Below are 134,489 nucleotides of genomic sequence, written 5' to 3'. Positions count from 1 at the left end.
TTTTTTCGGTTTTCTGAATCTCTGCAAGAAGCCGTTTTTTTATTGTTAAACCCAACTAAAAAAAAAATATATATTTGAAAATAATCTTACAAAGAAAAAACGATGAAGTAATACACTAATGATTATTTTAAAAATGATGGTAAGGTAAACATCTTTCAAAAAAGAACAAAAAATCCTGAAATCTTATGAGGAAAAAAAAAAAATTTTTTTTAAATGGCGGGAAAATTATCGAATTTTGTTCCGGTTTTTTGATTTCCGGATAACGGGTTCTGTACTGTATTTATGAAGTGATTAAATAAAAAATTTATTTTAACTCGTCTTACTATTTTTTTCTGGAGAGTGCTCCCTCAAATCTCCCATACACCATGGGGTTTTTTTTTTGTGTCACTTCTTCCTCTAAATAGAATGAAACTATTGGAAATAAGGCTATACTAATCGATTCTTATATAACTGACTGCAATCCTATATTTGATAAAAGAGTTCCCACTCTTTTATCAAAACAAAAATCTAAGACTTATTTTTCAAAAAAATTAAGGATCTTAAAAATAGTATAATTGTTTATCATAAAATTAACTGCCTAAAACAATAAGTGGTATTCTTTTATTATAAAGTAATCCTATATCTTTTTAGAAAACAGTATGTAACTTAAACATTTTGAAATAATTATTTATCACCATATTTACTTCATAATAAGTTTTATATAAATTATTTCCAGCCAAAACTGTTCTAAGGAATTAACTTTGCATAATATTATTAAAGTATCTGGCGAAAAACGCATTTAAAAGTTGATTAGAAATTTGAAAAACTAAGCAGTATATTCAACTGCATTGTTAACAGAACAAAAATTTTAATAATAAAATCAGTAAATTTCGTTCCTTTATGCAACAATCTGTTAGTACTAAAGAAATACAAATAATAGCATAAGATATTAATGAAAGTAGGGTTTCTCAAAACGCTTTACTCAAAATGTATGGGCATTCTAGGTAATAAAAGTAGTTCTTCTTGCAAGACAGAAAAATTGTTACGATCAACTAAAGTGATACTAAAAATTAAGGACTTTTAAAAAACCTTGAACCAAAATTTTATTCTCCCCCTCCCCTTAAAAAATATTAAGTTTTTAAGGATTATTGAAATCCTGTATAATGCATGTTTCATTAACCTATTTAAAACCAGGCATAGAAATTTTATAAAATGTGATATTGCATTCATTAACAAACAAAAAAAAGTTTTAGAGTAGAAAAAATATTCTCAATGTCAAATTTCTTTTTAAGTCAATGGACAAATCATTTAGTTAGCATACCATAAGTTTTTTTTTATGAAATTTGTATTTTAATTTTATTTATAGAACTTCTTGCAACCTTAACCCTAATTGGAATGATTATACATTATCAAAAAGATGAATTTACCAACAAATCTTGCAAGTTAAAAAATTCTCTACAGAAAACTCCAATTGAATTACTAATATTTTATCTATATCTTAAAAAAAAAAGGGTAAGGGGTTAAGGGTTTTACCCTTAAAAAAAAATTAGTGAAAAATAAGTCATGTTAATAAAAAAAAATTATAACTGAGTTCATGCACTTTCAATAAAAATATTCAAAAATACTAAATATTTAAATCGCATCTTATAGTTAAATACGAGCATCTCTACCAAATAAATTTTCACAAAAATATGATTTCTGAGACCATTTGATCTTAATTGGCAGAGAACTTTGTACAAAATGACTTTGAGTGTTAGCACCAGAGGGTTTGAACAAAAAATTAAAAGGCCACTTTATTTGTTGTTTGCTTGTCTTTTGATGTCAACTAGTCTTAGGGTATTAACAGGGGAGTCCAAGTCAAAATTCCGGAAAATTTATTGAGTTAAAAAAAAGTTTAAACTAAGTTTTTTTCCCTTTTCTCAATATTTCTTAAAATATATTTAAAATTCTACACATACCTATGATGACCTGGAGAAGTAATTAAAATTTATAAATATGTCTTTCTTTCTAGAGTTTATGATTATAGCAACTACTTACTGATAAAAAATTTATATTAATCATTAATATAAACTTATAAAGTACAGTGGAACCTGTCTAAATTGACCACCCTCGGGACCAAGTCAAATGGTCACTATATAGAGGTGGTCACTTTATGAAGTCTTTAAAAAGGACTAAATAAAACTTGCAGAAAATGGTCACCTTACTCAGATTTTCACTTTACTCAGGTGGTCACTTTTATAGGTTCCACTGTATCTTTTTAGCTCTCCCTTACAAATAAATAAAATGTGTTTTTAAGTTCAACCTTTGAAAATTTGATTTCCGGAACCTTCTGTGATCGATTTTTCAAAATGTCTGGACTTTCGATCACCGGAAACTTTCTGATCACTGTTAGCAAAAATTCCGAAAATCCGGATTTTTTCCGGAGCACAATCAGCCCTGTATTAATATACATCATTGAAATGGTAAAAATAACATTAATTAAAGTCAGTCGATTACAAGTTCTAATTCAATTTTCTGTTTTAAGTATTAGAATACCCAATCTAATAGAATTTAGAAAAATGTATTAATTTAATAAAAATATTTAAATTTGAGATAGTACAAGTTAACACACTTTAGTTGGATCTTCTTAGTGAATTAAAACAGTTTACAGCTTGTAAACAACTAGGGGTCAATTTCTTAAAATTTTCTTTATAATCAAGCTCTTTTATCTGCTAGACATATTTAAAAAAACATACAAAAATCTTTACAGGCCTGACTGCTGGCATTTAGTTCAAAATACTCAATTCTTATCGAGCTAGATATAGAAATTTTTTCAAAATTTTAAGGTATGTGCTGGAACAGTAGTGAGTGAACTTTTAAGGGGGAAAAAAAAAAGAGGAATAATTATTTGCTAATGGAATATGATCATAATGAGGATTAACTGCTAGCCTGGTTAGTCTTAGTCGAGAAAAAAAACCTGCAAGGATAAAAATATGGCTGGCATAACTAAGCTAATTTTTAATAAATTATACTTTATAAATATAACTTACGTTATTTCAAGGATTACTCGTAATTTTATTTATAATGTGATCAAAACACCTGTATGAACTAAACATTGTTTGCTGGGATGAAAAAAAATCCCCATTAATACCTATTATGCTTTCTCATCGTGCAATTTTAAATTCTAGATATTTTTCATTAATATGTACCAATTTACTTTTTAAGTAGACAAACGTTATACTAACTTAATTTTTCACAACCCATTGTAAAATGATCACTTTCATCTATATCTGGGTGAAAATAGCCAGTTTGTTTCTAATGACAGAATTTGATTGTGTCTGATGATTAGGAGTTGTATTCATTAGATCTTGTTAAAATTTTTCTTCAAAATTTGTATGCCCTATTACTTAAAAATATTAATTAAAATAAATATTTACATATTTCTTGCATAAAATTCTCTTTGAACAAATGAATTTTATAAATTTGTGCAACAATTCTTTAATGTACTTAAAAAATTTGAAATATGATAAAATACGCCAAAAACTAAAATTATGGGGTCCAAACTTAGGACGACTTTCCGGAACAAACTATTGGAACCATATTTCAAAGATTGAGAGGTTCAGAGAAAAGTTTGTCAATTTTTCAAAATTTATAATATTTTGCCTGCAAGTGGGATGAACTGTATTGCCACATGAATCCTTTAAGTGAAGAGAAAAACCAGAAAGAGAATTGCTAGAAGTGGAGAAAATTTTTTGCTCACAAGAAGAACCTCTAAAAGCATGAAAAATTTTTTTAATTTAAAGAAACATTAATAACAAGGAAAATCTCCCCATGTTTTGCTTGTTTGGATGAATTTTAAATTTCCCACAGGAGATTACAGCAAGTGAAAAAACTGAAATTCAAAAGCCTCAACCCTGCATTGCACAGCATGTACTGTTTTTAGAGTGGGTGAATGAAGTTAAAGACAAATTTTAAAACAGACAAATAATGAAACAAAAAAGCATCGTAACTTTTTATTCATATACTTTTTAACTGCTGAAAATTTCACATTATTTGGCTTGGTATGCAATATACAGAAAAGTATAAATGAAGCTTTCAGCAACATTTCTAGCAGATCAATGTTTTTGTAAGACTGAAATTTAATTGAAGTAGACAATTTGTTCTACACAGCATTTTATATTAAAAAAGATGCAAGCACAAGATATATGGGATGTGACATTTCTTAAAAAGATTTGAACTAATTTTGATATTACCCGCTAAGGCCAATAATAGTTTTTATTACTGATCAATCAATGTTTAGAACTATGAAAAACCATAAATTAAAAACTAATACTGACCATATGGATTTACAAAATGCCATGACATGCTTAATTATGAAATTAAAATCCCAAAGTTTAATTTTGGGCCAAACCAGAAACTAGATTTAAAAAATAGAATATTTTGGTCACGTCACAATTAAATGTTCAAAATAACTTAGCTACCACCACATTATACAGGATTACGGACATTAGTTAAAAAGTCAACTGAAATTACGTATTTGGCCATAAATTAAACCTAGAACAAAGACTATTGTGTAGCAAATACATGAAACTTTCTGCTGCTTGGGAATTCCCACTTTTGAGTTTCCTTCAGACTGAACAAGTTCTGCTCAGATGAAGTTAGTTTGAAACATTGAGCACAAACTTGTAAATGTCCGATTTGAAAACAATGAAAGAAAAGAAACCACCAGCTTTTGTGGTTCAGTTCTGGCAAGCCCATAATTCTGCAAAAATGAGGAGTGCCTTGAGAAAACACCACAAGGCTCTCTCAATTTCAAACTTTCGATTGAAGGCATCACATAAGTTTGTAAAATGTAAACTAATGATCTTCAAACAGTTTTTGGGCTCTGCTCAGATGGTGGTGCAATCAATAACAATTAAAGGCTTTTTTGTTTGAGGCTGGGGACGTGTTTTCAAAATAGGTAGTGCTCACGACTATCAATTGTCACCAGCTTCGGGCTGTTCTTCAGCGTCACCTTGTGTGTCTGATGTCCATAGCTGAGGGAAGGAAAATTATAAATTTAGAATTCTTGTGACAATTCTATTAATTCATACTAAAATATTAAATCTGTTAAAAATAAAAGAATTCAGAATGTGCATACCGTTAAATTGTCCCTTAGAAGTTGCATGATAAGTGTACTGTCTTTATAAGAATCTTCATTTAGTGTGTCTAATTCTGCTATTGCATCATCAAATGCCTGAAATTCAAATAAAAAAAATTTATTTAATTGCAATCACAAAATTACTAATCAAAGAAACTGGGGAATTTCTTTGGCCATTATCTAGAAAAAAGATGTTAATAGCACACAAAAGATATTTAACCAAATTAAAAGTGCAGTTACATATACATTTTCTTTTTACTATTTCTTTCAGTTTTTCCCTAAGTTTTTTAAACTCCTCAAAATATTTAAAAATTTACTCCTATTCTGCATTATCTGGGCTCATAACTTGCAAAACTGAGATTAAGGCTGTTACTTTCATAATTTAATCTAGGTGAAAAAATGCAGCCAGATTGGCAATAGTTAAAAAAAGTTTAATATCTATTAAATTATAAGTTATTTGTCTGTTCAAAAGCCCAGATAACTTTTTACAGCTCTTAAACTGTGGCTTTTCTATTTTCCTTAGCGACAAAGCTTTGAAAAACCTTGTTATTAGATGCAGCTAACTTTTAGAGAGGCCACGATTAACAATATAGGTATAATGTTTAAAACCCAATATACTGTTGTGGCAAACAAACTTTGAAACTCAATTTTGAATATTTAAAAATTGTATCCAAGTAATGAAGAGAGAGACATATGCTTTGACTTTAATCAACAGTTGAGCCTTGAGTTTTATTGCACAGGAACTGTAATATGTGTCCACTATAAAGGCTTCAACAGCCCTTGATCAATATAATCAATACTTATCAAACATAAATAAGCACTGTTAGAATAGAGTTTGTTGGATCACATCAAACAGTAATTAGATGAGACATACATACAATGTTAAAAGGAATTAGTGATCATACATAACAGGGGGAAAGGCATATGCACACAAGGAAGCAAGGTAACTTGCAGATCTGCAAAATGAAGTTGTGCAGTACTGAGCACTAGTTTACACCAATAAATTTCTTCGTTTCATACAAGCTATTTTATGTCATTTGTGTTGACTTATAAAAATGATTACAAGTAAAAAAAATTGCTGCTGTATTTACAATTGGAAGAAGTAAGAATTAAATTACAAAACCTAACTTAGCACATTATCTTCCGATAGATAAAAGCTGGCACAGTTCATAAAATTATTACATAAACAGTCCATAAGATTTCATATTTAATTTCATCTAGTCAAAATTAGATTTAGAATGACAATCTTAATAGCTGCCCTTTGCTGAATGAAAACTTTCCACATAAAATTTTTTTGACTGGATTAGATTGTAAGCATGTAAAGAATAATTTTTCTTCACAATGAGCTATATAAAAAAAAACAAGCACAGACCCGCCAACTTTCATTTTTTAACACTGACTGCTGCATGAGTTTACGATGAAATCTCAAGACCACGAGTACCAACGAACGAAGAGTACTTTGTTAAGTACTCCCACCGATACTTTAATAATTAGAGTATCTGGTGGTTACAATTTGTTGACATGGTATGATGCTTATTTGTGCCCGTTTGTTTCTCATCTCGCTACTTTAGAAGATCAGTTTGAATTGTTGGTGAGTAAAGGAGTATAACTTAAAATCTGTACCCCAATTCGTTGAAATTTCAAAAAGAAAAATGGAAACTTATTTCTTAGTGAGTCAAATAACAGCAAAAGAAAGCTTTTACGAGGCTCACAACAATTTAAATTAAATTATTTTTATATTACTTTTACATCAATTTATTAGTTTGATACATCCTGTGAAATCTTTTCAAATACATACGAAAAGCCTTCAGAATTGGTCAAATAGAAGTGGCAGTCAACGTGTAAAAGCATTTTCCTAGTGATAGTGAAATGACAGTAAACATATTGTAAGCAGTCATTTAATCCACAATAGGCCAACAAATAAAAAATTTAAATATTTAGCAGGGCAGATATAAGACAAGAATGTAGAAATTTTGTTCAATTATAGTGCTGTTTCCACCACTAGCAAGAATTTATTAAAAATTCATGTAAACCATTTGAAAAAGACCGACTCTTAAGTTAAACCTTATTATCTAGGTTACATTTTCTTAACTTTAACATTATAGTTGGATAATTACAGTAATAATTTCTTAATATGTTATACTAATTATAATTTGCATATACCCTCTATAGGCTAACATAAAAAATAAATCATCTTTAACTTTTCTTTAAGCAACTTTGACAAGCTTACAATTTTATCTTAAAAATACACTATACAGTGGATGTCAATAAATATATTTCAAACAAAATAAAAATTATGGTTAAAATACATTTTCTATCTTACATGCAAGTAGCATTTTGCAGTTACATTTGAAATTATTTTATTACGTAATTATCCTCTGAAAAAGTATACTAAAATCTATTTTAATTTTAGACACTTTAGTACACTTTTTAGTAGTAAATTATGTGTAATTTTAAAATCCAGTTCAGGGTACTAAAATCACCAACTCTTAACTCCATAAACTTAAATTTAGTCCCACTCATAAACTTAAGGAATTCTAACTCAAATAAAGTCATTTGTGTTCTCTTTAATGTAACAGAAAATAGTCTTTTCAGCAAATAAGTTAGTTTAGACAAAGCAAAAATGTCATTAAAGTTGCCTGATTTTCTCAAAACCTTGTTCGTGTAATCAGGCATTACATACCAGCCTTCATTTAATTAGAATAAGCAGGACTAAGCAAAGATAATCGACAAGCTTGAAAATTGTTTTTAACATTTCTAAACAATAAACTCATACAGGTTAAACAGAATTCTGCTTTTCCTGTAATCAAAAATAGCATGCAATCATAATATTCAACCACAATAGATTAGTATTTAAAAAAAAAAAAAAACTAAAATAAGTAAAATTTGTTATGTATTAGTGTTGCAGATACCATCAGTAATCTTGCTGAAGCAAATCATGCAGTTGCAAACTTATTTTATCTGTTACTTTCCAGGCATTACTTAAGAAAAATATATACACTTTTACCTGCTTTGCCAAATGACAAGCACGATCTGGCGCATTCAGTATTTCAAAATAAAATACTGAAAAATTCAATGCCAACCCTAAACGAATCGGATGAGTTGGCTGCATTTTGTTTTTACTTATATCAAATGCTTCTTGATAAGATTTCTGAGATTCCTCAACAACACCTAAAAAAAGAGAAAGCTATTAAACATACCTGTTTTGCTAATTGACAAGCCTTGTCTGGAGAATTCAATATTTCAAAATAAAATACTGAAAAATTCAAGGCAAGCCCCAGTCTTATAGGATGTGTTGGTTGCATTTTACTTTTACTGATATCGAATGCCTCTTGGTAGGCTTTCTGTGATTCTTCTACAACACCTGAGAAATTCAAGAGACATCAGTTATAATGATTAAACTAGGTTCTTAATATTTTATTCAGCAGTCTCCCACACTTTATATTAATACTATATAAATGCTTCCAGTAACCCTGAGACTGTACAGCATGTAAACTCTTTTCAAAATATTGAATCAAGATAACAATTCACTTCATTTTTCATGTCAACAAGAATTTAATGCTAGATTGTTAATAATGTTGAACATTAATCCTAATTAAATAAAGTGTATGGTGCAAATTAGAAAATTTAATCATTAAAATAATTATGAAATAGTTATAGTAATTTGTAAATAATTACATTTAATGCTCATATTAAATATAAGATAGTTTTAAAATGTTAGCAACATTTTAAAGTAAATTAGTATGAAATATAAAAATTCAAGTAAAAATTCTAATATACATTTTTTTTACTATAATACTTTTGTATTGATTTGTACTTGTAAAAATGTACTAACTCAGTATTCTAATACACTTTTTTCATCAAAATTTTTTAGTGTTTTTGATATTGCATAGCTTAAGTCAAGCTTAAAAGCTTCAATATCAGTTAAGTCAATTCAATATTAGTTGAAATTGAAGTGGACAAATGAAAAATTACAAAATATTCTTTACAATGTCAGCAATATTGCTTTTTTAAACATTACATACAAATTAAAAATTATTGAAAGATAATTAACTTATTTATCATATTTAGATATTCTAAAGCTACAAATCCCTAGAGCAACAATACGCAATCAGTAATTTTCAGTTTATTAGCTTTTGCTATATTTAACCAGTTTCTTCTTGCAAACTTCCTTATATAGAAATGTTTACAGAGAATATTACATAACTTTATTTTATCTTTTTTAAAAAATAAAGATCCATATGAAAAATGCTCCATATTTTATTACTCTGTTCACTTAACAGAACAAATGTTTTTCTTTTCTTTATACAACCAAATGTAAAACATTCATTAAAAGCCAAGAGTTAAATTTTTTTTAACTAAATTAAATTTTAAAACTAAAATTAAAAAAAAAAACTGCTGCTAAAACAATGAGAATGACAACAAAAGCTGATAAGTCTAAATATAAACTATTTAAAAATTAAACAAAATTTATTTAGTTGAAAACTAGAAACAGCCTTTTTGAAGATTAATTTTCAATCTTTTCAGCACACTCTGCCAATTTCATCTTACTAAAGTGCCACACCCCTTTGTTTTTTATTGCTTCTTAATTGCTATCTTAATTTTTAAAATAAATTTAAACCTGACTGCTATTATGAATACACTTGCGTCTTAATTTTAAATATTTATAATTTTATGATAACTGAATTTGATAATAAACCCTTAAAATAAATAAAAATTAATAAATTATGAGCCGAGTTTTATAACTAAACTTCAAAAATTGGTATTTATGATTCTTTCTTTGCAAATAGTACTTTATTCTTGATATTTAACAGTAATCAGTTAAATCTAAAAAAATTTAACCAACTTAGAAATAGATTTTTGTAACTAAAGATTGTTCAAGTATTAAGTATATTCAAATCAGAAAGTACTAAAAATTCCTAAAAATAATGCAATGTAACTATTTTTTTATTACAGAAACCATAAGCCAATCATACCTTAGAAATTATTTGGTTGCTACAAGTGACATAACTGAGAAATGCTGTTAGAAAACATAATTATATAATATATATAAACAAATTATATATATATATATATAAAAAATTCTTTATTTCTAGCCTTTAATTCCAGTTTAAAATATTGCTATTTATATTTGAATTAGAAATAATCATTAAGGTGAACACAAAATTAAATCCTATTTTTTAGACTATTTAAAAATTTATTTAATAACTATCATCTCCTTTTTTTAGTTTAAATATAGAAATGAACAAAATTTAAGTAACAAATATTACTTACTATTCTTTTGATCTCCTGTTGCAACTTCTGCTAAGTACCTGTAATAATCTCCTTTCATTTTCAGGTAAAAAACTTTACTTTCAGCATTGCTGGCTTTAGGAATAAGAAAATTATCTAGCAGGCCCTAAAAGTTACAAATCAAAATGTTGATAACCATATAGGATTTTATATATATATAAAAAGCTAATTTTCTTTCAAGTTAAAAAAAAAATATCAATACATGGATAAAGAGATAAAAATTAACACCTGCCCAATAACTGGTTAAACAAATTTAAAGTTAAAATATATATCTATATGAAAACATTTTGTCTTATGTGGAATTTAGTAATTTTTCAAAATTTAAAATATTTCAGATTATCTAAATAACTTAGATTACTTCAGTAATTTATAATAACTGCATAAAATTTTGTAAACCTTGCATAAATATTTATGGAGATGTGGACAATTTTGTAAAAAATTTGTTCGTATTACGTTTATTGGAATGGAATAATTTACTAACTCTCATTAGATCCATCACCACTCAAAAATGTGAGGCCCATTGAAATATTTATACATAACTTTGATTGTTAATGGGTTACAATTCAAATTTGAAACTTGTTCAGTAAGTACTGATAGCAGAAATAAATCAGGTTGTATGTTTAATACTGCCCTTTGTCTCTTAGGTAGGCCAAACATGGAAGAGGCAATTGGTAAGGACATATGTGAGGCAGAATTCTAAATTTTTACACTAGCATGTGCATATCTTAATGCAGAATAAATATTAATCCACAGAATGTTATCAATGTTATAATAAGAATCTCAACGAGATATTTTATTTACTTCAATAGTATAATTATAATTCTCAATACCAATTTTTAAATCATGCGAATACAAATCCACAATAAATTTTAAAATCGCTTGAGTAAGAAACATTTATATTTTATATCAAATCGTACTAATACGAAATATCATTTTGAAAATATAAACTGAGATGTAAGATTTTAAATCACATTTGCATTGGTAGGAAAAAAAGTTTTAAAAACTTGCAGTAAGATTATAAAATTTTAAGCAAAATTCGGATACATTATACGAGTCTGGCCATCTGTATACCTCTCCTTACCACTTGCCTCTTTTATCTTACCTTACAGGGTAAGCAACTTTGAGTAAATAGTAGTAGGGAACTAGATATAACCTTTGTGATGATCAACCCATAAGTTATGCCATAGAATAATTGTTTATTTACTTCCACTATTATTAACATTGAACATCTTAACAATCAACTCCTTTTATCATCCAAATCAATAATCATGCTCTGTAAAAACAGGGACGTTTTCATAATGTGATCTTTTACAACTACTATTGCCAAGGCACCAAATTGATCTTAAGAGGGAAATTTTTGAAAGTTTAAAAAATTACAAAAAAATAATAAATAATAAAAAAAAAACGGTTTGCTGGTGATGGTCATGAGTTATTCCTTTGAGTTGGATCGTTTCCATGTTTTTTCTAGTTTCCATAAGACCAGTGAAGGAAATTGCGAATACCGGGCGATTATTCTACCACAATAATACTATTCTACCACACATCACAATACGGAAATGATTCCCCCTAAAATTAATGAGTGTCTTTCTCTATGGCTGTTCACTAAAGCAATACTTCAAAGGGCATTTCTACCTTGGTATCTGGCACCTTTTATGTCCGATTACGTCAGAACCATCAAAAGGATTTACAACTTGCAAAATTTTTTCCTAAATATTATGAAGCTCTTTTGGGAGGTGGCCACGAGTTTATATCATTTAAGTTGTTCTTCTGAGATGATTAAGAGTTTCACAAGGGTCACTGCCCAGAAGTCACCAAAACTTGACCAGACCAGATTAATATGGAAATTCTCCAATTATGACAGAAAATTCATAAATGAACCAGCTATAGGGTAGCTATCTATACATATACAACTTAACTACTTTTGTAAATATAACTATGTACAGGTAAACTAACGGCAGGTTCTTAAAAAATGAATTTTTTATACGCTATTTATAAAAAATTAAGGTAAATGTGTGACAGGAATTTATCTGCAATACATTTTTATTTAAATTAATCCGCTGCATGAATGGAATGTACTTTTGCAATTATTCCAAGTCATTTCACAATCTAGTAAAGAAAATGGATATGTTAAAAACTTAATTTATTACTCAAATTAATTATCTGAAAAGTCAAAATAGTCTCCAAAATCCTTATTGCAACATTGTATGCAATTATAGCTAACACACAATAACTACATTACGCTAATGTGACATTCCAATCTTCAAATATGAAATTAAATTATAAATAATTGCTAGTAAGGGAATAAAACTACCAAGGTAAAAAGGGGGGTGTTTTTGCAATAGTATTTGTGTTCATCAAATGCAAATATACTAAGTTACCTCTTAGCTGTTTAATTATCTAACACAACCCTCAAAGAGTTTCCAAAATATATTCCTTTGGACAATAAATTAAAATTTTGCAATTACAACCTTAAAATACAACAGTAATCAAAATTTAAAGTTCTCTCAATGAAACATTAGTTTAAAAAACTATGCAACGAAGTAAAATATTTTAAAAAGGAATGATTAGTAATAACAGCAATTATTTAAGTGGAACTTTAGAATGAGTCGAAATACAGCCCTATCAATCAGTTAAATGAAGGGGGGGGGAATACAGTGCATTTTGCATTTAATTCATTTAAACGAATTACAAAAAGGTATTTAAGTTTAAATTTTTCTCTGAACCTAATGCTCTATAGTAAATGCACTAATATATTATTAGAAAGGAGAATAAGTTTGACTAATAGTAAATAAATAATTAAGAAAGAGTTGACAGGCAACCCAAATATTAAATCACATTAAGATTTATCATGGAAATTTTCCACAGATTTGTTTATTTAAGAGTCAATAGAGATACAAGTCTTTGCTCATAAGATTTTATGATTATATTATCACAACTCATTAATAGTTACAAATAACTACAACTATTACAAAACATGCAATTAGAAACACAAGCACTTAACATAACAAAACAATGCTTCATTATACTATCAAGTTATTAATTTTAGATTAAAATAAAGAGCATTACTGAATTGAATATAAATTTACTTACTAAAACATCGTAGCAGATTTCTCTCAGTTCTTTTTCGACTTTTTCACGGTACTCCTTTGCCATTTGTTGTTTCTTTTCGCTTCCTTCTGTTTTCTGTTCTATACTGGAAATAACTCTCCATGAACTCCGTCGGGCACCAACAACATTTTTGTAAGCTACAGACAAAAGATTTCGCTCTTCATTGCTGAGCTCAACACCAGTTTCGGTCACTTGTTTCATAGCCGAGGCCATATCGTCGTACCGTTCGGCCTGTTCAGCCAACTTAGCCCGTTGCACCAATTCATCTTTATCCATTGTAATTGTGATTTTAAATTAAGCACTGAAAAAAGACACAAAATATAAGATACAACAGCAGGAACGAAGACTGCAACAAGATACGACCGGTATACGGCCAAGCACCCGATACAAAGATGGCGGAAATGGAACACCAGAAAGGTTGAAACGCGACCTTTGCGCAGATTTTATATATATAGCGCGGAGCAGCCAAAATATCAATTCAAATATATAAAAAATATTAAATTGAGGTAAATTTAATTAGACATTAAAACACTTAGTACTTTGTTTAAAATTGTATTTACCAGCTAATGAAGAATCCCAACGATGTTAAGTTTATGCCGGTCGATGCTTTCTCTTTATACGGGGAAACACATGTAAGTGAAAGGACCGTGACGTCAGCCGTTGCTCGGCAACAAAAGCACGCTCGAAATTTCCGAGGGCTAATGGAACGGGAGAAATACAAAATTCCATCTAAACGCTAACTTTTTGATAAAATATTTTGCTTGGCTAGTAACACGCCCAATTTTCTAGGATTGTTTTATAATAATAGATAATCATTCCTTAAAATTCACATGCTTGTGAAGCAATTTTCAATTTCCTAAACTTATATAAATCATAAAGAGCAACTTATTAATTTGAGTGCTATTTGTTTTAAAAGGAAATTTATAAACTTAAATTTTTATATCATTAAATATGAATCTATAATTTTTGAGATTTTTCCAAAATATCGCAATTTCTCATACACATCCTCACATTACTTATTATACGGGTACAATATAATTTCTTTAAAAATAAAGTTCAGTTAAATATAGAGATTAAAATAAATTAAAAAATGACTTACAAAATTAAACTCTATATAATGAGTGACGGTCCTCTAGAGGAAAAAGAGAGGGATTTTTTTTTTTCGGTTATGAATAAACTAAAATAAGAGAACTCATATTTATTTTAAAATTTGAAAAAACAATATAAATGTTGTTTATAAGGATTTTTTCACCTTTTTTTCTATTACGAATTGCAATAACTACATGGAGAAAAATTGAAACTTTCAAGGACTTAAAAATTTTTCAATATCATACAATATGCAGCCTAGAGATCTCATGTTCACAATCGTAAATTTTTGAGAAAAATTGTTCATGTAAAGTATATATTGGTTTACGGATAAAAAAATCATAAAAAGAGTTATAACCATGGTATCAAAGGAATTTAAAAGGGAAAGGACAAAAATTAAGCCAGTTAAATAATTTTTCTTCCAGAATGTAATTAAAATTTTAACTTATTCCCTGAAAACAAAATAGAATATATAACAAAAATTTCTGCATTGATTTATATCTATTAATCATATGAAAAAATTATCTATTAGTGTTATAAAAAAATTAAATTGTAAATTTGAGGGAAGCAATGTAAAAAAATTTTTTGTAATGTTTTTATTTTGTAAATACATTTATTATTAAATTTTGTACTTCCTATCTGCAAGTTTGAAATTTTTTTATTATTTTCCCATAGTGTTCTACTTCAATTTGCAGAGAAAAGAATAGCTTACAAATGTTCCGCATATTGCAACTTCAGTTAACGACAATAGGATATTAATATATCATGAAATTTATTTTTTATCTTTACTCTGATTTTCCCTTTATTGCATATTTAAAATATATCCTTATTTTATAGAATATACCTTTACACATTTTTAATTTCGTTTTTATCAAACCTTATTGCGATAGTTCAGTGATTTGCGCTTTCTGTTATATTATCTCAGTATTTTTTATTCAGTTATCTATTTTTATTTTTCATGTTTTCCTTCTTTCTTTTTTTCATTTTTTTTTCAGTTAAAATGTTGTCAGTACCTTACAATAAAAACTCACATGACAAAAAGAAATATGCACGTGTTTTCGATAATTATTTTTCTTTCATAATCATTAAAATACGCGTTTTTTTACTAACTTCATTAATATGCCACAAAAGAGTAAATTAAAAGGAAGCATTATTTTGCTATTAAAAATTTTAAAATTAACGAAAGTGTTTTTAATCAAATTACGATTTCAATTAATCAATTAAATCGAGTATCAAAATCTAAAGGTAATTTCCTTTATAATGCAGTTTCCGAAAAAAAAAAGGAAAATTTAAATCGTTATTAACGAAATTTCTCTCTTTTTATAAATAAATAACTCAAAGGAAACTTTCTGGTCTGAAAATTAAAAACAAAATTATACATTATATAATTTGAAAGTCAAGTTAATCTTTAAATTCTGAAAAAGAAAATTTCATGCTTACTATGTTCATCACGTGAATATTTCTTTCGTCACGTGAATATTTAAATAACGCGAATATTTCTTTATGCTGTTACTGCAAATCCACATCGGTTTCATGTTAATTATACTCACATTGATAACTTTGCTAAAAGCTGATTTAACGTTTACTTGCTGGCTGATACAGAAGAGGTAACAATTTGTTAAGTTTCAATCATGTAGGGTATCATTTTATTCATTTAAATTTCTTAATTTTTTAGGCATTCAAATTATTTCCCCCGTCACTTTTCATTATTTAAAAGTATAAGAAAGTGTAAATCATAGGAATTTTACTGATAATTCTAAGCATAAGGTCCCGACTAGATTTCTGAATGAACGAAAGAAAGAAAATAAAGAAAGAAGGCTATTCATCACATGCAAAATAAAGTAGCAAATGGTCAGTACCAACGATTTATTCCTGCTCTTTGATAAAAAAAACGTAGAAGTTATAAGACTTTGGTGGTTTTTATCATGTGACTCAATTTTAGTTTTCATTAAAGCTTGATTTTATTAAAGTTCAAAATTTTAAAAAATTTTACCAATATTTTCCATAATATTTTAGGATTAGTAGAATTCTTCTAAAGTTATAGGACTTCATGCACAACGATTTAATTTTTAATTTTCATATTTTAAACTTATAAACTTATAAAACGAAATTTAGGATGTCATAGGATACTTGTAAAAATTAATAACTCGAGCTATTCTGAAAATTAAAAATTTTTTAAAAAAAATAAAGTAACTTTTTATTTTTTTAAAAACAAAATAAGTATTATTGAAAACATCTTTTTTACATAATCATAGACATTTGAAAATAATGTTCCTGACACTAAAAACGTAAGTTGAAATTCATATAATTAGGAAGATATAGAGCTGTCTGTATAGAGATGAAGTAAGCAATCAGAGACCACCAATGGTGCTTAAATTAAAAATCCAATTCAATTAAAAAAATAAAATAAATAAATAAAATAAAATAATAGTAAAAAAACATTAGAAAAAATTACATTTTTGCAGGCGCAGTGTGGATAGCTCTCCAATTTTCATCTGATTTACCAAAATTACTTATAAGTCCAACAGCATGCAATTTTCGTAACACCTTCAATTTTTACTGCTGCTTTCATAGTTTTTGATTAATTTATGATAAATGAACTCGGCTTCTTTTAAAAAACGAGGGATTAACATTTAAAAAATAAAAAAAAATTATGAATCACATGAGGAAGGGGAAAAAACATTTTGAGAAAACGTCACATACTTGGTAGTCAAGTAATTAAAGCAGAAAAAAAGGGTGTTTCTTCGGAAGAATACCCAAGAAATTTTTCACAGAAAGCTTTGTTACGTCATGGCAAACAATGACTGAACTGTCTGAACGTTGTTCAGATATTGCTATTTCAGTCATTGTTTGTTTACGATGTAGTTTTTCACTTCGAATTGAATGAAACCAATGAAGATGATCCGACTAATAGTTAAGAAGTTATAAGCATTTTAGATGCAAAAAGTACAAGTTTGTTTACACTTATTAAAGCATCTTAATTTGCTATATAGGCATGTGAGGTATTGTTATGAATTTTTGTTCCCTTTCCATATTTTACTTGTTTATTCGAATAATACCAAACGAGAATCAAAAGAGAGAATATTTTAAAAGTTGAAATTATTGTTATTATTTTTTTTTTCGTATAAAATGTGCTATTTTTAAATTTTACTTATTATGAAGAAAACCCTAATAACTTCAAAACTATTAATCTTATGAACTGGAATTCCATCTTATTCATTTCAGCATAAAAACTTTCCATCAAAAACGGCACACCTCACATGTTCTGATCATCCCTAGTTAACAAAGTAAAAAGCGTACATGAGTCATGTCAAATATAATACTTTTAATACACGAAAATTCTAGAAACTTTTGAACTATTTGATCCATTAACTAGTGCATAGTTACATTTGATTCAGAATTAAAAAAATACATATGAACCTCAATTTCTTACACCAGATGTATCATATGACTAAATAGATACTAGTACAAATTTGTTTTATTTCGTTTATTTCGTTTTATTATGTACATAAAACCCTCATAACTTTTAAGCTATTGGTCCAACCGTTTCGTGATTAATCACATTCTATTCAGCGTGAAAAAATACACCAGTATCAATGACTCACTCTCCTGTCTAGAAGAAATTCGATTCGTCCCCTCGAATCACCTTGTCTATTGGATTGGTTCAAAAATACGAGGCTACGGAGTAGAACATTAGTAGTCATAAACCGGAAAATTGGGTCGGCTGTTCAACGACGGTTATAAAATAAAATTTAAAAAAAAAGGAGACAGTCGGGGTGGTTCCGGAGATAAAGTGTGTGCCTTCCAATGTGGTGAACCGGGTTGGAATCCCAGCGATGACTGGTCGATATGAATTCCGTACCCGATTCGCACCTACTACAGTGCTGACTTCAAAATATCCTCAGTGGTAGACGGATCCCGGGTTCGAGTCCCTTTGTCATCCGGCTAACCGTAGGAGGTTTTCGAGTTTTTCCTCTCCATATTACTCAAATGCGGGTTAGTTCCATCAAAAAGTTCTTCACGAGCGCAAATTTCTCCCAATGCTTGATCCAGGAGCTCCCTTGTCTTCTGGATTAGGTTTAAAATTACAAGGCTACGGAGTGGAACACTAATAGTCTTCTGTTTAATGACGGTTATAAAATAAAAAATAAGAAAAAAAGGGGAGAAGGTTACTGTGAATAAGTTTTCCTTGTGGCTCGTTTTTGTACACTCAAAAGGATAACAGGACTTATATCATATATATATATAAAAATTTCAGGTTCTGAGTTATTATTTTATATAATATTTACAACTATATGCACATTAAAAAAAGAGAAAAAAAACTAAGTCTAGCTTTCTACTTCTGGAGCCACATTGCTCCCTATATTCAATCCGCATCCGTCCATAATATAAAATGATTTCTCTCTCTCGAGTCCATCTCTTTTTAACTCCTTTTCTCCCCCACGATAGGAGACCAACATTTCCCGCGTCCTTCATCCACTGACCCTCAAGTCATTCAGATGCTTGGGAGGGGAATGCAGAGGAGAGCAGGGGAGTTTTCAGTTATCATTTGTGAAGACGTAACAAATTTTTCAATGAAAAATCTTGGGTATTAATTTTTCCAAAGACAAAGTCTATGTTAACTCAAAATAATTGTCAAACTAAGATAACGGAGAAAGATTTTTTTTTTTTTGAAAATTTTTATCAATTTTGAAATTGTTTCTGAAATTTATTGTTGAATAACTTTGACTATGAGATTTAGAAAAATAAAATAATAAAAAAGAATAAGAAGGAAATAAAATACACTTGGTATTGTTTTTTTTTAAAGCTTATTTAGTAATTTATCATTTTTTCAACAACTGATAAAGACAGAAGCACTGAGTTTTTATCGTTATCAAATTTTATTTTACTTTTACTACGTTTCTGGACTTCTCTATTGTAACAAAGGCTTCTGTAAAAAACAGCCTTATCATAGTAAACTATGCTTTCATTTCAAATGTCCAATCTGTGTTTCGTTTTTATTACTACTACCGCTTTCGGCGGACGTATCATTTTCCATGTGTAAAATTTTAAATTATTGTGTGATAAAATTAAATTGAGTAAAAAGGAAACTAAATCTTCAATTGAGCTACGAAAATGTTATAAAAATAATTCATTTTTAAGCTTTTTTTCAAAACTAATAAATTATGTGATTTTATAATCGAATAGAAGTTTCTAAAGCAGTCGCTACGATTAAAATTAATTCCCTCCCCCTCCAAAATTGGAAGATTTCAGATGAAGGAGAGATATTACCCCAAGTCCAAACCCCATTTCGCGCTTTAGAGCTTTGTAACAACTTACAAAATTTATTGTTTTTATACAATTTCTTTCCATATTAATGAAATTTTATAATCAAAAAATTCTCCAAGTATTTGCATTATAAAGGACGTTTTTAAAGCAATCGGGACGGTTTAAAGAAAACTAGCCCCCTCCTCCAGTTGAATGTGGAAGAGTTCGAAAAGAATAGCAACTGCCAGTTCATTGATATTGCCTAATTCGGATGTGGAAAATAAAATCAGTTTTACTCCTAAAGTCACAGGTTTTTTCTAAAATAACTTATTAAGTCTATTTTTTTGTCGAAATATACAAGTTTCAAAACGTTATATTTAATAGAGGATCGGGTTAAACTTGCGACAATCTTCTAAGGAATTGAAACTCATCATCAAGGTTAAAATTACATAGGAACCCATACCCGGAAATGTCGACGCAGCTAGGAGCGCGTAGGACCAGTTCAGAAGCACAAGAAACAGTTCATAGGAGGGAAGGGCCCCTTGAGGCATATGACGACATTTCTAGGTATGGGTTATCCTATGCAATTTCAATTCTGGTGATGTGACCTAACTCTTCTAGAAGTTTGTCGCAACATTTGCGTTGCCTCCTCTTATGACTTACGCTTTTAAATTTCTACATTTCGAGAAAAATAGACTAAAAATGCTATTAAAAAAACTGTTGCTTGGATTAGAGAAATTGATTACAGATCTAAAATCAGCGATGATAAAGTTTCTGAGATCATTTAAAAAATTCCATATAACAGAGAAAAAACTTTTCCCCAGTGTAGTTTATTAGGTTATTAGGACTATCTAGGAATCGCGAAAAACTTGAAGAATTTATTATTTTTAAATACTTATTTAAAATTAATAGATTTTCATTATTTCACAATTGAAACATCATTTGCATTTTTAGACTTTTTAAAAGTATTAAGGAAGATGAAAGAAACTTAACGAGTGACAATTGACGGCAAGAAAATATAGACTTGTTTGACTTAATTAAAAATTATTTAATTAAAAATTACATGTTTAACAGATGTGTTGTAGTCACTACCTATAATATATTCCTACATCAAAAGATAAAGTAAATTTTTGAATTCAGTATTTATAATATAATCGGGAAAAGTCTTTCGAAATATTTTGTTGAATAAAAGATGCAAAATTTGACTAAACGCTTACAAAAATCATTTTATGTATACTAAAATAACTGTTATACAGTGAATGTTCTAATAAAAGCAAAGTGCGTGACATTAGCACTGTTTTCGAGAAGTCAACTTAAAACATATATCATCGTAAATAAACTTTTGATAGATATATATTGCAATAAAATAATTTTTATTGCTATCTACCAAACGCTAACTTGCATGGTCTCTCGTCCCGTTGCTCCTTGCGCCTTAGAATATGTTTTTAAGAAGCAATTTTTTTTCTTTTTAGTCTACCTGAATTACGTGATTCTTAAAAAAAAAAATTTATTATTACATTCTCTTTAGTTTTAAGTTTAAGAGTAGTCTGAATTTCGATTGACGATATGCTTGCATCATCAGGTACAGAGCTGTAGTTAAAAAATGAAAGCTCTAGCTCAGGGATGGGCAAACTTTTTTGGTCGAGGGCAAAAAATCGAGAAAAAAAAGTTTGGAGGGCCGAGTAAAAACTACTGAAATGTGCTCCACTCCACTACAGAAAAGTGCTCCACTTCACGCTCAGATCCTTGGGCTACCAAAGCGGGGAAGTCACCCTATTCGCAGAGGATTAAAATTGTGATGGCATGCCTTCAGATCATCATCAGGGAAGTGTCCCAGACAGTCACCAATAGCCCATTGTGCAGCCCTAGTGCATCGTAAATAAACAACTACAACTATAATTGCCGGATTTTCTTTCGCGTTAATATGCTATAAATTCTGTTTATAACTATTATGCAGCGTTTAAAACTTATATTCTTAACAGGAACAGTGCTCCAGGGGAGATTTGAGCACTCTAGTTGATCAAACAGTGGTTGAAATTTCGATTGACATTTGACTACTCATGATGATAAATTCTAGTTTTAGCGATAATGCAACGTTTCAAACTTATACTGACATTAAGCATGGAGCTCCTGTAGAGATTTGAACAGATAATTGTTGACATCTCGATTGCACGAACCCGGGCTCACTGACACGGAAGCTACTTTATAAAAATGTATGCAAAATTGAGCTATTTTTCTCTTTCGAATAAAAATAATTATTTGTAAATTACGATTCGTGATTAGACTTTTTCTAAAAATAATAAAAAAAAAAAGAATAAATAAATAAAAGGATATTTCGTCGGAATTTCAAAAAAGCTTTCACGCAATCGTTTCAAAATAGTTCGTCAAATTCACTGCTTTATTTTATTTACTTAGAATAACAAGATAAAACAATAATAAATCAAAGTTATTGTATTTTCTTTTTTTTTTGCATTAAATCAGGGGATAAATATCGAATATTTACACACCCAATAAATTCCGAAATATTTGGAAGCGTAGCTAGTATTAACAAATCCTATTGTCCTAATGGGTGTTTTATGTACGTACTCATTGCGTGTAAAAAATATTTACAGAATTAATATTTTAATAGTCTTATTATTTTTATTGCGTGCGCAAAATATCTATATATACTTACAATTATTTTACAAGATATCTTAATGGTGTATCAATTATTGAATTAAATGACATTAGGGCTATTTTGTATTAAATAATCGACTTTCATATTAAACATTGAAAAGGAAAATTTATTTTTTGACAGTAGAATTAAAAGAATGTCTTAAGGCAGTTCGTGCACTGTTAAATACTCGTCTAAACGAAATGGAGAAAAAAATTATTTCGATATTCGGATTATGATCCGGGGCACTCAAACGAGTTCTCTACTTTTTTTAAAAATTCTTTTCCGTTTTCGTCAAGATAGTGTAAGTCAATCAATCAAGATAAGTCCCCGTCAAGATAAGTCAAACACCATTTAATTTTCTTACTTTGAGTATGCAGTGACGTTTGATTTTGTCTGAATCAATATAGCCGTTTTCGGATCTTGTACTAAGAAATTCTACTTTCAGTCAATTAGTTTAACTAAACAAACAATGCCGCTTATTAATTTCAATTCTTCTGCTTCTGTAGCTCTGCAGCCTGTTACAAGCCAAGGCTGTCTTCCATCGGAACTCATCCGCTTATACAATACGTCATATTACGTTTTCTCAACTGTATCAAGCCATCTGGTGTTTGGTCTACCTCTTTTTTTTTTTTTTTTTTTTTTCAAATGTCATTTTTTTCGTCATGTTTTATTTATTGAATCTGTAGATATGTCCAAACCATGTTAATTGACATACATTTATAGTTTTCACAATATTTGTTTTTTTGAAATTAATGTAAAGTTCGTTATTCTAGCGGATTCTTCAGACATTGTTTTTATATATATACTATATATATAATACACCAATTTTTTTCCGGTTTACTACAAATATATAAAGTAAAAAACTTCCATAAGAATATAATATTTTATTCAAACTCTAAGTCATATTTCATTATTTTAACATACAAAACAGAAATTTACAGCTCTAATGCAACAAATCATCCAAGAATTAAAAGTAAAACTTTTTAGAAGCGATCACAGATTCGGGGCATTTTGTAGGTAAGTTTGTTCAAAATCTTGGATTCAATGTTATTTCAATTGTATTGAATTACCTTCCCCGAATGAGTTCGGTTTGTAATTATTATTTTAAGCCCAAACAATTCGCTTAACATCATGCGTTTCGTTTTTTTTTTATTTATTTATTTCATTTTTTTTTTTTTTTTTTTTTTTTTTGCAGTGAGCAAGATTTTGCTCTTTAGATTTTGGGCAACTTACTAAAATGTATCCGATTTTCTTTTATAACCAATGTCTGATATTATGGAAACATAGAAATGAATAGAACTTCGACAAGCAACAGTTTTGTGAATATTGTATTGAAATTACGTATTTTGCTTGCTTTTGATAAAAATCATAAAAAAAGGGATGCATTGAAATTAATGAGCGATAGATTCTTTTTCTTCCTTTCGGCCTTCCTTCCTTCTTTTTTTTTCATCGGAGTTATCAGATGCGTTGTTTCCAATTAGTCACTTAGAGTGTTTTCAAATTTCCTCTAGATCATCAAGACGTTTGAGTTAATATGAATGAACCTCACAAAAGCCTCAAAATTTATATAAACAGTGCGCAAAAAAATAAATGGATCACCTTGAATAACTTTTGATCTAATGATCGGATCATCACGTTTTAGAACTCAATCTTAATGGTTCAAGGGGTGTGACTTCAGATATGCCAAATAATTAGTGCAGACGATATTTTAAGCTACGAATTCAAACACAAAAACTTACTTTTTCTGAACAAACATATCGTTTTTTTTACCCCTGAAATATAAGGGGTAGGCCATAATCTGAGGAATATGGTCCCAATAGTTTGGTCAGGAGAGCGTTTCAACTTTTAGAACTTGATTATTTTGATTATATGCTTTGCTTGTTTCGCCATATCTTGAGAATTTTTTAAATGAATTCAAAAATTTCTGTAAACAATTATAAAATTTGTTTATCCTAAGATAATTTCATGCAAAAAATTACTTTCAAATATTTATTATATTTTATTATTTTATTTAATAATAAACGAAAAATTTTCTGAATTGTAAGACATGCAATTTTTTACATCATTTTAAGCGAAAAATTTGACAAAATTTAATTAAGACAAAATTTGAGCGAAATTGTTACTGAGAAATTTTATACCCCCTATATCTTAGGACCATATTTCCCTGATCGCGGTTACCCCCATATTCTAGTGGTCAGAAATCCGAATACTTCAAAAAAAAAAAAAAGGTATGTTAATTCAGAAAAAGTATGTTTTGGGGTTTGATTTCGTTACTTTAAATATCACCTACACTAACTAATTAGCATATTTGAAGTCAACCCCTCGAACCATTAAGATTGAGTGCTAGAACGTGAATATCTGATCATTAGATCGAAAGTTATTCATGGTGGTCCCTCTTTTTTCTTTTCTTTCTTTTTTCTTTTGCGCACTGAACGTACAGCTTCTAAACGTATTGCTACGAACTAAATTTATTTTTAACTTTTATGACGCATTGTTATCAAAACCTAAAGTGTTACACCATATTGCTTAATATCAATAATCATGATAATGCATCAGATTAATATTCAAAGTCGTACATAAACTGATTAATTGTTGAATATATTTGGAAACACGTATTTGGCTTTTTTGATATGATTAAAAAAAACTACTGTTCCCGATCGAAAAATTGCTTTGAATAATTTTTTTAGACACTATTTAAGTAAATGACGACTAAGTAAATTAATGATTCGAAAACACGTTCTATTGTCATGAAATTTTATCTAGAATAATTTTATCTATCTTTATTAAAACCATGTATATTTGAAACCAACACAGAAGATAAGGGAACTAACGCGTCAATTAAAACGTGCCTTCTTATGGAGGAAAATTTAAAGTGAATTAAATGGTATACGCCTTTTATGCATAATGGCACGTGCGTAGTTAAATAATAATCGAAAAACTGATCAAGTTCTTGCATTTTTTTTAAAGGGAGACTCTTTTAGGCTGATTTTGTGTATGCACAACGGCCTTTGCATTGAAAAAAAATTTATGCGTACAGAGAATTTTTATACATACATAGAATTTTCATACATGCATAGAATTTTCATGCATACATAGAATTTTCATGCCATGTGAAAGGACTGACAGAGAAAAGATTGTAATATGTGTATGTGTATTGTATAAATATCTTAAATTTTAAAGTAATTAGTAGTGTAAATTTCGATTATTTAGATGTTTTGAATTTTTAGTTATAGTAACTCATAAATAACTAAGCAAATCAAATTATTTTGCACTTAATTTTAAAAAAAAAAATTTTTTTTTCAAAGACAATTTTAGACAAAAAGTTCAAAAGTTTTTGATAATTTGATTTGATTTATTATTTTATAATTTGGTATGAATAAATCCCCTGAAGACAACATTTTGTGAGCCACTGTTGATTTGTCATTTTATTAATTTTTATAATTTTTCAGTATGCCTGGTTTTATATGGTATTAATTTGCATATTTTTAATGCAGAATTTAATATTTGAAGACTCGGGGGGAATATACATATATATATATATATATATATATTCGATACGAAAAAGACATTTTTACTGTTATTATTTTTTTGATACTTTTTGATTTTCTGAAATTATATTTGAAATTTAAGATGTGTATGTTACGTATTGAAATTCGATTGCATACTTTAATTGCCTATTTAAATGTGGTTTTGAAATTCTATTTACATCTTCCCGAAAACAAATTATTTAAATATTCCTCAAATAATTTATTTCAACCAAAAAAAAAAAATAATATTTCTCCAATCTTTAAAAGCATTAAATATATTAGATTCAGCTAACCCGACGAAACGAAATAAAAAAATCTAAATTCAATTTTTCATTTCAATCAATCGTTAAGAATTTCGTTTTTTATTTTCCTCCTTACCCTTAAAAAAAAAAAAGAAAAGGGAAATTGAAATTGGATTTGTGAATGCTGTTAAATTTATTTACATTTTTCTTTCTTATTTTATGTTGGAAATTTCTCTTCGCTCGAGGCGTGAGTTCTGTCTGTTGTGGCGAATCTAAAATTGCAGCTAAAATGAAAAAGCCGGAGAAAAGGATTTCCTGCCAATCTCACGAGATAAACAGGATAGGCGGATGAATTTCGCAATTCGATTATTTACTTTGAAATGGGTTGTATGGTTTGCCTTATTTTGTGGCTAAGCAGTCAAGGTTCCGAGATGAATATTGACTTTCGTTTACACAATTGGGTTAGATTGGATTTATAAGTTTTATTTATAACTTTAAACAGACATGAAACGTTCCTCAAAGCTTCAGAAACGTTTTTTTTTTAAATCATTCCACGTTGGAAAAGCTATAGTAACGTACCTATTTCTATACCGATTTTACAATTAAAAACCTAACTTGCAAGTGAATGGCTGGTCTGAAATATTTAATTAAGTATATTCCGTTTTTCTATCTTGTGGCAGACAAAAACAACGTGGCCCAGCAACGTGGTTATTTTTCCAGAAATTTACAACATCATCACCAATGCTGTTTTGCAAGTTCCGAATTGAATATTGACTTTGTTTACACAATTGGATGAGATGGAATTTGTTAGATTTTTCATATAAATTTAAACGGACATGAAAAGTTTTTCAAAGCTTTAGAAAGCATCTTGGGTTTTTCAATCATTCTACATTGGAAAAAAACAATAGTTTTGTTAAATTTACTGTTAAATGTATGTACTGCTAAATTTTCCTGTTAATTCTTCATTACTGTTAAATTTACGCTTAGAAACGTAACTCGTAAGTGAATGGCTGGTCTAAGCTCATTAATTAAACACATTCTGTCTGTAAATCTCGTGTCAGACAAAAACAATGTGGTCAGTGGATTAATTATTTTCCTAGAGACTGGAAACATTTCGTGGTCACGTCCCCATTTAGGACGTTTTACGTAATACCAGCCACTAATTAATGTTTAAAATTTAATTTCTTTCTCTTGAGGCATGAGTTCTCTCATTTGTGGCGAATTTAAAATTCCAGCGAAAATAAAAAAGTCAGAGAAAATATTTCCTACCAATCTTATGAGATAAACAAGGATAAGAGGAAGAATTCCTCAGATCGATAATTTACTTCGAAATGGGTCGTATGGTTGCATTATTTTGCGGCTTAAGTCACGGTTCTGGAATGAATATTAACTTTCGTTTACACAATAGAATGAGATGGAATTTATAAGTTTTATGTATAATTATTAAACTTATAATTAAACTTAATACTTCAGAGACTGACTTGTACTGTTTAATCATTCATCGTTGGAAACTGCCCTTGTACCATATTTATTTCAGTACTGATTTTACAATTAAAAACCTAACTTGTTAGTGAATGGTTGGTCTGAACTCATTAATAAAGCATATTCTGCCAATCTTCTGGCAGATAAAAAGAGTGTTGGTTACGTGATTACTTTATGAGCAGGCAACATCATCATCTATACTGTTTTTCGCGGTACCAATGGGAAAATATTCAATAACGACTTGGAATTGAACAACCAACCTTCTGCTAATGGAACGAAACATAATATTAGAATCCAAAGTGAAGAAATAATATGTATCCTTAGGTGCCAACAGCGGTCGTCTGGAAACATATTACAGAGTGCAATAGTAAATAATAAAAGTGTGAAAAATTTTCCAAGCTTTAATCTACTTCGCCAAAACTAAAGCATATCTGTTAATCCAATGGATCTTATATAATACATGAAGTTTGTATTATTGATTTGATTGGGCAATTTTTTTATACTTTAAAAACCAAGATTAACTTAACCAAGATAGATTTTACAGCGCAAATTACCGCTAAACGTACCTTTTGAACGTAACACTAAAAACGCTTTCATCAACTAACGACAAGTTGGCAGATAAGGTTTGGAGAAAATCAACTAACGTAGGTATGCTTCCAGCCGCCGGGTGTGCAAGGTAAGAAAAATAAAATTTGACAGATAACGTTTACAAGACCCTAAGACCGTAATGACCAAACAATCACATCATATAAAGAAGTAAAGGATATAGTGATCAATATAACTTGAACCATCATACTTATAATATTATTGTATAAAGTGAACACTCTGAATAACTATTACAAGTTATGAAATGAAACACATAAATGTACTTTTTATAAATCCACATACCAATACCAGCTACCAATACCCAATACCAGAAACCAAGCGAATTTAAGTCAGAGGGTCCGTTTCTTGTCTTTCAGTGGCGCCATCTATGGCCAAGAATACAACTTACACAGATCGTAATTTTGACTTGAACCAAAGAACGATTAATCTCCAATCCAGTATCTCCAGAGGAATGATTAGTGTTATGGAAACATAGAATACTCGGTGACCCGACAGATTTAATGTGCACCAATTACCATTTACTACACGAGAAGTCTTCAGTCGGCGGAGATCGGACTCACTCCCTCTTCGACATGGGCCCAACCAACACCTCCTAGAAGAAGGAAGGCCTCAGCACGGATCAATTTAGTAGTCCGATGTGACGAAGCTAACGGCGCAGTAGATGAAAAATAATAAAAATGTCATTACGTTCAGGGTACTAAGCTGCGCAATGGTTGAAATTCTTCTTATGCGTAATCATATTTTATGACACTTTTTTATTATAGGTTTATGAATTTGACGCAATTTTTTTTCAGTGAAAAAATTTAATTCATAATCTAATCGATTATTTTAGAACACATTCTGTTTAAATACGTCGAAAAAACCTTATACTACAATTAAAACTAATTAGTACTAATGAGAAAAGATATTTCATTTCAAATGAAATTTATTGCAACAAGTAGCTATTACTTTTAAAAGAATATTAGTCATAGTTGTTCTATCAATTTTTCCTATGCTTAAAATAAGTTTTGAATAAACTCAAAACATGAGTAATTTGAATCCCATAGTCAAAAATAAATAATTTTTATCTTTAGGTAAGAGGTAAAAGTCCCACCAGACATTATTACACTATGTGTTTGAAATAATCACAATAACTAAAAACGAATTTTGCAATGAAATTATTGCTATTTTCAATCTAATTACTCGATGTAATATGAGAGAAATCTGGAAGGTGAGGACAGTTTTGTATTTAATTGGAAGATTTAAGAGAATCACATCCATATTAATGTATATTTGTAATTTAATCGTGCAATTCTTAGGTAAAGGATGTGCCAAGAATAACTATAAAATAAAATTCATATTATGTGTAATTCTATTTTTTGACACTTTTTAGTACTTTTATTTGTTTAGCGCAACTCAGTCTTTATAAAGTTCGTAGTCATATCTTATCACAGGGATGAGAGTAGTCCGAAAGTAAAAAAGAGGAAATCCAAAAAAACAAAAAAGAAAGAATATATATATATATATATATATATATGTATATATATATATATATATATATATATATATATATATATATATTCAGTGTTTTCACTACAGCGCGAGAACGCGAGAATCTCGCATATTTTTTTCTTTTCTCGCATTAAAAAATGATTGCCGCGAGAAATTCGCGCATTCTATAAATCAATTTCAAAATTCGCGAATTTCTCGCATTTTGGAAAAAGCTTCGAATTATGTCATTTAGAATAAAATCCGTTTCACTTTTCTTCCTGGATCTTCATTATTTTCAACACTTGCCCCGTTATCCAGCTTCCCTATTTACCAGTAGGCATTGTTCAGAACTTTTTCGAACAACAGAACACAACCCCTCCGAACCACGGAACCCCTTTCAGAACACATTTCTCTGCAACCACGTGTTTACTGTAGGTATGGTTTTTCATGTAAGACGTTCAAATTTTTTTATGCGCTAATGTAAGATGGACAAATACCTAGTAAAGGCAAAATCTTCAATGATGATGCAGCAAAAATATTCAATACTTTAAAAAATAGAAGACGTTAAAATGTATTATAACAAAAAAAATTTTTTTTTTCCAAGTCTATTTGTATTTTTTCAGTTTTTAGAAATCTCACTTAACTTTCTGAAATCTCACCCTGTTTTTGAGAAAGGGTGAGAAATTCTCACCCATTTTTTTTCTATGATGAAAACACTGTATATATATATATATATATATATATATATATATATATATATATATATATATATATATATATATATATATATATATATATATATATATATATATATATATATATATATATATATATATATATATATATATATATATATATATATATATATATATATATATATATATATATATATATATATATATATATATATATATATATATATACAAAAATTTGACAAAAAAGTGCGATTTTTAAACATGTAAACCATGTGAATATAAATCCCGATATGAGACTTTTAAATCACGTAAATATGAAACTCTACATCGAATTTAAAAAATGCGAAAATACAAATCATGATTTTTTAATTTTTTGATCACGATGCATAACTTTTAAATCGCGCGATATTACAACCACAAAAACGAATCACGATATTGGATTTTACGCTCACGTGAATACGAATTGCTACATAGGGCTTTAAAAGCTCGTAAATACAAATCGCGATATTGATTTTTTAAATCTCGTAAGTAAGAATCGCACTGTACAATATTTAAATCGCCTGAATAAGAATCGCAATGTGCAACTTTTAAATCAGGTAAATACGAAAATCGATGATTGATATTAAAATCGCGTGAATAAAAATCGAGATCTGAATTACGAAAATACGAGCTATCCAGCCGACGGATAAAAAATACGGAAAATCTTATTTTCTGTGCGTGAAATCGGAGAAAATAGCTAAAATAAGTAAAAATGCGGAAGGGTTAGCAGCTAGGGAGTAGATTGAATTTTCTGTTTATCTTTGAAAATCGTAAATAAATATAATTATTTTACTTCAATGACTGAATTTTAAAAAAAAGCGGGATATTTATTTAAAAAAACGAAACTTTTAGAGAATCGGAGTTTTTGATAAAAAGGCTGAAATTCGAGAGATAAAAAAAATCTCATCCCTGTATAAAGGTCAACCAGTTTTATCCCAAAGAAATTATTTTTAGAGAAACTTCAGAGGGAGGAAAAGGGACTTCAACAATTTCCCTCCGCGGAAAATTAAATTCCTCATAAGACATTTTAACTTGTGCAAAAAATAAATTTCAGCGGAAATTAGCGGGAAAAATGGAAAAATCTGAAAAAAAGCGGAAATCCGCGAATCCGCGGAAGAATCTCATCCCTGTTATCAGGATATTAGACACAGTTATTCTATCAATTTTTCCTTAGACATTTATGATTAAAATTAATATAAAAAAAAAACTCAAAACGTGTAGTAAGTTCCATGTGTAATTAAAAAGCAAAGAATAAAAGATAAATAAAACTTTACTAAAAACTTTCGGCAGTAAAATAAAATGCCAACAAGAAAAATATTATACCATGATTAAAAGAATCATTATAATTTTAAAAAAATTATATTAAAATTATTGCATTCGAAATGCAAAAATTTTTTTTTAAATATTTTTTCAACCTATCACTAACTTAAAAGTGAGTGAAAATATTTTATGAAATTGCATGTAAACCACAGAAATATTTTTATAATTTAAAAAAAAAATTTTTTTTCAAGGACCAAGTAACATTGAAAAAAAATTCAAAATTTTTCAATTTTCGTAAAACAATGTATGTGCCCCTATACACCCTATTATCTCGCAGTAAGAAGTCATTATACACGCTTGCATTAACTCTATCTTAAATGTACCAAACATTTTACTCAATTATATCAAGATATTTCTAGGATGAGTAAAGCTATTTCTGTTGTTTCAGTTAAGTAGACTACTCTTTTCTGATAACAGTTTTGGGGAGTAAAAGCAAGAAAGATGTATTCAGATAAGATTTTTATATCATTCCTATGTTGTGTCATAATGTTATCTAAAATACTCTTCAGTTATCTAAAAAGAATAAACAAAAAGATTTAGATAATGATTACAGATGCTTAAATTCGCAGGCAGATTTTATACAAAGTAAATATTTATCCGTACCGCGTATTATAAAAGGATTTCTATTCTCAGATTTTTATACCCCTTAATGAAAAAAATCTTATTTTTCTAGCAAAAAATTATCAATTACAGTCAGACTCGCTTATAACGAGCACGAAAGGGAAGGGACCGCAATATTTGCTCGTTACAACGGAGTGCTCGTAAAATAGGGGTAAAAAATTCAGAAAAGTTCAAACACACTTACTAAATTGGAAATTTTTTTACTAATTTAATTTACTTTTTTTTCTGTACAGTGCAAAAGAAGCTTTTGTTAGAAACTGCCTTATTGTGTCTTTGTTGTGTTATTGTGTCTTTGTTGCGTTATTGTTCTTCGGAAAACACCCGAAAAACAACGTCAAATATAAAATAGAATTCGCCAAACCGAAAAACATCAAAAAGGAATTTTGCTAAAAAAGAATCAGCTTAGCTCGAGAAGTGTAATTAAGTAGAACTCTAATGAAGCACAAAAATATTACTCGCTAAAACCGGTTTTTTTTCGTTAAGAGCGTACCAATAGATTTATCATATAAAAACAAAAACGTACCAATAGACTTAGAATTGTACCAACTAAGTATTTCCAATATCTTCGTTAAATCTGGGTTCTCGTTAAATCAGAGCTCGTTATAAGCAAGTCCGACTGTACTTATTAATTAATTCTATGTTACGCAAAGCATCTTATAATTAAAGTTAAGCGATAGTTTGTTATAGGGAGGATGTCCTGGATATTACATATCAAGGATAGCCAAATTGCGGAGCACTTTCCACGGCGGTGTGTTAACAGTCGTACACGAAATGTTGTCTTATGTCTTCAGGGGCTTTATTAAAATTTATAAAAACACTTTTCTTATACGCTATTGTGAACTTTACTATGGCGCCGTAGAGTGGCACTACTTGAAATTATAGTACAACGGTGTAACGTAATCCTATGCATATTACAAAAGTACACGTTTTGACTCTCAGATTTTGTTATAGGTTTGAATCAACGCATGTTTGTGATTCATTTGCGGCGCTCTTGATACAATGTGGCACGCACGAAAACTTATTAAAATAAAAAATGAAGATATAATAGTGCCGATTTCAGGAATTTTGTTAAAAACCATAAAGGCACTTCTCTTATACTACTGAGTACGATAGTGTCGTAAGGTGGTACTACTTGATATAATGCAACTTAATCGTATGAACATTGCAAAGAAGCTCGTTTTGTTTATTAATTATTGTTATGTGTTTGAATCAACAAATGTTTGTAAGCAAATGAATTATGAGGTATATTAGTGCAATAATTTTAAAATATAAATTGAAACTCACTAATAAGCCCCTATATAAGATCTAATTTTGTCAGTATTTTCAAGAATTTATCTTAATATAGGTAACTTGAAAAAAAAACTTAAAAACTATATTACACAGATGAGTCAGATAAGAAAAGCACTTAATGTTTAATAATTTTAGATTTAAGTTTTTATGTTATTCATTTTTATTTTTTGCATATCTATCAAAACCTTAAAAAATGTTTATGAACAATAAAATCTGAGTTTGTACTCCGCTACTCAAAATAACAAGAAAAAATTTGCTCATAAATCTCATAATTAATCTAAACATTTCTTCACCTTTTCATGTGCATATTTTTATTTATATATTAATTTTTTGTACGTCAGAAAAGTTGCGGAAATGACAGGCCCATTGTTTTTTCCCATATAGTGACACTCTTACCAAAAAGATAATCACTCCTGATCGATTACACTATATCGATGTAATTTGCTCTTTTTAATCAGAGTTTAATTTTTTTTAAATTCCAGATCCTTTTTTAATTGTGGTATATAGATGTATTGCAATAGATTATAAACATAAATGAAGAAAATATGTTAAATATTGATATTATTACACTCGAAAAATATTGGTTTATCCTTTCAATTTTTCTTGAATTTCAACGAATTTTTTACTTTTTACTCAATTTAATAAAATTATGGCTTTAGAAATTATTTTATTATGTATTAAATTGATGGATACATGACCTAAAATTTATAAAAAATCGAGATAATGACCACTTTTTTTTTACCTAAATGTAAATATGATATTAACGAATTGAACAAGATTGTACTTAAGTGAAATGTGTATATACGCTCTCGTATTGATATCTACCGACACCCAATGTCAACTCACTTTAAACTGTCAACGATAAACTCATATTCTCATAATATTTTTTTATATTTGAGTATATCAAACTAATTTTGACATAGTTTATGCAGGTTAGTTTTTTAGACTACCCTCGTATTCCCAGAAAATGTATGAATGCATTTTTTTCATGATAACGCGTCTTAATTCTGTACCCCTATCTGTTCTAAGTTACGTTAAGCTATCTAAATATAAAAATCTTTTAAGGCAATGCGAGATCAATAAATGGGTTTCCAATTCTGTATAGAAATCTGCGAACACTTTCTAAAACGGCTCAAAATCGATTCTCGTTATATCAGATTAGCGAATAAGCCTTTAAATTTAAGTTCGCTTTAATAGGCGTGAAAGCAAGCATAATCAATAGATGAAATCTATCTAATGCAGTTAAATTATAGATTAGTCAATATTTCAAGTGTGTCACGAATTTATTGAAGTGGTATCTCTGCTATTAAAAGACAAGAAAAAAAAGGGAAAGAACATCTCGCTTAATCGCTAAGAACATCTTTACATCTCGCTTAACTGTGATTTTGATCATTTTATTTACTATCTTTATCATATTTCATTTTTGCCGAGTTTCCGAAATGAAAAGAGGAAAAATGTTTTCTCGCAACAATTTTTGCTACAGTGTTTCTTACTCTCCTTTCTTTCTTTTCTTTTGCTACAGTGCTTTTTACTCTCCTTTCCCTCATTTTCTTCTTTCTTTTTTTTTTTTAAGAAGAGACATCCTTTTCAGAATTTATGGATCGTACAGTAAATAAAATCACGCGTACTTATTTTCACATTATTTTATATTTGAAATAAATTTTAATTAGGCATTGAAATAAATTGTATTACTATCCATAACTTATATAACTTATGTAACTATCTATAACTTATATAATAATTGATTATAACAATAATAAAACTTATGCTTGGAAACTTCTAAAAATGGTAGATTCGATAACTCCTTCCTTTTTTTTCTAAAAAATATAACAACATTTTCATGAACATCATCAGTTCGTATTACCGTGACCATGCAGTTGCCATTGCATTTATAATTTTTTCTTCAACAAAACAGTTTTAAGCAGAATGGCGATATATTGTAGGAAAAAATTCATCCGAAAATTCAAGGAATAACATTTAATCAATCAAAAACTATAAACGCAGTAAGAAAATATTGTCCTTGATACAAAAACATTTAATGTTGTAGACGTGTATATTATACATATTGTTATATTTTCTTCATAAATCCGCATGAAAATTAGGTCCTTGAAACTCAAGAAGAAGAATACGTTTTTAGGTCTAATCATGTTTTTTTTTTTAATTAAAAAAAAAACTGATTTAAGTGTAAATCTGTAAGCGACGTCATGCGCATGCGTGGATCCTGGTTGGCTTCTGAATCGGCAAATGCCACGAATTATCCATCACGAGGACATTGCTAGCAGGTATCCAAATGAAGGAGCTATTGAGTCCGAGTGAAATAATACCCCGGTTTTGAAAAAATTTAATTAAGTGAGCTAATGCATATTCCATCCGAACGAGCAATAATGTAATCGTAAGAGTTAGGTATTGGCATAGGGGACAATCAGGAGAGCCGGAATGGGAGGTCGCTGTGATCCCCCAAAGATTGGCAAATTTTGTCTGGCCATTCAGCATACTTAAGAAATTCCATTCTCTCTCTTTTAAAAAACACAAACGAAATTAGGCAACACTACACCTTTACTTAACTTTCTTTAAAAAGTTATGAAAAAAATATGCACATGTCTCATTTTAGGAATCCATTTCGCAATTCTTATATCTTCCTCAACAAATCTAATTCTCTATTTGCTATTGAATAGCCCATTTTTCAATCACTCATCATGGAGCTCCTATTTTCGAATAGAAACGAGCTAATTTCATTTTCATCAGAAATTGGAACCAAATACGCTAATTAGCTTACCTTGTTCTTAGCAAAAATTATTCATAAGACCCCGATATTGTTTATCATATTTTTAAAAAAAATTTTATTAAAAATTATATTTTTTAAGAGACCAACGATATTATTTAAACCAACATACTAAACTTTACTAAAATTAATTAATTTGAGAATTACTAGAGGCCATTTCTTTTTATTTAAAGAATTTTAGAATAATTGGATCATAGATTTTTTCATTTAAATGTGTTCATTCTTACAATAATTTATCCAACTATGCATCGAAAGACTTCAATGCTAATCGTATGTTAAATATTCTTTAAAAAAAAACATTTCTATATCTTGAATTAAAGCAGACAAAAACAGGAAATTTAAATGGAGCTAAATTGTTTTGTCACATTGAAATATAAAACGGGATTAGAAAGCAAGACTAGGAAATATTTATCTGTAAGGAAACTATTAATATTAGGGTGATATCTATTTTCTTGATAATTATCAAAAAGTTATTGAAATCTTTTTTAGTAAAATATGTTTGGCACTATATTTTTGTGTATAGAGTTCTTAAATAGAGTTAGTAGTTCTGATTTTAAGCACTTCAGTTAAACTATCATTGTAACATTGTAACAAACGCATAGATGGAATGGAATACTGTTCTATGAGTCAATCTTACCCAAACAATAAACAGCCTCTAAGATAGAGAAACTTTTCATCTGATTACTTTGGAGATTTTGAAATCACAAGAGTAATGAAATAGTCATTCGTAATTGGTGTTTAACAATGAGTAATGGTACTGCGTTATAGGAACATTGTCTGTGTATTATATCGAGAATATTATCTGAGTATTATTCGTATTTATTTGTTGATTAAGTACTCATTATTTTATTTACTAGATACTTCGCGAGTGTAGATCCTAACTTCCAAGATTACCAGGAGGCATTGGCAGTTTCTTCTAAAACTCGACGACATTTTTTCTTTTATTGAAGAACTATTTATACTTACTATAACTGTTCCACTATTACCCTTTATAGCAAGGCGTTTTTCATAGTTTTTTCTCTTTTTTTAAAGAAAATCTTTAATAGGAATTATTGATTAAGTTATGTTGAGGATTTATATTTATACTACTACTATATTTAGTGTCTTAGTCACATTATAATTATTCCGGATTAGTTCGTTTTTTAAATTTATTTTTTTTATATTATAGACTAATATGAATAGAGAAAAGATGAATTTGCATTAATAATTTACACAAAAGCATTTATATAGTTATTATAGGAAATTACACTTACTCGCATTTATTGTCATGCCAAGCATATAGTAATATTCAAAATGAAAATAAATTCAGGGATAAGAAAAACAGACTGAAGTTATAATATTTAAATCAAATATTATAACTTCTCTTTGGTTATTTTACCTAAAGTTATAAGAAAATTCAAATAACATTTAGAACAGTAAAACAACATCCAAGCATTTTAAGTAAAACCAATAACCAAACGATTGCTGTGAAATTTATAAAGTGAATTAAAAATAATAAAAGAAAACGATAACTACTTAATGAAGTTGAAACTGAAGAGAGGCGCTACAAACGTTTGGCCATTTCCCGCGCTTTGAAAGACAAACGTGTCTGCTTTTTCACATGCTGATACATTAGAGTGGAAATTCTTTCATATTTTTCAGTAATTTTTACTGCTACGGCGATTAGAAAAATATAAATAAATAAAAAAGTATATAAAAAATAAATAAATAAAGGGAAATGCAATATTTTCTAAATTATTGTAATTAAAAACTGCAGAATTTTACAATTCGGACTTTTGATTAATTTTTAAAAGTCGAAGAATTTTTAGAAGAATTAGATTTTTTAATTAAAATAATCTAAAGTTAAGGTTTATATATTATAAAATACTACTATTACTCTCGTAATATAATTGATTGAATGGAATATAGAACTGCAAACAGTTTACGAATATTTTGATGGCCTTTTGTTTATTATCTGATCTCACTAATTCCTTTTTAAACTTATATTTCGCGAATTTTGAATAGTCACTTTTCCACCATGGAAAATGATGAATGCTAGTTCGTTATGCATGCAGAGTTGGCATAATTCAAATTACATGATTTGAATCTTGATTAAAATTACGATTTAAATCAGCTGATTTTTTTTAAAAAGTCATTGATTTATATTAAATCTATAATTTTTTTGATCAACGATTTAATTTAAATCCTGACCAAAAATTAAATATTAAATATTTTTTTGTACGATGTAGTTAAATAAATTCCTTAGAGTGTGATACTTTTTAAAAGTCCGGTTTCAGTTATAACGGAGGTATTGATTAAGAAATAGATATCAAACTGACAAATAGCCTTTTTAATCTTTGGCATTCATTAGCAAATTGAGACTGAAAAGAAAAGTAGGATTTAATTTATTTTATGATTAGTTTAATATTTAAATGATAATTTTAACCATTTCAAATAAGAAATATTAACTATTTTAGTTATAATATAGTTTTTAAATAATAATAATAATAATAATAAGCATTGTTAATACAGATTATTAGATGTTTTGGTTGGTTAATGAAAAAAAAAATTCAAAACAATCTCGTTTAAATCAAAAAAATTTGATTAAATGAAATAAATCCAATTTTTAAAAAAAAATTTCTGAAAAAATAGTTTTTCCCAACCCTAAAGGCATGTAAATAATAAGACCTTGTGAATATTCATGGGCTTTACATAAGTGACCATGGCTTTAAGTTATAATGAATAAATGTTACAAATTAAGTGAAAGGTCCATAAAAATTAAAAATAAATTACTTTAAAAAAAAATTTCTTTAGTTTTTTCAAAATTGCATACTTTGTTCATTTTTAAAATTTTTTTTAATTTCCTACTGAATTACGTGTATGAGAATATCCCTTTCGCCTTCAAATCGCATGAGATTATTATTTTGAAATCATTATTTTGTAAGTATTTACAATAAATGTAAAACTAAATACAATTTCCTTTGACAAATTAACTTTTATCTATTTTCATTGATCATTAAAATTAACTGTTCCATTGATTCAAAATCTAAATTGTTTTTCAGAATAATACTGTAAAAAGTTGCATTGTGAAAAAAAGAAAAAAAATTGAAAATACAGAAGGCTGAAGCAAAAATCAAATGAATAAGGCACTAACTACGAACAGAAGTAGACATACTATAGTTTCAGTTTTATAAAGACGAAACTTCACAGTCTAAACCAAATAAATTATTTTGACTTTTAGACAATGAGGAAGGTTTTTGTTTATAAAATCGAAACTATAGTACATCCACTTCGGTACTTCATTTCTGCTTTATTCACATTGTTTTTTGCTCCAGTTTAGGTAGAGCAAACTATACCTCATCCTACTATTGAACTTATAGAAGTGTTACAATTGTGGAATTTTTTATTTAATTAAGTATATCAATATTGCTTAAAGTCTTATAACACATTAGAAATAAGCAAAGCATAAAAATAAGCTCTTATTCCATAGTTATTCTCCTTTCAATTTAGAAAAATAAATTAATTAATTAAAATTGATTTACTGAAGCGTAGAGAAAAAAAATTTCTAATAATTTTTTTTAAAAATGCCTTTTAAATAATTAAAACTGGCAGTAAAAAAATTGCTTACATCTAGATCTCCGCCTTTTACTTTAATAGAGTCATACGGAAAGTTGAAAACGTGATCTCAACCTTACTTTTTCTGTCTCCATGGGGCCGTTATTGGGGTGTTCAGTGTTCTACCTGAAAAGGGCCTCAGATCACATAACTCCCCTGAATATGAATACATAAGACATGTGACGTGTGATGCAGTAACATTACGCCATTTATGAACATGATTCATGACTTAAATTTCTCATATCGTTTTATCGAGATGGATAAACACATTAGCGTAAACATATCACACCTTAACCATCATCATATCGCATAAAGGTTAAATTGCACGACCACTTTATTAAAATCAGCGAATTCTTTTGTATCACGTAAAGAAAGTTCATTACGTGAAAGTTCATTACGTAAGGAGTCTTTTATTTTAATTGAATATTTAATCGAATGTCCTGACAATTTAGAAGTCGATAATGTTAAACTGAGGAATTTTTTATTATTATTATTATTTCTGAAATTAGGTAGAGTCTGGTTTTGTAAGTTGTCTGAGCTTTATAGGCTTAGAAAAATGTAGAACATAACATCAATAATGCTGATTTAAAAAAAATTAAGGCCTGCTGAAAATAAAATTAATACCTATTATTTTAAAATTCTGTGAAAGAGTAATTAGCAATTTTTTCAAGTTATGGTAAAAGGAATTTTTTGTTAACATGATATGTTTTGTAGGAAAAAATAGACTGTTTTCTTCCATCGGTTTAATTTTACTGTTAAGTTGGACATATTTAATTAAATTGCTTTTTCACAAATTTAAAATGAAAATAGTTAACTGTTAATAATTATTGAACAGTAGGCTTTATTTTATGTTTTTGTTCCGTCTCACTCTTTCTTTCCACAAATGGAAAGCAGATTGAATCTTGTAAAGTTTTTATTTATTTATTTATTTTATCGAATTCTACGATCTTTTAATAATATTTTAAAGCAAAATCTATTTTCTTTAAAATGAACAATTGCATTTTAATTGGGAATAAATATTTCTGTTGGCTGTAGGTGGCTTTTAGCATGATGGCAGACAATTTTTTTTCGCATAATTTAATTTGTACAATCAAGAAGCCGAACGAGGAAATGACTTTTTATTGTTTTTTTATTCCTCATTGTTCTTTGTTTTTTCTTGTTACATTTTCTCAAGTTTTCTGCCATTGAAAAAATAAATAAATAAAAAATAAAAGCTGTAACAAAAAGCTATGTCGTTCTACAGTTATTTGATAAAACTTTAGTTGCACGCTCTTCTAACTCCCATAACACAAAACTATTCCACGAAAAATATGAAATTTTGCACGCGTTTAGATAAATATTTAAGGAACACTCTGGTATGAAAATGTTAGTGATGCAGATATTAATTTTGAGTTATTTACTGCAAAAGTTGGAGCGCAATTTAGCGGCGTAATTCGGCTAAACGGACGGTGTTAGCAAAAGAATTATGATTTTTTAAGGCCAAGTACAGCTATATCTCAAGATGTACATTATGTATTGTTTAACTTAACTGTACTTTTGATGTTATTAAAATTTTTAAGTTTCGTTTTTGCATTTTTTTAATGAAAATCATTTCTTATTCTGTAATTTCGCTTAAATAAAATTAACTGTGAAACTTTGCGGAATCCTAAAGGAGTTCTTGAATTTATATCCATTTTGTCAGATATATTGGATCTGAAATTATAAGCTATTTTTATGATATAGCTCGCTTTTCGCACGTTTTTCAATTGGGGTAAAAAAATAAGCAGTCAATAAATCGGTATTAATCGGTACTACGAAAATATGCACAAAACTCAAAAATGTATACTGACGCAATAAACAAAAGCTAATCTTTTTTTTATTTATTGATTTCAGTTCAAATAACATATTTTTTAAATTTATTATTTGTTGCATTTCTATGCCATTTTATATTATTAAATTAGCACAATTAAAACAGACACAGTTTTAGTAGTTCAACTCTACAAAAAAGATTTTAACTGTGCTTAGAATTTCCCGACTCCGAAAATAATGCATTGATCAAGGTCAACTCAAGATAGAAAAAACTATCACAATTAAGCAATTTTCTCCATTAATCTTGCTTTTTTGTGAATAACTTCATTTTTTAATTTCAATTAGTGTTAGTTTTAAACTATTTATTTTTATAGAAACATGTTTCAATAACGTAGCAATAAACAAAATAAACATATAGTTTGAGATAACTCTAGAAATACTAATAATAAATACCCTCACATGCCATCCACGTGAATCCTATCTGACATAACGTGAAAACAATGAATTATTAAAGAATTATAACAATAACAATAAATTCCGCTTTGAACAAATAGAGCTGAAAGCTAGCAACAGTGCTTATGTTGTTGTTTAAATCTTTGAAATCGTCAGCAAATTAATTTATAACAATGTCTAATTTTAAAACCAATGACAAAAATTACTTTTTGAAACGTCCCACTCGAACAGATTAATTGAAATTTTTTAAGGATTTTTGGGATCGTGGGACTAAATTTTCCATTGCACTCGCTGTCCTGTCTGAATTTCGAGATTCAAGTCCAAATTTTGGAGTTATAAGACAAACACACGAACTCTTTCTTATTGCATGCAATAGATATAAAAATGGTTAAGTTATAAAATCAAATCACATGATTAGGTATTTACATTGGAGGGAAATTTTCATTGTTCTAATTCATTTTAAATTCTGAACGATATCCGATTTAATAATTCTAAATTTAGAAGCAGGGAGCTATTATCAATCTACTCAAATAGTTTGAATTTTTGTATCAGTAATCAGCTTCATCAGTAATTCATACCACTGGGGATAGAACAGAGAGAGATTATGAGCCGGTTAGGCGGCCTGAGAGCAAATTCCTTGGGTTGGCGAATACATAGAGAGCTCCCACGACTATGTAAAAAAATTCATGCGAAGCTAAATGTGCATGTGATCAATGATGTAATCAATTATACTTGCTAATTTTCCTTGCCTTTCTCTTATCCACACCATTTTTTTCCTTTCTCTTTTCTCTATCATCTTTCTTTCTTTCCTTTTTTTATCACCCCCTTTCTTCCATTTTTAATATATTCTTCTCTTCTTTCATTTATTCCTTTCTTCTTTTTTCAATATTCCTAATTTTCTTCCTTCCATTTTTATTTATCTTTCATTTCTTCATTCTTCATTTCTTTCATTCCTTAAGCTTTTCCTTCATTTATTCTAAATTACCTTTCGTTTTTCATCCTTTCTTTCTCTCTTATTTCCTTTCTGTCACCTTATTTTCTTCTATTATTTTCTTTTTTTTTCCTCCCTTCCTTCACCTATGCACTTATTACGAGTTTTAGTGATAACTTTTAAGCAGAAGTCGTTTCTTTCAAAAAGAACGTCAGTTTTGTTCTATCCCATAGTGCATTGATATCATTCGGCAGCCACATACTTCCAATTTAACGACTGTTACAAAACCGAAACTGAACAAAAAATTTTATTATATAATAAATTAAATTTAACAAACAGCAGCTAATTAGTTCAGATATGGATTTCTTTATTATTAGCCTTAAATTACCGATTGTTAACCAGAACTCAGTATTTAATATTTTACTCTGTAGGCACTTTTTAATATGCTTTTATCGCCTGTGTTGCAAGAATTTTTAGTTTTCTGGTCTAGTTTAAGAATTAGAAAATTAAATAGAAATTTTCAAAAACAAAATAAGTTATTTATTAAAACATAATTCTTAATTTGAATGTCTTAAAGCGAATCATTTTCCAAAATCTCTTTTCCCTCTATATTAAACGGAAGTAAAAAACAAAAAAAAAGTTCTTGCTCACTTGAAATTTAGAGCACTCCTATTTATAAATGGAGACCTCTATTTATAAGAAGGAAACGGGACCGTTTTCTCACTCGCTCTCCTGACATTGACAATTATCAGCAGAGGCAAGAAGGCGTCACAACTGATATTTCTTAAACTAGTAATACAAAATCCACTTTTTTTTAGCGTGAGCATTTTCCTCCTTCTATTTTAATATTAAACTATAGAACGAAAAAATAAGGACAATGAGGAGATTTACCTTTTTTCTTACAACTTAATTTTGCGCCAATCTTGTCCGTTCAGTATAAAAGGAATTAAGGTACAGTGAATTTTTTCACCTATAAATTGATGTAAATCTTAGCCTACGTATTTAAAAACACGTGATATCAAATTTTAAGACAACACTTTTTTGAAAGCAAAATTAGGTTTTAAATTACATTAAATATTTCTCTATTTATCACAAAATAATTATCGTCGCCTTGACCGAAAAGCCGTCTCAGGATATGATCATTAATCAGCAAATATGAAGATTTTGGCAGTTATAAGCATGTATTTAGTAAAAATTATAATTCAGTATCTGTAAATACTATTCGCGATCGCAACGCTCGAGTACGCCGTCTAGCGGGAGCCTGTAAATATCGGACATTAATTTATCACGTTTTCATTTAGTTCCATCAAAGTCATTGACTGAATCAGACGCCATTTTTTAGCAGCAAATAAGAAACAAAATTTCCCTAGGGAAAAGGCCGAAGAACTTGAAAAAAATCTCCAGAATATTAGTAAATCTTTCAGGAACAGAACACGCCAAACATTTGAAGAAAAATTCCTCAATAACTTTAATTTCTATTATCAACAAACTTGCAACTGATGACTTCCGATTTCGGATACTGTTACAGATGTGTGTATTAAGGTAAAATGCATTTCTTCTGTCTTCAATTCATTACGAATTAAAGTGAAGTCAACATTGCTTTCGTCATTCCAGTGAATAAATATGAATTCAGAACATACAGAATTGTAATAGTTATAGCCTATTCTTCTTCGTTATAGAATAGTATATATTTCTGTATCCATATAATTCGGAAAACAACAATAAAAAATTATCCAAGTTTCTTGAAATAGTGCCATTTGTGCTGATTCTTAATTAATTTAAATCGTTTTCTTGGTAAGTTTTTTTAATTTTGAAAGAATAAGTTCAACTAGAATTCAGCTATTCTGTTTTTAGCTACATATTCAAATTCATATCAATTATAAAATTTTGCTGTGTAGTATGTTATCTAAAAGTAATGAAGGTATAAATTATGTATCTATTATTTGAGAATAAAGTTTTCAAACAAGGAACTTATCATTTTGGAATTCTCCGGGAATCATAAATCAGGTAAGTGCAATGATTTTTACAATAAAAAATTTGCTTGTAAATATTTTTTTTTCATTTGATGATGGTTCTCTACAGAATGGTTTTTTACGTCTGATTAAGAACTATAAGAATAATAATAAAAGAAGCAATATGAAAGTTTTTATTTCAATGTTAATAATTCTTAAAATCGTTTTCTTATCCTAAGAATTCTTTATTTTCCGTTTTTTAGTTTATAATTTTTTGATAAAAATTGTTCTCAAAATACTTTCGAAAAATTAAATGGTATAACATTATGTGTTTATTTATACTTCTTGTATATTCCAATGTTTGAAATAATATGATTCAGAAAAGTATGGAATAAAAATTCGGTACTTACGACGTATTAACGCCACCGCCGCTACAGATTTGGCGGTTTTTAAGTGCCGCCAATCTACACTTAAAATTTTTGCGACATTTCATAAAATAAAACACTTTATTTAAAATCAAAATAGTTAATTGGATTTCGGTGGAAAATGAGCAGATATAGAGTTTAGCATAGATTCAAAACAATCATATCGCCATATGAACTCTGATGAATAAGATTCCAAATGAAATAACATTTCCAAAACGTACGTTTGCCAAGATAAAGTTTTATGTTGTGGGAATTGGTACATTTTCGTTTTTTCGGTAAAATATTTCCCTCCTGAAAAAATAAAATTGCATCTTGTTTTGTTTTTGGCAAATCCCAAAGACGAATATTCGTAGCACTAAAAATGGCGACAAAAAAGAATTGTTTTTTTGTTTTTGTTTCGTCAGCATTCTTTATTTTACGTTTCTTAGTTTCTAAATAATGATTGTTATTGAAACTTGAAATTTTTTGATAAAAATTGTTGTCAAAAAACTTTGTTTACAAAATTAAATTTCATAAAATTATGAGGCTTATGTATACTTTTTGTTCATTTTAATTTTTGAAGTAATATGATTCTTAAAACTATAGAATGTAAAGTTTAAATGGGCCTTTCATGTTATATCATTAAATTTAGTAATACTATTTCTCGGGCATTAGGTCTTAACTCTTATAAGAATATACATATTTTTTTCTGTTAATGTACAAATATTCTTCCGATGTGCTTTGGATATTCCTTCTCTAATAAAAAGAGATACCATTTTGTTTTCGGTTGTACAAGAAAGAAGATCAAGCATTTTTCTTTTTTAAATTTAATAAGCCACATTAAAGAAGGAACGTTGCAATGCTACACGCTACATTAACGACGTCTCCAGAGTAACTGAATGACGGTTCATATAGAAATCGCAGGTAAGCGTCTCATACAACAACGCCCCCTATAGTTCGTTGCGATCGAGAATTTAGTATCCGTAAACTAGAGATTTACATTTTATTTAACAGTATTTACATGTAATATTTATTTATCATTTCTTCTTAATATTATTCTCTGCTATTATTACGTTTTTGATTTTGATTATCATTCAAAATTAAAGGGTTAAAATTACGCGCAAGCACCGGTTCCCTATTATATTGTAGTGTAATCACACGGTATTTACTTTTACAGTAAATTCCAAGTAAAACTGTATTCAATCAACGTATGGAGTTAAAAGAATGAATACAAAATAGCCAATTAAAATTTTACAGCAATATTAAGAATTAATTTTTACTGCTATTTCTTATCAATCATTTAAAAGAAATAAGTAATGAGTTTTATTAGTAATAAAAAATTAAGTAAGAATTTAAAAGACAAGTTTGCGGATGACCGAGAAAAATTATTTGGCTTAAATTTTATTCCAATTAATCGGAAGTTAATGTGTGGAACGAAATCAGTTTTAAAAGATTTTAATGTAATGAAACATATAAATTAAAGTTTAATTTGTTAAAAAAATTTCCATTTAATGAACAAAAATCTTTTACTATCTATTCATTGAATAACAATTCAATGAATAATGTTAATTACAAAAAAAGTGTAAAACTGTTTTTTTAGCCTCGACAGTGTGTATTTTATAGTAATGTCATTTCAAAAAAAAATTCTTAGTTACTTCTTTTTTCCTTCTTATTTTTAATTTTCAATAACAAAAACAAAAAAAAACAAAAAAAAAACTTTCACCTTAATTTACATTTTAATAATATTCCTGGATTTCTCAAATTTTTTCAATAAAATTCCACAAATTATATAGCGTTAGAACACTCCTATAAAATTTCCTTAAAAGCATCTTGAAAAGTAATTTGGATGATATTTTCGATTATGCGATTTTCCTTTCAAAAGTTGCTTTCAATGCATGTATGAAGTATGTATGCATGTATGTATGCCTGTTCCATAAGAGCACAAAAGTAAGCGAAGTTTAGTATAATGATCGCCACTAATAAAATCCCTGGATTAGAAAACCAGTAGCATTCTAAAACCAAATCTGCAAGAATGGAATTATTATAATATCTAAACATGCTAAAACCATCCTTTTATAAAATCATAATCGCCGTTTTGTGAAATCAAATTTTATAAGGCTTATGTTTAAAATAATGAAAAACTCTTGCTTGAATAATTAAAATGTTCGTTTTTCTGAAGTTTTGAAAGCATGTATAATAACACATTTAATTCTGCCCCTTAAGAACAAGAAAAACAACAACAAGAAAGTTACAGGCACGGATTGCACTTATTAGGAAAATAGAAGGTTGAGAGTTAAAAAATTATGAAGTAGGGAGTGTAAAGGATTCCAAATAAAAACTGTTTATAAACTAAGAAAAGTAATAGAATGTTTATCGTCCTTTAATGTAAATTATCATGACATATTCTATAAGATAAATCTGTCTTTAGATGTCAGAAAAAATCCAGATATTTTAAAATAACCTTTACAGTACAGAGAAGTAAAAGATTTCAATTTATTTGTGAAGTTTAATCCCTATTTTTTTCCTAAGTGTAAACACTGCGGATTATAAATATTTGCCACTTTATAAAACCAAATGCTCTCAGAACAGACTTGATTTTAATAGGCGACAGGCACTATATTTGTTCCAAGCATTTGAGCCAACTTTATGGACGCAGTTACATAATCAACTTACAATCTCGATGATATTAAACTTAAAGATACTGTTGAAAGAGTGGCTAATCTTTCCTTATTTATCAATTATAATCATTATTTCTTTAAATAAACAGTCGAGGTTATATAAATTTAGAATTTTACGTTTGTATTACGTGACTAGTGAAGCGTGCTAAAAAAATATTCTTCTTCATATAATTAAGAATGCTTTCTTTCCTGAAATTAATTATATTATGAACATGATGCATATTAGAAACAATTATTGTGTAGGAAAAAGTGGAATAATATTCATGCGTTACTCTATCGAAAATTTGCTCAAGTGACACGATAACGACTTGAAAACTATTTAAAAAAAAATTTCCATCTCATGTGTAAGATATACAATTAGTTCTCTTTTTACATCATAGTTCTTTTTAAATAATAAGTAATCGAAAATGTGCCCACAGAAGGGGCTATATCATTTCTCGAGAATATCCGAACCACTGTCATAATTTCTCGATTTCATATCTTGCTGAATCAAACGTCTTATCTTGCTGATTTTTACCTAATTTATTTGAATTTTGAATTATTTAAATTTTGAGCAGGCTCTTTTTATTTGTAAGACAAACAAAATATTCTTATTTCTTAATTTTTACTATAGTTTTACCGATTCCTAACAAAAAAAATAAATAAAGGAAAATGAATCAATGCTAAACTATTTTAGATAAGTATTTTTTATGTGAGAATTACTTTAATTTCTTATTTATTTTCCATACACTGTGCCATGGATGCATCAACAGGGACGTAGCTGAAGAGGGTCTGAGGGGCCCCCTAAATCTTTCGAGTTAAAACTATATATATATTACTCTAAATCAACATAATCTAATCTTCCAACGATATGAACTCCAATCAAAATGAATCTTTACTACCCCTTTATAAAATTTCCATATATAATAAAAAAGAAAATAGAATTTCATTCCACATTCCACTTGACCGTCAGAGGAAGGGTTGGAGAGATACGGTAGCATCTCTTTTGTCATCTCCAAGCATCCCCAGGCCACTGAAATTCCATCATAATTACGATGCGGTGTCTTCTGCCGCGACGTCACGTCGTGGAGACTCAGTGAGGAGGTCAATGCACAAGCATCACAGCGCCAATCGATGGGGGATGTGTATTTATAGCATCTTATTAACTTTAAGGATGGACAAATGCTCGGCGATATCAGAGTTTCAATATCGCGATACATTATTTTTAAAATCGATATTTAACGATATCGTGTTATTTTTTTTCAATTTTGTATTCACACACGACGTTTTTTTTATTATTATGATTTTTTTTTTAATTTTTTTTTTTTTACCAAATCGAATTATATTTGCATTAACAATAATATTGCATTTGATATTTATCACCAGCGATAATAATCACGATATTATCGTTTTTTTATTCACCCTGTTTTTAATTTTCTTTTTTTCCAGGTCTTTTGCTTGCTCTTCCACGTGGCCAAGAACAGTGGTTCTCAATTTTTTCGGCTACGGAATCCTAAATGATTTAGCTTCTTTTGGTTGAACCCCCGGCATTATTAAAACAATTTTATTAGCAGCTGTGAATATATTAATAAAATAAATTGTTGATTCTATATAAATATAATAATTACTGGTTAGGAAAAAAATGTAACTCCCGGATTCACTGTAATCCTTGCACGAAACACCAGGGTTCCGCAGAACACCTTTTGTGAGCCATTGGCCTAGAGCCACCAGGTTTGAATCGAAGACACTCTTCACAGAACTATTTTATTTATGATGATTTTACTCATTTATTAAAGATAAGGGTACAATAGCATTATGAATGACAAAGTGCCCTAATAGAGTTAAACTTGAAATTTTGAAATAGATATGACTTTTTTTCGAATTTTGTACCACAGATTAATTTTTATCTACCAACCGATAAATTTTTTATCAATTTTTATCAAGCGCAGGGTTACTGGGAGGAAGAAATTTAAGTGCTGTGTTATAATTATCTTATAAAAATGTACATCGATATATTATATTTCCAATTTTATGATTTTGATTTCTAAAAAAAGTTTTTTTGGAGCATGGTCCCTAGAAATATGGTGATCATTGTCTTATGAATCCTTTCTTAAATTACTGTAGATCAAATTGAAAAATAAATAAATAGAAAAGAAAGAAAGGAAGAAAAAAAACAGCTTCGAGAAATTCAATTTTCAAAAAATTCAAAGAAAATAGATATTTTAATAAAAAACTAGGATAATTATTTTTTCATATGATTAGTGCATTTGCCCCTCCCATTCGATGGCCTGAAAGTTTGATTTATTTTTTCCTTCAGGGCCAAAATAAATCAGCGGCTTCCACCGCTGAGTGGGCACTAGGCTTTCAAGTTCGCACGATATTTGTCTAAAATGGAAACGGTATAGTTGAATTGAGTATTAAATTATCCGAAATATCAGCATGTATTTCTCTTAGTACTAATTAATAGTGTGTTTATTTCACTTCTCCGAGCAGAGCCAAAAAAGAAAAAAGAACCGGGAATTTTTTAAGAGAACAGTAGATATCAGGCAGCTGCGATTATTTATTGTAATTAGATATGATAATGAATTCCAAAGTACAAAAAAAAAGGCTTTTTTAAAAGATATTAAATCGGAAGAATGTTAGTTTTTACTTTATTTATGCTTACTTTCCAGCAAGAATAATAAAAATTTAGAAAAATATTTTATTTTATAACAAACGTAATAATTTTAGTTAAAGGAAAAGAATTGGAATAATGTAGTTATAATTTTAATATTGTTATACCACGATGCGTGTTTAAAGCGGTTTGAATCTTGTTCAACAAATAGTCAGCCTTTGCTTGCGTTTTTAACTCAGTAGTTTACGTTCTAGCTTTTTTACTAGATATTTTATTGTTGAATAAGTTGCTGGTATTTAATTTATTTTATTATGCAACTCAGCTGAAAATAGGAACACCATACTTCAGAAGATGTTGGATGTTCTACAATGATGGTTTTCAAAACAATCAAGATAACATAGGCAGTGCACTTAGAGTCCATTATTCATGAAGATATTCTCTTGTGATATATTAATCCGAAGTAAAGTTAATACCCAGTCTATAAAAGTCAGGCTATATTTCGATCCGTTAATGCATTTGTTCCGCTATCAACTTCTGTTACTAGGTTATCTAGATCAGGAGCTCCTAAATTATGTTATGCCTAACTTTAGGGTTCATAAGTATTTTTTCTTCTAATAGCAAAGGATTACCACGGAACCTTAGGGTTCCGTGGTAGGGTAAGGAATTTCGAAAGTTAGGACCTCTTTTTTTAACCAATTATGATTTTCAAGACTTGGTAGCAAATTTAATCCAATTAATTAATTAAAATGCTAATGAATGAATAAAAAAAATTTAAACAATGTTTTTTACTAATAACAATATAATGAATGAATTACGAAAAGGATGAGAAAGATTTTATTTGTATTTCGTATTGAATAAAAATAACTAAATTCAATAATGAAGAAGTACATAGTATATGTTTCTCTGCGTTTGTGTTCGTCCGTTTTCATTTTTATTTTAACGATGAAGCATTTTTATAATTTTACGCATGCACTAAAATAAAAACTAGCCTAGATTCTGCCGTAGACCTCTGAATTTAATTGCCTGAGATAAAACCCAATTTTTAGACTTATATTGATGAGAAAGTGTGATGAAAAAATTTTATTCTTCGTTCAATCACTAAATATTTTCAAAATTATTAATAAAATATAGAGCAGCACATATTTTTAAAATAATAATTGTATTTCGTAATTAATATGTTCCACCATTTCTAATAAAATTCGTTCATTAAGTCTCGGGGTTCCGCCAATAGGAGGTCGATCATTTAGGGTTCCACAGGCGAAAAAAAGTGGGAACCACTTGTTTAGAATTATTTAATTAGAATTGTAAACTGTTTTAAGCAAACAAGAAATTTGTAGCTGCAAACGATATTTGCTACTATTAGAATTAAAATTGAAAATAATGGAATGGTAAAATGACATACTTAAAAGTGGGGGTATGTTCAAAAATTGCACGTAAATTTATCGTTATACAGCCCCCCCCCTCCACAGCATGCTTTCTCTTCCTATCCCGGACTCCAGACGGTCTGTTAGAATCGATCTTTTTTCAACCTTATTTCTGGCAGAGTTCCCACTTTTGGGAAATGATGATGCTTTCCCGGCATCGACCAGGTTGCGCGCCTTTCAGACTCCAGGAGCATGTGTGTATGTGCTGATGGATATCCGGAAATATCGTGCGCATTCTTTCAACTTCTTTCTTTCGCCCCACCCCTTCACTTCACTTAAAAAGATTTTCCTTATGAAGTTAGGGAAGGTGGGGCAGAACAGGAAAAATTTGGAGAAAACACGCCATTTTCCCAGCTTTTTGTTTGCTCATCAGCTGGTGCAAACCGTGACGAAAACTATGCAAAAAGGACAGGAAAAAGAATAAACTAAATGGTAATTTCTTTAATGAGAAAATATATTGCAATTTAATCACTCAAATTAATTAGAACACCAATATGTTAGCTACATATTTAATGTTTTGTAAAAACATCATTAGAGCTTTTATGCAAAAACGTTTTCAAAAGCTTTTATGAACATGGGATCTAAAAGGGTCTTTTTTTTTTAAAGCAGCAATTCAATAATCGTATTTTTTGCAAATAATTAAGAATATTTGAAATGCAGACTAAAACATAATTGATGCTCATTATTAGACCTTTGCAAGTGGTATTTTGGGTACTACACCATCATAAATTTTACATGGTGTTGTTCAATAATATTGTTTAAATTTTCTGCTACATTAATAAGGTGTAAAGTGAACAATACTATTGGGTAAATTATCATAAAATAAATTTATTGATTGATTCATATGAAAGCTGAAACATGTTTCTAACTACAAGGAGAAAAAAAAATGTTTGGCGTAAAAATACCGTGCTTTATGGTAAAGGCATTCATGGTAAAAAAAACCTTAATTCTGATAATAAAACGAAAATATATGGTATTTAAACCATTCCTGTGGTAACGGTTGCCATATATGGTGATGGTTTACAGGAAATTCCTGGTACTCAAAATTATAATTCTTCTTATCATATATTTAGTAAAAATACAATACTGAACAATACATTTAACCGAATAAATGGTTTTATGCCATGCTCTAAGGTATCATGATAAAATTACCAAATTTTACGACATTTACCACATTTTAACGCATGTTATGAAATATATTTTATTGTTAATTTTACCAAAATCAATACCAAAGCGCATCAATAAAAATTACCGTGCTTTTTGGTGTTCCCATAGAGCCAGAAACACGGTAAATTTTACCCTATTCTGGGAGTTTTGATCATACTTTTTTTTTCTCAATGTAGTAAATATATCGATTCATACATCCAATTAAGGAAATAATTCTTAATACGAAACGAAATGTTAACTCGAACTAAAAGAACTAAAGCAATAATAACTATTTTGCAAAGCAAAAATTATTACTGGGACTGTAAGCTTGAAAAGTTCAAATTTTATGCTACAGTTTTGTTCCAAATTAGTTGCTATAATAAACTAAATTTTAGGACGCTATAACACATATCATTGAAGAAAAATAAATATATAAATAAAATTAGTTTAATAGGTATTATATTTAAGTTATTATCGAAATTTCAAACTAGCGTTTTATTACCGTTTTAATAAATACTCCCTCCCCACTCGCACCTTCTGTTTTGAAGGAGATGCTTCACAACATCTTTATCTTCACAACATATCTTAGATTTCATCTTTGGAATACACTAAAAATTAATTAAATAAACAGTGCCATCAATCCAAGAAAGAATTAAATTTATTATCCAAATTAAATTTCTGATGTTTGAGGCAAATAATGTAATTAAAAATGTAAGAAGAATGTAATAAACAACATAATAAGGATAAAATATAAAATACACAAAACAAAAAATATAATGTTAAAATAAGTAAAAGTAATATAATATAGTAAAAAAATATATTAATATGAAAAAAATATAAATATAAAAAATATAAATATAAAAAAATATAAATATAAAAATATAGATACAGTAGGGAACCGATTATCTGGAACGATCGGGACCATCGCTATTCCGGATAACTGATTTTTCCGGTTTTCTGAATCGCTACAAAAAAATGTTTTTTTTTTATTGTTAAACCCAACTAAAAGAAATTTTTTTTTGGAAATAATCTTAAAAAGAAGAAAAAACGATGAAGTAATACACTAATGATTATTTCCAAAATGATGATAAGGTGAAAATCTTTCAAAAAAGAAAGAAAAATCCTAAAATCTTATGAGGAATTTTTTTTTTTTTTAAATGGCGGGAAAATTTATGGAATTTCGTTCCGGTTTTTGGTTTTCCGGTTTTCTGATTTCCGGATAACGGGTTCTGTACTGTAATTAAAAAAAAATAAAGTAGTAATTAATATTTAACCTTTTGCAGCAGATTTTTTACTAAACATATTTTTCATTCTTTTTTATTAATTTAGTACAAAATAAGTGAGAAATATTATATTTAGAATTTTAATAATTTATGGTTATGAAATACATCATGAAACAGCGGTGTCTTTTTCTTCGTTGAATGGTAAAATCTTCCAAACACGGCTCACTTCAAAACAATAATTTTTTCAACTTTTCACTTATTTGCAGTTATTTAGATCTGGAGAAACTGTTTTTTATTATTGAATTTTCTTTAATATACTTCTCTTTAATTATAAATGAAACGAAAAATATTCAAACGACCTATTTTTGGATTTTTTATTTTATGAAAATATAATACTAATAATCTAACAGATTTTTTAGTAACATATTAGATTGTTTTTTATAATTAAAGAAAAAAACAAAATACATTTTTACTTGTAATTAGAGCTCCAGAAAAAAAATATGCATAAAAGGGACACCGTTCAAAGGATAAAAGTGGTAATAAATCAATGTTACAATTTACTTATTCCAAAAAATTGGCTTAAATTCGACAAGTTTCGTAAACATGGGGAATAATTTTCACATGATGATTTGAATACATTAGATTTTGCCCCACCTTTTAATGCATTTGACTTAGCTAAATGTAAGCTAGCTCAGCTAATTGCAGTTGTTTTTTCATAACTCAACACAAACTTTTAAGTTAAAATCTCTCGTTTTTTCTTTCATTTTTTTTTAATATTAGATATTGTATAATAAGTGAAAGAAATAGATACTATACGATATCTAGAATATGAGGAAAGAAGAGCAATATCTAAAGCACGCGTACTAAAATAAATAATTTCATAATTTATTTTTTTACTCTCATTTACTGATTGAAAAAAAAAGGAGTTAATTGTAGAACTTTTTTTTTTATTTAGGTGTGTTTTATAATAATATATAAGTGAATTTTGGAGATGTTTCAAATATTTCAAGGAATCCTTGATTCTAAAAATATTCATTGCAATTATAGTGATAATGACTTGACCCAGACAAAAGTTACGCCTACTGCGAATATAATGGTCATTTCGCCCAGACTTGATGACTAGAAAAATTTTCAGTAATAAGAGAATCTTGGGCCCCATTCCAAAAATAAAGCCAAAACACATTGATTTTATTTAATCAAGGACGAAGAAATAGGTCGAAATAGCGCTTGCAGAAGTTTATTTAAGATTTCCTAAAGTTTCTTAATTGTAACTAAACTCTCAGGGAATTATTATAAGAATAGTTACATTTTTACAATCCTGCTCAAACATATAAGAATATATTATCCACTATGTAAGTTGCACTGAAACACTGTAAAAATGGATACTTGAATTTCACAAAACTTTCTTCGTTTTTGACGAAACCATTTCCTTGCATATGGGCAGAGCGAACATTTCCTCAAAGGGACGAATTAACTATCGTCACTTTTTGGAGGAAACTAATTTCGTCAATAGTAAAGAAACATTTCGTTATTCTAAAAATTTTCAAAAAAAAAAAAAAAAAAAAAAAAAAAAAAAAAAAAAGAAAGAAAGAAAGAAAGAAAAATAAAAAAATAAAAAAATAAAAAAAAAAGAGAGAAAGAAAAAAAAAACTTATGGTGCTTAATGTATTCAACTTTTCTAATAAACAATTTATCGTGGGCACCTTAGAGCAGGAACAATGTCCCCTCAATAACACAAGAAAAAAAAATAGAATAGAGAGATAAATTACTCTCATGCCTGAAGCGGGATTCGAATCCGAGATCTTCCTGATATGAGACCAACTCTTTACCACTATACAACGATTGGCTTATTTCGTTACTTTATTTTCGATTGTCAAGTTTTCATAATAGTTTAGTCATTCCAGCAAATTCGTCATTTATTCTTCCCACATTGCACTACTACTGGAAGCCGTGATGGCCCAGGGGATAGAGCATTCGTCTTCCAATGAGGTGAACCGGTTTCGAATCTCAGCGATGGCTGGTCGATACGAATTCCTCATCTGGCTTGCACTGACCAAAGTGCTGACGTAAAATATCCTCAGTGGTAGACAGATCATGGGTTAGAGTCCCTACCCGTCAGGCTGATCGGGGGAGGTTCTCGTGGCTTTCCTCTCCATGTAACACAAATGGGGGCTAGTTCCATCAAAAAGTTCTCCGCCAAGCGAATTTATCCCAGTACTTAATCCAAGAGATCCCTTGTCTTCTGGATTGGGTTCAAAATTACAAGGTTACGTATTAGAAAGTTAGTAGTCGTAAGCTCAAAAAATTGAGTCGGCTGTTCAACGACGGTTATAAAATAAAATAAAATAAACTACAACGAGATTTCGAGTTAATGAAACATTTTCGTTATATACTTGATAGTTCCCGTTTCGTCACAAATCGCGTAATTTCGTGACGATATAATTATCAAAATTACCGAAATAGAGTTCAGGGATTGCTGACTCGACAGAAGTAAGAGTTTTATTTCTGAGAGTGAAAAATTCGACCAACATCGTTTGAAACTATCTTTGACAATATTTGCAGATAAGGTTTTATAAATAACGTAGAAAAAAAAAGTTATTTAAATGTAACCTTTTTTCTGACAACTTTCAGAGACTAGATGCTAGTGGCATGCAGATGAATTTCAATGCCTGAAGCAAACTCTACTCTTTGAATAAACTTCTTCATTAGGTGTCGTCGAAAGAAAGAATGTAGCCACTTCAGGGCGAAAGCCATTTTAATTAAAAAAAATAAGGAAAACAATTTCAATTCATATTTTAAATTCTTTTTTATGTAACGCAAGTGAAAATTATTATTATTTCCAACAAAAAATTCTCAATTTTTCTTTCTACATGCAAAGGAATTCTAAATTTATAACATCTATGTCCTCATTAAATTTATTTGAAATCTATTTTATTCTTCATGAAAGCTGCGCAGAGAGAATATTACCAAGATTGTTTGAAACTATCGTCGACAATTTTTAACTGATAAGGTTTTATAAGTAACACAGAAAAAAAGGTATCAAAATGTAACTTTTTTCTGAATACTTTGAAAGTTTCAATGCTAGTGGCATCCAAATGTGTTTGCATGCCTGATGCAAACTCTACTCTAGGGGCAAACTTCTTCATTCGATACCGTCAAAAGGAGGAATGTAGAGCGGAAGCCATTTTGGTTCTAAAAAATAGGGAAAAAAATTCCATCCATATTTTAAATTCTTTTTTATGTAATGAAAGAGAAAATTATTATTTCCAACAGAAGATTCTCAATTTTTCTTTCTAGATGCAATGATAGTCAATATTTATAACATCTATGTCTTCATTTAATTTATTTGAAATCTATTTTATTCTTCATGAAAGCTGCGCAGAAAGAATATGACCAAGATTGTTTGAAACTATCGTTGACAATTTTTAGCTGATAAGGATTTATAAATAACACAGAAAAAAAGGTATCAAAATGTAACCTTTTTCTGAATACTTTGAAAGTTTCAATGCTAGTAGCATGCAAATGTGTTTGCATGCCTGATGCAAACTCTACTCTAGGGGCTTCTTCATTCGATGCCGTCAAAAGGAGGAATGTAATCACTGGCAGAGCGGAAGCCATTTTGGTTTTAAAAGATAGGGAAAAAAATTCGATCCATATTTTAAATTCCTTTTTATGTAATGCAAGTGAAAATTATTATTTCCAACAAAAAATTCTCAATTTTTCTTTCCACATGCAAAGGAATTCAAAATTTTTAAGCTCGAAATCTTCCTTAAATTTATTTGAAATCTATTTTATTCTTATAAAACATGTAACTTGATCAAAATATTTGCCAGTTAATCTTAACATTGCTGACGTTTTTGTGTCCTTAACTTGAAATTTTTTCTTTGACTAGATATTTGAGACAGTACCCCTTCTCTTCACGCACCTATTTAATGCTATTGAGAATAAAAATGAAAATGAACTCATGAAATTTTTTTCTTCTTTTTCTTCAATTGAATAGATTCATATATATTTGTATTAGGATCAAATGGTTACGCACATAATGTAACCAAGTATTAAGATTTCGGATCCTATTCTGCTGTGTGATTTTCTAGGAAACTTTTTTTAATCTTCAATCAGCGGACCCCCCCTTTTTTTTTTAACCTTAAAAAAAACAAGTCTATTTGTAGCTGTGAATAAACTTTAAGAAAAAAGAAACAGCTATGTAATTATTTTGAAGATATTAATGCGAAGACAGAAAATAAAAGGAATACGAAGAAGGAAATTTCAAAAAAGAACTGATATAAAGCAGAGAATAGTTATGAGAGAAACGTAATTCCTTTATCTTATATTTGAGTATTTCATTTTGAATAGAACAACTTAAAGAAATGCTTATTTTCTTACAAGACCATATCCTTTTCCTAATTTATTCAAAATAATGTTATTGAAAAAATTCTTCATTTTTTTTAAAATTTTGTTATTTTTTCATTGGTATTTTACTACTAAAAAAAGTTCATATAAACAACCGAAATATTAAATAAATTATGGATTTTTTATTGATATAAAGATACTTAATACCGGTTCAAACTACGAACGAAACCACTGTAACCCTTCCACGGAATTCTAGAGTTCAGTAGAACACCGATTGGGAACCGCCATTTTAGATTAATCAGTATTCATGCCCTTTAGTTTGTAAGATGAAAATACATGCATCTCGGATGCTCCGAACTTGATTCTAACTCAATTCCATTGTATTATGTAGTTACTTCGTGTTATCCGCTTATATAATATATTTACTCATATAAACTCAGTTTTAATTTAGATTAGACACCATAAAATTTCAACTGTGATATTTATACGAGAATTTTAAAAACAATTTTAGGAAAAGGAATTGTTTCAGAGGTTTACTCATTCTGTTACAATAACAATATTTAAACTCAGTTAAACCATAATATTGTGCAAGTTTGCTGAAAACTTAATTCGGTGCCAAGTATAATAATATATTATGCAAAATTTGGTTTCTCGAAACAATAAATTTGTTTGAAAGAAAACATGGTTTAATTTAATACTTATAAAAATGGTAGCAAATTTGCTTGACATTAGTCTCACCGTTAAGCTGATTTTTTGAGCATTGTAAGGAAATGTTTACATGCGATGTGAAATTTTGAAAACACTCTGTTTCCGTTAAGAATGTGCTTTACGACTGTGTGTATAGAACATTAATTTGCCCTGTTAGGTCTTTAAATAAAACAATTTTTAATCGGAAAGTATGTATTGTAAATAGCTTCTTGATCTTTCTATATTTTTTAAACCTCATATACACATATTCACTACTTTTTATGCAAAACTATTTTGCGATAATCGAATGAATGAATCTAATTTTCTGCATGCTTTTATTTTTTCATCGTAAGAAAAACCTACTATCTATCTGAAATATTTTCGGAAACTTTTTTGAACTTCGATTACGTCATTTTAATGATAAACTAGTTGATAAGAAAATAGCTAAATTAAATAAATTAATGCCTCAAGTCAACAGTTAAATACTTGTAAATAAAAAAATGGACAAAGAGAGCAATGAACGTGAAGTTCTAAAAAAAAAACGATTATTCTCTTGAAAAATTTGAAAACGATTTTTTGTTAGCTAAAATAATTTTTAGCAGGTTTCATAAATTCCATTATTACGTATTCTTCCCTTACCCATTAAATAATTTAATAAATAAAATTTCGAGTAATACATAGCATTTGAGTTATATTACACAAGGTTGTGTTTTATGCAAAATGTCAATCAGTTAATGTTTCAAATGGTAATGACACCTACCACAGCCATAAAAATAAATTGTAGGAACGAAGTATTAACTTCTAATAGTTTCGTAAAGTGTAAAAGCAGAAATATGTTGTTTTATATTTAATCGCATTATGATCTAAAAAAGATTTCAAGAAAAAATAAATTTATACATTATAATATGCGTGAAAAAGCTTTTCCGTCATATATAACTAACCAGACGATTTCCACCACAGTGGAAATTCTTGTTGGATCAGGAATTTATTAGGCGATGAAGAAATTATATGCATATATTTATTCTTTTTTTCTTTTAGATCAATCTATGCAAATATTGCTATTTACTTTGTGACATGTGGAAAAGCGTTTATACATTTCTACGTTGGTGTGAGTCATTATATTATTATCGGTAGTTTCATCAGGTAAATTTGGACGTCACAAACCAAAGCTTTTGTAATTTTTTTCAAATTATATTGTCAGTTCTGGGTCACTGTACAGTATGTAAATAACAGTTTTTAGAAGCTAATGACGAGTAAATTTTTCCGAAATGCTTTGTTTTTCTTAACATTTTTTGAAAAATATGACTTAAGTGGAACGTGAATATTTTTCATCTTAATTTGGACGATTTATAAAATATAAAAATGATAAGAATATTGTATAAAATAAATCAAGATTCTACAAAATATATAAAGTATATATCGATATATTTTTTCAAGATCAAGATGATTGTACAAAAAATTCCCGAATAAATTTCGAACTACTTTTTTTATTACGAAATAATTATTCAAAATAAATCATGCCTGAGCTCCAGATTATTTTCTTTTTCATATTTAATTGGTAGAAGAAGAATGAATAATTTTAAGAAAATGCTTCAATGGTGTAACAATTCTAGAGTGGTATATTTCTTTAAAATATTTTTGAATTATGGAGTTAAAAGAATTAATTTGTCCGTGTCATTTCTTAAAAGACTGTAACTTCAGGATAAGTATTTCTAAGGCTTTAAGTTTCTTTTTCTACAAAACAATCAGTCAGTAATACTTAATCGATAGTAGTTTAGGACGCATAATTCACTTTCGTAAACAAGCTGCTTGTACTTTTTGTGTTAAGAAAAAGGATATATAATAAAATAAATAAAAAAATTTTTTTTATTTATTTTATTATTATTATATTTTATTTTTTAGATGACTTTTCTCCTTCTAAAGATTAGAAAATTGTATTATTTTTTTAAGAAATGAGGGGAAAAACAAACAAACAAAAAACATTTTTATTGTATTTGTAGGAAATTCTTTTGTTTTAAATTAAATTATTACTGGAATTTATTTTCAAGATTCAATTTCGAAGATTTAAAACTGTTAAATTGAAAACAAGAGAATAAATAAATAAAAAAACTTTTTCAAGCAGTGTAAGTAAATTTTAGGGCAGCGGTTTCCAAGAGAACCGCAGAACCTTACGGTTTCGTAAAAAATTCACAAAGGTACCGTATGTTAGGAAAGTCTGTTATTGATGAAGCAATGAAAATTTTTTATTTTTAACATTAAATTTTTGTAAATTAGTTAGTCGTTTTTTTTCTTCTGTTAAGTACATTCACATCTGCTTTTTTAAAGTCAGGGTTTCGCCAAAAGAAGTTCAATCGTTTAGAGTTCAGTAGCTGAAAAAAATTGGGAATCGCTGGTTCAGAGTACCTAAAGGTGAGAAAACGAAATTCTTTTGAAAGAAAATAATAATAATAAAACGAAAATAAACATTTTTGTTAGCAGAATTTTTAACATGGGCATAAGTAATCAAATTCTTTTATTTTCAATTAAATGTAATTAAAATATTAACCGATTTTCTCCAAATAAAGTGATTAATTACATACTCACAATCAGTGAATCATAATCCAAAATTTATGATACACGGATCATCGTGATTCTGATTATATTAAGAATGTGGCAAAAAGAAGTAGATTATTTCAAGATAAGATAAATACGTAAGCAGGCGGAACAAATGCTGCGGTACAGCAAAGAGAATAAAACATTATTTGATCAGCTGCCGACTTGGCTGCTGTTAATACATTCTGAAAAGGAATCTGAGGTATTCAAGCATTCAGAATCTTCTCTGTGTTCAGAATTTAGGAATAAATTTTTTTTCCACTCTTTTAATCTGAAAGACACTCTGTTTAATATGAAACACATTACGATCAGAATTGTAATAGGAGATTAATGCATATTTTAGAGAAATAATTCATTGCGCTTCTCCGAATGGTATTAGCAGTGGTCGGAAAACGTGATATTTGTAGTTAACTGTAACTGCAACTACTTTTTTTTTTTTAAATGCAGTGATTGCAAACTGCTTTCGAAATGTAGTTATTAATTTTCACTTTACGACTTTTAGGAAACGAACTTTGCCGGTGAATGTAATTTACACCCACGTTCAAAATAGTTTTGAATAAAAAATTAGCTTATTTTAACATGAGTTATTATCAAGAAATATTTATTACTGTTTATATGTGAACCAGTTTGTTATTCTATACCATTTTTTAACTTTTAACTTTTTATGCTTACCTCGACAGCAAATAATTGATTTAGGAAATGGTAGAAAAGTATTAGACATTTGTGCTTTTATTGTATAATGCTCTTTCATTTCTTATATACAACGAAAATTAAAGAGAAAAATAAGTTCCTTTGCGTTGAAATAGCATCAATGCTTCATGAGAGTACCTTCGCATTTCAAGGTGTAACAGAGAGGATAAACTACTTATTATTTGCAATGACCAGTTTAAATATTAATAACACGTAACTTTAAATGTGAATTATAAAATAAATTTCCAAATTGTTTGCACTAACTAACGTAGAATTTAGTGTCTGAAAGTTTTGTAATTACCAGAGTATGTTAGAGCAATGAGATAAACTTCATTCCTGTTTTGCCAATGTCATATCTGAACTCAAAAATGAAAATATAACTTCATCTAGCATTTTCTGGATTTTAAAATATTTGTAAATTATAATTGAGAAATCTATCGTATCGACTTTTAACTTTAACCTTTTTTTTTCGAAATTGTGTTAACTTATTTGAAAAAAAATTCAATAGCTGATTTTAGATAACTTAAAGCCAAAATAATTACTGAATTTTTCTTGTAAAAATGAAATATTAGTGAAATGCTTTGAATAGTTTAGTAAATAAAAATCATTGACTCACGTGAGATAAAAATTTAAATTATTTTGATTAATACTTTGATACTATACTAATTAAACTGGTATTTATTTCGATATCATACTAAATGAATAATTTCTGTCTTGCAATTCAACCCTTTTCACAAAATTTTTATTAAATATATTTTTCATACTATTTTATTATTTTGTATTAAATTTAGATCAAAATAAGTGAAAAATATTATATTTAGCATTTTAATAATTCATGGTTACAAAATACAGCATGTAACACCGATGTCTTTTTTTTTACATTTAAAGTAAAATCTTCCAAATACGGCTTATTTAGGATTTGCAGATATAAGACAAGATTCATAAATGAAATTTCGTTATTTAACAAAATCAATTTTATAACTCTTTTAAAAATATGAAGGGAAAAAAATTCAAGCTACCTTTGTTTATATTTTAATACGAATATAATTTCGAGAATCTAACAGATTTTTCAAATAATTATTGGACTGGTTTTTTATAATTAAAAAAATACCAGACTATATATTTGCTTGTAATTAGAGTATCAGAAAAAAATATATGAAAGGGATATGCTCCTCCTGCGTCAAAAGGTTAACTATTTTCTTAGATCAGGAACTAAACGATGAAGAATTTAGATTATCTGTAATAACTGATCTAGCTAGTAATTAATGACGCAGGTAGAAATTCGATAACGGAAGTAGTGGGCTCGCCCCCTTCCTTATGAATGGCTACAACATCTGAAAGTGAATTACTCTTCCTATTTTTAATTTGAAAGAATAAACTAGTTTTACCTGAAGGGGAATGGTAAAATTACAATACAGCTAAAATAATCTGTAGTAATAGTTCACTTTGTTTTATGTTATTAAAATGATGCTTATGTCCGAATTTTAAAAATTTATATTTTCAATGTTTGTTCATGTTATTAAATTTTACTTATTATTGAGAAAATTGTTTCTTCGAACGATAATATTAGAAGGATAACCTACGATTACAACAGACAATTACATAATTCTTCAACTAAGGGTTTAATTATTCTTATTTTGCAAGATTTTAGATGAAAATCCAACTTTTCGTGATTTCTTATGTCTTGTATGAATTGTATTTATATCATGTATTAATATTTTTAATAAAAAAATTGTTAAATAATTAAATAAGAGCTAATCTTGGATTGAAATGTTTCATATGTTCTGTAATAATTAGTGCCATTTATTTATTATAATAATCTATTTTTTAAAAAAATTATAAACTCTCTGAATGCAACTGCATGCATATTATTCAAACTGAAACTATTAAAAAGCACTCAATCGCAAACGCAACATTTGAAATTGCTGGACCTTGTCCACTATAATTAATAGTTTCGAAACATAAATTCGCATCGTATAAAAATGAGAAGGTCATGTTATTTACAATGGGAAATCTAAATAAATACGACTTCCTGAAAGCCATATATTTTCCTTTCAGCTTTTGACTGCAGCTATTTGTCATGGTTCGATAATGGCTTCTTATAACTTACTTATTCTTCATATATTGTACGAATTTATTAGATTTCACCATCTGATATTTTGATGGTGTCTATCGAAAGTAGAAAAAATTTTAATTTCTGTGATTATTAGATGAGGTAGTAAAGTGAAATTTTTATTTAACACTTTTCAGAATTAATTTTCAAAAAATATTTTTCAAAGAATTTTCAAAAAATATTGTTCTCAAATATAATCATAACATTTTATATTAATTATGCAGAGAGATAAAGAAATAATACATGGACTCGTATAGCATTTTTATTTTAATGCTCATTAAAATATAAGAGGCAAATTTAATAAAATGAAATGAAAATTTAAATAAACAGGAAAAAATCATTACATGTAACGTTTTTAAACATTTTCCAGCCATCAACTTTGACCTAATAAAGTAAAGAAAAAGTAAAATTAAGTAAATTCAAGTAAAGTAATTAAAGCAAAGTAAAAATTAAAGCAATAATTCTATTAAAGTAATTAATTATAATAAAATAATTGCAATTATTGTATTTATAATTTTAATAATAAATATATTTTTATAATATAATATTAATATAATTATTGTATTTATATTATTATATTTATATAAAGTAATATAATTATTATATTACTTTACTTATTATTATAACGTAATTATAAACAAAGTAATTAATTTAAGTAAATAAAGTAAAGTAAAGTAAAAAATTTATAAACTTGAAAAAATCTCGACACGTAGCATATTTAACAATTTTCAAGCAACCAACTTTGATCCTAACGCATAAACGTGTCAAAAAGCTTCTGTTATGAATTGCAATTCAACTATTGACATTTTACCCCCTTAATTGCTCAAAGATACTTTTTAGGACTAATAAAGATTTATGGTTTCAACACAAACCTTCGTCTTCTATATGAACCAAAAAACCCATATGATTCAAGTCTGGTGAATAATATGGCTATATATGTGCTGTGAAAAAGTTAGAAAAATGAACTTTATTCTATTCTTCACTGCTTTTAGAGTAGTTTTCTGGAGTAGAATCCTGATGTGGAAACTCAATAGAAACCTTAACATATCGTTCAAAATGATTTTGCGATATGATGTGAAAAAAAATAATTTTATTTTAAACTTTCACCTAGTTCTTTCTTGTTATTCATTACACTATCAATTTAAAATTATGACTATGAAAAATAAGTAAAGTTATTTATGACAAAAGGGTAAAAAAGAAATTTAAGAAAAAAAGTAAAAATAGTACTTGAACTTGAGCTTGTGAATGGATATAAAACCATGGTTAAAGCGAACACTAACCACTTTTATTTTCTAAGAACTTCAACTTAAAGTAAGTACTAATAAATAGTAACTAAGTATAAAGTAAATAACTAATAAATAAACTTCGAGTAAGCAGGTTGCATCAAACTTTAGTTTTTCATATAAAAACACTATATTATCAGTCTCCATATTTCAAACATTTATATTTGGCATATGATACGGCATTTAAACAAAATTCGTCAGAAAATTATGTACCATATGAAAATAAATTGGAGTTGAATGCACCACATCCTTTTGAGCCAGTGTGTAGAGCAACTATCTACTATTTTATTCATGATGTAACTATTCTAAGAGTTAAATCACACTTTTCCAAATTTTTGTGAAAAAAGTAACAAATAAAAAAAGATTAATGATTTTTAAACCTAAACACAAAGCAAGAATTACATAAAATTCCTAATGAGATACCTGCAACTGCAACTGATGTAGTGTGGGTATCACGATTCTGATTGATTGTTGAAACGTGGCACTTGTTTACGTTAAAAACTGTCCTTTCCATTCTATTTCGAGTAAGCCAGCCCGTCAAGTATCATTTGTCTTAAGTGACACATTTTCTATGTTCTTTCACAATATATTTCACATTTCTTAGTTCACTCAAAGACAGGCACGAAGCCACGTGGAACATAAAATAATTATGCAACGAATTTGCTAGCTACACAAAGCAAAAATGTAACACGTTAACAATAAAATACATAAACAAATAAAAAATCTTAGTTAAGTAAAAGACGTAGACAGGAAAGAAATATATTCAAACAAGTTCGATGTGTGATACTGCGCTGTATTTAATTAACTTCAAGTTAATTAACGTTCTAACTTATTTGTAAAAACTTAGCTCAACTTTAACACGTCATTTGCTTATAAAAAATCAGCTGGAGCTGACGTCATAGGTCACACGTGTGGGTATCCGTGATCTTCTTCTTCTTGAAGTGAAAGTACCCAATTATGAACCAGAAAATTCATCATGAATTTAATTTTTTTACAACTAAAAACCGAATTCCTCAGAATAAAGTAATATAGGATTGTAGTTCCCCTTTTTTATTGAAAAATCAAAAATTGATTGACATTTTTATTGAAAAGATGGAAATTTTTATTGAAAAATTATAATTGAGAAAAGAAAACTGTTATTTATATGTTAACAAACAATTCTGAAAAGCGACGATTCCTCGTTATTTCGTTTAATTTTACTTTAGTTTTTAAATTAATAAACGCGTCAAACATTTTTTAAGAAACATATTTTTTACTGAAATAGTTTGTTAGCTGTTCACTTTGAAAGAAAAAAAAGAACGTAACTTGAAACAAAGAAAGGTTAGAGAAAAAAGATAAGATTGTTTCTTTATGCCAGCCTACGACTTCCTCATTAAAAGATTTCGAAATAGCACAACACTTAAACCATACGTTTTACTTTTGATTACAATTTCAGTTTCACTTAGCTTCCTAACGAAGCGGGATTCATATTTATGCAATTATACAGCGATGAACGTCACAAAATATTTTCAAAATTTCAATTTTTATTCAAATTAGATAAATTCTGTGTACAGTTACAACAGATTTCTCATCATTAAATTTTTATTTCTAAGAACCAGTTAAAACAACGAAAAATTTAAAAGAAAATTATTTTCATAGTAATGTTTAAAGTTATATTTCTTTTCGAATTATAAATTTATAATAAAATAATTAATATTAATTGTAATAATTTATTAGTTAAAATAGATAGTTTGCTTAATTAGCGATTGTTTCTGAGGAATAATTTAAACTTAAAGGGATAAAATCTGGTACATAAAAAAGTAACATTTATGTTCACTTCATAAAAAATACTTTTTAATTTCAGACTATAGCCCTCAAAATCATCGGTTTATTAATTTTCGCTCAAATTTATGCAAATACTTTAATAACTGAAGTTATATTTTTCTTGCTATATCATTTAGAACAATGTCAGCCAATAGTATAAAACTCAGCTAATAGTACCTAATATTTTTGTACATTTGAAGTAGCCAGAATAACGGTACTGTTAAAAAATATTTTTTGTACTTCTAGATGGTACAAAAGTGTGCTTTACATTGTAAATATTCTCACATAACCACTGAGAACTAAAATTTTTAAGCATTTGTTTACGTTCTTATTCTTTCATTTACGTGATGTTGAATTGGACCTTTATGCAAAGCTTATGCTCAACTTTCATATTTGTGTTAAAGATGGTTTAAAAAAATACAAGAGTTGGTGCACTAATAAATATCACCACCATTTCCTTTTTGAACAATTATAAAACAAATCCAAATTTATGTTATTGAATATTTGTTTCATAAGTTCATCTGGTGAATTAACTTTAAAAAGCAAGTTTTATGAAATTTCTGCACAAAACTAGCAAATACCATCTGCCATATTACAACTATTATAATAGTACAACTATTATTCCATGATTAAAAAGTAAAGCACTTCTGCAACAACCAAGAGGATCAAAGAGGTTTAGACTCCACAATTTCGAAGCCAACAATGAGGTTAGCAATGCGCAACGGCCGCTTTTACTTTTCAGACAAGCTGACATCCAAGTTCTGAAATTGGTTGAACTTATATATATATATATATATATATATATATATATATATATATATATATATATATATATATATATATATATATATATATATATATATATATATAAAACTGTTCAAATCTGCCCCAACAGGCTTTCGTTGCCATAGTTACTTATACACTATACTACTACAGTTTTTTCGTGTGCGAAAATGAAGCAAAATTATAAAAAAATAATTTTCAGAGCAGTTACTATACACATATATTATGATGTTTCAAATTTACTTACAAAATATTTTGTAATAAAATTAACTAAATTTTACCAGTTCTATAAATAAAATTATGGTGCTTGTATTAAATAAGAAATAATAAGAATTTCATTTTTTACCCCATTTTAACGAAATCAAATTAGTTAACATACCAATAAAAATGGCCGTTCATATTTATGGTCTTAATGAAGTAAAAAGAAAATTCATAAAGGAGAAGTAAAAAAGGCAGCGAAGAATCATTGTAAAAAAAAAAAAAGAATAAATATTCACATATTAGCAACAATTGAATAAAATTAAAAAAAAAACTAGAATTGGATTATTCAAATTAGTTTCTTATTTTCAGTTTATTAGTTTTTAATTCAATCTGCATATTTTAATGATAAATCAACTATTACAATGAAAATGACCTTTTCTTAAAAAATATTATGATTTTTATTTACACATTTATGTAAAGATTAAGTAACAAAATCAATATATTAAACGTGTGTTTTTTCCTTTACTTAAAAAAAAATGTTAATCATGATTAAATTAGTCTGGATAATGGTAATTAATTTACATTTTTTCTATTAGAAGTATATTTAACATTCATTTTCACAACTTTATTTTTCTATTTTGAATTAAAAAGAAACCAAAAAATCAACCTTCATATTAAGATTTATCATTTTAATTAAATGGACAAGATAATAAAGATTTTAAAAATGAATTAATCTCACGATAAAACTAAAATCTTTTGACGTAGTAGCTTTTAGTTTTTTTTTATTATTGCTTCCGTTTTTGTGTTCCCCACTAATTGTTTAATAGTTTGAAAATAGCAATTTTCTTTCTTTTTTATTTCTTTCCAAATGTCATTTTCCTTAAAAAATTAAATTATTACTAAAGCATATTACCTTCTGTCACGCCACGAAACACTATAAAAATGTGCAATTGAGAATACATCGTCTATTCTTACTTTAAAATGAGAAAAAAATTAATATAACTATGTGAATAACATATACGAAAAAAAATCTTTTTTGACAGAAATCGGTATAGTCAAAAAATACTTCGAAACATTACCTGTTCTGTAAATGTGTTTGTAAATTAAATTACATTTTAATTTAAAGTATTAATTTTTACTTTTGTACAGTAGGAGGGAGAAGTTTTTCGTTTCTCATTTAAAAAGAAATGAATTACCTTTTTGTTCAAAAGAATAATAAATAACCCTTCTGATCAAAATAGTTTTCAGTGCTTACCATACTACTCAATGTTATGAATTATGTTTAAAAGAATGTGAATATTCTTACTCTAGTATTACAGGGGACTGCAGTTGTTTTTCACTAGTTTAAGAAGAGATGAAGTTTCATTTTTGTTTAATTTTGCACAAAAGAATATTAAAAAAACTTTTTGATCAAACTATTTTTCTGATTCTACCATAGAGTTAAATGTTATGAATTATGTTAATAAAAAGAATATTTTTACTATTGTACAAAAGGAGGGTGAATCCCCCCCCCCCCGCATATTTAAGAAGAGTCGAAATTTCTCCTAGCGGAAAGCTGGAATTTGTCCAAAGTCTTGTATTTCAAGGACTGAAGAAGACAAAGCGTCAGTGATACCAATAAATATTTTTTTAATGAACATAAAATTTTTGATTTTTTTAATAAAATTAATTTTTAGTGACTATAATTTGAATTTTTTTCTTCTCTGTTTTGAGCATATAGATCGATGCAACAACCTAGATTCTGTACATGATTCCTAAAGGCAATGGCTTGCTTATTATTCCTAGAAAATCAATATAAAAAAACAAGACAGTTAAAATATGAAAATATAAAATTAGAAAACAAACTATATTTAAAGTTTTTTACATTATTGTTTAATCTAGGTCTTTACACCCAAAATTCCTTACTTCCAAAGGTCCTGCGCTTGGCAAATCGGTGTTAAATTCAAAGGTTATGATTATTGAATTAAAAAGAATGAAATCAAAATGAAAATATTTAAATTGTTTTTTATTAAGATTGAAAATTGTCTAAAAATCCCCTTATAATTTGAATAAATTATTCGGAATTCTAACGGGATTCTAGACGATGAGTTTTCCTGAAATGCTAAGAAACTAATGAAAAAGAAAAACATTTAAAAGGTCTCGCAACAACTGGAGATGGATATGAGTTTTATTTTTGCTCCATTTCACTAAAAAAATGAAAATTGTAAAATAATTTTTGATAAAAATAGCTAAGTTCCATAATTGTATGTTGTAAATTATGTGGTCTGTGTTTTGAATTATGTTGAAAAAAACGTTATAGAATAACAGTGAACTTTAAATGAAGAAATTAGTATACTCGAAATAATATTTTCGTTTATTAAGTGTTTTAAGCAGTTTTGGAAATTGTTTTTGAAAATTTAGCTATTGTTTTGTAATTGTTTAAATGCTATTTGTTTTCTTTAAAATGGTAAAAATTACTTTCGCATATAAATTAGTTTCTTTTTGGATTGAACTTCAAGTGATACTGCTGTTTAAAATTATTTTTTTTTCTAAATGATCCACTTTTCTTATTATATCAATTTTAAAACAAATGTATTTCAAAAAATACAAAAAATAACACCAGAAAACTTGGAATATGATTTGTTTAGATAATCATCGAGAACTATAATTTCTTAAATATTTTTTTTAAAACTAATAAAAAATATACATATTTAATTTTTGTAAACGCTAATAATAAAAAAATGATGAATACAAATTAATGTGATAATTTTAGTAAAATGACTAAATTAAAAACCAATAATAAAGCATAATATTGACAGTTGTATCAAAAATTGAAACATCACCTTTTTTAAGCTTTAATTCTTTTCCCTTTGCAGCAGATTGGTGAACAAATTTTTATACTTATTAAATGGTAAAACAACATAAAAGAAAAGAAAATTTAAAGAAAGCATGTGTTTTTAAAAAATATGTCCCTCTAACCCCCTTAAAAACTATACACTGATGTAACGGAATCATGAAAAACGTTTTTCAAAAATACAAAATTTTGAGTCCATTCGAAGTTTTACTATAGTCACATATCTACAAAGAAAATTTTTGGGCAAATTGATTAATATTTAGATCTCTCGGAATGGACAAGTATAATTTTTTGAGCTCAAAAGCATATCTTAATTATTTTTTAAAGCATATATATAAAACAAATATTAAGTTTCAATTTCAATAATGTGAAATTTAGAATATAGTAAAAATTTATCTAGATGTATAAATGAAATTTAGGAGTCCCAGAATCTACTTGAAAACTTTCATCAAAAATTGGGCCTATTTTCAATTGAATCTTACACTAGAAAGACAGAAACTTAGTATGTACCTATATTGCCCAAAAGCAGTCAAAATGACTGGATTGTAAAAGAATAAATAATGTGTAAAGAAATTTGTTTAAAATAAATTTTTAAAATTTTTTATATTATTTATAGTTACATAACAAAATATTAGTAAATATTAACAATAAAAAAATTACATGTTGTACAAAAAGTCACAAAATTTTAAGAATTTGTGTCATTATATACACCATTGTTTTTCTAATAGAAATTAAAAAGCAGTCAAAATGACTTCCTTGAGCAATCTAGCGTTAAGTAAGTTGTTATACAGATTAAGGTTTTCATGTAGATCCGAGAAACTTAATTGTTACATTTCATAGATAATTTTTTTTTTAAATGCAACTTTATGTACTAAATTTTACATTTTTGAACTTGAAAACTAAAATTTGTTTTATATTTATGCTTTACAAAAAGAAATTTAAAAATTACGCTTCTTGACCTTGACTTTTTTTACGCTTGAAATTAAACTTTTGAAAAAATATTTTCTTTAAATGAAACTTTAGGAATATTTAAAAAAGAACAACATATTTTTCAATTTGATTAAAAATTTTTTTCGGTAATTATGTAATCACTGTGACAATTTTTTAGTTGAAATTTTGAATTTCGAAAAACATCCTTAGTAAATAATAACATTGCATTGAACGTTAGAATTGATTGTTTAGAACTTAATTCCTGAAATATTTTCTAGTTCAGAAAATTGAATTGTTTCCTCTGAAATGAGATTAGGAGACAATAAGATAACCCACAGTCAATTCCAATCACATTTATTCCACATGTTCAATATGGCTTCACGTGGGACTCATCACATAGCAAGGTGCATTACACGCCCCATTGCAGCTGAAACATCGCATGCGTACGACCTCCCCCTCCCTCATGACTGATGTACGGCTCTGTGAGTTCACCTTTTTTCTCATTGCGATCAATGAGTGGAACGATGACTCAGCGGCGGGAATGCGCCATTGCTACGCAATAATTGTCTTTTGTTCCCTCACTTTTAACCAAACGATTTTCTTTTTGACCATGGCATCGTGCGGATTTCTCATACTGTCTGAGGATCTGTCTCATTTTTAGTTTTATTGGGTCGATGTAAATGATCTATTCCATATTCTCTTTTAAAATTTCTGATCAATCAGTTGGAAAGTTTTTGGAATTCGATGAGAAGGCGCTAAATTATTCAACGTAAAAAAATTGTCTGCTTATTATTTATTTTTATCGCTTGACGAAAAGATAAATTGCTTTTCACTGGAAGCTATAAAAGTGTTTTTATTTTTAAACATCGTTTCACTCGAACGAACATGAAGCATTTTATTATTTATGTAAATAAAAATACGATTGTCGCTAGGTGAATATTTTTAATTCTTTAAGATCGTACAATATTTTATAACTTTTATGTCAGGATTTTAGTAACTGTATAAAATCAAAAAACTTTAGTAATTCAGTGAGTCTTTAATAACTCGTAAATCTTTTTCTCTCTCTTTTTTTTTAAATAAAACAATCAGATAGAAGATTAAAAGAAAAAAAGTATTTTAGAATGTGATAAATATCAGGGATAAATTTAAAAAGAAAATTATTCCTATTTTTTGGTCATAAATTTTTTTAAAAACTGGCTCTTTTGAAAATTGAATATAAAGGTAAAGGGACGTGGATGTGACGCAAAAAACCGGAAGTGGCTTTTTGCATCACTTACTCAAAGTAATCAAATAAAGAGTGTAATAAACTAAATATGAAGCAAATATATATATAAAAAAAAAAGACGAAAAGGTTTCTCGGGCTCATAGAATCCGCATACCTTTAAAAAAATTTACTTCCCGTGGGGCTTTCAAAACTTATATTACTAGCGAAATTGGACTAAATTTATAATTTTAAAACACTAAATTATTGATTTCATAGATGTCAGTCATCTTTTTAAGTTCCTGTGCTGTAAATATGTAAAATTTCCAAACATAATTTATTATTAATAATAATAAAAACAAAGGAAAGCTTAACTGGTTGGAATAATCTCATTTTCTTCATTCATTATCAAATTTCACAATGGAACCAAAAAATCTGTAATTTTTTCTTTCAGATAAAGTATTAAGTGATGTTAATTCTAAGTAAATAAGTTAAAAACTATCGCTTTTTATATAAATATAGCGAATGTTTCACATATAATCATTGATACGTACGAGTTTATTTAAAAATTAAGTTTCGTAGAAACAGTAACTTCTATGGGAGTTTTCATCATGATTTCCAAATTTTAGGAAATCTGACTCAGGTACATCTTGAAATAATGCTCATTGAGCGTATGTAAATAATGATCAGAAAAAGTCGAATTTGTGATTAACACAACATGCTATTTTTGATGATTTTTTCCCCATGTACATGCACGCAATGGAATTTTAAGTAAACCTCTTTTTGCTGCAATTTTTAGTTACTCAGTCAGACACTCTGAAGTCGATATAATGTTTGATAAGCCGAGTCAAGTCACGTATATCAAATTTTATAGCAATTATATAAAAGATAGGAAGGAAGCAGTGGATCAGGTTGTTGAATGAAATTCTGCCTATCGCTTTTTATCACGTTCTCTCTCTCTTGATTCTTGACATACGACTTTCTAAGTCTCTAATTGAAAAAAAAAAAAAAAAAAACTATATTTATATTTTGAACTGAATTATTCCCATAACGAGGTCAAAGTTAAATTTCATTAATCGAAATGTTATCTTTTGATCATAATTTTGAGTAAGCTAAATCTAATTTGCTTACAAAGTGCAATTAAAAATTTTTTTTAAACGCAATATAAAATTTTTTTATCCGCTCATTACTCCAATATTTGATTAATATGAAGGTGCTGATTTTTTTTTTATACTTCGTTTCACGAGTAATCACGCTGCGTTAATTTCATTACTGCTGAGGAAAAAACCCTAGACCGGTCGATAGATATTTTTCCTTCTAGATCTAATCCGTTCCAAAAATCTCTTTTAAGTGTTGAAGCGGAACGAATCTTTTATAGTTCATGAGCAGAGAGACTGTCTGCTGAAAAGAAAATACCTGAACTTTTGGGCCAACGCCCGCTTGGCTAGCATTTCTTCGCAGTTCCTTGTATGGAGATGGAAGTGACGTGATCCTTACTACGAAGATACGTCACAGCGCACTTACTAACTTTCTTATTGGTTTAATCGTGAGTAGGAATCGTCAGTTCGCCACACCTGTGACGTCATCATCCTTTCACAAATTTTTTTTTCTTCTTCAAAGAATCATCTTATTTTCTTTCTTGGTGACTGTGTAATCCTATCAGTTGGGACCCAATCATTTACGCCTTGTCATAAGTGAATAAGTGGCAATTTTCTTAAGTTAGGAGACGGAAAAAATTATTGTGTCTTATGATGTCGCGATGCGTAGTAGCGGAAGGGTTGAACAAAATATTCGGGAAGTAAAAAACCCCGAGGCGAATTTTATACTTATTTTTGATGTTGCAAACGTAGCGGAAATCCATCAGTTAAAAAAATAAACAAAAGTTTTAAGACAACCTATAAGAAATGTTTTTTGGGGCTGATTTGTGACGTTGTTTGGTAGTACTGAGTCTAAAAAGTTTTATTTTTAAAAGAAGTGGGGGCAAAGGTGCAAAAGAAATATTGAATTATTATTTAACAAACGACTTCTTTGGTTAACTAACGTAAATGTTACAAAATCGAACGAAGATTTTCAATATCTTTGTAATAAATACATTTCAAGCGTTTGAGTGTAAAGCTTTGATAATTTCTTTTTCAATAATATTTTAAAATTAAATTATGATAATTCAACTGGATATTTTAAAATTTACAATGAAAGTTTCAATTAAATTAAGCGTCTTTGTTATAAAGAGCATTGCTCTATTCTAATTAGTCCTGAGCATTTTTCAAGAATATATTATATTAAATACGAATAAAATCGTTTTAGAATATTTAAATTAAATTTAGTGAATAAATGGCGCATTACTTTTGATGATGAGATATATTCGTTGCTAAAAAAATAAATAAAAAAAGGAAAGAAAGAAAGCCAAGAAAAAGAACATTTTGCTAAGTTTTACGACAAATACTTTTTTAACTGACACAGTTCATTTTCTTAAAGCTTAGTTTCGAAATTGAAAGTTCAGCTAAACGATAAAATTCGGAGCGATTTAGTACTGGCTGTTGAGAAATGAAAAAAAATATTTTAAGTAGAACATTGAGTTCTCTGTAAAACCGGTTTCTCTGCATACTTACCTTCCATGCAGTGAAACCACACTTACAGTTCAAAAGAAGTAGTTGGGATTATCATAGTAAATTTATGCTCCTTATAACGCGGATGAAGTAAAAGTTGATTGATAGGTTGATTAAAAATCTAGGAAAAACTTTTTCATCCAAAGAATTTTTTTTCTTCACAATTGTTTTATTATTCTATATAAGAGTTTGAAAACAATAAAATAAGAGCTTAACTTTTTAAAATTGTATCTGTTTTCTTCAAATAAGATAATAGACGTTGTTTGAAAATTTTGGTCAAATTTATGAAGATAGTAAGGAAAGAAATGGTATTTTTTAAGTTTTCCAGTAATTATAAAGTATAACTTAAGGCGATTGTTATATAATTTTTCTTATACAGTAAACTTAAGGCGATTGTTATCTGTCTTTTAAAATGCAGAAAAACCACAACCTCGTATGATACATTAAAAAATTTAGCTCCCCAAAATTTTACAAAAATATTGGCAAACAACAACTTATAACCCAAAGTGTGTGTTGGTACATAATATACAACTCAACAACTGTGGTCAGTCTAGCACAAATGTTTAGAATTGAAAACTTAAAAAAAAAAAAAATGTTTTGCAATAACACCAAAATTGCTTATTTTTACAAGTAATTCAGAACATGAAAGCTACTTTTAAATATTATTTAAAGCTTCATCAGAAAATGAGAATGTAATTTTTATTTTGTTTCAACATTAAAAACAACAGTCTTACAATTTTTTCCCGCATCATATGAAATTCAAAACATCTACAAAAATTTAATGAACATACTTTTTCAGTCAAATTATTTTTGTGCAATTGATTTTCGCCATAAATCTCTACAACTGGATTTGAGCATTAAAAGTTAAATTTTTTTCCAATCATTTAAATATGTCACAAAAAATATGTTTCAATTTTCCAGTCAGTTGTGAATAAAATGACAAAATTATTAAAAAGGAAAACAAAGTCTCAAACAATAATGAAATAATTTATTTCACAAATACAAAAGTACTTAAACACAAGAAAAAAAAAAAAACTATTGATATAAATGCACAAATATGTACCCTAAATATATGTATGCTAGTTTTTATCTATAGATAATTGCTCAATCATGGAGATCCTAAATTTTTAAGTATAATTGATTCAATCAGAACTTTTGAATCAATTGTACTTCCAAGATGAGAACAAAGATAGAATAAATAGATTTCGATTACTTGCTAAAGTATTACTAATGTGAGAATCTTGATAATTAATTATATTTTCTGAACATTTTTCAATTGCGACTTTCTGAAAATTTTGTCATATTTGAAGAAATTGCAAGAACAACTTGTTTTCTATTGAATAAAAATATTATATTGTTATTAGACATTATTAAAAAAATTTATATTTCAAAAATTAAACTGATGTACTCTTTATGTTTTGCCAGAGTAAAGTACAGCTGTAAATTATGTCAAAAAGACTATAAAGAGCTATTAGAAATAGTGAGTATTTTTTTTTATTATCAAATAAGACATATAGATTTTACAAACTAACGTTAAAATAGCAAAGTAAAAATCTTTTTCTCCTTCCTACCAGTCCAAAAATTAGCATCTTTCTTTAACTGTACACATTTAGCAGAAACTCACACTAACAATTTCTAAAAATTAAAGTGTAAATATTGTTTGAACCAAGAAATGGCCTTCACTATTAGATGCTAGAAAGGTCCAATCCTATAATGGTGACTCCCATTTTATGCAAAATGCAAACTTTAATTATTTTATTACAAATGTTTGAATGAAAGATAATCTAAGGAAGCGGTACCGAAATGGTGTTCCGTGGCACTCTAGAGCTCCATGGAAGGGTTAAAGGGGTTCCGCGAGTTAGGAGTTAGAAAGGTCTAATCCTATAATGCGGGACAGATTTAAGGGTCTCATTTTCTGCAAAATGCAAACTTGAATTATTTTTACACATGTTTGAATGAAAGATTATTTAAGGCAGCGGTACCCAAATGGTGTTCAGTGGAGATGAGTTATGAAATAATGATTATATGATCCCGTTTATAATTAACAATTTATTTAACCTTATGATAGCCTTGATGAAATTATTTCAAGTAAAATGCCAATGAAATAGAAATGGTATTTTTTGAAAGAAAATATAATATTTCTAACAACAATACATTGAACAAATTATGAAAAAAATAAGCATTTATAAAATATTCTATTAGAATTTCCCATAGCTCTTTTCAAATCAAAATAACTGAATTCTTTTTTAAAAAAATACGTTTCCATAATGACCATTTTTAAATATTTATAGCAGTTCTTTTAAGTTATCATATCGAAATAAACAATAATTCAATTTATTTTAATCATTTTCAACTTATGTATATACACCAGATGCAAATTCATAACTAAACTAGATATAACACAAAAACTGTAAATTTAATTGTTGGACATAAAACCTAATTTAAGATTATTAACTATAAAACGATGAAAAATCTTCATTCTTTTAATTGAAAGTTTTAAATATAGTCTTTTATAGGTTATAACGTTCACAATTACCTTAAACTTTATTTATAAAGTTGGGGGGTTCTGCCAAGAGAAGGTTGATTATTTAGCCAAAATAATTGGGTACCGCTGATCTAAGAAATGAATATAAATCATACATTTGAAAGGCATTTTTCGGTATATGAGAAAAATGCTGCCAGAAAACAGTTGGCTTCTGGCAGTAATTAAATCTTAAAACTAATTCAATACATGAGTGTATAGTACTCAGAGAAGTATTGCCAAAGTCAGTAGCTAGCATTGATATATTTTAAATTGTTCACAATATAAAATGCTTTATAAAAAATAACAACACAAGCGTAAACTACTGTAATAAATATAACCATTCTTAACATCAGCATACAAAATTGTATTATGTTTAAAGATTTCTTAAGATTCAAAGTATTGTTTCCAATACTATGTATGAAAAAAAATTAGATAAGGTTACAAACAAGAATATCAAAAAGAATAAAATTCATTGATTTATAAAGAATAATGTTATGTGAATGGACTTAATTTTCCAAATATTTTGATTGAATGTTGGCAGCAGAAGAGTAAAACAATATTGGTTTAAAAAATTATTTTCTAAGAAATTCTGAATAAGTATTAATATATTTTAATGATAAATATTGTTTAAAAGGTTATATAAATTGGTTAAAGCATAGAACACACATATGCAAAATGGACGGAATAGTTTTAAATAGTTAAAAATCCGATAGCACAAAACACTTAGGCACAGTATGGTTTGATTATTATGAGTGAGATTTATTATTTTAATTGTGGTGAAAACTGATTTTTTTTCTTTTGAAAAAAAGACATTTTTAAATATTTTTTTCTAACAAGGACAAGTAACCTAAAACAGAAATTACATAAATCTATCCTATGACATTTGAAATACTAACTGATATTGATAGTGACATATTTTTTAGAGAATGCATAAAAATTATCAGTTTCTTAAGGATGATAAAATAAATCTCATTTAGATTTTTTAAAATTTTGATTTTTAATGCTGGATCAATACACTTTTTTAAATCATTAAAAACCTAATATGTTTATTAGCTAATAGAACAAGGCTCAAGGTTTTTTCCCTCTTTTAGGTCCATTATGTTGATATTTCTCCCAGATATAGACAAATCTTTGATGCACCCGACAAAGGAATCACTGAAGTACCCTAAAGTCTCTTCCTCTATATCTAATCCATAGGGAAAACCACCTAAAATACATGAAACACATATGAAAAATATTAAATACTCGTGAAATGAAATATTTAACAAAACAACAAGTAATTAAGTAATTTTGTTTTGATGAGACTTCAGAAATCCACTAAAATATTTGTGAGTCAATATAGTATATGATTATATCAAATACTAATCACAATAGAATATAAATATACATTAAAGCAAGAATTGTAAAACAATTGAGTTTTGAGTTTGATAAAGAACTGATTTTGATTTGCAACCAGCTTGGTCTTTCTCACAGACAAATCACTTTGCAGTTAACTCATATCTCGTAATGACGATTAAAAAAAGGAAAACATGGGCAGCATCATTCAGTTTTTAATTTATTTCATATTTTATAACCGGTGTTGAACAATCGACCCAACTCCGAGTTTAAGATAATAAATGTCCAGCTCTATAGCTTTGTAATTTTGAACCCAACCCAGAAGACAAGAGAACTCTTAGATCAAGCATTGGGAGAAACTAGCCTTCATAGAAGATTTTTTGAGGGAACTAGCCCGTATTTGTGCTACACGGAAAGGAAACCACAAGAACCTCCGACAGTTAGCCTGACTGTAAGGGGATTCTAACAAATAATTCCTCTACAAGTCAGGGCATTTTACCTCAGCACTGTGGTCAGTGCGAGCCGGACTGGGGGCACCTTATTGCGATGGAAACCTTCTATTCCCGGATCCAATGCATTCAGTTTAAAATAATCATGACAAAAGTAAGAAAAATCTCGTAAATAATGGGAAAATATCATGACTTTTTGAATAAGCAATTTATTAAATAATCAAGATATAAAAAATGGAGAGTGGCAAGAGGTTTAGGGGTTGGTAAAAATATAATCAAATTGAACAATCTTAAGAAATTACATAACATTACGCATTGGTGAAAGCAAACATGGGACAGCTTAGGGAGATTTCAATGGAAGCAACTCTGAAAATGATGAATCAGATTAAAAAATCCTTTAACAAAGCAGTAAAAACACACAAAATACATAGAAAAATGTAACAAAAATACCCTGCATGGCATGAAGTGGTATAAAAATGTTCATCATTATGATTCAAAGTAACTGAACACAGTTTAGAATGTTGCAACATAAAAATTTTAGTGTTCAATTCGAGATATTTTTATTGATAATACTTTTGATTTAATAATGAAAGAAACTAACAGAAATGGATATTATTTTCAAGATTCATTCTGAGTTCCAAAAATTATGCTCTGATTTTCTTTTAAAAAAAGTCTTCAGCAATCACAAAATAAATATACCTATATACATAAAAAATTGAAGAATTTGTAAAACAATGGTTCAAAGCATTTGCACTCAAGAGTGAAAATAATGAATATTTTACCAAAATAATACACGCCATCAGTGTTCAGTTCATAAAAATCACCAGAGACCACACTTGTATATTTTTCTCCGTCAATAAAGAGCTTTAAAATTTTATTATCCCTAAAAATAAATGCAATAGATAAAAAAAAATTAATTATTTCCATTGAAGAGTACAAATTTGGGATTTATATTTTACAGAAATATTTCTTATTTTATTTATAATAAATAAAGTGCACAATAAAAATAAATGTTGTAGTACAATATCATTATACACATAATACATTTAAATTAAAGCCGATTATGTAGATATAAAAATACATTAATTGTTGAGTAGAAATAAATAAATATTTTAACAACAATTTAAAAAAAAAGTTTACTAGAAGTTTAATTATAAAACAATGGTACTTAAATAAAAAGAGATGTAACTTACCTTTCAATGCTCACATGATGCCAAGATCCTGTTTCAGATGGAATTCTGTCAGTCATAATTTCACTTCGAGATAACCATCCTATGTTCCAAACAAGATGTAAATGATTATTACTTAAACCAATACCCAGATAATCCCCATCTTCAGAATAAATCTGCAAAATTAAAATGGGATGAACAATTGAAAACAAATGGCAATTATCAAACATGAAAAGTTCAGTGAAGATGCAATTAAGATATCAATTTAAAAAATATATTTTAAAAAATCATTTTATGACAAATGAAAGATTTTTTTTCCCTTTGTACTGTGCATAAACAGTGATAAAGCAAAATAATATTTGACATCATTTCATAAATTAAAAATTTGTTTTATTTATGTACATGTATGGTACGTAAGTACTTTATTTACATCATAGTGGAGTTGCACAAAAAGCTATTTTATACGTTCTGGGAAACATACCTGAGGATGATCCGAAGACATGCCATCATAAGTTTGTGAGGGCAATACCTCAATTTAGACACAGATCTGAAGGGAAAGAAATTTTTCTTCAGATTCCTGTATCCATGGTACTGCTCAGAAAATGACCACAGGACTTTTGAATTGACAGATTTTACAAGCACTTATATGGCATGAACTTGATAGGTCTTAGCAGAGTCTAAGATTGAACACTGGCTGCTACAAATGACAGGCTTCTCTAACGACAGTCCTCTATCCTCAGTGCATGTACTTTAAATTTATACACTTTATATATACTTCTAGAGCAGGAATGGCGAACCAATGGCACAATATTTTGGGCACTCCATCGATCACAATTGTTATTACACTATGAATTGTTATTACACTATGAAGCATATGTAACAATTAAAATAAAATTCACAAAAACAAACAAAATAATAAACAATCATTAATAAAAAAATTAACAATTAATGCTAAAAAAACAATTAATAACCATAAAAAACAAGCTAAAAATATATAACTAGCAAAAAAAAAAAAATAACTGTCCTGCTTAAACTAACATCCTACAACTTAATATAAGTTATTTGTCATCTAATCTGCAACAACAGAATTCACACTGATGTTACTTTAAGTTGTTTTAAGACATGGCAAAATGTATTTTTCGTTCAATGTAAATAAAGAGTTTTGAGTTGATAGTATTTAGTATTATTATTTTCCAAATAATCACGAAGTCAAAATTATTTGACGGCATGTCTATGACCTCATTGAACAATTTTTTAGAAAAATTGGCACGTTGGTGTATAAAGGTTCGCCACTCCTGTTCTAGAGTGTTGGATATTTTCCGAATTCTGCGCTGAATATAAGATGTTTCCTTGCACCCCATAATTTAGGTATTAATATTTGAATTTAGGGAGGAAAAGTGACAATATAAACCGAATGTAAAAATGTAAATTTAATCAGAATAAAAATCGAGTAAATATTTCTTTAAGAACATAATATTCAGTATTAACTTTCTTATAATTAGGATGAAAAAAAGTCTATCCTTATCAAATGGTAAGCTTTAAACTTTAAAGACATTGTATCTCTATTCATTTGAATCTGCTGGTTTATTCACGAAATAAAAAATGTCTGCCTTATTCACACAAAAAAAAAAAAATATATAAATTGAATTGTTCATACCTTTCCATTCCATAATAATAAACCAGATTTTTCTTTTGAAGAAAAGGCAAATGAAATGGATGTTTTAGTTAAATCCAAATGTCTGTATGAGATGTCTTGGTACAATAAATAACTTGCACCCATAAAATATGCACTCGAGACGTTAACTCCTGAAAAGAAAATATAAAATTATCTCAAGGCATATATTTAATAATTACGTACTTAAACTAATAATCTTTAATTTTATTTTTCTGCAAACACGGGTTGCATAAGGATACAAATAGATATTTAACAAAAAAATCTCTTAAACGTCCATATCGGAAAAAACAGAAAATTATTATTAACACGCGACTCATAATAATTTTTAATCACAAGTTTACAATAATTAATTCTTCTAATCAAACAATTTTAAATTTGAAACTTATTGTATTCATGCAATGAGCAATGATAAATAAAGCACAAACTGAAGATTTATGAAAAAGAAAATACAAAATATTAATAATTAAAGGAGAAAATAATTATGAAAAATCAATTAAATAAAAACAAATAATTATATACCCATAATTAAGCTGAAATATGGATAAAAAAATCTGAATAATGTTAACACTTCTTTCTTATTTGAAGATATTTAGTTATTTTATAATGATTACCTCTTTCACATTGATCTCCTTGCCAACCAATGGCACATAAACACTGATGACCACCATCTGCATTTGGAATACATGATGATCCATGAATACAGTTGTGGTGCCAACATTGGGCATGAACCTCACACATTTGACCGCGATAAGACTGGAAAGTATAAAAATGTTACAAAAATATATGTATTGGGTAAACTAACCAGTGAAGGAACACTTAAGCTTCGCTTGCCTTTTAAAAAATCATATTAATTTCAAAATCAGTAATTTTAGTTAAATGACATTGTCAACATATTTGTTACTAATTGCAAATTATGTAAAAAAATTGTAGAGCTTACATAATATTGTTTTAAAGTTTTGGATGTTCAAATAACAAGTAGTAAGAAGACCAAGTGAAGGAACAGCTCTTACCAGTGAATGAACACCCAGTAAAGGAACACTTAATTTTGGTTATTTTTTATGCTTTTTATGAATTTATAAATCATACAAGTATTTAAAAACAAGCCTATTCTTGAAATTATAACATATAAATACTTGGAAAATGTTAAATTTTTTTTGTAATCATGAATTGAAAATTTAAGTGTCAACATATTAACACATACTGTTCATTCACTGGGAAATCTATGCCCAGTAAAGGAACATGCCTGTTCCCTCACTGGTTAGAAGTTATTTTTCGTATTTTTAACATACTTTTGATGCGGAACATCACTAAAGGTACAAGAAAATTAAAGTTTATCTTTTATTTTCATTAACTTAGAAAAAAAATCAGTAAAGGAACACTTGTGCCTTCACTGGTTTTTTATCGTTTGATGATCCAGTGAATAAACACCCCCTTATCTCAGTACTTTATTATGCTATGATGCTTAAAAAAAATAAAATGTAACTTCAATAACTATATTTTGAATTCTCTTTTTCACAGCTAGAAAAATAAAACTATTACATGCAATTAATTCCACTTCAAACATATAAATACAAACACTCACCTTATAATATTTTCAAAGAAACAAGGTGTTGCAGAGATAATAACAAATTCAAAATTTTTTCCAGAGAAGTCTATTTGACCAGGTAATCCAAAACATTGCTAGATGACTTCCTATTGTTTGACAGTAAGCTATTGTTACCAATCAATCTAAAGAAAAACTTTCAAATTCTTATTTTTAATCAATATATATGAAATGTTCCTTCACTGGTTGGTTTACCCTACATTTCTTTCATTTTAAATAGAAAAGTAATAAAAGGATTATCAAAAGAATAATTCTTAAGAATTCCATTATAAGAAAACAACTTACAGCAGAAAAAGCAGATAAAAAGCTAGAAATGGATAAAGAATGACATGTTTGTGAAAATAATTATAACTAAAGTCATTCCTTTAAAATTAAATGACCATTAAATTGCTACATCTTTTTAAATGAACCTAAATAACAAAAATTTTGTGCTGTCTCGCTATGAGTTTTCAATAATCCTTGAATGGGATTGGTGAATTATGGCACAAATAATGAAGAAAATCTTCAACAAGAAAAGCTTATTAATAAATTCTTTAATTTTAAGACTATTTTTTCCACTGAAGTGCTTTAGGTAAGGGTACATTAAAAAAGTCTAAAATAAAATAAAAATCATAAATATAAAACTATTATATAAAAATCTTATCTTAGAGAATTGTTTTTCAATTTAAAAAAATTAAGAACAGTGTGAATAACAGTTTGGTGAGTGTTTGTTTTAAAGCGAAAAAATAATTTTAACAAATAAACAGAACATCATCTATAATATGTTAAAACATCAAAATAATTACAAGAAAGATAAAAATCTTCTAAACAAAGAAAGTTAAGCAACACTCTAAAGCTACGTCATATTATTTAGATGTAAAAAACCATCATAAATTTGTATCTGTTTTGTTACCCAAGACAATGTTAAGCTACAAATATAATTTTGATCTTAACTATATTTTCAAATGATACTAAGTTTACAAGAGATGTCCTAACAATTATATCCAGAATTACTAGTTGCATATTTAAACAATGTTTAAGTTCTTAATTTATCAAAAAGCCAAGCAATTTTAAATTCCTTCATATTGTAACAATCCTCCTTCCCAGAGTCGAGGGAGTTGCTTGCCTTAGAATAATTACTGGACATGACTACTAGCAGGCCCGTCTATTTAAAATTAACCTAGTCAATTCACCTCTTTGTGTGCTCTGTAACACTTCGCCTATGACTGGGGAGCATCTATTTGATTGCCCCAGTCTTTTTGACATTCGTTCCTGTGATGACTTTTGTGCCCTCTCACCTTCTGGAGCTACTTCAGTGTTGTATTGGACTGCAAGACGCCTTATGTCTGAGAAGACGATGGCGGGCGTAATTTAAAAAAAAATTTGTAACAATGAGTTGTTCACAAATTTATCCTGAGACAAGTGAGAAAATTGTATTATAAAAAATATGCGCTTTTTTAAATTTTAACAAATATTAGAACTTTATACTGTTGTCCCATTTAGTTTAAATAAAATACATTAAATATTTTATACACGCATATTATAATACTTATAATGTGCATAAAGACTGTGAATTGCTTAAATTGCTAAGTTCGGATGCAAAATTTAGGAATTATTTCCCAAAACTGAAATAAGCAAAATTTTGTATAGCTTTAAAAACTTTTGTTTAACCTTTAGTCTCTAAGTTTTGTAAATAGAGTATATAATGTAAACAGATTTTATTGTAAATATACTAACTTCAGAACACTGACAGAAAAATCCGTCATCTTTGGGAATACATAGGCCATTATTTTTGCAACTATCATAACCACAAGATGTTCCATCACAATCTTCAATATTTCTCCCATTAATGGTTCCTATATTAAAAAAACATATAAACATCAAAAAAATTTTCCAACAGAAATGAAAGCTTAGAAAACTATCACTGTGGTAAATAACACCCAGTTTCATTGCAATTGAAAAAATAAATTATTATAAAAATTTACTTTTTCAAATTTAAAAGCTATTAAGGTGTGATATATGAAGTTTTTACGATATGAAATATCTAATAAATTCAACCTATCATTAAAACAATTCAGAAAAAAAAATTTAAACAAAATAAACATAAACTATGAATTAGAAAAAAAAAGTTAAATCAACAATAATTATTAAAATTCATTTGAAATAGTAAGATACATTATAGGGTTAAAAGGTTTTTTAAATAAAATCAATGTTAAAGCAAAAAAAAAAAAAAAAAAAATGTACATTTATCATGTTTATGTGAAAAGTACATATAAGTAGAATAAACTGGAATATTAATTACAAATTTTGACAACTTTTTAATTAGTTTGACATACCATTAATATTTAATGCCACATTTTTCGAATTTATGGACAGATGTCTTACACAACCTTTAAAGTAAGTAGGCACAGTTTCAACAGCTTCTTTTGGTAATGATGAAAGATCAGGAACACCTCCTACAAATCAAATTTAAAAAAAAAAAAAAAAAAGGCGAATTTCAGTATACTTGAAATCTACAACATAAAAAATAACCATTTATTACAATATATTATTAAAAATATATATTTCTCTAGCATTTAATTAAAGAAGAGTTTAAAATAAAGTAATACAGAGCATAGAGGGATATAACATGTTCTTTTAATTCCTCTGAGATACCGTATATTCCGGCGCATAACGCGCCCCGGCGTATAACGCGCACCCGTAATTTCTAATTACTTTTTTAAATTTTAAGATATACTCTTCGTATAACGCGCACGAAAATTTGTATTGTACATGTGCAATATCTCATCTTTCAAGATCGTAAATAAAAAGTATTTTTCCCTATCTTTTGAAAAAATAAAAGAACTGAATTTGACATGCATGTGAGGGCTAGAATTGAAAGAGCAATAATGTGATTCTGGATGGACAAAAATGGTGCTAAATTGTGGGTAAAAAACATCTGGCAAATCCGTCCTGGTTGCGTAAGAAAACCAGAAAGCCTTTTAGAGTGGGACATGTTTAGGTCCCACCTTACAGATAATACAAAAAAAGTTGTAATTATAATACAAAAAAATTTTAATGATTGTAATTGATAGCGGAAGACGAATATAATGAGCTATTTATGTAATAACGAAAATCAATGAAGTATATAGGTAAAGGTATGTTATTTCTTTAAAATAAAAGTATTTTTCTAAATTTAAATTTTTTTAATCTATAATTTTTTATATTCGGCGTATACCGCGCACCCGTAAATTCCAATGTTATTTTTTGTATTAAAAGTGCGCGTTATACGCCGGAATATACGGTACGTAAAACCTTTAATATTTTTTTTTATTAACCTGAGTGATCCATTATTGGTAAAGGTTATGATTTTGTCTTATGATATTGCCAGCATCATGCCCAAACCATGAATGAGACAACAGTGCAAATTGACACATTCATGGTTTAGGCATGATGCAAACAATATTTGAAAGTTTAAAAATTAAGTTAAATGTATTGTATGCTTTTTAAACAATAATCAATATAAAATTGAAAAAGTTACACTTTAACAATCTCAATAATTTACATTGTTCATGATACTAGAAGGGATTCTCAGTAAGAAAATTAATAATCCTGCAGAATACAAAAGGTTTTAAATTTTTCTGAGATACAGTTCTGTCTAGTAGAGGTGGTAAAAAAAATATTTTAGCACAACAGTAATTAAAAACTACAAAAATGTATTAATAGATTATTTGTAGAGAGTTTTTATTCTCATAAAAATTGTAAGATAAACAATCATACCTATGAAGAAATCAGTGTTAACATCCAATATTTCCATACCAGGGGGTGAAATTGAAGTAACTTCTTCATCTTTTTCTAATTTCAAATAAGCAGCCCTTCTGTATCTACCAAATTCAACAGTTTGCCAAATATCTAATAGTGTAAAAGACATTTACTTTCCATTCAAATCTTAAAAAGTTGAAACAATATTTTCTTTGTAATTCAAAACAATTACAATAAGCAATTGGTAAATTTGTTTAGCAGTTGTGAAGCATAAATATTTAAACTGAAATAAAAAGCAAATACCAATAAATTTGTTATTGTAATTTGCTTTTTAACTCTGTGTAAATATTTTTCTTAACAGCAGTAAAAAAAGAAATAAGATTGTAGGGCCCACACTAAGGACTTCCAATTACTTGTCAGTAAATTAGACAAATATCAAAAGACTTAGTCAAATTTAAAAAGTCTTTGCCAAAGGCAAATCTTAACAAATTTTTATGATTAATTTTTTCCCACAGAAAACTTTAAGTCAAAATACAAATTTACTATAAATTGAATTATTTCAAAAATGCAAATTCAAATCAAAAGTCATTTAACAGATGGGAAGGAGCCATGAATGGGAGAAAGAGAATAAAAAATGTAAATGTTTTGTAATCTTTGAGGAAAAGAAATAAGAATAAGATGGAGTAAATTTTTGGTAGCTTCTTATACTATAGCAGTAATGTAAGAATAAACTTGTAGCAACATTTGATTATTTTTTTTAAAATTCCAACTATCTTTTAAATAAATATATTTTATTTTAAATAAAACATTTCATTAAGTTATTTAGTTTTTAATAAAAGAATTTTTTCTCTCTTGCTTATTTTTTACTGTCATGATTGTAACCATTTAGAAAAAAAGGATCTCGGTAGAAGATAAGTTACTTGAATCATTTGATTCCGCTTTATTTTGTTTTATTGGTTTCTATACTGCTCGCAGAGATTTTTTAACGAAATTTGGGCGGGGGTTGTTATACTTTATCTATCATTGAAAAATGATAATCTAAATCTGTAAAGATAAAATCAAATTTAAATTTACTTATTTCAGTAACCGTTTTAATTTTCAAATTTTACAATAAGTTTATTTTAAAAAGCAATAAGTTATTATCATGAGAATACTTATTTTCTAGAAAAATAGTTGGATGATAATATGCATCTAGCAAGCACTTAATCTGCTTTATTGATACAAACTGAATTACGAGAGAATTACGACACGCGATATTGTGTGATCTGGCAACGAGCATGTTAATTTGTACTTTACGGTTTTCTCATAATCCCTCTAGTCACTCACATTATCTGGACTTTATATGATCCTTATTAGTTATGCAACATATCTAGGGAAATAACTGTAATCCAATAAAAAATATTCATATTGATATAATTTTCAGAATCAAGGAAAATATATATATTTCTTTTAAGGTGAAAAAAATATCAATCGTTAATGCACAATTTGTCTCACTGAATTTATGATTTTTTCACATTTGGCGAATAATTTTCAGTCATTAAATCCCATAGAATTAGATGGTTCAGTTCAGTGGCATACGCAGAATTTTTTCAAGGAGGGTGTTCATAATTTTCTGAAACTACTAAAAGAAATTCGAATCTGTAATAAAGCAATATTATTTCTCTAATTTAGACAGCTAGAACTTTTTATTTAGACAACATTGTTTAGTTAAATTTTGATTTGATTTTTTAAGTTTAAGAACATAATGTAATATCTTCTGAAAAAAGTCCAATGTCATATGGGTGGAAAGTAACACTTTGAGGGTCTTTTTAACATTCATCAGATTTTGTTATGCTAGAAACGTTTTCTTCAACGGAAGTATCACATTTCAGTACAACAGAAATACTTATATTGGTACTAGATGCTGTCACCTCACTAATTTCAGGTCGTGATTTTTTCTCAAAATAATTAAAATTTTTTAAATTCTTGCGTTTTGACATCCTAAAGATCCAAGAACAGCATATATATATATATATTGGCACAGAAATATCCGCTATGCTGCAATCTCATAGTTTCGAGCTGGAATGAATAACTTTAACGAGCACAGTATCTTCAATGGTTATTGTTACTGATTTCTTCACTAGTCGAAATAGTGGCGTTGACGGGTTCGGCGATTGAATGAACTTTTCATTAGAACAAAACAGATTTAGCGACTAACTCCGAAAGACAAGCGGCAGAGATAACTCTTACTGACTAACTCCACTGTACTCCGTTCCCCCTTTTATATAATTTTTCACCGCATTTCCAAAATTCTCGAATTGTCTCAAAGAGGACAGAACGTCTAGGATTCCAGAATCATCGCGTAAAAACCTCGCGAATGACAGCCAGTCTCGAAAACTATACTGGCAGGACAAAGGAACCAGTCCGTAACAGTATCACGTGAATTTGGTTTCAAAAGTACAACCCTATTATAGTAAATGTTTTTTCAGTATTCTGAGAAATACCGTGAGAAAAAAACAAGTAGGCATAAGGCTAATAAAAATATGTAGTCTTAAAAAATAATAGCTCGCATAATTTCAACTAAAATTTTTATTTTTGCCATTTTAGCTGAGCTCAAGGGGGGTGTTTAAACCCCTAAACCCCTCCCTTGCGTACGCCACTGGTTGAGTTACATCTATAGAAAGGATAATGGTGAACGAGTTAAGAATATGACTTTTGGAGTGTTTTCTGGCAACTGAGAAAGGATAAGACTAAACACCAGATGGATTGATTCTGTGGAAAAAGATTTAAAAACCATGTGTATGAATAAATAGAGAAATCTAGTGTATGATCAGGTCAGATGGAAATGATTAGTTGGGATAGCTCTGGCCAGTACTAGGCTGTCTTGTTGATGGAAGAAATACTTTTCCTACTTTTGAGAGTTGAGGGTCCGTTAGTGCTTCACAATTACAGGACCCCTAGATTTATTACGGCTGCCACTAGATTTATGCATAAAAATTAAACAAATACAAAGGAAAGAAAATCGAGTACAGTAAAAAAAAAAAAAAGAAATTAATTATTTAAGATTTACAGAGTACAAATGATAAATCGTCTCCAATATACTAAACAAAAAGAGTATTTTAGCAAGAATGAACATAAATGCTTACTTTTATCAATCTGTTGATATGATTGTAAGACAACAGTGGATGATGGATCTGTTCCCAAATTAAATCGTAGTTGGATGTAGCTGGATGTAATGGATAAAGATATAAAATCTCGACTCAGTTCATTAAGATGCTGAGCAGCATAGAAAAGTAGTCCTTCGTCCGATAAAGGCTTGAAGCTAATGACAACATCCATACTGTGTCGTACATTCACCATTTGAGTAGAAAGAAATGAACTCACACCATCAAATAAAGGATCACTGACTGAGATATCTGAAAAAATGGAAAGTAATTTTAAATGCAAAAAATTCTTTTCTACAAAATGTATTTGGTACAAGAGGTGATTACAACATTTTATAGGTATAGTCTTAGAAAACAAAGCCTGGTTTTGCATAGAAGAAAAATATGTTCTCTTTTACAGTAAAAAAACAAAAAATAAATTAATGGTTTTCAATGTTGTATCAATTATATGGGTTTTTATATTAATAAATTATTAATTATATATTTTTACGATAAATTATTAACTATATGAAATGTTTTGTTTCCCTATCAATTTATAAACAAAATAATAAAAACTTTAAACATTTGAATTTAAATTTTGAAACTTATTAACTTATGGCTGTTGTTTTCTGTAACAAATAGCTATATAAACTTGTTTTCTTTTGACTACTAGGTTATTGCATCCGTTCTATTGTGTAGTATATATTGATTTTCATTAGATTTATGACATTAGAGTAACTTAACAAAATAAAATCCAAAAATAAATATGCAAGCAGCCCTATGAAGACAAAGAGGGAATAGGCTATTGAACTTGATAAATTAAATCATAAAAGAAAAACACAACAAGATTAACAAAATTGGCTTGAAAAATAGCTTTTGAGCAAAGTTATACAAAATTGCATTGAGTAAATACATCTGAGTATTTAAAAAGGTGTAAAAATATAAAGTTGATAAAATAATTTTGTATTAAACTACAGATGAATAATAATCTACCAGTATAAAATAAATTATATAAATTTATTTCAAGTAAATGCAATGATTCTTTCAAGATTATTATCTACTTTTCTTTCCACTGGTATTTAAATTTATAGACAACACAACATAAAAAGAACTTGAAATGGTATCTTTCTCTCTCTAAACTTATACTCTCAACTAATGTGAGAATTTTAACTTGGACAAATTTATCCTGCACCTTGCTATGGATGCATGCTAGTCGCTTAATCCAACTCCAGGATTGAGCTCACAATCCTCTGCTTTCTACCAACAATATAAGTAACATCTTAATTTAATGCAAAACCTGAGAACCTAAATTTTTAACATTTCCAGTAAAGCCCTTTGTTTTAGATTCTAAATAACTTTAAAATACTATTTAAATTTTTTGACACAGTAATACAACGGCTCATGTTTTATTGCATTACTCAATAATGCTTAAAACATTAAATTATACTATTGGTAACATTACGTATTGCAAACATTTGTATTTAAACATTATCTGATATACAAATATGCATTATAAACATTACTACTGTCTGAAGAATAAGAGATTATCAAGTACATTGTTTTAGAAAACACCATTTATGAATTAACAAGGGACAAGTACTTGGTGCTATGTATAATAAAAAAACATACTTTTTTCACAATATTTCCCACTTTGGCCTAATGGGCAATCACATCGATAATCATCATCTACTGGAACACACTGAGAAGAATTATGGCACTTGTGATTGCCTGAGGAGCATGGAGTTTCTATTTGTGTACACAAAGTTCCAACCCAACCTTCTACACACTGACATCTTAAATCACAAGGAAAAAAAGAAAGTTCTTTTTTTAATATTACACCAATAAATATTTACATTTCAAAATAATAAAAAAAATTAACCAAATAAAACCAGTTTATTATTTCGTTTTGGAGGTCGGGATAGCCTGGTCTCGCCGTGTAGTAAAGTGACTGATGCACGTTAAATCTGTCGAGTCGCAAAAGTCCTCCATGTTCTCATAACAAATCAATACCTCTGGGGGTACTGGATTGGAGATTGATTGTTCTCTGTTTCAGGTCAAAATTACGATCTGTGGATGAATGAATGGGTCCGCCCTATAAATGGGTGCGACGAATGGTGCGGCAAAAGTCAAATTCTTGGCCATACATGGAGTCACTTGAAAACAAGAACAATCGCACCCCCTCTGCCTCAATAGGCATACATCAACAACAAAATTATTTCGTAAATCAATTAATAAATACCAGATAATATAATTTCTCATATAAAATTTAAGCTGCAAAGACAGTCATCCCGCTTCAGTAAAACTTTATATTTATTTTAATTTAAGATGAGCTATGTATATCTTAAAATAAAATTGTTCTCATTTATTTAATAAATACAACAATTCAAGTAAATTTAAAAAATAATTTCATTAAATTATCAATTAGTATCGTAATGAATAATTGCGTACAAGCATATTCATCACTTGGTGAGAGAAATTTAAATTCAACAACATTTTCAACAATATCTTACCAAATTTAATTTCATTTTATCTTACCAAATTAAATTATATTTTTATTAACGTATCGTAACTTTTACTCTAGCAAAATACATATCTCCTTATCTAGCCAGTTTTGACACTAAGATAAATATACCTTCATAGATATTTATTGTTTAACACTCCAAGCATTGAGCTCCTAAGCAAAATTGTATACTGAAATTTCACTGCAACACACTACTTTCTCAGAGAATAATAAGAGGAAAACCCATTTTTTAATAAATAGAATCTTGCAGCAAAAAGTTTAACAAAAAAGCTGGAACTAACGCTCAAAGTGTTAAAGTAAAAAAACTTATAAGCTTGTAAATTTATCACATACATTAAAAAATTATTTTGAACAAATGATCACATTTATAGCTAATAATTAAATGTCATGACAGAACAATTTTAAATAATTTTATATTTGTTTGTGAAAAAAAATTAGGCACTCATGTCATGAAATCTTTCATCTTATTATAGCAGTTTTTTAATCAATAACTTAAATAAAATGTAGCTGGTTCGAAATAAGAGTCAACTAAATTGATGGTTATGTCACAAAAATGCAAAACATTTAATAGCTTAAAAAGTTGAGTTGTAAGTTTATTTTAGTAAATAATAATTAATAAACTAATAAGTCATTAACAATAGCTTTATTTAATAGTAAAATCCTAAGCTTTTGCAAGTTATTTTGTAATATCTTTCAATTTATACCTAATGTCTAAAAAGTAGCTTACTTTCTAAGAATATATTAAATGAGTAGAAATATATTCAAACATATTTATGATTTTTTAAAACTGTTTTTCATAAAACTGTTAGAAATCACTTGAAGTAAGCAGTTAGATTAAAAATAAATAAATTGTTTTAAATTTTTACAACCACATTCCTTAACATAATTTAAAATCTGTGGGACAAGGCATGATCAATATTAATATTTTGTTAAAATATAGCAAAAGCTTTTAAAAAATAGCACAGAAGATGAGAAGCCAAAGAATATATTTTGGCAGAAATCTATCAAACATAAAAAAAATTATCCAAATAAATATATCGCTGCTTATTTGAAGTTTGAAATAGAATTTATTTTATTTTGTTAATAACAATCGCAAAACTGAGAATGAGTTTACAGAAACTTAAGATGAAATCAACAATGATTTCAAAAATTCAAATCAAGTTTCTAAATGTTAAATTTTTTTTTCTCCAGAAACTGCTGCAAAGAAAACACAACTTACATTACAATGCTGATCACTAAAATAACAATAATAAATAAATAAATTCATTTATTTAACAAAAAATAATTTCTTTATGACAAAAACCGTGTAAGAGTCTATGCAAATTCAAAACTTACTGAAAAGTAGATCCTACATCAATACATGTACCACCATTTGCACATTGAACTAAATCACACTCAGTAGTATTGCACTGTTGTATATTGCGGCCATCAATGATAGGTTGTAAAGTTCTAAATACAGCATTGGGGCTATTTCTTAGTTCCACACTAAAAACACAGCCTATAACAAATATATATAACGAAAAAATTTCATTTAAGTATTTTAGAAGTTGGGTGGAGATTTTTCTTTCCAAAGCCAGTTTGAGAAACAAAATATGCATGTAATTAATATTTATTAGTTAAATTACCTCATAAAAATATGATTTTACAAATATGCATCATATACATATAAAAATACAAGAGCTCGTACAAAAATAGAATATGCTACACAATATTTGTATGCAATACATATCAAATTCCTATGCTAAAAACATATGCAGAAATTATAGTGCCAGTTTCAGTACAAAAGACAGTGCTAATAATAAGAATAAGATTTGCATTAAAAATATTAATATAACAACATAAAATTTTCCCAATTAATGCATAATATAAAATTATTTTAAAGTAATATTGATCCTAAAAATTTGACGAATTGGATAACTTTTTGTAATAAATTCTCTCTTTTTTATATCTAATCTATCCTTAAATTCAAAAGTGCCATTTTTGAGTCTTTAAAACCATTAAAAATAAAGTTACGTATTACAGAAAGTTTAACAAAACATTGACTCTACCGAAGAAAATTTTGTGGAGATATTTAAACATTTCCTGATATGGAAAAAACTATTTAAACATAAATTTATACAATTAAAACATAAATATTAAAGTTAACTTTGCGAAAGAGTGTTAGTGGATACATATTTTAACACTTTTAAGAAGACTCAGAAAAAACCATGCATGAGAATTTTAAGTTAATTATGGGGATCCCTACTTATTATTCTCAATCAATTACTTGTACTTCTCGCAATCCAAAAAGAAAAAATATAATTATATTGTTCAGTATTGATTTTTCAAAGAAATGTTCTAAACAACCTTACTTGAAGCAAAATAAATGTAATAAATTCAGAATTATACTTCAGCTTTTAGTTAACATTACATACAATCTAAATACAAAGTTTCAAAGAATTCTATATTAAACTTTTTTTGTAATGTGTGTTAGTGTAAAGAGATTTTCTCAAAATCAACATTTTTCTGAAAATGTTTTTAATTAAAGTATGTAATTGCTATTTTGCTTCCTTCGTCAGCAAAAGAATAAAAAACAATTACAACTTTAATTTTATGGATCGCAGAACAACAGTTTAAAAAGAAGATGAAAGTTAATGAACAAAATTTCAGATAAAGATGATTAAAAAAAAATTCAAATTTTCCTCAAAGTTGTGGATATTTACCCAGTCGGATACCTTAATTAGGAAATATGTACCTTCAAATCCTCTAAGCTCTTTTAATTCTTCAGGTAGCAAACTGAAATTATAGCTAGAATGCCCACCAATGTAAAGAACAGCAGGTGTATTTAACGCTGTTAACTGCCCAGATGCTAGTCCAACAACCTTTACTTGTGAATCAACCTCCAGCCAACAGTAACGACGGTGTCTTCCTATTAATACTGAATGAATAGTCACATTTTGATTCAGAGGAGAAACACTTCTTAATACCCGGGTACCTACAAAAAAAAAAGAACAAAATATAAATATACTTAAAAAACCTATTTAATGAATCTGTAAGAAAAATAATTTACGGTAAATGAATGTACAGTACAAAAGAAAGAAGTATCTTGAATATGAATAACTTTTGATCTAATGATCGAATTTTCACATACTAGGACTCATTCTCAATGATATAAGGGGGGGGGGATCTCAAATGCGCTAATTAGTTGACGCAGAAAATAATTAATCTACTAAATTAGCCACAAATGTGTAACATCATCTTAATAAATGGGTTTTTATATGGCAAAATATGAACAAAACAGGTTGTTTGTGAGAAATTGAATTTCAAATTAATATTAGGACTCAAGCTCAATGGTGACTTCAAATATTAGCATATTTGAGATCACCATTAAGTTTGAGTTCTAGTACGTGAAACTTCGATCATCAGATTAAGATTCATTGTGGGTTCTTTGTTTTTTTTTGTGTACTGTACAAGTTTCTTAAAATGTATACAGTAGTAATAATGATCACACATATCATTAGTACCTAATTCCAACAAACGGTGATTACACTAACAGAACATTTACATTGGAAATGAGATAATATTTTCTCAGTTTTTTGCGGCCTTGCAAATAAAAATATATTATAGAATTCATAAAGTAAATTTAAATTTATAAAGTTTAATTATGAGTTAGAAATCTTAATTCAAGTTTGTGAAACTGTTTACATTTAAAAGTCTATAAGATTAGTGATATAGAAATTCAAGTTGTTTCTCATCAATGATTATTTATTGCTAGTAAAAGTGAAACCTTCACAGTTTTCTAGAGTAGCGGTTCCCAATTTGTTTTAGTTAATTGAGTCCTCTAAGTGATCATACCCTAAATAATTGAACTTCTTTTGATGGAACTCCAGCATTAAAAAAAAGTTCATTAGCAGCTGTGAATATACTAGCAGAAAAAAGAAAGACCAGTACTTATTTTGAAAATATATAATGGTTAGAATAAAATATTTAATACTATGAATTTGTTCTTGGTGTATGCATATGCAGAAAAAAAAATAAAGTAAGCTAATCATAGTTTTTTAAAAAAGGGCTGTCTTAAATGTTGAAAATATTTATCAGAGAAACAAAATTCTTTATTTTTGAATTCAACTATACATTAATTTTGAATTGAAAGACTTTAATAAAAGCATATTGTTTTCATAATTTATTCAATATGTTGTAATTGAAAAAAATATTTTTTTCCTTAAATTTTTTATTTTGTCATTGGCATTTTGCATAATTAAGTTTATATAAACAACAAAAATATTAAACAAATTATGGATTACTAAATTGATTGAAATATTATTACTAGTAAAAAAAATTCAAAACCCTTCTTATAATTCTACACATGTTGTAGACAGTTAAACAAAATAAACATTTATTTTTTTTGGAAAGTTATATCTTCTTCCCATCACAAATTTAAATCTGACCCTTCCACATTCTAACAAATCCCAAAAACCACCTCTCCAGAAGAGTAATGAGAAATAATACCTCATTACAGTTAATGTGAGGAAGAACCTATTGTTATTTGACATCTGAAATAGTTGTTTTTTCAGAAAACACATTGAACATTTAAACTTCCTTACTTCCAACTCAAAATTTTTATTTCTGTTATAGTAAATATTGATGTGTGACCAAGTAGTTTCAATTCTGATATCTGTCGGACGTTAGTCCGATAATCAAATAAATGTAACCATATTATATATAAATGATTCCGTTACAGAAAAATTTAATAACATTTAGTGGGTGCTTTCAGAAACCTGTGATTATACAAATCTGAGAGACCATATGCTAAATAAAATATTTAAAATTTTTATTTTCTGACTAAAAATAGATCATGTAACATGTTTCTCAATAGTCAATTATAATATTATTTGTTCACTAATGTCCAAGCATACAGAAAATATGAAGGTAAGTAAAAATATTATTAGGTAGTACAACAATACATATTTATGAAATTATTTTTTATATTATACAATGAGCACACATTACTAAACCAATGACATTTGAAAGAATGATATTTAGAATATAATCTACTAATAATAAATTGAACCTTTTTCTCGGCACTCACCATCTTTTATAATAGTTATTTTTATAGTTAAGAATGATTAAAGCTTATAAGTCATTAAAATAAATTTTTAATAATAGTTAAATACAAAATAAAATAATGAGTACGTATATGTTCATAGCATAAAATGTATTTTAATTTTGAGTTGAATTGCACATTGTATGCACAGTTGTTTAAATTTGAAATAATATCTATGTTTTTTGGGCAGAAGTAAGGTAAATATTCTTTATTATGAGCAATGCAATACTTGTGAACAATATTGCATTGAGTAAATTATTACACCATCTATGTCATTTTAAACCTGATCAAGGATACTAATATGATTATATCATTTTACCCATTTAATGGGATACCTACTTATAGACTTATTTTCCAGTTTACTTAAAGATAGTTCATCAATTGCTCCCAAAAATCAAATAGGAAGCAAAGATCTGAACAGAATCATCTGAGTAAAATCATGACAATTGACTTTAATTTTTTTTTTATACTTATGAAATAACTAGGAAAGCATATAAGGATTTTTTTTCCTTAATAAGTTTAAAGCTAAAATTCTCTATATTTTCCTAAACAAAAATCAAATCAAATATTAATTTAAAAACTTATTATATTACTTTTAAGAGTGAAATATAAATATTCAGTTTATTTCAAAGTCATCAATTTTCTGAAATTTTTAGATTCACTATCACTAATAAAGGTTACTTTTAAAAATCCCTAATGAATTTTTATGATAAAATTGCAAACTTTATGAGGTATAATATAAATTAACTCGTAATAATTTACAGAATAACATTAGGTTTATAAAAAAACACAATAATAAGTAAAATAAGTAAAGATTTTCATAAAAAAAATTGGCACTAAAATAATGTTTAAATTCTCACAACACTGTAATAATTGTCTTACATAAAAAAATTCAAAGCATTTTTTAGTTTGAATGCAAATTCCTTTGATTCTAAATTTATTTTACTACATGTATTGCAAAGATTCACACTAAAAAAATTTTATTTAAAAAAAGTTTTATTTAAAAAACTTTTAAAATTAATTCAGAATTGCGAAACTAGTTTAAATATAAATCATATTGAAAAAAAAAATGATAGAAATATTAGTTTATCTATTTACCAGCTCCTAAGTTGAATGTATAAATTACATATCCGGAAAGAAGGCCTATTGATAGAAAATCGTTGGCAAGATGAAAGTTATCTGAAAATGTAAAAAAATAAAGAATTATGTCATTTTAATTGCAAAATATTGTCAATTAAAACCACCAGTTTATTAACCATTTTATTACAAAAGCTATTTATGTTCTACTCAAGCTATTTATGTTGGCATTATAGATTCAACTATTTCCCGTTATGCAATATCTTTCTTTTATGGGTTAAGCAATTTATATTGGAGATTTTAAAAATTAAGGATTTTAAAATAACAGCATTTTAGGTATCCTCTTTTAGCCTCAATTTTAAGGGAAAAAAATTATGAATAATTTCCAAGTGCATTTTCAATCAAAATTTCTAATCAATAGTATAACAAGGTAGTTAGACTATGGTTCCATGCAATTGAGTAATACCACTCTCTCTTGTAAATTCCTTAAAACTTATCTATATCATCAAATAAAACAGGTGGCAATATTGTGAATGGACAGTAACAGATAGAATTGGAAACAATATTTCATTTGATGCAGACAATAAATAACACAATAAAACCATTATTTTCCCTGTGCAGAAACATATTTTTTGTGTGGAAAAAATTGTTAGGAACAGAAAACAATCTAAAGAATTTTTTTCTTTCTTTTCTTACTCAGAAACATATTTTTAAATGGATTTTTTAATTGCATTTTAAAACTGCAAAACTTAACTGAATTTTTCTGAACTAACTATTTTCTATCTAATTTCATTAAAAAAAATTGGCAATTGTTATTAATTTCTATTGTTATTATTTTATTATTTATTCATGATTTTCAAAATTATTAAATGTAAAGAAATGTTGCTTAAATATAAGTTGTACCGACATTGTTGTTAATATACACTGCACAGAATAATTATTCAAATTAAATTATTATTTAAACTATTATAAATAATAATTATTTTTAAACAATTATTTCACCATCAAAAAAATAGTAAGAATATTATGAAAACTACTTTTAAAAATGAGTTTTAGACAAAACAGCAATACAATATTACAGAAATATTTTAATAATTTTCTATAAACACAGATAAAAATACAATAGGCCACCATTTAGTTCACTTTAATTAAATTTTTTAAAATAAGATTTCTCACCTAATTGACCATTGAACAGCAAAAGAGAGTTTTGAAGTATGTTTTTCACAGTAAACATTATCCGAATTTCCAAGTGATAATGATAGTCAGAAAATAACTGGTACTGTATGTAGGAAGAGTATCCCATTATGTCACCATAAAATGAAGGACGGATTATAACTAAATCTAAAAAATAAACAAAACAATGAATGTATCTCAATTCCATATTATATTCAATATTTTCAGCTTGAATCACTATTTTACCTTGTTCACAGTTTTTCCCATGCTTTCCATACGGACAAACACACAAGTAACCTGAATCAAAGCTTGGCAAGCAGGTACTACCGTGTTCACAAGGATTTGCAAAGCAAGTTTTGTGTTCACAAAAAGGACCAGCAAACCCATCTAAACATTCACAATTCCAATGATCCTCATAGCTACACATATAAATAAAAGCATAACATTTAATATTATAATTATATTTTCTTTAAGTAATGAATAAAATTAAGATTAGAACAGACATAAACTATTATCAGAACATTGTTTTGTTCTTTACCATAATAATACATATTGAACTTAACAAAGTAGAATTTTTTTTTAATACATTTAAATTATTTTTAGGAAAAAGAAAATATAAGCATCCATTATATGTTTCTTAAACTAACTATCCAAAATAATTTTTGTTTAAAAAATAATAGTTTTTATTTTGTTCTAAATTTTTCCAAACTTCCTAAATTTTTAATTACTCTAAATTTTTCCAAAATAAATAAAAAGTATAAATTTTAAATATTATTTAAACAAATTTCCTTTGGCCTAGGATAAAAATATCGATTTCACCAACATAAAAAAGAGAGAGATTAAAGAGTATTTATATATGAATTTCTTTCCAAAGCTTTTTTAGAAATTATGAACATATTTCCAGGAATATCAAATTGTTTTAAAAAAGATTTTTTACAGATTGAGAAAAAGAAAAATATATTAAGGTATCTAAATTTAACTTTTCCAAAATAAATAAAACTTCTTAATATTTTACATTGATTTTAGTTATCTTAATCAGATTGAGAAATATTCCATGAACTATGCATAAATAGAACAAAAAGTTTAATGGAAAAGCAAATTAAAAATATAAAAAAAGAATATAACCTTCATTGACATTATTATTATTTTAATTGGTTATAGAAAAAAAAAAACGATTTCAATATTTTAACTCAAAATAATGTATACATAATATGTTTTACTGAAATAAAAAATATGTAAAAATTATAAAGAAAGTCAAAAAATTTATAACACTGCACAGTCAGTTACTAAACGCAAACATTTATAAGTATTATAATCAAATTTCTAGTGCTGCTTAAAAATATTATTTATCTATTTTTTTCATACTTGCATAAGTATTTTTTAGGGAATCAGAGCTACATTAGAAATGTCAGACATATATAATTTAATTAATTCAGTTTACATGTAATTTAATTTATAAATAAAGTCCTACCTTCTGCAAGTTGCTCCATTAAGACAAGGATTTTTGAAACAGGCACTACTGTAACACTCAGTAATTCCTACACCAATTTCAGCATCTTGAACTATCTCTTTTTCTTCACCATTAATCTACAACTCATGGAAGGAAAAAGAAATTAAAATTAAACTTTTAAACATGTTTCATAAATTTAACAGGAAAGTTTAAAAAAACAAAACAAACAATTTTTGTCTGTGGAAGATTTTAAACATATTTGTTTGAGTTTAAATAAAAGCACTGTTTATGCTAAATAATAATGCAATATTTGTCAATTTTTGTGGTATCAGCAAACACTGCATATGATTATGAGTGAAAAAATTATTATTTTCAAAATTGTAACAAAAATATCAAAACATGCACAGAAGAATATAAACTTTCTTTCAAACATTTTTTGATTAGAATAATAATATGAAAAAAATGTTATTTTAAACAGCCTAAATTTAATCCCTTATTTGTCACTTCCATCAAAATTACATGGTGAAATTTCATCTTTCATGTGCCCGTTATATTTCCGGGCTAAAGTACTCACAAGTAACAATGCCAAAAAGATTAAAACAATCTATTTCTTATGCCAGAATAATGTTTATTTCTCAATCTATACACCAAATGGCAATACCAGATCATTCCTACTGTGTTTAGTTTATTTTAAACTCCATGTCAGCACTCACCAAACATGTAAGCTAAAAATTAAAAATGAATACATAGATTGTACATACACTTAGTTTTGTTTATTGTACATACATTTTTTGAATAAAAAAATCTATAGGTACTAAATAAATAAAAATAAATAATAATTTAATAAACACAAGGCTGCAATGATCAATAGATTTTGGAGGGGTAGAAAGCAAAATTACCCGACACAAATTCGTTTTAATCTCAACTAATGATCAATTTAAAAAACCACCGAGATTTAAACTTTTTTCATATTTAATATTTAATGAGTTCTTTTTTCAATTTTTTAAAAATATATATTTCTATTGATAATAAAAAATACCTTGTTTGAAACTACCGAGTTTTCCACAAGTAATCACTTAAAAATTTCAAACACATCTGCGTAAAAATAATAAATCAATAAATAAAGAGTAAATGCTGAAAAAATTATAATTTTGGTAAAATAAATAAATCAATAATCTTTAAATTTATTCCACCCTTAAAGGGTGAAAAAAAGGCAAATGTTTCTAGACTTATAAGTTACAATTTTGGAAAAAAGTGATAAATCTTAAAACTGTATAATAATTACTGTATTTGTAAATAAATTTTACAACTGTTTTTTTCCATAGAGTAAGTAGATATCATTTTATGGTGAATATATATGGAGAAGAATATTTATACATAAGTATTAAACTTATGTAAAAAAATTTGAATTATTGTAAAAAATTACAAGTTATTATTATTAAAAAAACATTTTTTTTCTCAAAAAAGTAACAACTAAAAAGAATTCTTCATGAAGTTATAGTAAATAAAATAAAATTCTTTTTAATACTGAATATTTAATAGACCACTTATTTTCATTTAATACATAATTCAAAAGTTATATCATATAAATTAAAATCTTTCAAGAAATACAAGTGTAGTATAGAATATTTACTTGCAAAAATATAACACAGCCTTCTAATGATGGTATTCTATGAACATCTCTGAGTGAGCTTTTCAAAGAAGGCGGCACACCTCCAATATATATGTGGTGAAAATCAAATCTTGGGAGAAGAACAAACTGCTGACCCCCCATCGGAGCAGTACCATTTACAAGCAAGCCCACATTACATGATGCATTTCTCAAATGTGCAATATCTGGAGTCCAAGATGTTCTGTAAGGGTAAACCAAAAACAAAATAAACAATAAAAGAACACTCACCAAAACATGTAAACATAAAAAACTAATTTACATGTCTTTTTACCTCAATCGATGCACAAAATGACAGGCCCAGTTGTAAAAACAAAAGTTATGTTGCGAAAAAAAAACCACTTTATTTGATAACTATTTTATAAACTGCATTACTTGCAATGAAAAAATCACAGAAATTAGGAAAATAAAAATGAAATGAAATAGCCCTTTCCTTTTGTTTTTCAGGTTGAGCTTATACATTCTATTCAGCATGATTTCTACAAGTTTTGTAAACAGTTTGTTTCGATTGTTGCTCATTTAGAGGAAACAGTGTTTTTTTCAATTCTTTAGTACACCTTTCTAGCTGTATATACTGTAATTCCTTTAAGCATGCTTAATATATTTTCTAAAAAAAGGCTGCAAGACAAACGAGTAATAAAATGTATATAATTATCCAGAAACTATTCAGAAGTGGGCTTAGATGTTTGCTCAGGAGCATTGTCTTTGTAGAAGAAGAACAGGCCTCCAACGAACAGGTCTCTTTTCAATGGTTTGCTTTGCATCAGAATTAGTTTATAAAAAAAGGTTTTTTAGCTTCTGAATTTAAAATTAAAGTGATACAATATTTTAAATGAAAATATGAAATTTTAAAATGAATAAACAGCCTAATAAATCTTCTAGAAACTTTAAACTATTTACAAAAGTTTTTATACAACACAGTTATTAACAAGAAATATAAATTTTTTTTTAAAAGTTAATTCCTACTTAGGTCAACAAAGAAAAAAAATTTTTTAGTAACTTTTCACTGAATAATTACAATTAATATTAATATGTATATACATAGGACAGAATCATACAAACATATGACAGCCTCGCCACTGACGGTATTTATTCTTAAATTTATATCCTGCTAAATATCTTTCATAAGAGAAATATTTTTTCTCCCATATAAAACTAAAATTAATATATTTAATTAATGAATTAACAAATTAATTAATGAATGAACTGTATTAAAATCAAGTGTCATCCACTAGAAGTTTAAAAAAATCTATTTGAACTTGAGTGGTTGAATAAAAAGTATTTCATAAACGATTAAAAATTTGAACAAGATACATAAATATATATAGGGAGAGTATGAACTAATAGTAGGAATTGAAAAAGGGTTACATTTTTGAATATTGTAGTAAGTTTCTATTTTCATCAACTATAAAGATTACTTACGATATAGATACAGAAGTGAAAAAACTGTTATTGACAGCAGCATGAGTCTCCATAAAAATAGTAGTTTGATGCCCACACGAGAATCGAAATTTGAGCAAACCATGTTCAATGTAGAGGAAGAGGAATGAACCACTACTAGCTGCTTCGGTAAATAAGATTGTACCTTCAGGTGAAGAAGTTTTGAAGCTTATATCAATATCTAAGCCTTTTTCAGGTTCAATTAGTGGGAGAGCATGTTTGAGGAAGGATGGTCTGTGAAACTGAGGAATGAGCAAATATGTTTCTCTTTCACAATGCACTCCAGCATAAAGCAGTGGGCACAGGCACTTAAAAAGAGATTAAAAATAGATTTATATGGAGACAGCTTGAAAAGTAAAAAGCGAATTAATATTTAAGGTTGCAAATTTATAAAGAAGATATTAGCACTTCCATACTAAACTATAAAGAACTCATAAACTAGCCAATGAAAAACAAAATAATAAAAATTAGAGGATGGAAAATAGGGTAGCTTTGAAAATTTGCCAGGGTTGTAAGCATTTTAGGTAAAAGAAATCTGACATTTTATTGCTATTTTAATCTTTTACACCACTCTTTATTTTCCAAACTATGAATTCTAACTATAACTTTAGAAAACTAACATTTCAGTAAAGTTTAGTTTTCTATTTTTTTAGATGTAAATCAATAAGTTTAGGATATTTTTTTTTAAAAAAGTGAAAAAGAGGGAGATTTAAATAAGTCTCTGTAAAAATCTCACCCCTATTCAAAGGGTTTGACTATTTAGAATTTCTGCCATATTTTAAGATTACACAATTTTTTTTTCTTTATTGTGAAATCTATAATACATATAAGGAACTTTGCTTAACTTTTGAAACTAAATTTATGAAATTAAAGTTATAAACTTACATCAAAGATTACATTTACTTCTAATTAAGTTTTTGCATTAACAGAACAAATTTTTATTATTATCTATCTTTTCTTCAGAAATTTAATCATAGCATGATCTGTTAATGGCTGAATTAAATTTATGCAATTTTTTGAACAAAACAGGTGGGGAACTTTTGAAGAAATATATAATAAATGAATATAATAAATGAAAACAGAAATATATAATAAATATTGAGAATACGAAAATACAAATATTTATATATTTTTAGGAAAAAAAAACTTTTATAGCAGAATAACTTTCGAACACATTAAAAAATATACGCATGTTGGAAAGAGGATCTAATGTTCTATAAATGGACATCTATATGGCTTTGTTTAATAAAGCGATTAATGACTGAAAATTCTGAAGTGATTATACTGTTATAAAATACAAATTTTATAACATTCGCAATGTAACAATATCACATGATACAGTGAACTAAATATCCTAAAAATATTATTTCAGTTCACTTCCATAATAATAAATACTGTTAACTTAATTAAGCTGCAATATTGTCTATGTGATTATTTTAAAGATACATAATCAGAAATATACCACTAACAAGCTATGTAGGATGTTTCAATAACGGTTTTGATTCTAATTTGACAAGCTATACATTTGGTCAAATTATGTATTCATCAAATTGTGGACATATTTAACTTTCATACTTTTAAATATTTAATTTGCATTAATATCTAACATTCACTCAATAGTATAATTTTCAGAATAAATAAGTAACATGCAAAAGTTTATTAATTTGTTTCAGGGTACTTCTACCATTTTCAAAAGGAATCCAATATGATATAGTTTTAACCCAAAATTTCTTAATTATTCAAAGATTTACAAAATATTTCATTGTTAATAAATGAGATAAAAAAATATATACTTTTAATACACTATTCAATTTAAAATAAAGAAAATCTAAGTATGAAAAATCTCTATTCATTTTTTAAATAAAACTATATAGAGCCCTCTTTCCTTTTACTCTAAAATAAAATTTTATATACTTTCAAAAATAAATAAATTAATTAATTAACAAACAAAAATAAAAGACTTCTATAATATATTTATTTTAAAATAAAAAACTGAGCTCCAGTATTTTAAAATAAAAAACTGAGGAATAGATATTTATCTAACATTAATACTCTCAAAATTACTTTGCATTTCGCATTATGCAGATCCATATTGTCAAACATGTCAGGAGTTCCTCCATTTTGGCAGTGTAAATCATCACATAATTCAGGAAGACTTCGGCCAACTCCATTATCAGAAGAATAGACAGGAAGAGTGTGAATTGGCTTTGAGATATAAATACTCTCAAGACCTAAAGTTGAGTTTGGCACGTGAGTTGACCTTTCAAAAACAGCATTCCCAGATACTTCTAAAAATCAAAAGCATATGTCACTTATTGAATTGTATGATTTAATCTAAATTAAAATGATTTTCAAATTTCATTAATAAAAACAAACGTAAACATTTTGAATATAGACTCTTATAAAAAAAAATACAAATCATAAAAGAGTATGACATTAAAGTATTGAAATGAGAAGAAACCTAACATTATCACTATCATTATTTTTACCTTCAGTTGTTTTTTTACAATAAAATTATTGTCTTTTCAGAACACATATATCACTCTTTACAGTCTTAATATGGGGGACACTTAATGCCCCATATGTCCTAGAAGTTCTGATTAGAAAGAAAAAAAAAACCAAAAACTGAACACCTGTTAATTCTTTTTTTTTTTTTTTTTTATCAGTAGTTGAGTTTTCTATCCTTACCTACTTTTTGGAAATAATTAGGAGACATTTCTGACATTTTCACTCCCCAAATGGACATTTCTTTAGTTATTGGGATCATAGAATGACCATGGGAGTCTTTCAGTTTGTTCTACAAATTATTTTATTTCTCGTGACTGACAAGTTCAATGCGTCTTTTTTCATACCCAATTAAAGTGATTTTTATTTATAATGTTTAGGGTTGCAAGTTTGTCGCGGGAAAAAAAGATATAAATTCGCGGGTGATTCGCGCAAAAGTTTTAAAAATTCGCGAAATTTTCGCGGATAACATATGCATTGATATTTACACCGAAAATCAATTTAAAAATAATAAAAAACATAAAAAAGTTACAAAATTTTATTTTTAAGCAATATTAATGCCGTTACTTAAATGTACAGAATTTTGATACAAAATATTATACATGGTTAGGTTATTCTCGCTAATGTTTCTCCTTTCATCACTCAATACATTTTTGTATTTTGAAAAAGATCGTTCGGCATCCACGCTATTAGTTGGTACAGTGCCCGCCGTTTATTAAAATCACTTTCGTTTTTTGCTCTTTTGATTTTATTAAGCGGCTGATTTTATTAAGAGGCGATTCAACATTTGGAAAGAAAAAAAATTTTTTTTGTATTCTAAATGCACACACTTTAAAAGCTGAAATAATGACCACATTAATGTTTTATTTTAACTAATTTAATTATTTTAATAAAGTAAAACCCTACATAAGATTAAATTTAAAAAATTTTTGCAAATAACCGATCAATGGTTGCTTGAGTTTCAGTATTTTAAATTAACTTTTCAACATCATTTGAGAGTTTATAGAAGTTTTTATAGTTTTCGATATTTCCTACTCTTTGTTCTAAAGCTTGCCGCACTACATTAAGTGCTTTTCTGACTTCCATTGAAGATGGTACTGATGAGTTCATTTCATCTTCTGAGTCTGATTCCTCCATTTCTTGATTGAAAATAACTTTTCAATTTTTGATGTTTGTAACAATTTCAAAATCAGATTTTTCTCCTGATGTTTGCAGTTTATCGTCAATAGCTACGGAACATGCGCACAGTTTTTGAAAATCCATTCATGTTCTCTGTTAAGATAGATAACAAAAGAAACTTCTCTCCCTTCTATGGTTCATTCAATAAAAAGTAAGATAAGAATTCGACCCCCTGTTGAGTGAGATAGGTTTCTCCAAACTTCATTCAAGTCAAGGAATTGACATTGATTTCTATGAACTCGCCGCTTACCACCCACATTTTTCCTTAACTCTTACACTATGAATATCGCAGGAAAATGCTAGCCACGCCAGCTTCACAGGATTGTGAAGCTGGCGTGATTGTGAAGCTTCTTCTAAAAAAATCTTTAAACTTCGAAAAAATAAAATTTTATTAATCAGAACAAAAGAAGCTGAAATATTGCACGTTTGATTTATTATGTAGTCAAAATTTTGATTTTAAAAAGCGGCGGCATTGATTTTATTAAAGGATGCTTTTAACATGCATTAATATTGTAACGATTCGGTTCTTGCCGATTTGATTTTATAAAGCGGCTGATTTTATTATCCAGTGATTTTATTAGCGGCGGGCACTGTATTGACAAACATGGAATTGCCACTTTAGAAAGTTTTGGATAGCGTTCCATCTTCGATTTCCAAAACTGAATTAATTGTCTACTTTCAACGTGTAGTTCATTAACTGTCGCTTTGTAAGCATTAAATTCGTTCTTCAACTCTTCTTCATCCTCAAACATGGGGATAGAGTTAAAAATAAAAGAACTATCATCTTCTTGGAAAACATCTAAGTATTTGAATTGACTAGGATCAAAAGCTCTGCATGCTTTAAAAAAGCTTGATGCTGGTTGACGAAATCTGTGTGTTGTAATATTGCCTTCAAAAAAGTATGCATGAATTTTTTCCGGGCATGATTTTAAAGCTTTTTTAGATTTCAAGTGCTGGCAGGTTACAGATTTGCTTTTTAAATCTTCAGCAAGATCAGACATTTCATTAAAAATAACATGCGAACTTATTCTTTGTTTTTCATATAAATTTAATAGATTCAAAATTAAAGATGCATATTTTTCAATCTCTCTTAAATCTTCACTCAATTCTGTGTTACAACATTCTTCGGAAATCGTGCTGATCAAAGAACTACTGCTATTTTGTTGCTCTTCATCGAAGAACTCTGCCTATTCAGCTAAGTAATTTACGTGAAACAAAGCTGCCTTAAACCAGCTATTCCATCTGGTTTGTACGGGAACCGGTGGTAGAGCGGCGTTTTTGCCCTTTTCAACTAAAAAGGCTCGAAATCGACCCTTACGTGAAGGACATGCTGTGAATGCACGCTTTAAATGCACAATAAAAGAATTCACTTTTTCAAATTGATTTTGCCATATTTCTCCTAGGAGATTTAAAAGCACATTGCAAGTACATGAACAGCATTCAAGAAAACTGCTTTCAAACTTTTTCCCCATGCTTTGTTCATGTAAGACGCATTGTCAGTGACGAAAGATGAAATGGTATTAAAACGAAGCTTGTACTTTTGACAACACTGGATAACTGCTTCGCTAACAGTTTTAAAATTTACACTTTCCAGTGGCATGCTTTCTAAGAAAAAAGCAGATAAAGAAATGTCAGAACTATCATCTTGTATGTCCACAGATGGAACTGCTAACACGTTTAATACATATCTGTCTTCAGATTCTGTAATTTCATCCGTCACAATACTTACACCAGCTGCAGAGGCTAAAATATCAGCAACATGATTTTTATGAAATTCGTGAATCTTAGGCAGGTAGTGGTTTCGTAAGTGGCTAGAGCTTGGAATGACACCAATATCTTTAAGGGAATTTTCCAGGTAACCCTTCAGTGCAGAATTATCTAGCTTGTTCAGGGGAATGTTTGCCGCTGCAAATACACATACCAACTTTGAAAGTTCATGGTATTCAATTTCAATACAAAAGCGAGGAGCTTGTATAGAGCCTAACCCAATTCTAATGTCATTTTGATAGATATTTTTGTGTATGCTTTGAAAAAATATAATCAATTTTTAAACTTCAGAAAAATAATACATAACTACAAATATATTTTTATTGATAAGATAAAACAGAAAGAAATAACTTCAAATTGGGAATAATTTTCATTTAAATCGCGCGAATTGAATAACTTTCGTTCAAATCGCGTAATTTTAAAAAAATTCGCGAATTTTTGAAAAAAACTTGAAATTTCGTGGAAACGGTCGCGAAAATTCGCGCCGCGACAAACTTGCAACCCTAATAATGTCCCACAAAAGTTATGTCATAATAAGTACAAGAACTGCCTTGCTACCTAACAAAAATCCAGTAATTGTGCATAATAACTGGCGCTGTTATCTAACTTTGTATAAAAATCAAAGACCTTGCTATGCCACTTATTAGTGATCAATGTTAGCAAACTTGCTGTTAATCTGCGTTTGAATAATGAATTATAAGTTCAAATATTGAACAGGTTTTGCTTGGAATCACCAAAATAGAAAATAAAAACTTCTTTAAAAAGAAGTTTTGTTTGTGAGATCGTGAACTACTGAAACTAATGATTTGAGCCCAATTATTTTTTTCAAAGGAACATATAATATCATGTACTGCCTCCGAAAAAACAAAATATAAGTAAAAATACTGCACTAAAATAATAATATTGAATTTAACATAATAATTTATATACTAATTATCAGAGAAGTAAATATTATCCTACTTTATAAATATTATTGCGAAAACAATGATAAAAAGCTTTAAACAGTAGAGCAATAAATATTCAATGTCTAAGTCTATGTTTCCAATCAAAATTATAACATTTTTAGAAGGGCAATAATGAATTTCCAATGGGGTAATTAATTCCATGATCCCTAAGCGTCTTAATGTACAGATAGGAAGCGCATCTCCTTCTGGTTTAACAAAAATGCATATTAAAATATTAATACCTGTTTTGAAGAGTAATGACTGTACATTAACTTTAGAACTGTCTATGCTTTGTTTTGTCTCAGAGAGAGAAGGAGTTGCTAGAAAATCAGTTACGTTTGCAACATCATTCTGGAACTCCAAAGTTGAGTAAGGCAATGGGGTGGAATAGACAAGTGCCACAGCTGTTATGTTCATTCTGTTTTCTGTTTGCACAACTGAAAATGGAGTTTGGCTAAAATTAAAGTCCTCATACGAATAGTTTTCTGATTTAAATTTTTGTTCAAGGCTCAGTAAAAAAAGGGTTTGTTTTAAGGCATCATTATGAGTGTGTAAAGTTTTGAAAGCTGATGACTGTTCAGATGGATACAGGTGGACTCCAGATTTGGAAAAGTTATCATTGTAATGCAAATTAAGGCTGTAGTCCATGGCAGTAGAAGGGCTTATAGATGTTGTCTGCACATTATGTAGCCAATGAGAAGTAGCGGCATCTGTGAAAGGTAAATAGTGTGGACATTCTTCTCCAGAGCATGTGAATGTTTCATTGCATGTTGATCCTGTAAAATATATCAAAATATAGTGAGAGAAAAAAAATTATTTTTACTAAGAGGTCTAAGTTTATACGGTAAATTATTTATTATTAAATTGTAACCCATGGTTCTGGTCTTTAATGTATAGGTCAAAAGTCCAAATAAAAAACAATAAAAAATAAAATTACCAGCTCTTTAACTTAATAGAGTATAATGTTTTTTTTTTGTTGCTTAAGTTTATAATTCTCATTTCCTTATCTTTTTTAAATCCCAGAAATTAACATTCACTGTAGACAATTATACAGAGTCTTCCACTAAACACGTTGAATTCTAACTTTGTAGATTTTTATAGAAGACAATAAAAAAGTTTCAATTCCTGATTTGAAGAGTTTTTATTATAAATATGTAAGACTAAGATCTGTGCCTAATCAAAAAATGTGATAAAATTACTTCCTTAAAAATTTATTTCTTCAATTAAATAATAGACAATTTAATGCTACAACATATTAATAATTTGAAAAATATCTTTCAATACCTTTTAGACGAATATTTTAAAGAATTTAAAAAAACTGATATAAGTATGCTAAGTTTTAAAATGAATTGACTATTCCTTTTTATTTTCTATAGCACGGTTTTTGTACAGGATATAATAGTAGGAACTTTGTTAACTAGATACTAGATAATTTACTTATGACTTCTCTCTTGCTTTCCAGCTTTGATCAAAAAAAGTTGATTGGTAAACTGAAAAATATAATTAGTAATAAAAATTTTAGGTTAAATAGACACAATTTTCTGATGGTTCGATGCAAAATTTATTAATATCAGCTATAGTGCATTGAAACCTAAATGATGTGGCAAACTCAAAATAAATTAAATCAAAGGCATTGTAAATATAGTTTGATTGAAAAAAAACTGCTGAACTGTTGAAACGTAAAGTAATGGGTCTTGTGTTTACCGAAATCAGGTTAAATCCCCAGGATATCTAAGGTGAAAATATGAACAATGCTGATAAAGTTAATAAATTTTAACATATTGTCTTTACTTGAACTATAAAATACTGGCAAAATTACTAATTAACATGAAAACTAGCAATTAAAATTTTTTTCAATTGAAGATTTATGAAGGAACAAATAAAGATTGTACATGTAAGAATACAGGATAAATTGTGTTTTACAAACATTCCTCATGAAATCTTATACAGAGGTTTAATGCCTTGCATTCAATAAAGTATGCCTTATGTTTACTATATATAAGTCAAGTATTAATATTTTAATTTTCATAATTGTTAACAAATTGATAGACATTCATTTAAAATTTACAAGGTAAAGAGCTTTTCATCAAGAGATTAGAATAGTGCTATGTGATTACATTTTTTTCACATATAAGACGATTCTATGTAAAAATAAAGATTTCAGAAATGAATATGGAGACTAATAATTAAATTGCACAAAAAAATTCTTACATAAAAAATTAAGTAATGAAGTAACTTTTAACATAGTGTTCATAATATAACAGTTAACATGGACACTACAAATATAAAATTGTAATGTCTGCTTAAAAGAGTGAATCTCCATTAAAATAGTAAAACCCCAAATTGGCAAAATTTAAAATGGAAATAAATAAAAAAAAAACTCATAATTATTTTTATTCTGCTTTTTCATATCTAATACATATAAACACACGAGTCACAACTTTTCAGAATTATTTTTCAGTTATAAAAAAATTATAGTTATTTATGCATAATTATTGCTTTTCAAAAGAAATATCTTTCAATTTCAAGACTAGAGAAATATAAAAAAGTTTCCACTTCTACTTAATTAGTTTATTCAAGAAATCATAAGCAAAAAAGAAAACAAAACAATGTTTGTTATATACCTAAATATCCAGCAGGGCAAATACATGAATATCCATCAACATCATCAATGCATGTAGCTCCATTCTCACAAGATGGTTCTGGAATACATTCATTGTATCTCAACTCACAAAATTTTCCATGGTAATCAGGTACACAATAGCAAGTAATATTTTTCTGAATGTTAGATTCCTCATTTGTGCCTAAAACACATAATCCTCCATTACAAATGCTTCGTTCGCAGATGTCTATTTCAGTTTCACATGTCTTTCCAGTCCATCCTAAAAACATATAAAATTTTTTTACATATAAGATAAAAAATTTGAAAGTTATAAACACATTTAAACAAAACATATGAAGTATTTATCAACAAATGATATTAAAAAATAAAACTAATAAACATATAAAAATAAATAAATAAGGTTTGAAATGTAGATGCTGGAAATAAATCAGTTTTTTAAATTTATTTACACAGTTACACAGCCAATAGCAGGGATGAGAGTAGTCAGAAAGTAAAAAAGAGGAAATCCAAGAATGAATATATATATATATATATATATATATATATATATATATATATATATATATATATATATATATATATACAAAAATTTGACAAAAAGAGTGAGATCTTTAAACTTGTAAACCATGTGATTATAAATTCTGACGATTAATTTTAATTTGTATGAATATATAAATATTAATCACATGCCTTAATTTTAAATTGAGAGAATATGAATCCGGATATGAGGCTTTTAAATCACGTGAATATGAAACTCTATATAGAATTTTAAAATATGCAAAAATACAAATCATGATGCGTAATTTTTAGAGCACGTAAACACGAATCACGATGCATAATTTTCAAGTCGCGCAAATACAAATCACAATGTTTAATTTTCAAAGCACGTTTAAGTACGAAAATCGATGTTTGATTTTACAACTGCAAAAACGTATCACGACATAGAATTATAAGCTCGCATGAATACGAATCGCTACATAGGGTTTTAAAAGCGCGTAAATACAAATCGCTATATTGGATTGGATTTCGTATAAATACAAAAATCGATGTTTGATATTACAACCGCAAAAACGTATCACGACATAGAATTTTAAGCTCGCATGAATACGAATCGCTACATAGGGTTTTAAAAAGCGTAAATACAAATTACTATATTGGATTGGATTTCGTATAAATACGAAAATCGATGTTTGATATTACAACCGCAATAACGAGTCACGACATAGGAATTTAAGCTCGCGTGAATACGAATCGCTACATAGGGTTTCAAAAGCGCGTAAATACAAATCGCTATATTGGATTTTTAAATCTCGTAAATAAGAATCGCAATGTACGATATTTAAATCGCCTGAATAAGACTCGCAACGTTCAACTTTGAAATCAGGCAAATACGAAAATCGTGAATACGAATCGCTACATAATAGGGTTTTAAAATCGTGTAAATACAAATCGCTATATTGGATTTTTAAATCTCGTAACTAAGAATCATAATGTACGATGTTTGAGTAGCGTAAATAAGAATCGCATTGCGCAACTTTTAAATCAGGTAAATACAAAAATCGATGATTGATATTAAAATCTCGAGAGACTGGACTTGGGATTTATAAAAGGCTCGTTTGTATTGTTTTTGCTTAGACATAATAAATAAAAATTTACAAGATTAATTGAATGAGCAAATAAATATTTTCACCCCAAATCCACCTCTATTATTTTATATATTTATTTATTTTTTTCGCTTGCTTTCATGCCAGACAACAGGGTCATGACGTCTGAATTGCAAAAATACGAGCTATCCGGCGGACGAATAAAAATACGGAAAATCTTATTTTCTGTGAAGAGAAAATAGCTAAAATAAGTAAAAATACGGAAGGGGTAGCAGCTAGGATGTAGTTTGAATTTTTTGTTTACCTTTGAAAATCGTAAATAAATATGATTATTTTATTTTAACGATTGAATTTTCAAAAAAAAATAAAAAATAAAAAAAAAAGCGGGATATTTATTTAAAAAAAAAAAACGAAACTTTTAGAGAATCCGAGTTTTTGATAAAAAGGCTGAAATTTGAAAGGCAAAAGCGAAAAAATCTCATCCCTGTATAAAGGTCAACCAGTTTTATCCCAAGGAAACGATTTTTTGAGAAAATTGAGAGGGAGGAATGAGGACTTCAATGCTTTCGCTCCGCGGAAAATTAAATTCCTCATAAAATATTTTAACTTGTTCAAAAATCAAAAAAATTTCCGCGGAAATTAGCGGGAAAAATGGAAAAATCTAAAAAAAAGCGGAAATCCGCGGAAGAATCTCATCCCTGCAATAGGCAAAAAAATTTTCAGAAAAATAATCAGGCTCAAAATAGAGCTCAGTTTATGAAAACAGAGTCATCAGATGATCTAGACATACTGTAACATTTCACAGAAAAGAGTGCACAGGTTTCTTCCAAAATTATTTTTAACTATACACTTCAGAATGGCGAAGTTAGGCTTATGTTGGCATAAAACTAATCTGTAACTATCATTTAATTAATTAAAAAAATTATGCACTGCATAAATTTTTTTTTAGCTGAAACACTTGGGAAAAATGCTCCTTCACAAATTGAGCCATGAATGCAAAAAGAAAAGCAAAAAATTTACTAATTAGAAAGAACATGTAAGCAGGGGCGGATCTACTTAAGGGCTTTTTGGGCTGCAGCCCAGGGCCCCGTGGATACAAAGGGCCCCAGTCCCTACTGAAAACAATAGGTGATATTTTGAATTGAAAGAAATATCAAATATTATAAAAAAAATATTATAAGGTTGGCAACCCTGAGATCAATCAACCCATGCATGTGCGCGTCTATAGAACGGAACGGGGAATTACCCGTCCCTTGTTTTTGGTCAGTGTATTTTTTCGCGCCTATTACGGGGGGGGGGGGGGGATTCCCGCAACGCCGCTTAACGCCCGACGTAATTTTGTTTTCTTTCCTCACTTCTGTTCTCGTCGTCAAAGTGACAAACTTGTTTAGTTTACTAATAACTGTCTTGACTACCAGAAACCCTCTGATCCCACTGAGAACTATATTGGTGTTCAGCAAGAGAACGGTAATACCGAGGCGGAAAGAAATTTAGAGAATATTAAGTTTGTGTTTGAGAAATATGTTGATGTGGGCTTGTGGCCAGAATTGCTAAATAATAATTTTATTAATGACATACTCTCACATGAAATGACTGACTTTTAAAATAAAGATCCGAAAAATATATATTCAGCTTCAATAAAGAAATACAAAGAACGAAACAGAACATTTTCAAATAGGTATTTCATTAAGAAAATGAAAAATGGTCAATCACTGGAAAGATCTTGGTTATGTTATGCAACCAGGGTTGGTACTGTTTTTTGTTTGACTTGCAAACTTTTTTCTAAAATCCCTTCTCAACACACAACCGGATTTTCTGATTGGAAACACATAGGAACTTGTTAAGAAAATCATGAAAATTCTAATGAACATAAGAAATCAATGTTAGTATGGTTGACACGTGAAGGCAACAAGTTATTTGTGAAGGCAACAAGTTAATTATATCATTAAAAGACTTCGTGAACAACATAAGGCACCAATCAGATCGAGAGCTAAAGGAATATGAAGAGAAAGCTAAAAAATTAAGTACTAGTGTGGGAATAGACTACAATGACATAAACAAGCGACGCATTACTCCAAAATTTTCTGATAAGTCTACAGATAAATTCTCAGTATACGGCGCAGAAAAATTTAAAAGAGACACTCTAAACGTTGCGTTGGATAAGCTGATTATGGATTTAAACAAAAGGAGCCAAGTCTATGAGATGTATAGCAAGAAATTCAAATTTTTAATGGATTTGCAAGACAAAAATATGGAAAACATAGATCTGGAAAGTGTACGTAATATTGTTGATTATTATCCAGATGACGCAGACGAGCATTTAGTGAATGAGTGCATTCAGTTAAAATCTTATTTACTTCAATCTAAGCCAGAGTCTTACACCTCTTGCAGTGAAATTTTTATGCTAATTTATGAAAAGAAATTTGTTGATGTTTTCCCAAATTGCTACACTATCTTAAAGATTTTTTTAACTTTGCCAATCACTAGCTGTGAAGCTGAGCGCTCTTTCTCCAGGATGTCACATATAGAAAACAAATATAGGACAACAATGTCGAACCATCGACTAAATCATTTATCAGTTCCTTCCATAAATTGTAATTTAACGAAGGACTTACAATGTGATGAGCAAATAAAGGAATTTGCAGCACCAAAATGCAGAAAGGTTGCTTTATAATTTATGTAACATAACTACACCTAACCTGTCAATTTCCTTTGTAATAATGTTGTACAGTTGCTGTTTGTATAGACAAATAAAAATAAATAAAACTATTTTATTGTCCTATTTTTTTCTATATGCTTATCTGCATCACTATAGAAAACAGTTTTTTGACAAAATGGCTATTAGGGCCCCAAAGTAGTTTCAGCCCAGGGCCCCACAAATTCACGATCCGCCCATGCATGTAAGAGGGTTAAAAAAAAAAGAATAAATGCCATTAAACATGGAAAATGTATTTAAAATTAAATGAATTTAAATAGTAAAATTTATGAATTTTACACTTAGTTGAAATTATGTACTATATTTTCCACTCTTTCCAGCTTTTGGTAGTAGATTTCCTTTTTTTGTTGAATATTTAAAGCAGTAGTAAATTTTATGCCTTACTATTTTACTTTTGGTTTTCTAAATTTAAATAACAATGATTTTAATCACCATTATATAAAAGCAATTTATACGAACACATATAACCTGTTAGTTTTAAGTAGTGAGAAAAATTAAAAAATTCACTGCAATTGTTACTTTGCTGCTATTTTACACATTACGGGGATCTGGGACTTTTGGGTTGTCATTTGGAAGCACCATTTTAGGAGAAATTTGAGTTTGTTAATGAACCATTCACAAAATCTTTCATCATAAAAAAGAACTCTTCACAAAATAGTTATAACGGACCTTCTGCAAAATTTTTATTGCAAGAATGGCTCCTTAAAAAAAAACCCCTACTAATAATGTAAAAGTCCTACTACTAACTCTAATTAACCCTTCTAATTCATAATTTTAAAATAAAAACTCCTTGAATGTTTTATGTGTTTCTTTTCTCAAAACACAAAACTTTATTTTCATTTATTTATTCACAAAATTATGTATAGATTTTTCAGAATTTCACAAATACTGACTTTTTGCCAAAACTTTTAAACCAACCACTGTCCAGGACTAGTGTGAAAAAATTAACCTCTAAGCATTGAACACCTGAACTAAACTGTACTGAAATTTACCTGTTACACACTACTTCACCATCGAAAAACATGGAGGATATTGATGTTTTTAGGGGAATAAATCAAGTTTTTTTAAAAATAGGAAAGTCAGCAGCTTAAGAAAAAGCCAGAACTAATGCTTTGAGGATCATGGCTAAAAGGTCAATAAGCTTGAAAGGCTTATACATAACACAAATAGTTACACTATTAAAAATTCACCAGCAGGTCTCTTTTTTAAAAAAAATAATCTAACTTAGAAAATAATTGTAATGTAGATTTCCACATAGTAATTTATTTATATGAAGATATATATACACTTAAATTTGTGATAAATATTCAAGAATAAATAAATAATTGATTTCAACTAATTTAGTGTATGTTACAAAAAACTATACACTACATAGAAAATAAAATAAAAATAGAGTACATAAACAATAAATTTTTTTTTTTATGCCTTTCAATAATATGGTTTAATCAAGACGATTCTCATAGTAGGTTGAATAAATAACCAACAGAAAATGCAAAAAAAATTTAAATATATGATTTGAGAGTATAATTATAAAACTAGTAAGCTTAGGAACAAAATCTGTCACTCAGTTTTAAGTGAAAAGTGATTGACAATAAAGGTGGAATAAAAAAATAAAAGGAGTGTGCAGATAAAATAATTTATGTGCTTGACAGGAACTTTTCGAATAATTACCAAATGGACAAAGGCAACTAAATTCTTGTTCTCCAATACATATGCCACCTCTTTCACAAGGGCAGGCAGGAAGTTCACAATTTTCACCAAAGAAATTGGGTAGGCAGCTTACAAACAAAACACATATTCAAATAATAAAAACAGCAATAAAGTCTAAAAAAAGTAGTAATAACTTATGTTTTTCCTTTTTAAATTTTAATAAACATTTCATAATGCATAATAAGTCTTGAACAAATCAACAAAATTATTTTATAAGGAATGTTTAAACCAATTAAATAAGAAGCTGATATGGTAAAGTTCATTTTTGATTTAGACTATTTTATATTTAAACAGCTGGCATAAGAGTATGCTTTTATGCAGCTAGTTTTTTTTTTAAAAAAAGAATAAATCAAAAAGACACAGGGGATCCATATTAGGTTCACATAAATATTTATAACAATGTTAGTTTCAAATGATGTTGGAATTTTTTTATGCTTTATATATAAGTTATATTAATCATAATATTTGTAAATTATATTAACAAAAATTTATAGTAAAATTAAATCAAGTTTCGCATATTCAGTTACTTTTTTTATACAGGTTAATGCAGTTTGTTCTTTATCCTTTTGGATGATTTCACAACTTTGATAGAATATTCTTCAAAAATAATTTTTTTTTCATTTAGTTACATAGGAATAACTGATTTGAAATAAAAATATTTTGTTTCACCTTATAAATATTTTGTTTCACCTTAAACTGCATGTTGAAAATTAATTTTTAGAAGAATATTTGAAATAAAAAAACTTTTTTAAATAATATATTTTTACACACTAAGACAATAAAAATAAAATTTGATTAATATTTGTAAAAAAAATGCACCGTAATACCAAAAATAGAATAATTATCAAACATTTTTATGTGAAAATAATCTATCTTACCTACAGGTAGTGGAATTACTTGGTCCCAAAATACAAGAGCCACCATTTTTACAAAGATCTTTTTCTGTATCACATAGATTGAAATAATTCTCACAGTTAATTCCTAAAATTTAAATTGCAAAATTCATTGGTTTATTTTAACAAATCATAATATGATGTAATTAATTTATTTTATAATTTCCGCCATTTGTTTGCAAATTATAATAGGAGAAAATAGAGTAATTTTTGTTTTAATGGTAAACAAAATGATAAAGATTAATCAAAATAATGCCTAAAAAAGTTAAAAATACTTTCTGTAAAGCCATACAGAATAAAGATTCAGTAACAAAGTAGAAAGAAACTTACACTGTTAAAGAAAATTGTCTTTCCAATATAGTTATCATACTAGTTAAAGAATTTGACTTTTGAAAAATAGTGATCATAGGAAAAGGCCAGAATAAAAAAATGCAACATAATAAACAAGGGAATTCAAAGAAAATTCACATTTAAGTCACAAAAACTGTATGGTTTAACTGACTTTTTTTATGATCTCCTAGACAAATTACTAAAACAATATGTTAATTTAATTGAAATGTTATTGAAACAAAAAATGAAAAAAAAAAGAGCAAAGTTTCAAATTTTGTACCAAAGTTAAGCAATTTTCAATTTTATTCAGTTAGGAATATAAAAAAATAGAATGCTTTTTGTTATGTAAAAATGAGAAGAAATTTATTTCATAAAAGTTAAAAATATGTGTAATAATAATAAAAAAAAAAAATAGAAAAAGAAAGAAAGAGAGAGAAAGAAAAAACTAATTTTGTCTCATTTGAATAATAACTAGAGTTGAAAAGTAATGAAAACTATAATTTCAAACATTTGAAAAATGGAAATAGAATTTCAGTGACGCAGTACTATGTAACCAGTCATTCTTCTCACAGAAGTTTGATTTTCACAAGATATTTGCAGGTTTTTTTAATAACAAATTTCATTTTTTGGACATAATGAGCAATTATCTTTAATACATTTCTCTTTTAAGGCCTTTAATTATTAATTTTGAGGCAGGAAATATTTTAAAATTCAAATATTTCTAAAAATAAAGAAATTTAACAAAAATTAGCAGGAAAAATTACATGCTTTTTGAAGCTTTATAAATTTATAATTATCGTTCTTAAATTTTTATTTTTTTCTAAATTCAAACAATTAGAAAAATGATTAATTGCTTCAAGAGACTAAAAATAAAATATAAATAGTTGAGATAAGTTAAGTTTTTTTTCCTTACAAAATTAAACGTTTAATTTTTCTTCATTTTATTTTTGTCAAATCTATTTAGCAGATAATAAAAGAAATGTTGCTTATAGCTATGCAACTGTAATTTGTATCATAGTGATACTTTTTAAAAACATGTCGTAGCTTCATTTTTAAAATAAATTTAAATTATTAATTAACTGTTTTCCATTTGTATGCAATTTTATTAAAACAAATTGCCAGTAAAAAAAATTAATTAAAATCCAATGTTAAATATTTATTTTTAATCATTCAAAAACAACTAATTTTAGAAAACTGCTGATCTAATTTTTTTAAAAAATTAATAGAAACCTTTAAGAAATTAAATATAGTTTTGTGATTTCAAGTGACCAAATAAAATACATATATAGTGCATAGAGTATAGTGTTACTTTGTTTAAAACATAATATTCAATAATGCTGAATGTCATGTTTATAATAAAGGGGAAAAAATCCTTACCTGTAAATCCCAATGGACAATGACAGACATAATCATTAACTAAATCTTCACAAATTCCATCATTCATGCATGGATCAGACAGGCATTCATTAATGTCTGTTTCACAAGTTAAACCTAAAAAATAATAATAAAAAAAAACATTTTTTAAGAATCTGTAATTCAGGACAGCAGCGTAACTGATTAAGATTGTTGAATCAAAACACTTTTTGATAAATAAAAGGATTTAAATTATTGGCTGATTATGCTTTCAGAAACATTATAGATTGAAAATGACAAGAAGATCATAATTCAATTACTAACTACAATTAATTTTTAAAGTAAACTTATGAACTTAAAATTCATAAAAATATTATTTTCCAAACTTGATTTCAAAAGCTCACTATTTTTTAAAACATTTTAACACACAAATTAAATTAAAAACATTATTTGAGTATTTTAGTAGTTTAATTGAACTATTACAATCAGAAACTGTCAGAATGATAAAACTTGTCTTTAAGACATTATAACTGCATAACATACGAGTTTCATTTTTAATTTATAAAAAGTAGGGAATGGATTATCATTCAAGATTTAATGTTTCTTATTAAAATATTCTAAGTCTAAGAACAAAAAATAGGAACAAATAATTGTGAGAAAGAAAAATTTTTTAAGAACAAATTTTTCACGTTTTAAACTTATTCTAAAATTCAGAGGAAATTTTAAACACATAATATGAAAAAGTGAGGTTGGTAACATCTTGATATGTAAAAAATTAGAGTATCATTTATAAATTTGACTTAGTGTAATGTTTTGCTCTTTGTTACACATGTCAATGCTAAATTGATTTTAAAATTGATATTTTGTTAAAATTTAGTACATGAAGAAATTTAAGTTATTACACTGTCACATTCTGAACAATTAAAAATAGTACAGATATAATTTCTACCTTATAAATCAGCTGTATTGCTTAATGTAAAATGATTAAAAATGTTGCACTTGATATAACAATGTAGACAACATATTTTCTAAACAATCAAAAATAAAATATCTCAGTTACAAGAAATAACAGAAAATTGTAACTTAAGAAAAAATCAGATTTAGGAAGAATGAAAGTACAGTGAGCTGTGATGGCTTAGTGGTAAAGGCACTGAACTGGGGTGTGATCCCATAAAAAATGGGTAAAATTACAATTTGGGTTATCTAAGCATTTTAGAACAAAGTGTTATTCACTGCATCATATAATGTAATATACAGTTAAGACTCAAATATGGTTTGGCCCTTCTCTAACTCTGGACCAAAATTCTATTAAATTACGCTGGATCTATATCAAGAAATGCATCACAGAAATAACAAGCAAAAATCATATATGGGAAGCAATTGTATATTATTGGTTAACAATGGATCATTTTGTACGAACTAACCCCTAGAATGGATGGAACAAGAGCAGCTGTCATTTTTTTTCAAAGTGGTCATTTTGATTAAGAATAGATTTCTGATATGTATGCTACATTATGTGATTAAAAACGCTCTGTTTCTTGATTAAAAGATTATGTTCATGAAAGAGTTTATTGATTTAAGTAGTTCTTGTAAAAATTAAAAACAATGAGTGCATTTAAATTAAATGAGCAGTAAAGTACAGGAAAAGCAAGACTAAATTATATAATCATCTAATAAGAGAAAAAAACAAGTTTAAATGAGAATCCAAAAAAGTCTGTGAAAGAAGTTATGGAAGCTGGGAAGTGGAAGTGCCCTAGTAAAGCTAAAAAATGTAAAATTTATACAAAATAAATCAGGCGAAAAACATAAAAATTTTAAATATGGATGCAAATTTTACCAGTATAGCCTTGATTGCAAATGCAAGAAAATTCATCAATGCCATCTACACAAAAGCCATCATTTAAGCAGGGATCACTTCTGCAATCATTGTAATTGGTCTGGCAGTTTAAGCCTGTGAAGCCATTTTGACAAAAGCATTGGTGTCCACCTGAAGGTGTTTCGATACAAACTCCATGAACACATGGTTGCGTTCCACACGACCCTGGTAGTTCTGCACTCAAAAATCGTGGTTTTAGTATGTTTGATTCTGTCCATGTAAGAAAAAATATGACTGCCAAAGCTTGGAGTGAATAAGACATTCTGTGAAATATGTCTCATAATTGGTTTTTAAATGGTTATGTGATACAAAACTCGCTTTTCTTGGAGATGTATATGAAGTCTAAGAGCATTCTGATCTGTAACAGAGAAAAAATTACATTGAATAAAATCTATAAATTGACAAGATTAATTAATAAAATCTTTAATTTGAGAAGACATAAAAACAGTAAGCATGTTTTTCTACAAAGAAACTGTCTTTTTAAAAAATAAAGTTAAAATGCTCAACTCTATCTTTTTTCCCTTGAATTTTTTATAACTCATAGTCACTGATAACTCAATTATTTTTAACCAGAAAATACTTACCTACAGTCAGAAAAATAACTTAAAACAAAGACCCGATGAAATGTTTAAAAATGTTATGTAATGCTTTTTTTGTTCCACTTTAAGATATTTACTGATACCATTGAGACCTTACGAGACAGGGGGGGTATTATTATTATTTTATTACTATATTATTATCCATTTTTTAATGTCTACATTCTTTGATGCTTTTGGATACTTAAGAGCTTTTTATGCCAGACACCTGTTAACATTTAAAAATTTTTTAGTAAAAATAGTACCAAGAGAAATTTTAGTCTGGTCTGGTTTATTAAGTACTAAGATTTCACTCCCTAATCTAGATATTAGGAAAAATTGCTTACACAAAAAAAGTGATTTTAAAGAAAAATGTTTTGAAACAAAATTATTTTGGAAATAAAGATTACATAAAAGTTGAATAATAAAAAGTGTACTACATCTGTAATTATAATGAATAATATAATGTTAGCAATACATAGATATTTTTTTTAAATTAGCGAGTGAAATAAATAATGCAATATAGAAATCAGAAAAAAAAGAGCAAAAATGCACTGAGGGGATCATATTCCCCTTCTTGACTTTAGAGCAGTATACAATGCCATTTTGATTTTTACAATCATGGACATTCTTAACTCCAAAAATTTTTCAGTTTCTGGCATGGTTGATTAACGAACATAAAAAATCAACATTAGTCATAGATAAAAAAGAACACAATCAAAATACACAGCAAGAAAGAGTCACTTTGAATGCATAGTTAGAACTTGGATTTTAAAGAAAAAAAGTCTGCACTTGTACAGTCGATAAATACATATAGATTCAACTGTTGTTTTCTTCAAAATTTATTTGAAAAAATAAAAATAAGGAAATTAAAAAAAAAAAAAAATAGCTGAATTTATATGTGTTGGCAAAATGGATAAGTATCAAAAAAATACATCATCGCTGATGATAATACTATGTACTTTTATTGAGTAAAAAAGTAATGACTACAAAAAAAATACATAAATAAATTATTCAAATCAAACATAGAATAGAACAGAATTAAAGCGATTCACAACTAAATCTGGATTTTATTGCATAGTAATAGAATGATTTTAAAGTGAAAATTCAAATTAAGCATAGAATAAAACAAACATAATTAAACTACATAACAAGTAAGTTCGTATTTGATTACTCAATTAGAGTGAACATTTTAACGAGAAATATACAATATCTGGTAATACTGAATAAGAGGGTAGTACCTACTGAAAAAGACAAAATAAAAATTAAACATACTTGTCAAATGTTTTAATAGAACAAACAGAATTTAAAAAAATAAGAAAGTAAGCTTGCGTTTGATGGTATATTTAGAGCAATGATTTAAAAAGAAAATACAGTAAAACCTCCTTTATTGACCATCCCTAAGCAACAAAAACCTCTTTAGAATGATCTGTTTTTTATGGATCCGAACTTCTTAAATAGGTTTTACATTAAGGTTAACAGCTGTTTTTAAGCAAAGGTCAACAATGCTAGAATGAATTTCATTTTAAGAAGAATTTAAGTAAATTTTTTCCACTTATTCATTTATAGCTTGCAATAATTTTAATTTATCCTTAATAAACATACTAACCTAACTTATATTTTAGTTATTGTAAAAAAAAAAAAAAAAAAAAAAAAAGAGTTTTAGGCATTTATACAGAAGTCACAGAAAGTTTAATTCCACCTACTACAGATAACCAGAATCTTTCATGGGCATGTTGGCATGAATCATATCACAATAGACAGCAATTCCTGGTACTTTATTGGTAAGCTTTCCTTTTAAGTGATTCAGAGAAATTACTTGCACATGTGAGATAATTGTAACTAATAATTGTTGACCAATTTAATTTTTTCTACGTTTAAGTTCTTGACATCAGTTATAACTAAAGAAGAATTTTAATAAATAAATAATTAAAGTACAAGTGACAATCACAAGCAAAAACTCTTCATACTATAATATAAAACCAAAATTATTCAAAATACTAAAAAAGGTCTAAGACTCAAAAAAAAAAAAAAAAAAACTTCACTACATGATTAAAAAAAAAAAAAGTAAGTGCCATTAAAAATAAAAAGTGATCATTAGTGGAACCATATTTTGTGGATTAAGCTTACTATTCGCCATTTCTTTAATCATTATTTTAGAGAATTAAATCTGTTTTTTACTTTTTAAACAACCATTTCCCATGATAACTCTGTGCAACAGCCTTCTCTTTAAAGAAGTCACATAAGCAGAGTTCTGCAAAGCACCGTTGTTTGGAGGTTTTACTGTGTATAAAAGCAGACAATACTGAGGGGAAATATTTATCAACAATGTCAACCTTCATCTATGAAAAGGTACTTCATCAAGTTAACATGTGTTATATACTAGTGATTTGATTTCTTAATATTTATAGCGGTAGTTACACCACACTACTCTCCTTCCAGAATTTTATCTGTAATAGAATTCAATCATTATTTCTTTTCAGCATTTCGCTCATTATTTTTTTCATAATTTTTTTGTTCATATCATTTCACTCATTTTCTCCCTTTATTTTTGTTTATAGCATTTTGCTCATTATTTTTATTTCTTCCTTCAATATTGTTTATTGACCGGAAGACTATTTACTTCACCAGATTTTTTTTTTTGAGCAGTATATTTTTAAGTAAACCAACTGTTTAATGTGGACCATCCATCAATTTATTCAAGTTCATATCACGTCCACAGGTCACCATTAAGGGGAATTAATTATCAACTATGGCAACCTTCATCTATCAAATGGTACCTCTTGATGGAATCAAGTTAACATGCATTGTATACTAGTGATTTGGTATTTAATATTTATAGTGGTAGTTACACCACAATACTAATACTAAAAGGAGAATGGAACAGGGAAATGTCAAATTAAGTACAAAATTAAACTGATCAAGGTTCAGTACATAACTAGAGCAAAATATTTTAAAGAGTGAAAGTATCCAAGTGTCTTCTAAAATAAGATTATGAAATAATTTCCTTTGTTTTACTGTAAGAAGAGAATTAATTTATTTGTTTAATTTATCAGAAACGAAGAGGCTAGTATTTGAATTTAAAAAGATAATTTGAACTTAAGATTCATAATAATAAATGAAGTCAATGTAGAAAAGAAATAAGTAAAAAAAACGAACTCAAAACCTATTAAATTAAACTATTCAAGATTGAATACACCGATTCAAAAGTGAAATTTGAGAAAAACAGCCCATAATTTGTACTCCTGACTAGTTACGCAGTGGAAAAATCCACATTCAAATCATTATTATAATTAAGTGAAATATTTCAAATGTAGCAAACCTGGTCACAAATAATTGTTTAAAAAACAGATAGTTGTAATTTTAAAGAGCATGGCGCTAATCTTTAATTTTAAATATGTCAAATCTCAGACTATATAATTCTTAGACTATAAAAGGAAATTTTTTGAGAAAGGTTTAAAATATTTACTACGAAACATTGGGGTGGGGATATTTTATTTTAAAGAAAAGAATAGGTTTATTTATTATTAAAATGCAATAAATATATCATAGAGTCAATGTATATTCAAACAACTGCATAAAATTTGAAAACTTAACAAAAAGTTTTACTGTTTAAACTGGAAATGCTTCAGAGCTAAAAATATATATTAGAGAAAATATTAAGCATCTTACTAGTTATAATTAAATCAAGTTTTGAGTATTGTTTATTAATCCAGTAACTATGGTAACAGAGGACAAAGAAATTTTAAAACTGTTGAGTTGTTATATGCTTCTTCTAATTAAATTTTATTTGTAACTTTACGGTAGCTGAGAGAACATGTGTTTTCCGCGTGAGATTTGGGGTCAATAACTGAGAAATCCCTGTAGCTGTTCACTTCCGAAGTAATTCTTACAACGTGAAAAAATTTACATAGGAATGAGAACCTAATTAGTAAATAAATTGAGAAAAATATTTTTCACTAATCAAACCCTCAGTTTCCCCCGATGACGATCAGAGGTGTGTGAATAAGGGCATACAGTGAGAATAACTCTGTACCACATTGCTATTCTCACTGCAGGTGAGTTTTTCAAATGCGAAAAAATAGCCTGTGGTGAGATATGAAAAAAAAAATTACATGCAGTAATTTGCGCGATAATATGAAAAAGAAAAGAAAAGAATCAAAAACACAAGCAGTCTGAATTGTTCCCAAAGAGAGCATTCTTACTTCATATTATTGGCATATGAAATCGCACTTCAATGTGATTCGCGCATACGCGAGGAGTTTGTTTCACTTTGCATGTTACTCACTGGATGCTAAATTGCATGTGAATAAGTATCTGATGAACGAGTGTTTCGCATGTAAATACTTTTCATCACTCTGGTTCTCATTCGCATGCTAAAAATTACTGGCAATGAGAACTGCTCACCCACACGTGAATCGCGTCAGCATTTGGTCGCATATGCGAATCATATGCAGTGAGAATGCACTTGTAGATTCAGAGTTGGAAAAGGTCTCAAGAAGCTGTGGATCGTGGTGTGGTGGACAGATAATTATTTCATACATTACATACATGTAACTGGTGGCTCGGCAATCAATGACAATATCCCCCTTCCATTTTTTTTTATTGTTATTGGCTTTATAAATGGTGAATAGTCTTATTAGCTAGATATAACTTCAATGTTGGTAGATTTAGCTTTGATAAATATTTTGGTTGACTATTAACATATAACACGAATAACTATTTTTGTTGAAAGGAAATCTGTTTTATAATTACTTTTGAGTAATAAATGCATACTTTAAATATCTTTTTGCAACGGCCTGGAACAGTTGATACAAATTGTTATCGCATATATCACTGTTCAACACTTAGCCTTTTTACTTGTGAGCCTAACGCAGAAGGTATAAAACTTATGAATCAACATTTAGAATAATTTCACCTCCTTAAGGGATTTTTGAATGAATTTTTCTGTAATATTTATTTTAGCATTGCGATCAAATTATATAATTTACGTCGGTTTCGACTTCAACTTTACATGTCGATGCCTTCAGCAATTTTTGAACAACAAACTGTATGCAGCCATTTTCGGAGATTTTGGTATCTAAAGTAAGTCTGATTGGAATACGAAGGAAATTAACTCTTAAAAGAAATTTGAATTTAGTTTGTAATAGTTGCATAATCCAAATTTCAAATATTTAATTATACAAAATTTTATTCATTATAAAATTCAGATAATTTAATTATAAAGGTATAATTTAGAAGCAATAAAAATTGTTCTCATGAGTCAGTTGGCTCATTTTGTTGCCAAAATTTCATTTTAAGAATACTATTTGCTAGAAAAGGAAAGGTTTTTAATTCTGTCAATTAATTTTATTTTTTAATTGAATGAAATTATAGTAAATTTATTAATTACCACTGTTCTTGAAAAAAAAAACAATAAGTAAATGAAAAGAAATAAAACTATTTTATAATGAAAAAGTAGTTTAATTTTAAGGCGCGGAAAAAAATAGATACATAAAATAACGTAATGCAAAACCAAATTATTCATTAACTTCGTTTCTTCTTTTTTTTATTTCGACCTTAGGGTTGCTCTTGTTTAATATAAAGCGATTGAATACTCCAAACAATGAGTTTCATCACTGGTGTAGTAATATTTTGAATGAATTTTATTATAGAATAGATTTAATACATATTGAAAAATACTAAAAAATTTAGCTCAATAATTTTCTTTTAGAAATAATTGTTTTTATCCACCTCCAATCACAGACTATATTAATTTGTTTTGGGCAATTACATTAATTGTTGCTTTTACCAAAATCTCCTAGGTTAACTTGATGCGAAATATTTAACAACCATATTTTTCTAAATTTTAACAACAGGTGGAAACAACATAACATTTTTAAAATCGGCATTATTTAATTCGTTTAGAGATTGAAGTACGTCATTTTATCATTACCTTAGAAATAAGCATTACTATTAAAAAAAAGTTATTTTGTAGCTATTAAATTATAACTTCTTTATTCATATATTTTATTGGAATAGGAAATATTAAAATCTATATATAAAACCCTAAAAAAGATTTTTTTAAAGTCTCATTTGAGATGCGGCATATAAAATTGTTTGATATGATGAAGAAAATGCAATAATTAAGCCTGTTAGATAATAAAAATTTAAAGATATTAAATAGAATAAATATATTTAATTCAGTGGTTGGAAAAACTACATTATTTTTGTAGTGTACTACACCTACAATTACTTCGTTACAAATGTAGTTAACTACAGCTATTTTTTTAAAAAATGTAGTGACTACAAGCTACTTTGGAATAGTAGTCACTACTTTAAGGAGACGAATTTTGCTGGAGAACTGAATTTACACCTATCCTTAAAATGGTTTTAAATATTTATTCATGCTTTCATGAGCCAGTTTGCTATTCTAAATCATATTTTTCGAATTTTCTCATTCAACCTTCAACTTTTTGCGCGATTTTCGACAGCACACATTTAATTTAAGAAATAAGAAATTATACACTTGCATTATTTAAACTGTTTTATGCTTTTATTTCCTCTAAGAAATTAAGTTTATTGAAAATTCATTCCTTTCCTCTGAAATGACATCAATGTTTCACGAGCGTGCATGTGAAAGTGTGATCATATCGATTAATTATCTATTTTTCGTAATGGCTAGTTGAAATATTAGTTATACGGGATTTTAAGTACGTAATTTCTGTTAAAGCTCAGCTGCAGCCTCATTTTCGTTGCATCCATTGACAGACCCGTGAAGATTTGAACCCATTAATTTCGAAAAATTAGTTGCGTTAGAGCCATGTTTCTTTTCGAAACTATCTTTAAAAGCTTTTTTAAATTTTTTTTATTTCCAATGAGCTGCACAATCGGTCTTGCCGATAAGCAGACCTAGAGCGTTCTCCAGAGGTGGAATCCACTCTTTCAGGACCACCACAATGGGTGAGATACCGTTGGTCATGTTTATTTGGACGTCTAGTTTCTGCCACACTAGATGGCAGCACCGAGACTCTATTTGGATGCTAAAGTATCGTTAAAAGTAGTTACCGGAAATCGCTACAGAGTACAGTTTTTTTTTGAATCGAACTACTCACTTACTACTTTTTTTTTACAAAAAAAAAGTAGCACACAGTTTGCGAAAAAAAGTAGCGACAGCAGGTTCACTACTTGTAGTGCTCTACTTCCGACCACTGATTTAATTACATCTATGAGAGTAATAAAATAAGATGTCGGTGTTTGCATCCAAAGTGTTGTGGTTAGATTTTGGCTTTTACAGTTACACAAATTACCATGAGCAGTTACATAAATTACCAAATTACCTATGGGGTGTTGGGTTGCATTTAATATAAATGTAGGAAACTTCGAAGATCGATTTTCAAAATTTTTTTATTCGAAATGTTTTACTAAGTTTTTACTTTAGAAATTTCTTCAAAGTTACGTTTACGAGTTTAAATGCTGAGGGTATTAGCTTTTGACTGTTTAGAACTGTTAATACACATGCACAGTACATATTTAGTCCATTGTTATAGGATAAGATGCAGGCATTTTCAATTGTATATTAGATGTTAATATTTCACAAACTAGG

General features: G+C 27.8%; 2 protein-coding genes across 4 annotated transcripts; both read right to left on the bottom strand.

Annotated features, from left to right (window-relative positions):
* Positions 1–3,946: 3,946 nt before the first annotated feature.
* 14-3-3zeta (tyrosine 3-monooxygenase/tryptophan 5-monooxygenase activation protein zeta) lies at positions 3,947–14,132 on the bottom strand. Of its 2 annotated transcripts, none has more exons than XM_016068668.5 (6): positions 14,059–14,132; positions 13,481–13,799; positions 10,373–10,496; positions 8,299–8,462; positions 5,099–5,194; positions 3,947–4,994 (listed from the first exon to the last, which is right to left on the bottom strand). In XM_016068668.5, the coding sequence occupies exons 2-6, from the start codon at positions 13,772–13,774 to the stop codon at positions 4,935–4,937; spliced, it is 738 nt and encodes a 245-aa protein (XP_015924154.1). In that variant the 5' UTR covers positions 13,775–13,799; positions 14,059–14,132; the 3' UTR covers positions 3,947–4,934. The 2 variants fall into 2 exon arrangements, with proteins under 2 accessions (XP_015924154.1, XP_015924156.1); XM_016068670.5 differs by lacking the exon at positions 8,299–8,462 and adding an exon at positions 8,106–8,269.
* Positions 14,133–79,374: 65,242 nt separating this feature from the next.
* Positions 79,375–130,714, bottom strand: LOC107452307 (protein eyes shut homolog). 2 transcript variants are annotated; one of them, XM_016068696.3, is made up of 26 exons: positions 130,577–130,714; positions 126,291–126,687; positions 124,478–124,591; positions 122,756–122,858; positions 121,839–121,945; positions 115,849–116,106; positions 113,467–114,000; positions 108,894–109,117; positions 106,812–107,137; positions 105,354–105,573; positions 103,742–103,857; positions 102,517–102,689; positions 102,274–102,438; positions 101,119–101,199; positions 97,672–97,911; positions 96,273–96,435; positions 94,046–94,209; positions 92,420–92,689; positions 89,313–89,444; positions 87,890–88,009; positions 87,291–87,409; positions 84,583–84,724; positions 83,954–84,102; positions 82,321–82,472; positions 81,910–82,010; positions 79,375–80,550 (listed from the first exon to the last, which is right to left on the bottom strand). In XM_016068696.3, the coding sequence occupies exons 2-26, from the start codon at positions 126,589–126,591 to the stop codon at positions 80,393–80,395; spliced, it is 4,632 nt and encodes a 1,543-aa protein (XP_015924182.2). In that variant the 5' UTR covers positions 126,592–126,687; positions 130,577–130,714; the 3' UTR covers positions 79,375–80,392. The 2 variants fall into 2 exon arrangements, with proteins under 2 accessions (XP_015924182.2, XP_071034697.1); XM_071178596.1 differs by lacking the exon at positions 121,839–121,945 and having other exon boundaries at positions 130,577–130,640.
* Positions 130,715–134,489: the final 3,775 nt, after the last annotated feature.

This window comes from Parasteatoda tepidariorum, chromosome 6, assembly GCF_982258835.1.
Source record: "Parasteatoda tepidariorum strain Cologne lab strain chromosome 6, Ptep-v5.0, whole genome shotgun sequence".
In the NCBI taxonomy this organism is placed as follows: domain Eukaryota; kingdom Metazoa; phylum Arthropoda; class Arachnida; order Araneae; family Theridiidae; genus Parasteatoda; species Parasteatoda tepidariorum.
The sequence above is the reverse complement of the archived record's forward strand: the minus strand, read 5'-3'. Positions and strand labels throughout refer to the sequence as shown.

Excerpts from the sequence above, each read along its gene's own strand:
- LOC107452307 (XM_016068696.3), bottom strand. The coding sequence starts at position 126,591 with ATGTCTTATTCACTCCAAGCTTTGGCAGTCATATTTTTTCTTACATGG. Across the intron at positions 97,912-101,118 it reads TACATTCAACTTAGGAGCTG|GTACCCGGGTATTAAGAAGT; the intron begins GTAAATAGATAA and ends TTTTTTTTGTAG. Across the intron at positions 84,725-87,290 it reads TTTTCTGTCAGTGTTCTGAA|TCTTATCGCGGTCAAATGTG; the intron begins GTTAGTATATTT and ends TATACTTTCCAG.
- 14-3-3zeta (XM_016068668.5), bottom strand. The coding sequence starts at position 13,774 with ATGGATAAAGATGAATTGGTGCAACGGGCTAAGTTGGCTGAACAGGCC. Across the intron at positions 8,463-10,372 it reads AACAGGAGATCAAAAGAATA|GTGTTGTAGAAGAATCACAG; the intron begins GTAAGTAATATT and ends TGAATTTCTCAG. Across the intron at positions 4,995-5,098 it reads TTCTAAGGGACAATTTAACG|CTATGGACATCAGACACACA; the intron begins GTATGCACATTC and ends TCCTTCCCTCAG.